General features: G+C 42.5%; 3 protein-coding genes and 1 long non-coding RNA gene across 6 annotated transcripts; 2 read left to right on the top strand and 2 right to left on the bottom strand.

Moving 5' to 3' along the window:
• The first annotated feature begins 565 nt into the window (after positions 1–565).
• arid2 (AT-rich interactive domain 2) lies at positions 566–47,561 on the top strand. The gene is made up of 21 exons (XM_084448122.1): positions 566–933; positions 1,056–1,149; positions 2,066–2,163; positions 16,922–17,055; positions 20,115–20,333; positions 21,380–21,447; positions 21,673–21,742; positions 29,479–29,729; positions 30,019–30,115; positions 30,381–30,590; positions 32,974–33,144; positions 33,874–33,952; positions 38,907–39,041; positions 40,325–40,524; positions 41,269–43,640; positions 43,765–43,913; positions 44,233–44,371; positions 44,730–44,812; positions 45,512–45,635; positions 45,873–45,964; positions 46,176–47,561. Exons 1-21 carry the CDS (start codon positions 842–844, stop codon positions 46,285–46,287), a joined length of 4,989 nt encoding a protein of 1,662 aa, XP_084304248.1. The 5' UTR covers positions 566–841; the 3' UTR covers positions 46,288–47,561.
• Positions 47,562–48,043: 482 nt separating this feature from the next.
• scaf11 (SR-related CTD-associated factor 11) lies at positions 48,044–90,533 on the top strand. Of its 3 annotated transcripts, none has more exons than XM_084447564.1 (14): positions 48,044–48,223; positions 61,535–61,579; positions 63,793–63,923; positions 66,088–66,171; positions 66,301–66,380; positions 66,615–66,694; positions 66,783–66,820; positions 67,019–67,092; positions 67,274–67,399; positions 68,708–68,808; positions 69,816–72,062; positions 80,445–80,746; positions 89,312–89,431; positions 89,702–90,533. In XM_084447564.1, exons 2-14 carry the CDS (start codon positions 61,558–61,560, stop codon positions 89,795–89,797), a joined length of 3,501 nt encoding a protein of 1,166 aa, XP_084303690.1. In that variant the 5' UTR covers positions 48,044–48,223; positions 61,535–61,557; the 3' UTR covers positions 89,798–90,533. The 3 variants fall into 3 exon arrangements, with proteins under 3 accessions (XP_084303690.1, XP_084303689.1, XP_084303691.1); XM_084447563.1 differs by having other exon boundaries at positions 61,538–61,579; XM_084447565.1 differs by having other exon boundaries at positions 61,538–61,579; positions 66,618–66,694.
• A 357-nt stretch (positions 90,534–90,890) lies between these two features.
• slc38a2 (solute carrier family 38 member 2) lies at positions 90,891–105,053 on the bottom strand. Its single transcript, XM_084447777.1, has 16 exons — positions 104,803–105,053; positions 103,358–103,489; positions 103,182–103,263; positions 102,965–103,080; positions 100,699–100,772; positions 100,400–100,492; positions 98,318–98,390; positions 97,318–97,400; positions 96,929–96,987; positions 96,360–96,524; positions 96,076–96,155; positions 95,851–95,951; positions 94,450–94,574; positions 94,130–94,274; positions 93,865–93,962; positions 90,891–93,207 (listed from the first exon to the last, which is right to left on the bottom strand). Exons 2-16 carry the CDS (start codon positions 103,486–103,488, stop codon positions 93,094–93,096), a joined length of 1,539 nt encoding a protein of 512 aa, XP_084303903.1. The 5' UTR covers position 103,489; positions 104,803–105,053; the 3' UTR covers positions 90,891–93,093.
• A 28,505-nt stretch (positions 105,054–133,558) lies between these two features.
• LOC311317002 lies at positions 133,559–136,033 on the bottom strand. The gene is made up of 3 exons (XR_014630734.1): positions 135,896–136,033; positions 135,609–135,632; positions 133,559–134,938 (listed from the first exon to the last, which is right to left on the bottom strand). It is a non-coding gene; the product is annotated as an uncharacterized lncRNA (long non-coding RNA).
• Between the last annotated feature and the right edge of the window lie 8,146 nt (positions 136,034–144,179).

The following is a 144,179-nucleotide window of genomic DNA, read 5'->3' on the forward strand; positions in this document are numbered from 1 at the left end:
AGCCTAGGTATGGAGGTAATAACTTCAATTAGCCTAGTAACAGAAGCAGTGGTCGTTTTGTAGCTCGGGAACAAATGTTGGGCCTGTAAAATAGATACATTTCCTAATCTAGTTTATGAGTTTGTATTAACGTGCCCGCCCCCCTCCCCAAATAAATAAATAAATGATACGAGTAGCCAATTATTTGATTCAATTGGCAGTAATCACAGGGACATTTTTACAAAACCAAGAGAGGCCCTTGACACTAAACAGTTTAAAAGGACACAGTATCAAAACAGTGAAAACTTATTGAAAAGTGCCCCTCCCCCTCGAACAAGCTGCATTTTGTTCATTTTCAAGCGAGTCGTAAGTTATAGATGAGCCCTAAAAAAGAAACACCGTCTATTGTTCCTATAAACCGCTTAGGACGGTGCAGTACCGCTGTTTCTGGCAGAGGGCGCTGCATGTCAATACGAGCTCGCGGCCTTCAGATCTTTTTGTCTGTGAGAACTGGATCCCGCTGCCGCTCGGAGCCGCGTCCGTAACACTGTCAAACCACTCCAAACCAACACAATTGCTATCAAAACTATCCGTTTTACATCTTTTACAATGGTGATTTTGGTTTGCCGTTAGAATCGGTCGTTGACTGATCGGTAGAACTTAAGTGTTGGGTGAATCGGTTTGGTTTTTGTGTGCATCGGTCTTTATTAGCTAGCGAGCTGGCGCTCTTCTTGCTATTAGATATTTCTTTAACTTTTTAAACACTCAGCTTCGCGAATGACTGAGCGCCGGCGGAGTATGGGATCCTTGGTGTCTTAGGAAGCTACTGAGTGGGATCTTAACCGTTTTACATGCAAAAACAATGGCAAATTCGACGGGAAAAAATCTACCAGATCAGCGAAGGAAAGGGCTGGCTTTCCTGGACGAGCTGCGGCAATTTCACCAAAGCAGAGGGTGAGGAATAGGGCATCTTTATCCTTTTGAAATATAACTAAACATCGCTTGCATAGGGCTTGCAATGGGATAAGACGTCAATCTAAACATTGCTGCATTTATTAAATGTGTTTTTTTTCCAGATCGCCGTTTAAGAAGATTCCTATCGTGGGTGGGAAAGAGCTGGACCTTAACGCTCTCTATTTCAGAGTCGTTTCTTTAGGTGGATTTGCTAAGGTGAGTGGAGCTAAAAGTGGATTTTTCGCACTCGCGGTGTTGTGTGAAGTGTATAGTCGACCACTGGGCAACTGTCTCGCCCCCCCAAAGATACATCTCAAGGCTAAACGGTTGTAGAATATATAGGATTGGGTATGGCCTTGTGCTAGTTTGCCATACATGCAATGTGGTGGCTGGAGTTGTATATGGTTTGAATTGGAAGTCCGCACGTTAGCTGCACGGCTCGGAGTCAGCGCAGTTGGAGCCACTCAAAATTAGCGGGCACGTATAACATCGATTATTCGCACAGAGCACGGGCGAGGTAATAGGTATTCTCGCCGGAGAAAGCATATTGTGTAGATTTTAATAATAGATCGGTGGAGGTCTGGTCTTTCGTTATAGCTAGCCATCTTTGGCTGCATGGCTGATGACAGAATGTAGGCCTCAGGTGGGCCTATGTACTGAATACTGTAAATGTACAAAATGACCCCGACGGAGACAGGACGCAAACTAGATAGCTAGATGACTAGTTACCTAGCAGCCGGTGTGTGGATGCGAGGTGCCTCAAGGTGAGCCCCACTTCAGCTTCGCACGGTAGTCGTGCCAGGAAAGTGCCGTTGGCTATAGCTAGTTAGCTAGCTCAGATTGCTAAAAGCAAGCTGGCTAGTAGTTAGCTACTTGCTAAGCCACAGTACAAACTGTTGTAGCTATTGTTGCTTGGCTTGCGGGAGAGCGATCAGCTTTATTAGCTAGCTAATATCTACATTTTTAGTCCGAATGGTATCAGCAGCTAGTAGCGTTAATAGCTAATGTTATGAGTGTAACTGTAACTTAAATTAGATGGTTGATTATTAGCCTGTTTTCGAAGCGTCAAAGACATTTATATTTCCGTATGGAAGGAACCTAACACAAGCTGACATACCGATTTGTGTTTCAGGTTTCTGACAGGAATCAGTGGTCTGAACTTGGAGAAGATTTCAACTTTCCAAGGAGTTGTTCCAATGCTGCATTTGCTTTAAAACAATACTACCTTCGGTAAGTAGCAGCGCAGCACACTCTAGCCTACTTACTATCCGCCAGCATGTGGCAAATGTTTACAACTTTTTGTAAGACGCGCTAGCAGAATTGAATTGTCCAATTTCAGTGATTCTTTTTAAAGTACTGTGTACCTAAGGTACAGATTTACAATGAATGCAATGGCAATATAATTATTTTATTACTTAACGGGTATTGTTTTTATTACATCCATCATCGAAGACTATATGAAGGCCTGAATACGTGTTTTTCCCCCACTTGGGTCAGAGAATATGACAAAAAGATCATTTCTCAATACATTTTCAGATTTGTCTTGAGCCAAGTACTCAAATTAGATACTCATTATCAGTTGCAGCTAACCGTTTGATATGTTAAGTCTCTACAGGCAGGCTGTTTTCATATTTAATTATGTCTGGGAGATTAAGTTGAGCTCCTGCATATTCTGCTTGGTCTTGGTCTGCTGCCATCAAACATGATGCTTGTAATATGTTCTTGTTACCTAAATTAACTGTTAAACCTTAAGTGTATTGTAATGAATTGTTGCTCTTTCGAACAGCCTCTTATTGTACACTGTTCCTAGGGTAGTTATTCACTCAGGTCCCCCATGGAATGACCTTCTCTCATTGCAAGTGCAACCTGCCTTTTCTAGCTTTTAAACCAGAAGGATTCTTGTATTTGTCTGTCCCCTGCTTGTGGGCTGCAGACCCAATTTGACTAACTTGTTGGTCTGTTGTATAAGGCTCATCCCCCAGTCTCTGCCTTGGGATGTAACAGGTTGAAAATCACCTGAAATAATCCATGTGAAGTCCAAGTTCACACGTTCAATTTTGAATCCTAATTCATTAGGTCATATTGAGGGGACCACAGGAATGATATTGACTGAAGGAAGTAAAACACTTTCATGGGGAGTCTGCCTAGCTTTTTGGTACCTTTTAAGGAATGGCAAGCTATAACCTCATTGGTACAACTGTAACAGAGTAGAGTGCCCTTGTGAGTCCCAGGTAGTGGTAGCCAGTGGTTGGTTAAACTCACTCCTTAAAGTTCCCCTCCAAGGGGAACGTCCCCATTGGCGCAACGGTCAGTGGGTCCGACTCGCAAGCGGGAGAGCTTGTAGAAACATGGTTTCGAATGCTGCCCCTGGCAAACCCTTAACATTGGTCGAACTGAAACAACATAACACCGAGCTAGAGTACTACCGCTACAACACAACTGTTTGACTCACTCATTGAATTAGTAGGACTGAAAGCTCAACCTAATGGATAATCAATCCAAAGGTAGGCTAATCTCATCACACAAATTCATGAATTAATAAATATTTTAAAGATGTTTAATAATTTTAAAAATGTGCACGATCAAATTTTGTTGTGCAGCATGATCATTGCCTCATGGCGTAATGGGCATATTTACAGTGACTGAAGTGAGTTTTCTTTTCCTTGTTCTCTATCGTGGGTACCCTAGACAGTTGAACCAGTATATTGAATACTGTGACTCACCTGTCCAGTTAGCATGTCTAATGTCAATTCAGAGGAAGAAGTGGAATTGGAAAAGAACTCACTCCAGGAAAATTATTCTCATGCTGCAAGAAGGGCTAAATTAGAGGTACTTTGCTTTGTTGACAAGAAGAGCACATTCCTCATGTATACTGCTGGCTATCTCTGTTGATAAGAGGGTACAAAAGCAGTTTACACAAAAAAAATCATGCATCTGTGGGAAACAAATACTGTATTCAAGGATTGTACTGTTTCATATTATGTCGGTCATGTGTCGCATGTGTGATGCATTGCACTGCATTATTTTACAAATGAAGTTAAAACAATTTAATAATGTTTGCATCAGAAGTAGGCCCATTTTTTAAATTTGTAAATATAGGAGTCACCTACAACAATTCAAGCTGGTCTCTGCAGACTGAAAGGCACAGTCTAGATACAACAGACCTGCCTGTGCCTTTTAGTCTGTAGAAACCAGGTTGAGTTGTTGTAGGTGACTTCTGTATTTTGAAATTCAAAGAAATGGGCCTACTTCTAATGCAAAAAATCTCTTAAATTCTTGTAACTTTATTTGTAAAATAGTGCAGTCCAATGCATCACGCATGCAACACATGACCGACATAAACATAAACACAGTCATGAACACAGTACACACAACCAGCTCAGTGCCCTTGTGGTTAGTGTCCGCCCTGAGACTGGGAGGTCGTGAGTTTGATCCCCAGCCGAGTCATACTATAAAAAAACGGTACCCATTGCCTCCCTGCTTGGCACTCGGCATCAAAGGGCTGGAATTGGGGGGCTAAATCACCAAATGATTCCCGAGTGTGGCACCGCTGCTGCTCACTGCTCCCCCAGGGGATGGGTCAAATGCAGATAACTAATTTCACCAACCTCAGGTCGGGTGTGTGACAATCATTGTGACTTTAACTTTTAACTTTAAGTAAAATCCTTGAATAAATAGACAAAGTCAATAAATGAGGCAGTTATTGGGGTGGGGGGTCACTAGTGAGGCAGTCATTAGGGTGGGGGTGGGGGACCACTAGTGAGGTAGTTGTTGGGGTGTGGAGGCGGGGTCATGGGGAGGGATAAGTAGGCTCAAATGGGCTTGAAGGTTCAGTACGCAGATGGAGGCAGGCACAAAGCTAGATGTTGCCCTTTTAGTCCAAGAGTAACAGTTAGTGACCTATATCTGCTCCTGGATACAAAAATAAACTTCCATTACTTTGAAGTGTTTGATATTTATCCATATCTGACAAAAATACATGTCACTTTTATGATCTAATAGACATGGCTCCAGTCTGTCTGTTGACAGTGAGGACATGTATTATTGAAGAACTTGCTGGTAGCATTTTTAAAAACTATGACTTATAAATAGTTAATAGATCATGAGCAAGCGATTAGTAAACTACTTACTAATGACTTGTTAAGTATTTGTTAATTGTTGATCCACCTGCAGCTGGTCCATCTGCCCTTCCATGCCCATCTAAACACAAATTAATTAATTAAGAAATGTTTAGAAGTGAGTAACATCATCATGTAAAGGTTAGTAAATATATTTAAGACGATGTGAATAGTTTATAGACCATATTGGGAAGTTATTCTAAAGTTACAACTATTCCTCATTTGTTAATGTTTACAAACATTATTTTATAGTAGTACATTTGTAAGTAATTATTATCAACTCATTTGTAAAAGGTCAGTTAATATATTTAGTAATGACATGTTCATGAGTTGTAGACTTTTTTGGGACGTTATTCTAAAGTCTCAACTATTCTACATTTACTAACACTAGTGCACGGATGGATGGATAGATAAGAGAACAACCACGACAGGTCCACGTTCTGTGCACTAGTATTTGTAAATAAGGAAAAGTTGCAGCTTTAGAATAACGTCCCCAAAAGGTCTATAACTCATGCACACGGTATTATCAAATATATTAACTGACCTTTTAAAAATGAGTTGATAATAATTACTTACCAATTTACTACTATAAAATAACATTTGTAAACATTAGCAAATGAGGAATAGCTGCAACTTAAGAATAACGTCCCAATATGGTTTACAAACTTTTGCCATTGTCTTGACAAATATATTTACTAACCTTTACATAATGATTTGTTACTCACTTCGAAATTCGACTCGATACCCAGCCCTAATAAACAAATACTTAAAGGAGTAATCAAGGGAAAATGCATGTTTAGCCCTGTTTTAAGGTTACTTATGATCATATACAATGGTTCAGATTAGGGATGGGCATCAATGATCAAAGATTGATAATTGATTGATACAGATTTTGGTCGATCACAAAAAAATGTGCTCGATAATCATTAATCAATTCAGTGGAATTTAGTTTTTCTACATTCTGTGTGAGAAATTTATTTGTTGAATTAGTAGGCTACGCGATGACGCAACAGGTTCCCGAAGTAACGTTATAGTTGATGCATATTAATATTTAGCCAGTCCAGCAGCAGCAGAACAGCCCAGCCATGTTGAAGACGAAGCGGGCAAAATGAAGTTTGGCGTGGGATCATTTTTATTTAAAAGGCGACACGGCTTACTGCAGGTTGGCCAAATTAGCGCAAACTGACCTCTGCATCCCAGCAACCTCGGTCCCCTCAGAGCGAGTGTTTTCTACGACTGGCCTGACTCACCAGATTGCGTTCGCGTCTCACCCCTGAGCATCTTAATATGCTCATCTTTCTGAACAAGAACCAGTAGGCCTACTAGGCTCTCACTGGATTAAAGTTAAAGTTGGACGCTCTTGGACTCGTTTACGTTTTCAGTCATCCTCCTACAGTATGTGTGAGTATATATATATTTTTTTTAAACGTTACTGCTGGTGAGTAACAGCTTATTTTTGATATATTTTTTATTTATTTAACATAAAATGTGTTGTTAAACAATACGCTACTCACTGCCTTGTTTATTTAAGAGGATTGTTATTGGACTGAAGTGTCTAGTTTGAATGCCGTTTTGAGTGCAATCGCGTCAGCATGCGTGGACAGCCTAATGTAGGCTAACGTTATCAGAACACAAGAAATAAGCCTATTTTAAAGTAAACATGCTTTATTTATTATTTCTGCCTTAAGCATTGTTTTAATGGAAAAAAAAAAGCTTATCAATTAATCGATAGTTTGTTAATTCTTTAAGTTATCGAAAAAGACATTTTGATCCTTTGCCCATCCCTAGTTCAGATCAAAACGTTGACAAAGCTAGCATTTTCGAGAAAGTTGATAATTGCTCTACCACCGTTTTGGTCATACAATGGATGTGGATGGGCATCTTGAAAAATCATTCAAAAACATGTTAAACTCTCGATTTCAAACACAAGAAACTCATTATCAACTTTCTCGAAAATGCTAGCTTTGTCAACGTTTTGATCTGAACCATTGTATATGATCATAAGTAACCTTAAAACAGGGCTAAACATGCATTTTCCCTTTACTACTCCTTTAACTAGTCATTAGTAAGTAGTTTACTAATTGCTTGTTCATGATCCAAGTCAGTTTTAAATCATTAACCAATTATTAACAAACATTCAATACGTCATTAATAACTCATTAACTGACAGTTTGTGGATGATCTATTAACTTGTTATAATGGGTAGTTATTAAAAAAGATTACCACTAGGGATAATACCCTAACATAATATTCAGTTCATATCCTGAAAACAGTTACAAGAAAATGTAGCTTGATGACTAGAAAAACCTTTTCATCATGAGTAGGTGAATGGAATTCTTGGATATTCCCTTCCTGTCACCCATAACAAAATACAGACAACAGGTGATTCAATTCCAATAATGACTGTAAACTACTTTGCTCCCACTTTTTATGGTCTGATAAAGAGGGATTTGGAAGGGTACCCTTTACTTATGTCTTATTCCTTATTTAAGCAGCTGTCTGCTTAGGCAGGTTGTATTGTAAAGCAGTGCGGCACAACAGGTTGTGGAATATTCACTGGTAAGGGTTGTTGTTAGCCCTGATGAGCAGTGGGGGGGGCAGTAATCCCTTACCAGTGTTGTAAGGGTTTACCTTTATACTATATACCACACCGTGAAGTGCTTTTTTCAGTTGTATAAAATTGCTTTTATACAACTGATACTGAAATATGTCAGGCCATTTTGAAAAGTCACTCACCAAAGACCTTTGACTCCAAGATTTTGATTGTTTAGCTTGTTTTGGCACATAATGGGAGTGAGATATAAGGATGTTTCTCACTCTAATCTAGGCATGTTGGAGAATCTGTGCTAGCTCTGTTTAGCATGTGCCGCGATGCTAGTGGAAAGAATGGAGTGCCAGAATATGGCACCCAAAACTACTCAAAAAGACATCTCATTCATGTTAATTGTCACACTTAAAGACATTACTTTACATTGTAGCCATCTGGAATCTAACACTGAAGCAGAGCCTATGAAGTGTCTAGATATCATTGTAAGCTTTGAGAAGCAATCGTAATGTAAAATAATGTGGAACATAAAGCCCAGAACACCAACCCAACAGTCGTCAGACTGCTCCTGACTACTCATGTCAGTCTGCCAGTGTTTACACCAAATTTACCATCATACAGATGCAGACAAAGTCAAGATAATTTTGCCTCAAAATGAAAGTGCATACATAATAAATCATTAACTGACAATTCACCTTTTGATTGAGTATAAACAGTCTTTTAATAGTTTATACACATCCTGTTATTTTCCTATATCCAGACCTAGTAATATGGTGATGTCCACATCCATTTCTTAGGTTATTTGTAAGCTTAGTAAATAAGTTAACAGATTTTACTAATACAACTGAATTGGGAGTGGTTGCATGATTAGTTCAAAATTGGCATGACTCACCAAGTTTGACCGATGGCCATTGCTGTTTCTACATGTTGAACAGAATGCCCCTGTACAAGCGTCCTCACTCAGCGTTCAAAAAGCCTGTGGACATTTTCAGCATTGAGGCTATAAAATCTGACAGTGGCGGTGGTTAGATGGAAATTAATAATGCGTTGCTACTCGCCAATCGAATCAATATTTAGCATGGGCAGAACTCTTAATTATAACAGTTATAAAACTGAGCTGGTAAAAACTTTCTCTGAGCCATGTGAGCAAGCACGCCATTGCCTCGCAGTAACTCTTTAGCATATCGTCTATAAAGTCTTCATCGCCTTGATGTTATGCATACATCTGCAAACCCTCATCCATGAAAAATGGACTGCACTTATATTGCTTTTTTTCAAAGCACTTTACAATGGCTTCTAATTCACCCTTTCACTAACATTTATTCACACACCAATGGTGGCAGCTGTCATGCAAGGTGCTAGCCATGTTTTGGCCATTCCGACATCAATATACAATATGGGTAAGAATAGGAGGTTCCTTAGCATGTGGCAAGATTCACCTGTTGGTTGATTAACACAGTGCTGGAAACTAATTATGAATTTGAGGCCAGAGATTCAGATTCAGAATTTTTAGCTGTCACAGCTCTATAGCTCACTCTGTTGGTTGGTCCACAAAAATATGGTCTGGTTGCACATGCGCGTACGTGGTCACAGCTAGAGATCGACCGATATGCATTTTTTAGGGCCGATACCGATACCGATAATTGGCAAATTGAGGTGGCCGATAGCCGATATTTAAGGCCGATATTTAATATCACCAATTCACTTTTTTTTTCTTTTACAAAATGACAAGGAGAGATGCAAATAAAATAAAATATTTTATTTTGGTCTTCACCTGGGCACACATTTAACAGCTCTCATATACTGTATTACAAATGAATTAAAAATAAATAGGCCACAATTCCTCTCATGTCTCATGTTCTCATTCAACAAAATCTAATAAAATAAAATACATTTCAACTGAATGTTTTACAGGCTACAGTAGCTGAACGTTGCCATTTAGAACAGGGCAGGCTACTGCTCTGCTGAGAGTGAGACGGAACGCTGCTACTAATCATGAAACGTAACCAAGCATGCCCAGTGTAGTAAGGTGTTATCAGCCTAATACTCCCAATCTAAGATAACTAGGTTGTAGTGTAAGAAGCATAGCCTCTCAGCCTGCTCACCGCGGAGCTTGTTTCTTCTTTTTTCATATATTGCCCCCACTTCACTAAATACACGCTCACTAGGAACGGAAGAAGGTGGGGGACAGAGATATCTCCTCGCAAGAGGGGCGAGCAGGGGCAACTCTGCCTCGCTGATCTTCCACCACTCGAGTGGATCACTTTTATGGTCAATCACTGACTCTCGTAGGTACCGCTCTAGCTGCTCTTCCAGGCTGGCCCTGACACTAACCACTGCTGACCTGACGCCAAGCAAGGCATCATACATGTGATCAATGAGGTCACTCTTGATGACATAGTCTAAAAAAATATATAAGAAAAAAAGACAAAAACACACAGGTTAATATCCAATTAAACTACAGTCAAGTCACCACGTTTCAAGACATTTTTCCTGCCCGTTTAATTTAGTTTTTAGCCTATTGCAGACACCTAAAAGAAAATAAAGACAATAGACCATTTTACTGTTGGTAAACAATTAAGTGTGCGCATTTTGGCAAAAAAAGAATGAACTCATTACAGCGATATGTAGGCAATTTCGAAACGGGATAATGACGTTCCATAGAAAAAGGTCTATATGAAACTACAGCAAACCACAACAATGTAGACTATTTCTCCAGTGGGAGCAGACTACAGAATTGTCCCTTTGACTGATTTTCAATGTTTTACTTTTCAACACAGCTGAATGTTTCATGACAGAATTGTAACATACTGCACACTTAGACAACAGTATATTAGAGTTGTCTGTTTAATTGAGCGATGCGTTTCGCTCGCTTCATGCTCTCCTTTCGCATTGCTTCGATGAGCCTATAGAAGCAACATGCGAAACGCATCGCACAATTAAACAGGCCATCCTCAAATATAGACTACTGTTGTCTAAGTGTGCGGTATGTAACAATTTTCTTATGACTAGCTCTGGCTTTATACCTGCACCTTTGATATAGCCTACGCTGTGCACAGGCACCCTCTTTTTATCAGCTGAATGTATGTAGTTTACTATTTGTTTTCATTTGCATTCATGGGTGCTAATTAATAAACTATTTGACAACGGGAAGAGCAGAGTTGCATCCGACATCATATCGTTTTAGGCAACAAGTTGTGCGTAATAGCCTACAAGTGAATGAGCTCATCCAGCTCAATGGGATACGACCGCGTATCAGCAAGTGCCTCTCCGGAGAGGGAGATGGCAGAACAGCATGGGAGATTTCGCTGGTGCCAGTTATCGTTTTTGTTGTGGCGCAGAGTTACATTAATGTACATTAGGCCTACACCTTCATAAGAGTTCAATGATTTAACAGTTAATTCCGAACGTCCTTCTCCCCTCACTGCATCCGACATCATATCGTTTTAGGCAACAAGTTGTGCGTAATAGCCTACAAGTGAATAAGCTGATCCAGCTCAATGGGATACGACCGCGTATCAGCAAGTGCCGTAGGTGCCTCTCCGGAGAGGGAGATGGCAGAACAGCATGGGAGATTTCGCTGGTGCCATATCGTTTTTGTTGTGGCGCAGAGTTACATTAATGTACATTAGGCCTACACCTTCATAAGAGTTCAATTGATTTAACAGTTAATTCCGAACGTCCTTCCTCCCCTCACATCCATGCCTCTCAATGCGCTTCCGCTTTCCTATATGTCTAGAAGTGCATAGTTTTGCCTTGATTCAAATAGTCTTAAAATTCGATGTATATTACATCTTTATCAGACTGAATTAAATGTTTTTTTTAAGATCCTTCTCCCCTCTTTACAATGCGCTTTCATTGTCCACAAGTGGAAAAAAAGTCTAGACGTTGAGCTAGCCCGCTGGACCTGTCAGTTTTACCGCTCCATAAAATCTCCCGAGCTGGTGTAATTCCTCCGGTGGGCTACTTACTGACCCATGTTAAGTTAGCTAGCAGACCATTTCCTAATAAGGTGTAAAATGGCTGAGTGACTTTGATTTGAACTACAAGGATGGGAGAGCCAATTGGTGACGTTAGCTAGCTATCAGTCAGACTCAAGCCAAGGGAAAGTTCTAGCAACTAGCATAGCCTAGCTTGTTAAGGCTAGCTAACGTTAGTTGCATTACTTCCACGTTATTGGAGGCTGCCTATTATGAAAATCAATTTAACATGACAAAACTATTAATTTTCGGTGATTGTGTGCCTTAACTTACCGTTGGAAATGATGCAGTCTCCGAGTAGACCCTCCGCGATGTGCACGGCACGCTTCTTGCTCACCAACATTATATGGCTCTTTCGTAGTGACGCAATATCGGCCTTATAAAGCCGATAGCCGATATGACGCCAAAACGTGAATATCGGCCGTAATTATCGGCCGAGCCGATTATTGGTCGATCTCTAGTCACAGCTATTACAAACACATGCTTGCTCTCTTGGAACAAATTTGTAATACCATGCAACGCGTTGGTCTATGCCCACATTAACATTATGAAATCACAGTTGATGGTGGTGGATGAAGATGCTTGCTGATCAAGTATCAACCAGCGCCTTCGGATCCAGAGAATTGCACACTGCAGAATTAAGACCACAGGCTTACATTTCGTCACAGCATTAAACGTAAAAGTATTTGGAAGAAAGACTAATGACCTTCATTTTAAAGAGCAAATAGAGGGTCGTTAAAGATGAAATAGAGCCATGTATTTTGGTGGGCTTTCCATCAATTCTAATCATTTGATAAACATTAACATGGAAATAAAACTTAGGGGTTTGCCTTACTCAAGTGTCCATCCCTTGGATATTGACTGAATGGCCACATAAACAAAATCAGTAGCCTGTTGGAATTGCAGGGAGATTGCTAGTGGCCCAAAATCCATTATGTGCCCGTTCACCTCTGAACGGGAGGCAGATCGAATACATATGATAAAAATGATGCATACCTTAATATAACCAATGGTGTCCATTATGCTTATTTCGCACATGCAATCAGACCATGACCTTCAATGCTCCTGGCAGGCTGCTGTCAATGCACTTCTTTATTAAAACGATATGAATAACATATAAATTAAATAATGTATAGATTACAAATGTATATGAAACTGATATAGCCTAGATGGTGGATTTGACCATATTGAATAGATGTTCATATTATTAATCAGCATGTCTTTTGATCATCATGATTTGATGAGAGAAATGTGTGTAAAATGACAGGTAATGACAATGTAAAGGTGTATATTTGTGTAGCCTCAGAAACTATGAAATTACACATTGAGTCATCCTATGGCACAGAGTGCAGCATACAGTATTCACAACTTATGCTGCACTCTGCCATACTCAGAGATATGATCAACCATAGCGGTCACATATCAGGAACTAGCCTAAATGGTAAACACATAAGTTGTGGTTATTCATGTTAAACATAAAAAGAAGTAGCCAATTGTCAATGTTTTCTCTATGACCATAAATTAGGATCCTGAGACCAGATGGTTCTTCTTAGCACAATAACACATCTTGAATGTCTGTGAAACAGTAGTTGTTCAATGTCGATTTAAATCCAAACTAGAGCCCGACCGATAGGGATTTCTGTGACCGATACCGATAACCGATTATAGAGCGGGGAAAATCACAGATAACCGATATGCAGCCGATATAGGGAATTTTTGAGCTGGAATGAAAACTGGCCTTTTTCTGTGTGGATTGTGCAAAGATTATGCACCGATATGATTAGGCAAAGGTACAGTCCCAGTGACAGTAGTACAGAGACAGCTGCTTTCTTAAACCAATGACTTTAAGTTTATTCAAAACTTAAGAAAAGGAGTAGTGGAAGTGGAGTGACACAGGCCACAACAATACTAGCACCATTGGCATCACAGTTTGGCATATAAACAAAAATAAAATACATATTGTAGCAGGCTAGCAGCTAAAATAAAGCATTACACTAGGGTTTAACAGACCCAAGACATGTACTTTTTGCATACATGTATCGGAAGACATTTTACCGATACTGATATGACCCGAAATGGCCAAATGAGGCCATATCGGGTACCGTTATATCGGTGACCGATAATCGGTCGGCCTCTAATCCAAACCATGTATTCCACCTAGAGTTAAGAATATGCATAGTAGTATATAAGGTGAGAGGTTACAGGTGGTCACATCTGGGACACTCATGTATCATCCATCAGCTCTCATTTTCCCCACTAGGAATTACGACCTGGTTGGACATTAACATGTATTTTCCCAGTCTGGAACTCGAAGTTTGCCGGTTTCAGAGGTCGGCAGAACTTGCCATAAGAAGCAACCCAGTCAACAAGAAATATTCATAATCAAGGTTTTGGGCCCAATTCGTCAACTGCTGACACCTAGTAGTCAGAGATCATTCATAAGTCTTTCCTCCCACCATATCATCGGGTTATAGCATACAAAACTCTGCTGCCAGCTGCGTGGCATTGACCCCCTCACGTCACCAAATCTTCCATTCTAAAGGAATCCCCTGTTAGAGAGGACTGAATATAAGGTCCTACTCACTTATAAGGGTAGCTCTCTCCTGCCTATCTTGTTTGTTCAGTCACACTGTCCCACACAGTCCGTTCGTCGTTCCAACTGCCCTACATGTAGATCCCACTCCCCACGACCAAACATCTCTGATGTTAGCTCCAGCTGACTGTATGATGTGAGCTCCAGCTGACTGTATGGGCTGTAGACTTGTGAATCGCATCAAGCTCTCGTAACTGTTTGCGGAAAGCGTGACCACTTGAGCCTCCTCGCATAACTTTTGTGTGTTTGCTGAAAGGAAGACCACTGATGTTCTCTTTCATACTTTTTATTTAGTGTGCTTGCTGAAAGCAATGACACTTCAACTCCCCAGCATACCTTTTCTTCCAAGCGATACCCTGTCTAAACAGTTTGAGATGGATACCTAAATCCAAGTACATGCTGCTAAGAATTCCAGGCAGGTCTATGCTATCTTTTTTATGTTAAAACCGCTTTTACGAATTTGGTTGTGTTTTTTTTGTTTTTGTTTTTTTACAGCAGAGCTGTTTACATTCAGGTCATGTGCAAGTATCTCTCAACGTTGAGAGGGACAGTTGAGAGACACTTGCATGTGATATTAATGTATTGGATAGGATGCACCGCACTCACATATCACTGTCCTGTCTTTGCACTGTCCTGTGGCATGTCTTCACCCAGCAAAGCAAATTCCTAGTATGTTGAAAACTGCATGGCAATAAAACAAATTCTAATTCTGATCAAACCCTAAATACCCAGTAGGAAATTGTTGAGGAAATTGAATTGTATTCTTGACTACTTTTTTAATGCTATTGAAAATGTATACAAATCAAGCTAATTAATAATAATGCATTCTCCTCTCTCCTCCATCCATCCCTCTTTCACTCTGCATCCATTTCTTAATCTATTCAAGCAGTGTAGCTCTAAGGCTATCATCACCCTCCCAGTCCCCACCTCTCTGTCAATCCATCTATCGTAGATCGTTGATCTTCATCATAGGGACATTTTAGCTATTAAGGTATATCCTCTTACTCTTCAACCTTTTCAACTCACTCAATTCAATCTCTCCATCTGTCAATCTCTAGCGTTTCTTACTGTCACATATACATTTCAACATTTACTACTATTTATTACCGTTTTTGTACTATTAATATTATTTAGTACTATTTACTATTAAAGCTATCTAAATATTTTGACTGCTTTCAATTACAGTTCTTAAGAAAATGTACCTCTTCTAGTTAATCTTTTAGACTGTTCAGGTCCAGCAGAGGGCGCCCAATTTATACAAATGGAGGGAATCCAGACCAGACAGTTGAGTGGCACTCCTGCATTTGATCCAGTCAACCTTATGTAACATTCTAGATTACAGATAGATCTAGTAGATATATTGCTTTTCTAAAATGCTGTGGAATTTCCCACACCAATTGTCCTAGGGTCTGGCTTATACGCCTATATTGTGATTGTCATTTTTCACAAATCAACTGGCTGAAAATGGAAAAAAAATGTCATCCAGACATTTATCTTAAATAACACTGGCTAGGTCTTTCACAACACCTGTTGTGTATTTCTGCAGCCATTTTTATTAGGCTATAGATGGCAACAGCATTTATCACGATAAACGCTATTTATGAAAGAAATGCCATGTATGAAAGAAAAGACACAAGCAGCTGCAGTAGACCCCGACCTCACTCAATCCTTTCGTCGCCCTCTGTCGGTGTCCAGACAGCGTTTGATGACACTGTAGTGCAGGGCTGGGGCCTCTCCAAATGGAGGCTGTGTGTATTTATAGAGCAGCATGTCACGTGCCTCAGGCGAGGGATTACCTTGGCCTTGGTGGGCTCCATTCAGAAAGGGGCTCACTCACTCACTCAGTGACTCACTGCAGCACAGCCACTCTTGGCCACAGCTTTCCACACTACTCCTGCTGAGGTATTGGCTGCAGTTGCCTTCAACACTGCTACTGTGTGTGTGTGTGTGTGTGTGTGTGTGTGTGTGTGTGTGTTGTTCATGGAGCTGTTTGAAATGTGCAGCGGATATCTTCTCTATGTGCTTTGTAGTAGGTCTGGATATTGCCAATAACTTCAAATTGTGATACATTGGTCTCAGTTAAGGCTGATATGCAGTTTGGGGATTGTAATATTTGGGATTTCTAAAGCTTTGACATTTTTGGAAAGCAATTGATCGATTAAGGAAACTTTGGAATTCATGTTGTGAATATTCTATTTAAGCTATGAAAACAATCCATTGTATATGTCCATGGTGTCTTATAGTAGTGGATAGTTATAGTTGCGGATTTGCTTTTGCTAAACTTGGATCAGAATGTTGGCCCAATGAGTGACATATCAAAAATGTAACACTACTTAAGAATGAAATTTTGTGTTCAGTAAGGTGTCATACATTTTCTGAATTAATGAGTCCCTATGGTAATCATGTCAACATGGTTAAAGGAAAAAATATTCCTATGTACAGTATCTGAAAATTCCAATTATATTGTTAACAGCTTTGAAATGAAAACACTAGGCTACTCTTTTGTCTCAGTCTTTCCCTTTATAGGCTAGAGACAAATAACATTTGACTCATTTCAGTTTGCAAAAGGGTTTACCCTTAGTATATTAAAGTGAATATTAATGAAGGCATTTAAGCCAAAAACACTATTGATCAAGAATAAAATGTTTTGGTCTCCTGTAAATCTCCATGAGCAAACCTAGGTTTGTGCCCAGGTTTGTCAGCCACCATCCTTTTTGTGATCTCTGAGAATTCAAATGTTTCTGGTTTGCAGATATTTAGAGAAGTATGAAAAGGTCCATCACTTTGGGGAGGATGATGAAGAGGTGCAGCCAGGAAATCCCAAACCATCTCTTCCAATTGGTGCAATCCCCTGCTCCTACAACTACCAGCAACACATTGTATCAGGTACATCTCAATCACTCTTTCACTTGGTCACTTTCTGGAGACTAGGGATGGACGTTTGTAATTAAATCACTATCGAAGAACCTTGTTACTTTTTTATGGAGCCAATTTTGGCTAGTGATTTGTTCATCTTCAGCCTTAGCTTGTAGCCTATTCTGTGAACAAAACCTTATTCAGGCTCAACAAACTGAATCAGTACTTGAAAACCCTCTCCCTTCCTGAAGTAAAAATAGAAAGTTTAAGCTGCCATTGAACATGGATGTTCATGGAATTCTTAAAGCAATCATAATTGAGGCAATATTTAAAGGAGTAGTAAAGACAGTTTTACAATCCTCCATCCTTCATTGGAGGGTGGCTGTGGCTCAGGAGGTAGAGCAACCTGCCAATGATTGTAGGGTCGGAAGTTCAAAACCCGGCTCCTGATGACATGTCGAATTGTCCATGGGCAAGACACTGAATCCCAAATTGCTTGCAGCTGTCGTCATTGGTGTGTGTGAATGATAGGGATGGGGATCGAAAACCGGTTCTTGTTTTACTATTAACGTGCCAACACTAATGCCCTAGCGCTGCCTTAAAGGTATAATATGTTATATGTGGATAAAATGTAAAAAAAATAATGCATCCATAGGGCTTTGCGAAGGCTGCAGAGTAAAAGTATTGCTTCTCCATAAAAAATGATATTTTGTCTGAAATTATTACATTATGAAATGTTGACGTCCCGACAATGACACTCTTGGTATCATACCAGCCAATAGTATTACAGCGTTGGTACTGCACGCTGGGTTGCCAGGTTCTATTCTAGCTTCACCACTGTGAGATTAGCAGTAGCCAGCAAACCTTATACTCCCATGAATAAGCAGCATTATAGATGTTGGTTAGCATCAATTTTCCGTCCACTTCCGCTCACTCTTTTCAGCTAAACCTTTGGTAAAATGGTCGAGTTTTGTCGTCCTGCTTCTCCGCCTGAGCCCCGGCGAACCGTGCGATACGAATCTCAAAAGCTTAGTGACCGAAGAAGGAGCAAAAGTCCGAAAAATATCGGACCAGCCTTTGCTCGTTGAACAGAGTTTGAGTTTCATGGGATAAAGTCGCATGGTGACATGGCTACTTTTCTACTAGACCGGTAAGCTAGCTAACTAGCTATCGTTATCTTTCTTGGAATCTGCATAGCCAGACCTAACGTTATCTCCACACTACAGCATCTAACGTAACTTATTACATGGCGCTCTGAAATACTTGATTGTGATTACTGATTAGTGTAACGTTATGTTCCTATCGGAGTGAAGATCTTATCACAGTATGACTGAAACAGTGCATTCTCTGGCATTTTGGCAACCAATACGTTGCCAAAATGAGGTCGCCGATCCACCTACCGATCCAGATGAAGTGAAAAAGCTCTGGTATTCATTCATTCAATCATAGGCTACAATTCATATTTCCCTCAGTCCAGTGTCTAGTTCACCAGACTAGCCTACCTTTCAAACCGTTTGCTTATGTTTGCAAACATTTGGTGTAAAAAGAGACATTATGCTGAAAAATGTTTAAAATAGTTTGCAAAGAACGTTCGCAAGTGAAAGTCAGTCTCGAGTTGCATGCGCTGCTCGAGTTGGTTACACTAGACGGTGGCGGAGGATTTCCAAAAGCAAATGCACCTATTTGGCAATATTTCGGATTTAAACCCAATGCTAATAGAGGGGATAGGATAACATTAATGAGGCAATCTGTAGAGCCATTTCTCCCTCTCCTAACTCTTGTCATGTCAGTGAAATATGACACCGTTGCTCTCCACTGAGGCTAAGACCCACTGTTGCATGTGCGGAGTGAGTGACTGGAGAGCAGAGCAGACGGGGGTCTCATCACAAGCTTATATTTTACAGATTATTATTGCCCCAGCAACAGCACAGGGTGAGAGGTTATGTTTTCGGTGGCGTGCTTGCGTGTGCATGTTTGTGTGTGTGTATTTGTTAGCAGGATTACGCAAAAACTACTGGACCCATTTTCACGAAACTTGGTGGAAGGCGGTAGCATGATCCAACTTAGAACCCATTAAATTTTGGAGGGGGTCCGAAGCACAGGTCAGGTCCACGGGCTGCCCAAACACAGCTGGCTATTCACCTCCATTTTTTGAACCAGGATTAACGTTACGCAAACTACCTGACTGAATTTTATGAAACTCGGTGGAGGGTTGTAGCATGGGGCAACTGACAACCTTTTACATTTTGGAGCTGCTCCGAATCACGGGTCAGGTCCACGGGCCACCCAAACACAGCCAGACTGTCCATTGACATACATTCATTTTTTAAACTATGATTACGCAAAAACTACTGAACCAGTTTTTATGAAACTCGTGAAGTGGTTTATCGTGGGCCACCTTAGAAGATATGAGAAAATGAAGTAGGATTCAAGGATTCTTTCATTGTTATGCCTACATCCAATATACAATTAGCCATATGTTTTAATAAATTTATGAGAAAATTATGTTTTGGCTCATTAACAAAAAGATACAAGATATCCTAATTAAAATACAGGCAGTACAGTACCAATAACAGTAGGAATATAGTATGGGCAAACTGTATAAAGTTTATGTTAATTATTTATCATTAACTTAATTAATTATCATTAAGTTAATGATAAATAATTATTCAAGAAAAAAGACTGCTGGTATTGGTATCGGATCGGTATCGGCAGATATCCAAATTCTGTTATCGGAATCGAATTGGACCTGAAAAAAGTGGATTGGTGCATGGGGTAACTTGAAGAAGGTCTTACGAAACGTCAACGAAACGTTGTTTTTTGTGCCTATTTGAGCCAATACAGATTTTGCCAGCAAGAACAGTGTGCCGGACCCTTCCTTTTTATGCATGGGGACCCTACCTTCCTACTAGACTATTAGGACGGTTTTATGAGCCATTCTATTTTAGACTAGTTGGTTAGTCGATTTTGATCAGGTTAGGTTACTCGTCCTGACAATTAGTCGAAATTCCCATCTCCAGCAGCACATGCACGTATGTGGTCACAGCTATTGTGAAATTGAGCTTGTTTTTTTTTTTTGTCTTCTCCAGACTATCTCCGCCAAAGCTATGGACTGTCCACAGAGTTTGCTTCAACATGCGAATACAACAAACTGGTGCTCTCTCTCCTGTCGGGACTGCCCAATGAAGTGGACTTTGCAATCAATGTTTGCACTCTCCTCTCCAATGAGAGCAAGCATGCCATGCAGCTGGAGAAAGATCCCAAACTCATCACATTGCTGCTGGCACATGCAGGGGTCTTTGATGATTGTATGTCTGAAACATTCATTTTATTATTTATTCATTTTAGTAGAATACTCGCCTAACCTATTTGTATGGAACTTAAATGTTAAAATGTACATCATTAAGTACTTTGCATGAATATATTTGGGGACATTCTCTGTGAAAATGGCTTAGGCATTTTTTAAAGGGGTCACTAGGGGTCTAGGAGTCACAGCACTAGCTTTGGTGTGATCTGGAATCTTTATACTCTGTTCAATGTTTTATTGCAGTTGTTCTTGTGAACATTGTAAGAATTATGAACCGCAACTGCTAACTAAATTTTTCCCATTTTAATATAAGGTCATTAACCCATATTAAGCCCCAGTTTTGTCACTATTGATTAATACAAAATGTATTTTGATGTATATGATGTATATGATCTTCTCCTTAATATTCATTACCACCCTTGTCAGGGAAAGTTTTAAACTTTTTCTGTCTGTTTTTTTTGGCCTTGGGATGGAATGGTATTTTGGACATTCAGCCCTATCCAACCTGACACATAGAGACCATAATTTCACTGATGGCTCAAGTATTGAGCTAGATCGACATTTCCGTCTGGTACAATTTGATTTACAATCGAAGTGGACAGCATAGGAAAACATAAAAATGTTTAGCTTTTTCTGAGATGGGAAGCTCATGTTTTAATCTTATTTGGTCTTAGTATGCTGTCCTGTGAAATGTAGGCTATTTGCAAACAGAATAATGAAACAGTTACATTTGAAGCAGAACTATTTAGCCGACCACACTCCCACTGTACTCCCAACTTCCGCCCCGCGGAGTACTATGTGGCGTCTCTATAACGTAAATAGAGAGGAAGTTTACAGTGGTAGACATACTGCAAATGGGTCTTAATGTGCAAAATACCATACCATCCCTTTAAGCATACTTTTGTTCTTAGTTTGACGTGTCCTGTTGTTTTTTTTGTAACTACTATATAGATGTCTGTAGGTCCTCCTCTCTGTATTAGCGGGGGATGTGTGGCTGCACCTTTGCATGTAAAAAGTTAATTCAGTGGTTTCGGTGTGTCTTTGCAGCACTAGGGACTTTCTCGGCTGTATTTGGGATGGACTGGAAAGAGAAAACCACCCGGGACTTTTGTAAGGTAAAATGAACTATTATCACTCCTATGACATAACTATCAAAATACCAGTGAACATTCTATATAATGTATAACCACCACAACTAGTTATAAATGAAAAAACACCACACAAAAAAAAAAGTATTTTTAATAAAACCAGTTAGTCATACATTGTATCATGTAGCATTTGGCTTTATCTCCAGGGCTATTTGACCTTCCTCTTATTAATTTGTTGCCTTATTTTCACAGTTTTGGAAGGATGTGGTGGAGGATACTGAAGTCAGGGACCTCATTTGGGACAAGAGCAGTCCTTCACATGGTAAGCTTTTACTGAAAGGACACAGCCCTTGCTTAATGAAGCAAGGTTTCTCTGAACCAGAGATAGCCAAATACTGTTGTCTGGATTGGTCATTCAATACTATTAACGTGCCAACACTAATGCCCTAGCGCTGCCGAATTGCCAATATTCGTCCGTCGCAAACTCTGTCTCACCTCTGCCGAGTTTGGCAATTTCGTGGTGCACAAAGAAGATGCTTGCGCCACAGTGCGTTGGCCAGCAAAATAGTAACAGTGTCTATTACAATGAATTGAAAAGAGCGCTATGCAAGTTTGGTGTCAAATAAGTGTGCTACTTTGGACATTTAGCCCTATTTGAGGTACGTCTAACATTAACCTGTCACGTGGAGAGCGTAATTTCACTGATCGCTCTCAAGTATTGAGCTAGAACTATTTAGCCAACCGTACTACCACTGGAAACTTTGCTCCGTTTTCGTTGTAGAGGTGACCTATAGCCCTCCGTGGAGCGGAAGTTTACAGCGGTAGTGCAGTCGGTGAAATCTGAAAGTTCTGTATCAAATGTAACTGTTCAGTTCATTTTGCAAATAGCCTACATTTCACAGGTCAGCATATTGAGATCAAGTAAGATTAAACCATGAGCTTCCTGTCTCAGAAAGTTACACATTTTCACGTTTTCTTATTCCCTGTCCACTTCCATTGTAAAGACAGTTGCGGCAGACGAAAATGTCGATCCAGTCATTTTTGGGAAGGTCACACAGACGAGGGGGTTTGACTTGCATAAAGGTCTCGATCTAACGATTACTGCAATACCAAACAAAATGGTCTGCTCGCAAGCATGTGCACACGCATGCAGCCACGAAATGCATTCATGGGCGGAGGTCTGTGCTCTCGGAGCACCATTTCTACTGATTTCATCATTTGTGTAGCCAGGCTTGTATGATGTAGTAATAACGCACAAATTTACTTTCACTTTCATAGGCGCTCTACATAAATATCCATAAACTCAATTAACGCTTTCAATTCAGTTTCATAAAATATATTTTATACTACGATAAACTAGAGGGGCTGATAGTAGCCTACCAAAATCAAATCAAAAACTCGAAATGGCTTAAAAAAAAGTGTTTTGGTTGTTTGCTTTAAACAGCCTGCTCCACAAGGATGTCTCCAGCGCACTGGGCTGCTGCTTGTTTGAACTCCTGCACGTTCATGTTCAAACCTTAATACCATTCCATAGATATTTGCTGTCAAAATTAACACTGGGTTCCAATCAAATGCAATAATGTTTGCTAGCCTGACATAGCAGGGCTCTAAGGTGCGACCATTTTACTCGCATTTGCGAATAAAAATAGTTTTGTGCGATCAGAAGAAATCATTTAGGAGCACACTGTGCGAGTAGCCTACTGTTCTCAACTATTTCACTCGCATTTTTTGCCTAAAATAAATCCATGCAAATTGGATCAAACAAACTAGTCAAAGTTTTGCGCACCCGTATACAAAACTACAAGTCCCACAACTTTTTAATTAAATTTTTTATTACAAGTCCCACGACTGCAACATGCAACGCGCAGAACTCTCGTGATGACGCGCGATGACAGCTCAGCTGCCCTCACTGAAAAACGACTGTGCAGACGCCGAATGCCCCTGCCAGTAACGTTAACAAAATTAAGGAAATTAAAATCAATCGTATTTTGCCCGGTAAAGTCGAACCAAGGAGAGAGAGGAATTCGGTGAGGCCCGGGGGGAGTCGAATCAACTGTCACTCAAAAATCGTTCTATTGTTCTATTGATTCAGCGTTGCACCGTAGCCTACCAGTAACTACTGGATCCACATCAAAACGCAATGAAATGCCGTTGACATCGTTGACAGCGTTTTTTCCCCCAGAAATGCGTGTCATAACGATCCAATGACATGTTCCTTTGCATCTACATTAAACTAAGCTTTTCCACGGATTTTACAATCTTTGAATGATTATTTGCGAAGACATTGGGCTTTCTTCCCACGTTTTTTCACGGCACCGGCAGCTATGTTTCATATCACCGCCTAAGTTCGCAATTAAAGCATTGTGTGAATTGTCATCTACCCCTCGGTTTCAAGTCAGCATCTGAAAACCCTCGTTTTGGAGAGCTGTTTGAACGTCCACTAGCCCTCGATATGCTCCCTAGCCCTAGAAGCTAAAAGGAATGGGACACTACCCTACGCGTGAACACGCAAAATGTAGGGGTAGGGCTAAGGGGGGTATTGGGATTGGGCCATAGTCTTTATTAGGACCAATGCACATGATGCAGTGTGTGGGAATAGTATAGTCTTCATTAGGACCAATGCACCTGATGAAGTGTGTGGGAATAGTATAGTCTTCATTAGGACCAATGCATATGATGAAGTGTGTGGGGATAGTAGGCTATACTCTTCATTAGGACCAAGGCACATGATGAAGTGTGTGGGAATAGTATAGTCTTCATTAGGACCGATGCACATGATGAAGTGTGCGAATAGTATAGTCTTCATTAGGACCAATGCACCTGATGAAGTGTGTGGGAATAGTATAGTAGGAGAGGATGAGAGCTCCTATGGTGAGCAGGTTATTATTGTTTATTGTTGTTGGCAGTGTAGGCCTAATGTGTGTGTTGCTAATAAAAATGTGTTATTTCAAATTTTTCGTTGCGCTCCTAAATTTCTTTCTGTGCTCCTACATTTGTGCTCCTAGTGAAAAATTTTAGCTTAGAGCCCTGCATAGACATTTTGCAAAACTAACTTACTGGGGAGACCTAGGCAGTGTCTGAAATATCATAGGCTACTATTTCTTTTTACTATTAATAGCGTGATTGGATTGCCATATTTGGTTATTAGTGATCGGCCCCAAAAATCCTGATCGGAGCATCCCTATGAAGAACATGAATGAAGCTTAGTTAAATGATATGATGACTTGCACATACAGTAGTCCTCCATGGGAGCAGTCAAAACGAGCGTCAGGGGAATGATTATGTTCAAGCCATGCCAAACATTAAAAAATATTCCGATTGGGATACATTTCACAGGAGAGCATACTGAGACTGATGAGATTACACCCTGTGCTTCCCGTCTCGTAAAAGTTAAAACAATATATTGATTGTTAAACAGGATCTGTTTGATTTTTTTCCTTTTTAATAACACTGGTATTATACTGATGACAGCGGTGTTAAGGATTATGAACCATCCGTTTTTAATAACACTATAGCGTGTACAATGTACAATCAATAAATATCGTAACACTAATGCGTCTTGGATTACGGCAACACATTCATTCATTCGGCCGTGCTGGCTTCCTAATCACTTATGAGGCAGGAGGGAGGTTTAATTCATATTGACACCCTAGGTGACCTAAATGGCTGGGGGTTGGGGGGGTCCCAGAAAACCCTCTCGCTTTTACAATTTGATCTTAAACAGATAACACTGTGGTTGAATGTGACACATGACAGTTATCTTTATGTAAAATCTAAGTGAATATGTCCATACGTGTTGTTGCTCAGTTTTAAGTTTAAACTTAAAACTCCTTTTTATATGCCCAAATGTTTGTGGGCATGTCAAAGAGAGCGGTCAGTTAGAAATGATTTGACAGGCCGTGGCCCCAACTTCCACACATTTGTTGTTTGTAACCATAGCTACCTCAACACCAGGAAGTGTACGGGTGTTTACAAAGTCCTTAATATAAGAAATATGAGATGTGACACTATCAATCAATCAATCAATCAATCAATCAAAGCTTTATTTGTATAGCGCATTTCATACCCAGAGGCAACACAATGCGCTTTACAGAGAACAAGGGAGGTGGGTATACGACCCACCCATACATATTCCAGAGGGAAGCAAAAAAACAGTAATGACCCGGGGGCCAGATAAGTGAGCTGTAAAAATTCTTCCCTGACCCCTCTCAACAAGGCGATCGAGCAAGCTCCTGGAGTATGTTTGAGATAAGAACATTTATAAAGCAATAAATTACATTAACTTACATTTTCAGAGTAAGAGAAGCTAAAAAACAACATAGGAGAGACATGGCAAATACTGGTGCGTGTTTGCTATGGCCCTAAAGCTACCCTTTATCCCCCAAACATTATAAAGATACATGCTACTTAACATGCCAGGGGTTCTGGGTCTGTGCTAGTCTCTCTCCAGACTCAAATATGCCATTGAATCGCTGTCAATCGCAGCCTATTATTATAAAACTGGGCCTATAGGCTGCCTATGCATTAGATGGTAAAGTGCACATAGAAACAGCCTACAGTAACGAAATGGCTATTATTATAAAAGTAGGCCTACACTATCGCCATTATTGTTGTTCACATATAGGCTAGGCTATAGACATTTATTTTCGAAGAATAATAGGATTGGCTATTCTAAATCCCAGACAAATGATTCACGAATGCTTGCAATTGCGATCACGTCTGAATATTCTGAAACGGGCTGCAACTGCTATTTGACAAAGTAGGCTATCCTACCTTTTTTGAAACGCTTCAGTAACAAGACCGCAATGCAACCACTACAACAACATTACAAGTCTAGGCCTACTCTGCAACGTTTCTCGTCTAATTAATGATATATCAAATCAAACTTTATTTGTATAGCACATTTCATACACAAGTCTAGGCCTACTCTGCAACGTTTCTCGTCTAATTAATGATATATCAAATCAAACTTTATTTGTATAGCACATTTCATACACAGAGGCAACACTACACAGTCCGTCTACCTGCTGCCATGGATGGGACTGTGCGTGTGCAGCACTGACACGAGTAGTAGGCTATGATTGATGAGTGGAATGGTGAACACTACCCGAGACCATAAACGATGAAGCAGGGAAAGTGAGGATCACAGCTTTATTGAAGTTTTGTGGACATGTGCATGTTTGGGACAAATACAGTAGGCTACAGAAAGGTAACCATACAATTCTCCTTTGCACTGTTGAGTAATGTTTTTTGGAGTAAGGTTAGCTGCCGTTTTGACATAGGGTGACAAATAGACAATGCGCCGTTCACTGTAGCCTAGGTGAAATTTTCGGCGAGCGCGCCATTATCCTTCCTATCCAACGCAAATGACAGAAAAAAATAAAATAATCAAATCATAAAAAAATAAGACAGTCTAATCACGGCGTGGCCTCCCTGTGCGGGGTTACCTGGGAGCAAATAACATCTGCCTTAATGAATTGAAGCCACCTGGTAACAGCAGTGTGCGCTGTGATTGGTCTACTTACAGAAAAGACAGCCTTTTTTTATAGACGGCTCTGGCCGCTCCGCTGGCCACGCCGTAATATTCAAATCAAAATTTTGATATCGCCCAACCCTAACCCATAGAGAGATCTGCAGCATGCAGTAAGAACTCTAACTCTCAGCAAAATAACTCATGGGTCTGGCGTTGAGACTAGGTCCGTGAGAAGTCGCGCGGAATGAAATAAAAAGACGTCTTCTGAGTTGTCAAAAGAAAGGCTTCTGTGCTTGGAGCCTGTACTCTTGTCTAGCAATGCTAGCTATTGCTGTCTTGCTACAGTAGCTAGCACTTGTAGCCAGCTAGCCCAACAATGTGTAATATGTACGATTAAGGCATGTGGTGGAACAAAGTTACAGGCAGTAATTTGACAACACAGGCAAACATGCTGGAATAACAAGACATGGCGACTGGTAGGGGAGTCATTGAAGTTGGACACTATTAGATTGCTATGGCTCAATGAAACAATCTGATATAATGTGGTTTTAATTCAATGTAAAAAATGTGGAAAAAAACAGTTTATTGCAGCTTTAACTAGATCGTAAAAAGACAGCGGAGGGGATTTTATAAGGTAGTGCAATTTAGCTTGTGTACGCTTTGTATGGGGCTGTAACTACGCGAAGTGAACTTACTTTACTTTACTGACGTTCGACATCCATATATTTTATATCACGATAAACTATAGGACTGATGGTAGCCTACCAAAATCAATCAAAAACTCGAAATGGCTTAAAAAATATTTTTGGATGTCTCTACCAAATAGCCTAGTCCACAAGGATGTTAGCCTACAGAATATCAATTAATGTTGAGATCTCTGTGGAGTGGGTGGATTTGAATGTCTGGACCCAGGCTACAAGGATGTCTCACAAGCATACTACTACTTGGTCAAACTCAAAGTTTGTACCGTTTCATAGCATTGAATGCCCCCATGTGATTTTAATAACAGACCTGCTTTTCTCTTGTGCGATGGGAAGATGTATGAGCTAGGAAATTCTAGAAAAAAGCTTAAATAACGCATTACACTTTAACTAAACCTGTTAGACTTTAGATTTTGTCAACGCAAATCTTAATGATATTTTTAGTCACTAAAACTAGACTAAAACTAGTGTGCTACAGGTTTCAGTAAGTGAGACCAACAGCAGGAGCAAAAGAGACACCAGCACCTGAGAAGATGCAGGGAGAAAATAAAAATGCCAGTGCTTCCCATTGACCGTGACAAATCCATATAACCTCATGCTAAAATCCACTGTAATTCCACATTTTAAAGCTTAAAAAAAAAAGATTCAAGCTCCCGGTCCCCCCTATCGGGTTCGCATCATTGGCACCTTTTTCATTCAAATAAATGCGGAGGTGTTCATGACACAACTATTCGCAAACTCTGGACTGATTCAGGAATTCAGTCAACCGTCTTGTCATATCAATCCATCTTTGAGTGCACTGTTCACAGAGAGGGGAGGAGCTGTTCACAGGCTTTATTTTGTGATTGTGTAGCCTCGTATCACTAGACTCTCCTCAAAGGAGAACCTGGTTTCTATTCATTCCATTTCCGGTCTACAGCCCATTTTCCAGTCTCTACATTCCGCCTACTAATATCTGCTTTCCCTGCTTAGGCCGCAATGTTATCGTTTGTTCGCCAAAGATAGATTGCCATGAGATAGAAGAAAACATGGACATACCAGACAAAGTATTCCAGAGGTTATTGAAGAAACTTGCCGGGTCCATAAGATAACGCATTTGAAGCCACTACATTGTCTTTGCCTTAAATTTTATTGATGAAAGATGTTCTCGCGTGTCTGCCAACCGGCTTTGGAAAAAGCTCTATAATTCAAACATAGCCCACGGTATGCAATGTGCTTGGGAACAAGTTATCGTAGAATAAATGGTCGGTTGACGGAATCGTTACAGTTGTCTGTCTGTGGAAGATCAAGTCCAGTTGTTGAACTCATTCATTCATTACATTGTCTTATTGTTGTATTGGCTTTTGGACAACAACTGACTGTACAACTTGAATGTTATTTAATCAGAATCAGTTTATTTCCATTGTAGTTTTTCAACATACTAGGAATTTGCTTTCGATCGTGGTGCATAACATGAAGACCGCATTTGTATACTTTGATAGTGTTTTCCATCTATTATAATACTTGATTTTTCAGTTTGAAAAATTCTGGATCTTGAGATTTTTTTGTAGGTTATTATAACTTTTGGCTGATGGGCAAAGCCTATCAGCACCAATACTCTGGATTGTCTAATTCTTAACCACGCGGTGGCTCGCTCACTCGTGGTATTTCACATGGCTGTGCCTTACATCCTTGGTATTTCACCCGGGGGCTGTGCCTTACGTCCTTGGTATTTCACCCGGGGGCTGTGCCTTACTTCCCTGGTATTTCACCCGGGGGCTGTGCCTTACATCCTTGGTATTCCGCCCAGAGGCGGGGCCTTACGTCCTTTCATTATGACATAATTAATTGGTTTAAAAATAGTCCTACCCTGCTGTTCTCATAATGGTTATCCTTCTGACTCAGACGGTACGTTATGGGACGGGCGTTGGGATGCTCTCCTCCATCCTCCACGGGACCTGGGCATCAGTGACATGGAAGGCCAGCGTGTCCTGCAAGTGGCGGTAATCCTACGGAACCTTTCTTTCGAGGAGGCAAATGTCAAATTGCTGGCCGCCAACCGCACTTGCCTGCGCTTCCTCCTACTGTGCGCCCACTGTAACTTCATCTCCCTAAGACAGATGGGACTTGACACACTGGGCAATGTGGCTGGAGAGGTGAGTATGAGTGGCTTGGACATACGTCATTCATGTTGAAGTTGTTAGGTTTGTCTATGGCCCTGGGGTGGTCTAGCCCTGGCTTGGTACCCTAAAATGCCAGAAATATTGTCTAGATATTACCACCTGGAACAAAGAGGGTCATACCCCACCAGGCCCCTAAGCATTGAAGTGAGTGTAGCCTATTCTAAGTGTACTTTAAAAACTGATATGATATGATAGGGGAGTTACAACATATGCTCTATTTTGTGCACATTTTTACATAAATCAATGTTTTGTCTCCATACAGCTTCAGCTGGATCCAGTTGATTTCCGGACGACCCACCTAATGTTTCACACCATCACCAAATGCTTAATGTCCAGGGACAGGTTTCTCAAAATGAGGGGTGAGTGGAGTTGTCATGGTTGCTCTAATTTCTCCTTCTTAAAATTGTAATTTGTTGTAGTTTAGAGGTCACTCTTAACTTGCAAGACCAAGCCAAGGGGGGTGGGCATGCTTGAACAATGGGATACCTGGGTTGATCAGGTATAAATAAGTAATTTGAATGATGTTGTACTTCGACCAAGGTTTGGGTCAAAACCTAATTGTTTACTCTTTCATTTCCCTGGGACATTCGTCTATCCTCTGCCTCTTCTCTTATCATGTCTTAGCCATGGAGATTCTGGGCAACCTGAGCAAGGCAGAGGACAATGGCGTGCTGATCTGTGAGTACGTGGACCAGGACTGTTATAGGGAGGTGATCGGCCTGCTCTCTTTGCCAGACCTCATGCTGCTCATGGCCTCCCTGGAGGTGCTCTACCTGCTGGCCGAACTGGGGGAGATCCCCTGCAGCAGAATCGCCTCTGTGGACAGGAGCATCGGTAAGAAACAAATCTGGGTGACCAATCATACTAGGGGCTTAGCTCTGGTGTTAGAACGATTTGTTTGCGTAACCTAACTGGTAGATGATCCTTGGAGATTAACTTTGTCACCAAACGTTTCTTTGACTCGCCTTTCTTGCAGAAAAAACCCTCTACACTGTAGCCAACATATGTGAGACTTATCATTGTCATCTTCAATAATTGGTCTTTGTAGGGTGTCTCCCTTATATTTTCTCTTTATCTAAGCACAGATGTATCAGCTCATCATTGAATTGCAGCCGTTTACCTTTTGAAGTTGAGATTTACCCTTCTATCGACCCCACATTGCACAGCTGTGTTTATATTGTGATGTAAAAGTGAAATAGGGCAGTTGTCATTACAAGATGCCAGCAGACTCAACAATAAGGAGGTTTAGAATGCTTAAAGTCAACCATGGAAACTAATGAGGATTTGAGGAAATCTCTGTATTTTTAAAAAGTATACAAGACGTGAAAATAGCCCAACATCTTTTTTTTTTTCTGTAAAAAAATATAATTATACAAGTATGCCCATTTTCATGGCTCCACACCAAGGAACAATCTGTCACTTTTTGGGGAGCATATCTACTGGACTAATATAATGGTGCTGCAAGATATTGGAAAAGTTGTAGGGAAGAAGCTTTTTGTATATTTTTGTGTAATAACCAAATTAATTAATTTCAACAAATTAGTTGAGAGGAAATTAGTTGAGAGGAAATTAGTTGATTAATTAAACTGTCTTTAACTTTGAGGACAGCTTTAAAGGAGTAGTAAAGCAAAAATGCATGTTTACTTATGATCATATGCAATGGTTCAGATCAAAACGTTGACAAAACTAGCACTTTTGAGAAAGTCTGATAATTGCTCTACCACCGTTTTGGTCATACAATGGATGTGGATGGGCACCGTGAAAAATCATTCAAAAACATGTTAAACACTCAGTTTCAAAGACAAGAAACTCCCCGAGGTGTTAGTTGGAGTTCTGACATATAATTCGCCATAAAGTAAGATTCTAGTTCATCTGGAAAGGCTTTTTTAAATATTTAGCATAGAACTATTTAGACGCAGCACATACGTGTGTAAACCTCCGCAAACTAGGTAGCCTAGCAACATAAACAATAACAATAGCTACCGTAAGTAATTCCGCTTCCTGAATCCCCTCTGCGGATTGATCTACACATCTACAACGGTCGCTTCAATAGAAGTCAATGGATTTCATAAAATGATCAATAAAACACTACAGGATTCATACTTTGCGGCAAATTTGATGTCAGAACACCAACGGACACCAATTACCCCCTTGGTGAGCTTCTTGTCTTTGAAATTGAGAGTTTAACATGTTTTTGAAAGATTTTTCAAGGTGCCTACCCACATCCATTGTATGACCAAAACAGTGGTAGAGCAATTATCAGACTTTCTCAAAAGTGCTAGTTTTGTTAACGTTTTGATCTGAACCACTGTATATGATCATGAGTAACCTTAAAACAGGGCTAAACATGCATTTTCCCTTTACTACTCCTTTAAGGGCTTTTCACATGGTATGTTTGCATTCATTTTCGATGGCAGTTGGGTGTTGGGTGCATTGAGGAGGTGCCACAGTATGCATGAAAGCTCCCTATGCTTGCTCCTGAGAATGACAGCGAAGCTAAAAGTTAGGAAATATGCAAGAGACCTGTGTTCTCTCTGGGATGACCAGGTGGTTAAGAAGGCGATGAGCATCATTAACCAACCTCTCCATGCTCTGTCTCAGCAGTTTTCGCTGTTACCTTCTGGCCGCCGTTATCATGTTCCTTTGAGTAAGACCAACCGTCACTCTAAATCTTTTATCCCCTTGGCTATCATTCTTAATTCAAATGGTAATCACTCTAAGTAGCCTATACACTGTCCTTGACATAACTATCAGAGATCTTTTCTACTTTTTGACTTAAATGTTCCCGATAACGACCTGGTTGTCTGTTTTACTGGACTGTGTATAGTATGGAATATTGTTGTGGTATGTTGTTGTTGTTCAAAATGTTTTGTTACTCGAGCAAGCTACAAATGAATTGCCCCACGTGGGATCAATAAAGTTGTCTGAATCTGAATCTGAATCTGAAAGTAAGCCTAGTGCTTTGAATTGCTTTGTTATTTAATGTTGTGTTATCTTTACTAAGGCATTGTGTATTTAAATGTGTTTGAGAGTGAGGACATGTTTACTAACTACTGGACTGATGCCATTTCCTGCTAGGGCAACAATGAATATGATAAGGTTGGCTTTAGTTTGCACTCCAGTCAGATTTGGTCATTTTCTGACAGTGGGAAGTTGAGACTGATATGATGAATATGCTTGTGTCTCTACCCTTGCACCCCCTTCTGTGTCTGGACAGACCTGCTGGTGCGACTAGTGTCTGTAGACCTGCACACCTTCGGGCCAGAGGCTCTGACGGCGGTCAGGCTGATCGAGCACCAGAGTGTGGGCAGCAGCAGCCAGGTGGCAGAGGTGCGGCCCCAGCTGGTGGAGCAAGTGCCCTCTCCCATGCAGGGTGCCCCCTTGCCTGGTGAGTAGCAGGACAACTTAGAACTTCGGTGAAGGTTTTTTTTTGTCCTCATGCACATTTCTTTAGTGTAATGTAGTCATGTTGCAGTACTATTATTGGTGCTGCAAACTTGTTACACAGCATTGTTACATTATTGCTCAGCAATCTCAGGAAACATTCATATTACAGGATGCTAAGTTTATGGTAGTTATGATTAATGTTTTTTTAATAGAATTAAAAGCAGTAGCAAAGAATATCAAAAATGGAATTCATGTTGCCCTGAGGGGCCGAACTGCTAGGATGATATTAGTGCTCTACCAGTTTAATCAATAGAGTTTTACTGCCACCTAGGGAACAAAATGGGGAACATGCAGGATTACATGGGAATACTTTGAAATGTATAGTTAAATACAGGGGAAGAAGCTTTTGAGACCTGGATCTCTTGGAGAAAATGCCTAGAGTACAGACAAGAATAAAACACTAATATGAAGCAAATAACAAGAAAGAATAGAATAGATAAAGAGTTTGCAACATGACAGTGGGGAGTTAAAAACAGGCGTAGACACAAACGTCTAATGTGCTTGCTTCATTTAATGAGTCTATTAGTAGTAGTGCTGGTGGTAGCCAACTTCAACCAGGACAATTTAAGATTAGTTGAGAGTTTTGTACTTGAGTAGTTTGTTCTATCAAAAAAGATATGCCGTGTATCAAGGCAAGAATGTAATGATGATCAATTCTTCTCTCTTGTAGCAACAAGAATCCCTGTCCAATCTACTCCTCCTCCACCTGGTATCGTCGAACTTGATGGGGAGAAATTCACAATGCAGTGGTGAGTCACATGCACACAGTGTTGTATTTGTGTCTAGACATCACACAAACGCAGGAATTACACTCCTGGGTTGGGAAAAAATCCATTATCAGGAAATCACTTAAGATATACAGTCAAGCTGGAAAGTCTGCACACATTTTCCACATTTTATTACGTTGCAGACTTATTCTACAATAGATTGAGTTACACCAGGGGTTTTCAACTGTAAAGAAGAGAAGAAGCAACCTGCGGACCACTGTCTTGGGGGGTGGGGACAAGGACTGAGATTAGGGTTGCCAACTTTCTCACTCCCAAATGAGGGACACTTTTTTGCCAGGCGCAGGCGTGGCGCGTGTGCCCACAATGATAGGACGTAAAGGTTTTCATTAGCTATAGACCTGCTCATTTCACAGCACAAACACCTACTTGCTTAGCTGTGGGGGTTACAGTAACAATATTCCAAAGACACCAAAAAGCATTGGGCATAAACCAGCCTTTCTCAAACTTATTTGTCCCAGATCCTAGTAATGGATGGACCTCTTTTTTTTTTTCTTTTTTTTTTTTTTTAAACAAAGTTCATTGTTAAAAAAAGTTCTATTGATTAGATTAGATTCAACATTGCATCGTTACTGTAACATCAAAATGCTGTTAAGTTAGGCTAACAATGAAATGCAGTTGACATCGTGAATGGGGATTTTTTTCTGAAATGCGTGTCATAACAATCCAATGACATGTTCCTTTGCATCTACTTTAAACTAAGCTATTCCACGGATGGGCTTCTTTCCCATGGTTTTATTCACGGCACCGGTAGCTGTTTGATATCACTGGCTTCGCAAAGCATTGTGTGAATTTTCATCTATCCCTCGGTTTTAAGTCAGCATCTGAAAACCCTCGTTTTGGAGGGCTGTTTGAACATCCAATAGCCCTCGATATGCCCCATAGCCATAGAAGATAAAAGGAATGGGACACACTACCCTACACATGAACGCACAAAATGTAGGGGTAGGGCCAAGGGCTAGGGCTAAGTGCGGGTATTGGGATTGGGCCTAAATGATGGTGGCAAGATGGTGGAAGTGATGGTGCTCTTTGGGACCTGTAAAGCTGCAGAAATGTTTCTGTACCTGTCTCCAGATCTATGCCTTGACACAATCCGGTGTCTGAGGTCTGCAGATAATTCCTTTGACCCCATGGCTTGGAGTTTGCTTTGACATGCATTGTCAACTGAAGGACCTTATATAGGCAGGTGTTGTCAATCCCCAATCATGTCCAATCGATTGAATTTACCACAGGTGGACTCCAATTAAGTTGTAGAAACATCTCAAGCAATGTCAGTGGAAAAAATCTCCCTGTGACCTCCGCTCACTTTTCGGTGTCATATCAAATGGTGTGCACACTTGTGTACATATATTTTACATTGCTATTTTTAATAAATTAGCACAAATGTCTAAACCTGTTTTTACTTTGTCATTACGGGCTATTTTGTGTAGAGTTTTAGAGACAAAAATTAACTCAATCTATTGTAGAATAAGTCTGTAATGTAATAAAACATGGAGAAGGTTAGAGGGGTGTGCAGACTTTATGGCTTGACTGTAACTTACAAACTACAAAATGGGTATCTGCATTTTCGCCATACTACTTCATTTACCACAAGTCGTCAATTAGGTTTTAATGGATATGTTTATTTAGATGCATGCTAGCTAACAGTCTGGGTCAGTGCCAAAAGCGAAATGGTGGGTATTATCTTTGAACTCAGATTGGCAGCTATACAGTGGATTACATGATAAGGACACAGAAACACAAACACCCACTGTCCATTTTAAGACTGAGGTACAGCTGTAGTCTGTTTTAGTGACATACATGTTGGTTTTAAAAGACAAAGGTGCTGAATGGTGTTGAAAGTCATTTTTAAGATTCTATTCTACTGCTTAGGAACCTGTGGTCTACTTGTTTGTGTCAGGAAACGGATGACACAGGGGTCAGACATTAGGGCACTTTCTGTGCCCCTCTCTTTGCACAGAAAACAACCATATGAGTTAAAACTTTTTTTTTGCACGCCCTTCAACCCCATTATAACTCCAGTGATGTCAATATCATCTCCCTCTTCACTGAGTGGTGTTTCCAGAAAGTTAAAGCCGCATTGGAGCCTTTGCTTCCTATCTAATACAATAAAGGATATTCTATATAGGATTTAGGATAATCGGGAAGAATTCCAATGTATCAACAAGTCATGTCATACCTTTCCAGTCATATACTGTATCTGTATAGCTTTGACCCTTTCTTTTCACAGCAAACACTGTTGCCAGAACTAACCTTTCCTAACCGATCTAACCTTTCATCACACTGACTTAAATATGAAACGAAAATAAGTGGACGTACTGAATAATGGAAGGCATGTGCATGTAGTCAGCAGCTTCCTCATGCCTATCTACAAATCCAATCTAAACTTATTTTCTCAGATCGGCTGTTATTCTGTTGCAGACATAAAACTTGATTGCTTCCCAGTCCCTGTTCACAAGAAAAGCAGCAATCCATTGGGGAAAAGCAGCAATCCATTTCTGTGTTTCTTTCCCTGCATTTTCCCCATTTGAATGAAGCTCATCAGTGAATCCTCCATTGCACCCACCTTTTCTGTTGACCACTTCTTTTTTGTTCCTTTGGCACAATGAGAAAGAGGTTGCATTAAGCAGTATCACTCCACAAAAACAACTAAAAAGATGAACCATGTGAGCCTTTCTCTAGATTGGGTTGGTCCAGCCATGTAATATAAGAGAGGAATACACAATGCAATAATGGGGTAAAGGCTGACTCAATGCTTAACTAACAATGCTCAACTTTACCAAGCCAAACTAAGCTGCGTCAGGTTGGCCTAGTTACCCCTTGGCTCCACTGCGTCCGTCAGCGTCAACATTCTACCGTCAAAAATCAAGAAATGAACCTCTGCAATTCTCTGCCGGATGCAGTAGCTGTACTGTAGCTGCTGTCATTAATTACAATGGATTCATTTCCTTAGCGTCTGATGGTTGACGCTGATGGAGCCAAGGGGTAAATCACCCACTGCTGGGTGAATATACCTGACAGAACGCAGCAGGCTTTTTACCTTTCTCTTTGCTTCTGATGATGCCTCCATGTCTTGTCATTGAGATGTCTTATGGAAAAACAAACTCAGACCCCTCTGAATCAAACCCAACTCAGACCACCTCGGGAGTATTCTACACACACACACTCATTTTGTATAAGCTACTCTCCACCTGCAGTGATCATTTGACGTGCACAAGCAACTAAGTAAATGTCTGCACTTGGGACACACATTGCTGTGTCGCCCTTAGCAACAATAAATACTTCTAGGTTATGGATAAAATGTCATCCTTATTTCCCCCTCTTCCTGAGAAGGACAAGACACCCACGTCGCATGTCTCTACTTTACTCATCGGTACTGATTATCCACCTGTTCCGCTTGAAAAATGGCAGAGGGGAAGCTTTTCTGACGCAGGAAATGTGGAATGTCCAGTAGTCTCTGAAAAGTGATTAAACCAGAGTCTGTTTGAAAAAATAAGTAGAATATTGACTTGGGATTTTAATCATCAAACTTGATTTTCTTGCCCTGGGGCTTTGCGAATCCACCTCCTCTGCCACCTTCGAATCCACCCTGACCACCTCCCTGTTTGCCTCCTCCTCCCCTGGAGCCACCACTGCCCCTGGCCAAACCCACCACGACCATCTCCCCGTTTTCCTCCTCCTCCTCCCCTGGAGCCACCACTGCCCCTGGCCAAACCCACCGCGACCATCTCCGCCGCCGCCCTCCATGACCTCCAAATCAACCCTTGAAGCTGCCGCCTCCCTGGTCCCCACGAAGCCACCTTCACCCTTGGGCTTGCTAGTCACAAAAAAAGAGATTATTTTAAAAGCAGGGAATGCGCACCAGGCATGGAACACAAATGGGGATGGAAATGTATTTGTTTGTGACCGTTTGAGTTTGTTGGATGGCTGGACAGCTGCATTCTAAACAACATTCAGATTATGCTACTAACCAAGAAAAATATACCCATGATGGCTATAGCTCAAACTTGTAAATCACTTATTTGAAGTGCTCTTTAATGTTGGTGTGATATGCTTTTTCGGGTGTGTTAGTGTGATTAGAGATTTGAACAGATCTTTGCATGCAATTTCATGTGTAATCACGGATCGTTTTCCCCTTTTGAGCACGTAGCCATGAACAAACGCAGTAGTGTAATCCAGGCCAAAAACTTTCACCTGATAAAATGTGCGGCCACGTGCACTCTGCGTTCCAGAGTGGGGGAGGGGTTTAGTATACATTAGGGCCACCACACCTGAACCTGTGTGGGAGCGTTCTGCTTTGGGGAGAGGATCGTATAACTGAGGTGAATTGGTTAAATTGGGTTCTCATCCTCCCGCAGTTCTATTGGTCTGTTTATCATCCTTCCTCCTGTTGTCCTCTCCCTCTGCCAGTAACCTCTGTGCTGCCCTTATAAAGCTGTGTCCCAAAATCTTCTGCGTGGCTCTGCTTGTTTATCATAAATGAGGCAAGTTGTAAAATGATTTGAGGGGCAAATATCGATAGCTAGCTACTTTTTCATCCATCTGAAGCTACTTTATGCTACCAGGCTGGCAATATTGTGACTGGATGGCTGAACATATATTGCGACAGGCAGTCAAATAACGTTAACGTAGCAAACAAGCTTTACATTTATTTGGTAACATTACCTTCTAGCATAAACAGTTTGGAAGTTTTATATTAGTTTGCTCTGTTTACGTTGTGGACCAGTTCAGCCGGTGTTAAGTTGCTTATACTGTAGCAACGGTAAACAAATGTTCTGTACGCTGCCGGCGGCCTCATACCTACAACCGAATCACAGCTGTGCTGATATTCAGTATAACAGCACTCCCTCATGTGATATTGTTTAAATGACCAGTAACTGTTGTAAATGACTCTACTCTTACCTGTTTTTTCGGACAGGATGAACGCACACTTTGAGGCCAACCTGGAGGGCGCCGTGTCTCGAGCAGACATGTACTCTGAGTACCTGGCCACCTGCAGTAAGATGGGACGTGGTGGTATCCTGACCTCCTCTGGCTTCCTCAAATGTCTACGGTAAGTTCAGCTGGCATAGTCCTCTATGGCCATGACCTGTTGGCTTGCCATTACAGTAAGTTCAGCAGCCATAGTCCTCCACAGCCATGAGTTAACGGCAGAAAATATAGAGGTCTTCCTGTTGACTCAGATGTTAATTAGCTTCTTTTTGAGGTCTTCTGACATTAGCTTTCTCTGATTGTTTTTTGTGTTTTAATACCTTCTGGTATATTTGTGGTGTCATTAATAACTTATTTCACTGTCACTGTTATAAAACAACTGCATGATATATTTGTGGTGCCTGCCTTAAATTATCACAAGTTAATTAAATGGTGTCAAACAATAAAAAAAATTGTAAAAGAATTACATGATATGTAATTAATCGTGATTGATCGCAAATTGATCCTCTATCCATTTTTTGCTGGTAAAAGCACCCAAATGAATGAGACCTTTCCGACCTGTCAATCATGTAGAGAATAAAAACCAATAAGGTTGCTTGATTTCTTAAAGGAGAATGTTCTTTTTCGACAACCTGGACCTTATTTACGGCATATTATAAGACGTTTGACTCACCGAGATAACTTTGGTGTAATTCGGAAACCTCCACACGTTCATCCTTTCACTCCAACCTTTTTATCCCTTACCTAAATTCCACAAGTAGAGTAGTGGTCAGAGCATTGCACTCCCACGCGGGACATTCTCAGAGATTACTGTCTACTTCACCACATAAAGGGAAGGGCATAGCCACTGACCGCTACCATTAATGTTATGGAAGCTGCTGCTAGTTGTTGTGAGCTCATGAGCTAACTGGCTATCCCGCTCTTATTGTGCTGGATTATCATTGGAAGTATTGGAACTGATGTGTCCAGGCGACAAGACCTATCTTAATTTATCAGACAATATTTCATGTTATTTCAATTCCCAGCATTTAGTGGCATGACTAGCTTCCAGTCCTGAACAGAAACAAGCCAGCCACACACATAAGACAGGCTGGACGTGGCCTGGTAATTGCTATGGTTACTTAAATTAGCTCAAATGGAACCTAGATTAAAAACTTTCAAGTGATCCACATTTATCTACCATTAATTTGCCATATGTCTGACTTATTTTAACTAACAATAAAATGCTCAAGGTAAGTGTCTCCAAAATAACACGTCCCCAATGTTTGGTTACATTCTGCAAAAGTAATGTATGCACTTCCATTGCAAATTGTCATAACTGTATTTGGTTGGATTAGTATCAGTTCCTCACATACCAGTTGTTCAGAACTCTCTCTCCTCTCCTTTCTTCTTATGGCATGGTAGGACCATCTTCCCCAACCACACAGTAAAGCGTCAGGATGACCCTAAGCCCAACGTACCGGTAAACATCCTGGTAGTGGGGGTGAGGAGGCGGGCCATCCCTCTGCCTGTCCAGCTGTACTACCAGCAGCAGCCCAGTCCAGCACCCCCACCAGGACACACACACCAGGGCCCTGCTGCCCACCCACAGGCGCCCCCTGCAGGTAGGCTGAACAGTCACACACAACTAATTTGAAACTTAACTCATGTTTGGTCCAAATGCTACTTTAATTTCTATGACTGGAAAAATATATTATATTAGCACATTGTTAAAAGTTAAATGTTCACCCCTTCAATGGTGGTCATAACTGCGGAACAATGTCAAGTCCTCGCAATATTTTAGTTAGTTGAGTTAAATATGACATTCTAAAGAATACAATTATATTTTATTTTATTCTAGATTTTACACTCTTGTATAAAAAGAGTTTTGTCTAATGTCTGAGTGTCAAACTATAGCCTATGCTTTAGAGTGAACATTCAGTAATTATACAGAATATTATGTAGCCTATATATAGCCTAAGATCCCACACAGAGCTGTGCTTAGGATGCTTCATGTTCCTCAGTAGACATGCACTCTGTGGACTGCTTGTGAGTTCAATTGAATTAAAATGTTAGATAACATGAACCTGTCACTTCAAATATTTTATTATGATATGATCAATTGGAGTCTAGTACATAAATAAATCCTACTTTACCCTAAGCAAGTTAACCGCATTAATAGTTCATTCGTTTTTGGTAAGCATGTAAAGAAAACACAAGTATAATCTTTATCGAAGTATTGGCAATAACCATGTTCATGTAACTATGTACATGTCAGCTTGATAAATGTCATACTTGGCACATTGTGATTGTCATTGTGAGTTGAACCTTAATGTGGTGTTGTATCTCTTTCGTCTCCCTGGAACTAGGCCTGCCTCCTGGACACCCTGGGCTAGGACCCCAGTTTGCTCGGCCCCCAGTCCCCAGCCTTAATGCAAGTGGGACTACTCCACCGGTGGCCTTCCCCACTCCGGAAGTAGCACACGTGGCTCAGACAGCTGCTCCCCGACTCCCCCAACAGCAGCAGCTACACCCCAATCTGCTCACCGTGGCCCAGCAGCAGGCCCGGTCCGGCGGGGACATCCTCAAGTCCGCCATGATGCAGAGTTCTATCCCTACATCCTCCCCAGTGGTGCAGAACCACTTCCCTGCCCCAGGCCTTGGCTTGCCCACACCTCCTCCCCAGCAGCAGCAGCCCTTCCTGGGCCAACACTCACCTGTCCTCCCCCCTAGAACCCCAGTTACGCTGTTCCAGCAGGTACCGCCGGGTCATGTCCTCTCAGCGAGAGTGTGTCCTCCCGTGGTCCAGCGGCCGCCCCCGCCTCATACCCCTCCCCTGGCGCCTCAGTCGGGGCCCCAGCAGGACACAGCTGGACACTCTGCTCCCTCCCACTACGGCGCAGGAGTGTCTGTCCCCTGCTCCTCGTTACAGAACTTTCAGATGGGCGGGGGTCAGGTGTTCACCATCGCAGGCGTGCCCAACGCCCAGGGCTCGCGGGTCACTTTTCAAAACATCGCCCCCAAACCAGCTCCATCCCAGTCCGGCGGACCCATGTCCACGATAGCCCCACCTGGCCAGCAGCCCCAGCAGTCCAGTGTGGTCATCGTAAGCCCCAGTGGCCAGCAGAGCCCGGCCTACAGTCCGGCCATCCACCAGATCGTGCTTGCCAACCCCTCTGCCATGCCTGGCACCCAGACTATCCAGCTAGCAGGGCAGCCTGGAACTACTTCCAACCCCTTACCCTGCTCTCCCTCTCTCCCCAGCGCGCATGGCCAGGGTTCTCCCCCTGTCAGCCAGATGCTGTCCGCCAAACGACAGCAGCAGCAGCTCCACATCCACCCTCAACCCCTTCCTCCCCAGCCGCCCCCTGCCCAGCCTACCTCTATAGAGTCCAGCTTGATCAAACAGTTACTGCTTCCAAAGCGAGGGCCCTCCACGCCAGGCGGCAAGCTCATTCTGCCCGCGCCCCAGGTGCCCACTCCCACCAGCACACGAGCTCCAAGTCCCCAGGTGCTCTACCAGCAGCCTCAGCAGCTCAACGTTCAGCTGGTGCCAGGCTCGCTCCAGACCCAGGGCCCTCTCCAGACAGTCCAGCTTCTGCCTGGACAGCTCCTCTCCACCAGCAGCTCCGCCACCATCATCCAGGCCCCGGTGCCTGGCGGCCAGGTCACCTTTACTGTGGTGCCCAACACAGGTTTCTCCACCTCGGCTGCGGCTGCTACAGTCAGCCAAGGTGCCATGGCGCCGGGCATGCCGCCTCCTTACCAGACAGGGAGCGCAGCCCACACACCACCTCCACCGCCCCTTAGGGGGGACAAGATCATATGTCAGAAGGAGGAGGAGGCCAAGGACGCCACAGGGCTGCACATACACGAGCGCAAGATCGAAGTGATGGAGAATTCATCGCTGGCGGAGGGGGGAGCCACTGCTGCTAGCAAAACTAGCAATGGGGACCTGGCAGGGGCCAAGCTGCTTAATGGGAGGAAGTGCGTAGATTCGGATCGACCTCCGAACCACTCAGGGAACGGCCAGGGGGCAGTCAACGGTCCAGCTAGCGAGGTCTACCCCACCAATGGGAAGCCTGCAGACCCACAGGAAGGATATTCTGACCCCAAAAAGATTCTCGTCAACGGAGTTTGTGACTTTGACCGAGGGGACACCTCCAATGCTGGCACCCACCCAAACAAAATCATTCCAAATCACATTGCTTCCAAACACTTCGGAAACGGGGAGGTGGGGCCCCCCCAAAAGCTGCATGGTCCAGTCCAGGAGCCCCCTCCTCCCCAGCAGGACACTGCCAAAGCTGAGCAGGCCGAGCGCCTGGCCAACGGGCCTCAAGTGGTCGGCAACAAGGGTCCAGTTGAACTCTCCAATGGACCGTTGGGGCCCAGCCACACCGCTGTGCCTGCTGCACTAAGACAGCTGCCGACTCCCAATGCTGTGCCCACCAACATCACTGTCAACTCCCAGAGTCCCGCTGGGCTGCGGGGGGTGCCAGCCAGTGGAGGGAGTGGAGACGGACGCGCGCCGAAGAGGCCAGCAGAGGACGCAGTGGCCTCAGGTATCCCCAGCAAGGTGGGGGTACGCATTATTACCATCAGCGACCCCAACAACGCCGGGAGCAGTGCCACCATGGTGGCAGTGCCTGCCGGAGCAGATCCAAGCACAGTAGCCAAAGTAGCAATAGAGAACGCCACCCATCAGAGGAACAGCTCTCCCACACAGACAGCCAGCTCCATGGTGAGTCAGTCCAAATCCCCAATCAGCCCTACTTCTCTGGCCATATTTCCAGAACCACTCCTTCAATCCGTTAATTTTCTATTCTGTGACTTGGTCTGCTGACAGTTTCTGTTTTGTCCCTCAGCCTGGGGTGACACCATCTCCTCCCCCGGTGATACAGCAGCCTGCTCAGTCAGGTAGCCCCAGCGCCTCCACCCAGGCCTCAGCCGGTCCCCCAGAGCAGATCAGAAAAGCAGGACAGAACTTCAAATGTCTGTGGCAGTCCTGTAAACGGTGAGCCTAACGTTGTCTGGGTCCCCCCAACCTGATAATGGAAAAAAATTAGCTTCATATTAAGCTTAAGCAGATGCATTTTAGATCTTTTTGCATAGTAGACATCTTCTGTACATTAGGCCATCAACAAATTGGAGAAACATTGCAGAACCTATCTGGCAGTATGTACAGCTTGTAAAAACTACAGTATACTACAGTATATGTATAACTAAGGCAGCCATTATGGAATAGCATAACTCCTTTGCCTGTTCGTTGGAGGCATTGTCTGTTCTGTACAGCATTGCCTAATTGATTAAGATTTATATTTTCCCCCCTCAAGCTGGTTTGAGACCCCGTCCCAGGTGTTCTACCATGCAGCCACGCAGCACGGCAGTAAGGACGTGTATGGAGGCCAGTGCCTATGGGAGGGATGTGAACCATTCCCCCGTCAGAGACTGTCTTTCATAACCCACCTACAGGTAAGACCAACCTTTTTTATTTATTAACAATTTATACTAAATTCATTATGATTATTTACTGACCACCTTCTACTAAAAGTAGAAAGTACTTCTATCTATCAGCATTACATATTTGTTTGAGCCTTGTTGAGTCTCTTCGACATTAAGCTGTATGTCCCATTCCATAGAGACCTACAAATGTGTTCAGACGCATGTTGAAACCAGGCTGAACTGACACATTTGTAATGGAATGTGAAGAGTTTTAAGACCAAGGAAAGAAAGAGTTTGTTTCTCTGGGTGACATATGCCGGCCCTGAGTGGGCAGAGAGTCTGTGTGCATGTGCATGCTGGCTAATGTTTTTCTCCCCTCCACTTGCAGGATAAGCACTGTTCTCGGGATGCCCTGTTAGCAGGAATGAAACTGGAGGAACAGAAACAAGGCGTGAATCAGACAACTTCCAAGTATGTACTGTTGAGTTTGCACGTCCTCTGACCACCATCTATGACATTCATTCATTTTTGTGCACAAATGGGAAAGCATCGTATAAGTGCATGGTACACTTGACATAATGTGTAGTCTTGTGATAAGACCAAATGTCCCATCTACTGGAAATGCAATCAGCAAAAGGCGTTTTTAGCCTGGTGAATGTGATATCTCAGGAACATGTTGAGGGAATTTCTCAAAATTTAGCCAGAATGTCCAGTTTGGCTCAAGGGTGAACTGATTCGATTTTGGTGGTCAAAGGTCAAGGTCACTGACTTCACAAAAAGCGTTTTTGGCCTGATGAAGGTGATATCTCAGGAGGGCTTGCGGTTGCGCCCAGGGCACATGGAATATTCCATGGATATATAGTTATCGTTTTTTTCACATGTTCATGCACTGTATGATGTCTAGTGTTGGTTTTGCTTCAGCTTCAGGTCAAGTTCACAAAACATGTTTAGAACAACCTGACATTTGGTGGAGGCATACATCCGCGAAGCGGTATTTCTAGTTTATTCTTGCACCAAGGCTTATATTCAGACATGGCTCCTCTGCATTGTACATATCTGAATCTTTCTTATTAGAGCTTAAGCAATTTGTTGTATAATGGTTTAGTCTGTGATGTATCCTTGTGTGTACTTTAGGGGACTGCCTAATACATGTCTTTTGTTCCACCAAAGGCCTCAGTCAACAACGAGCAGCACCCCAACACCGCGAGCACAGAAAGCTATAGTCAATCATCCAAGTGCGGCCCTCATGGCCCTGCGCAGAGGCTCTCGCAACCTGGTGTTCAGGGACTTCACTGTGAGTAATGCTCTTATCACTGCCTGTACATACTTTACCTTAGATCATTCACATGGCATAGACAATGTATACCTTCAAATGATGCTCAAAATGTTTTGGTAAATTAACCATTGACCTAAAGGTTTAGTTTCACACAAGACCAGTTCTTGATCACTAACAGATTTATCACAGGTAAATGTGCAGGTTGAAATCTATGTTACTGTTTCTAGTCTGTGATTAACTGGTGCTTTTTTTCAGGATGAAAAAGAGGGACCAATGACCAAACACATAAGACTAACTGCTGCCTTAACGCTAAAGAACATCGCCAAGTATTCAGACTGTGGTCGGAAGTAAGTCAACTCTCTCCTAATGATTCTTTATAAAAGTGGGATCAGCAAATATGACTCCGAGCTACTATTTGTCTTATTAACTTCTGTTTAAGTTCTTGTACAATTGCTCAAACACTTAACTCATTCTGGATACTTCATACAGTTTTGGTGGTGAAAGTGGAGTTTATATTGATCTATGTCTCCTCTCTCCATCTCTCTCTCAATCACTCAGGTTGGTAAAGAGGCATGAGAATCACCTTTCTGTGCTGGCGCTCAGTAACATGGAGGTCTCCACCACGCTCGCCAAATGCCTTTACGAACTGACACGCTCACTCCAGGCTTGAGGCTAAATGGACAACTACCCAACCCATCATCAGAAAAGAGGGGAAATGCTCACTGAGCAAAGTGGGTGTACAGGAGGGCAGCGGCTGTCCGCCAGAACTAAGCCCTCTCCCTTCCCCAACCCCACACCTCCTGTGCTCGAATCCCCCATCCCCTCTACACAACAAACTGCCATGGGGTCTTCCACCAGCCACCCAAGAGGGGGAGCTCTTTAGATTGCTGCCATGAGGGACTACTAACAAAACCACAAATACGAGCACATTTTTGTAATCCTGGGACTGTTTGCAAAAAAAATGTGAGTTAGCAAAAGGCTGAGGGTACAGGGGAGCAGGGGAGGGCGCTGGGTGAGAAAGGGGGAGGAAGGAGCATCAGCAGATGACTGGCGCTGTTGTTTTTCTTTAGAACTTGGTAGCTTGGTTTTTCTTACTTGAGTCAATATATTTTCACTTATTTATTATTGAAATGAATACCATTACGATTAATGAAAAGAATCTTGTAAATATTTGTGAATATATATAAAGATGATAAAATCCTCTTTCATGCCGATACAGCCACTGGAGAACTTGCTCTGTGGAGTAATAGAAGCATTACTTTGGTAGAATTGAATAGTATGTTTTTTGTTTGTTTGCTTTTTTTATGATCCCTGGTTACTTGTATCTAATGTGATTCTATACTCAGCAGTGGATGAATGTACTTAAAACCTGTAAATACTTCTGCAAAGGTACTGATGCTGTAAAGTGTAGAGAGGGGGAAAACAGTTTTTTTGTGGAACTGTGACTTTTTTTGTATTATAATACCTTGTAGAACTCATTTTGCTGGCTGAAAGAGTATGGAATAATATATCTTGTCATTTTGTAGAAGAAGAAATATTGAAGGTATTCTCTTCCCCCCTCACACCCCTAACATGTATCCACTGTAAACGTTTGTCATTGTACGAGCACAATGCACGTACCAAATTTTTTTGTATTTGTAAATTGGTTTAAATACATGGAGTTTTATACAGGTTTTCTCCTGTGTTGTTTGCTTTATGTGCAGGTATGATATTTTCTTCACTACGTTTTTCTATCTTAATATAGTGTGGAGTTTTATTGTACTATTTTTTCATTCTTAATACCATGCCACATTCCGGCTCACGTCCTCAGACTGTCCTCTCTACGATGTGTTGTGTAACATTTATGACTGCCTGTTGTGTTAGCATCCGAGCGGGGAAACCCACCCATCCTCATTTCTGCGGTGTCAGTAGGATGTGCGATATACATAGACCTAACAATCTGTTAGAGATTGGCTTTATTTACTTTGGTGACTGTTTATAGTTTTTAAATAAAAAAACGGAACAATTTCCTGTTTTGTGGATTGATTTTTCCCCTTTTGCTGTTTAATTTGTGTCCTATCAGCGATATACCAGGAAATCCTCATCGGCTGTTTTGAGTCCACTTTGCCATGCATGTCTGTGACCCATGGATGTGCTGTGACCCCACTCTTAAGACTATTTCAAATTTGATTCTATCCCCATCATCCAAACGAATGAATACCTGATATTTGAACAAACTATTGGGGAAAGTTTAATAGACCCTGGCCCCTATCTCATTTTTGTGTTGGAGGATAATAGTGGTTATGGGTGCAACATAAAAAATCCCAATTCCGCACAGTTAAAAATGAGATCTTGTTTCACCGGATGCAAATAAGCTTGAACCCGGAAGCAGCTAGCAACGACTGTGGCGACATCATGCGGCTCAAACCGAGTTCTAGCTAGTTTATGCTCATTCACAAGTCTCGTACAGACATGTGGCCGAGACGTTTTCAACCCCTCATCGAGTTTTGCGTGTAATGTAGGCTACCCGGCTCGGTTTGAATTCTCACTGCAGAGACAAAAAAGTACCAGCAAACCAAATTGGACGCTAAACTAGCAAGCTAACGTTAGCTATAGCTACGTTTTGGGTAAGTAAACAAGCAACTAGATTGGCCTAGCTACACTGTCAGCTTCAGCAAACCTGTTAACCAATGTTAGCAGTTTAAAATAAGCTAGCGTTAACAGCAAGATAGCGACACTCGATTAGCCTAGGATCGAACCCGGCCGTAGGCAGCAAGTAAGCCAAAAGCTAGTTAGCTAGACGAAATTGTAGTTAACGTTACGTTGCTTGGCCATCTTGATTAACAGGAGCTAGCTGGCTCGTTGTTTGAGAATTAGCGTTACTAGCTAGTGCTAGCGTTATGTTGTAACAAACGTGAGCCTAAAATAGTTAGTGCTAACGCTAGCTGTTACGTTAGCTAGTTGGTTCGCTCTAGCTAGCAAGCAATTCCGAGCTAGCTTTACTGTTTGAAGGTCAACTATATGGAGTTAATTAGCTAGCTAGGTAGCACTAGCTATATATTAGCTTGCTAGCTAATTTAACTAGCTAACCGGAGACAGCTAGACCAACGTTGTAATAATTAATGTGTAAATGAAGTGTAGTGTAGCTATTCAGCTAGCTAGCTCCACACGTAGCTAGTATAATGTAACTAACGTTAAGCGTAGCGTGTAGCTAGCTAGATTAATTTAGTCTACTCAGTGGACACTTCAGCTAGGTTGTATCAACCTAACAGGCAGTATTGGTTGTATAAGTTGGATCCAAATTGGGGCAAACTTGTCAGACCTTGGGGTGAACAATAGAACGTACATAGAGAAGCGTCTGCTAAATGACTGAATAATAATAACTAGAAAGTACATTTCCTTGAGAAAATGTGAAGTGGGCTAGCTGCCGCAGTTGGATGTAACATTTACTGCTAGTACTACTACGGACCGGGCAATCTCCATGCACCCACCTGTGAAGACCATGTGTGTCTAACCCACTCAGGGGCTGAGTTGTGGGGTCTGTGGCGTGCATAGTGGCGTGGGGCAAGACTTTGCCACCTCAGGTCAGAGCGTGTTGGGGACAGTGTACCCCTCTCTTGGCCACCCACCTACACCCACTGATGAAGACCATGGTTCTCTAGCCCACTCGACAGCTGAGTTGTGGTGTCTGTGGCGTGGATAGTGGCATGGTGGCGAGACCCCTTGGCCCTAGCCCTTGGCCCTAACCCTCGGAAATGCGCGTTCACATTAGGGCTAGGGGTGTCCCAATTCTCTTTGCGTCTAGGGTTAGGGCGAAGTGCGAGGGCTAGATAGCCCTTGAAACTGAGATTTTTGGGACCCACACTCAGAACGAGGGCTACCCAGAATGCTTTGCAAATCTCCTCTCAAAAATCTGTCGACAAGATGGCAGCGGCCACCGACCGAAAAAAGGAAATCCACAAATGTATTTTTTTCTTCGTTAACAGATTGCTCGTAAACATTGCGATAACCATCGCATTATTATTGTTTTATGTTGTTTCAATGTAGTGTGTATATATATATATATATATATTATTTATAACAAGCATGACACAAAAGATCGCTAGTCTCTGTTAACTAGCTAGCTTACCATGTAGTTTACATTACATTAGTCACAGCAGCTTTTTTACTAACGTTATAATATTTAGAACTATTATACGCAATGTATTTGAGATGGCTATGTGAACATCGGCTTGGGGAATGTACAGTCTTACTGATGACGTAGCGGTCTTGAAGGGGTGTCCCATTTCTTAGGGACGATTTCTAACCCGTAACTCTTGACACTCCGTTTCGAAGGGCTAGGGGAAGGGCTAGAAAAGAGAATTGGGATTCGGCCCGTGTGTCTCTAGCGCACTCAAGGGCTTAGTTGTGCAGTCCGTGGCGTGGATAGTGGTGTGGTGTTGAGACTCCGCCCCCTCGGGTCATATTATTGGGTCTGGGGTGGTGGACCCATGGATGTATTAATAGAACTGGATACAGCCACTCCATTCACTGGCCGCTATCAACAATGAAGCCCTATTGAACCGCGCCATCTTGGCAAATTTGTAGTCATTTGACTATTTCCGGTGACTTTTGTACTTGCGCAGTTGTGCTTTTCTGGCCTTCCGGTGACTTTTGTACTGCGCAGTTGAGCTTCTCTGGCCGACGCGCGTCCACGAAAAAGTTCACATTTATCTGAAATGTAGACGCACGTTCCCGGCTCTCTCGGCTCTCCCCGCTTTGATTTAGCAATGAAAACCGGCTTGCATATTAACCTGTTTTTGTCAAATATATCAATTGGAGAAATTATTTTTTGATCCTGGCATCTTAGTTTTAACAGGTTAAATATAATTGAACATGTTTTGTTTGCTAGTAGATGGTATTCATTCCGTTCGCGATAACGTTATTGCAGCCAGGCTAAATTCCTCCAGGGAGCCAGTGACAGGCGAGTTGAAGACGTTCACTCCCCGCCAGCAGGAGCTTTGGCCGCCGCTACCGCATCTCGGATAACCCGCTGAGTTCGTGGCTGCTATTTCACACTCGCCCTTGATCAATCCCAATACCGATCCATGGTAACAATGAATCAATCGTTCAGATCAGATCGGCAGTGCTGCATGCATGTTACAACATCATTGTTACCTTTATTAACATAACCATAGCCTACATTTATCTCTCTAACGTTAGGCTATCCATCTTACACCAGTCGGCCATTCGATAGCTGGAAGTGGTGAACGCCAACGTTGACTGAAAACACCCAAACTCAGTGTATCGTTTCATCTTCATGCTACACATCAACTCCTTTACATTGTATGTGAATAAATTCCTGTTATTCTAAAAATATCCCATTTCTGTCCATTCTTGGAAAAGGCTAATAATTGCTGTCAAAAGATCACTCCAGTTTATCACCGTATCCCACTACCATTTCAGCTATGCACAGGAGGTTGTCTTGTGGTCATTTTCATTAAAAAATGATTAGCCTGATCAGTTTGTTGTATGTATTAAGCCCTTTTTGAGCGGTATGCTTGTATTAATAGCTTATAGCTTGCCATACTCACCAACCTTGGGACCTCAGAAATAGGGAGCATTTCCAAACCTTTTCGTGGACGCGCGTCGGCCAGAGAAGCTCAACTGCGCAGTACAAAAGTCACCGGAAATAGCCAAGTGACTACAAATCTAGCCAAGATGGCGCGGTTCAATAGGCCTTCACTTTAGATTTCGAATCCTGGGGGCTTGGGTGGACCCCTCTCCAGGCTACCCACCTGCCCCTATCGGTGAAGACAGCTGGTTATGTCTCAATTCAGGGGCAGCTGCCTATTCAGGCAATGTCCGTTTAGACAATGCCTACATAGGCAGCACAAGCTGTCTTATGGCACGTTCCAGGCAACCCGTAACCCATGTTTTTCCAACCTTCTACACGTGAAAATGCACTGGAATGGCAGTCAAACCTGTAACTTCCCACCCGTGAACTCATACCAGATTGATATACTCCCAGTTGCGCTCTCTGACGTCACACAGCCCTCTAAACAAGATGGCAGCCCACATGGGTACGGCGACAAAGATAACTTTAGGGCAACGTAAAGTAAATTTGTACATTGTAATCAAAATAGTAAACGATTATGCACTACAATCTGCTATGTGTATGTAATGATGCCCAAATATGTTGACGACAAGAGATAGCTAGTGCTAGGTAAACCTGAACTTGACTATGCAAATGGCGAAAAGTCAATGATGTCAATTATGTAACGTACAATTTCTTAGCATAACGAAATTAGGCATACAATGCTTAGCTTCCCAGCTATGACAGTGTGCCAAATCTCAAGCTTTTGCCATATTGGCTTGTTTACATTTATCCAGAATTCCACGCACTCAGTTTGCCTGGAACGCTATGAAGTCGTGAGTCATGACTTGAAGTCGTAGGGAGTAGTAGGGAGCGTATCTGGCACAGCACTAGGTAGGCAGCATGACGTCATCCTGCATTTTAATGGCACACCGCGCACAAGACTGTTCACAAAAATCTGAGAATTTTGAGGACATGGTGCACGGTGACTGGTGTTGCTGTCCAGTGCTGATTTTGTAGCGTTAAGTTATTATTTAAATAGTAATAATAATAATGATCAACAATAGCTTGCTAATCACTATTTAATCATTAGGCCTACCTCAATTTGCGCATGGCAAATGTTGTTTTATAGCCTATGTAGTATTGATCATGCACCAGGAACAGAACAGTGTTGGCTATAACAGTTTCTTCAAGTTTGGTCCATGTTGCTAGGTTTGATTACTGCTTAATAGTCAGTCACATAGCCAGACCTATCTCCACACTTCAATTTAGTGCTGCAGCTTTACAAATCAACCTATTTTAATCATTAGCCTACTAAGGCAAACCTCCAGTCAAATATTCATGCTGGAAATCTCAATTCAAAGAATAATGCACTTAGACAGATTAGAAGTAACTCATGTTTAATCACAGCTGCGGTTACATGGGCAATATTTCTTCAATCTGATTAAAATAATTCTGATTAGAGCTTCCAACTTAACTGTTGCATATAGACACTAAATAAAGTGATGCATTCAAATGTGTGTTTATGCCCCCATCAGAATATAACTTTTTTGACATGCACTTATTGGGCAAACCGCAGAAAGAATAAATCTGTAGGCTATTCCAACCAGAGAAAGAATTATATGTACTGTAGGCTATTCCAGCCAGAGATAAATGATCAGAATGCGTGTTTACATGGTTAATAGGCTGCGCTGATATTTTCCTATTGAATGGATTATCAATGCAAGTCAGTGGAGTGGGCGGGTTTTAGGTCTGGAGCCAGGCATGATCATACGCCCAATAGTTTTTAATCCACCTCCACCTCTACGCAGGTCAAAGTCCATTGTAACCAATTGAACAGGTTTCATTATTCAACCTATAACCATGAAATCATATTTTAAAATCAGCTACTACTTCAGCTACTTCTACTACTTCTACTACTTCAGCTACTTCAGCTACTACTTTGCAAATCACCAAGGGCAGTTCTCACTGAGGGGGTAGAACTCCCTACCTGTGTCCCTCCTCGTAGCCTACATGTGCGCAGGGATCAGAACTGCCCCAGGGGATCCATTGCATTGGAATTCACTTTATTATAATATTATCAAACAAATTATTATGTAATACATATGAATCTGCTTGGTTTTTGCTTTTACCGTTGCTTGGTGCCAACTCTGAAATCACCGCTTGCTCAAGAAGACGAAAATATAGCTGCTCTTAGGCTTTACTCAAGTTGTACAGTAGCCTACCCATCTTCTTACTTACGCTTAAAAGAGACATTTATCAAATATTCAAATTCATTACAGCTGTTTTATATGTCTGACATCTGGTTCCTCTCATCCCTCGCCGTCTCTCTCTCTAGCAGCTTCTAATAGCCCCAGCCTGCAACCGACTCCTTTGTCCCTGCAAATAAAAACAATATTAACCGTTTTACAATTTACATCAATAACCGGGTAGTCATTTTGTAAATAAGTTGAAAGGCCTAAAGTTAATATGATTTGGTAACGTTGGCTTTTTCAGCAATTGTAGCTAGCTGGTTCTCCTGCTGTGCTGGGCCTGGGACTAGGCCGCAGCGGAACCTGGGACTGGAGTTTGAAAGCAAGTTAGAGGGTTAGCTAGCTAGCTGGGTTAATGTTAGGTCAAAGTCAGCCAGCCAACCAGAGCTAGCTACAAGATTAGTTTTTTTCTCAAACTGAATAAATAGCATACAGTATGAGCACAAAACTGCCATTGTAGTTCAATCTTGTAACTAAGATAACTGCAGATTTTTTTTTTTTTCCATTGATGGATTTAGCTAACATTTACATTTAAAGACTAATCCTTCGCTTTGCTCCTCCGTCTTTTAAAACATATTTTCAATTTTGCTTGTTGCATGGAATTGTGGGACTGCCTTACTCAGTAAAGATACATGCGATGTTGCCTTCAAAAATGGGCAGAATAAGGTGCCTTACGAGGCAGCATAAAATGCAGCCTTTGAATTGGGACACGACTTATAAGGGAGGAAGACCAAATAAGGACAAAATATGCTGCCTCACTAGGCAGTTGCTGCTGAATTGAGACAAAGCCAATGTTTCTCTAGCCCTCTCGGGGATTGAGTTGTGTGGTCCGTGGCGTGGTGGCGAGACTTTGCCCCCATGGGTCAGAGCTGGTAGGGGATGGTGTACCCCATTCCTGGTCACTCACCTTCCCCCACCAGTAAATACTGTGTGTCTCCATTCCACTCGGGCTGAGTTGTTGCGTCTGTGCGTGGATAGTGGCATGGGGGCAATGCTCCCCCAGCTCGGGTCAGAGCTGGTCAGGGGCAGTTCAGTGACCCACGGGAAAGACTGCGTCTCTAACCCACTTGGGGGCCGAGCAGTAATTGTGGAGGTGTTGGTTAGGGATGGGCATTTTCAGTTATTGTAATACTCGAGTACTCTATATTCATAATGAACGAGTACTCGCTGTTCTGTAGCCTACCGTAAAAATAAATCAGGGATGTCCGTGGCCATCGATGTAGGCCTACAGTAGGCGATGTGCCCGATTAAGTAAACGTGCATGACTCTTTAGAAATGATCCTGACGTATTTCGTTATAGCGAATTTGCATATGAATAAACAACCAACAATTTAAGCCATTCAATCCAATTGCATTTATTAAAGAACAAACGTCACAGCGGACATACTGTGTTCTTTAACTTATCTTTTCCGTTCGTTTGGCGTTGCATCGTCGTGAGCTAGCCGGGCTAGCAAATGATGTGATTTGAGGTTGTTGTCCAGTCGTCTAATTCATTGTTTCGTTGTGCTTTAACCGCATGTGGTTGAGCATTGAGCTGGTTTGCTTATGATAAGCAAGTTTCACATTGCAGATTTTTCACTGCACAGTTTTTCCCTTCTTTATTAAAGTATTTCCAGACTGTACTTTTACGAGCAGCAGACATGTTGCGACTGATGTGGGTAGCCTCACACAGGTAGCCAAAAGCACAGTGCGCAGGTGCATGAATAACTAACTTTTTTTTTTTCATAGTGAAACAATTACTCGCCATGGTTACTCGAGTACTGACATCAACGAGTACTCGAGTACTCGAGTACTCGTGCCCATCCCTAGTGTTGGTATAGAACTTGAGGTGAGTGCTACTACTGTTGACATAAAAAGGGTGCCTGTTGGGAGGATTACATTAACGGATCATCCGCTGTGAGTGCGGTGTCATCGTCTCTGGCTCTGGCATGCCTGGTACCAGGACCCACCAGACAGTAGTATACGGGTTAACAGTAGTGTTATGGTGAACAGTAGTGTAAGGTTAACAGTTACATTACTGTTAGAGTTCGGGTTAACAATAGTGCTCAGTTACATTGAATCTGTATCACTTAATCTGAAGGTAGGAATATAATGCTAGTAGTCATAAAAGGTTGTCTGTACCTTTAAGAGAGGCTCCTCATGCACCCAAATTCAAATCCCAACTGCCACCCAGTTCTATCTTAAAAGGTATAAATGTCACAGCTTAGATATTTAGATCGTAGGAATCCAGGGAACCAGCTGAAAACTTTGTATATAATGTGTATGAGCTGTCTAAATTGTAGGAGTGCAAGCAGTTTACAAAATGTGATATTTCAAATCACCAACTGCCACCACTCTAAAAACATCAAGTTACTGAACATTTCACTAGCAACTTGTCAATGGTACAATAACTACTAATAAAACTTAAATTACTCAAAAAATATATAAAAAAAAAATATATGAATGGAACCCAGAAACAGTTGAATGTCAACATCATGAATGTCTAAAAATTTGAAGTTTCGAGCACAAAGTATGAAGAAGTAGTTAAGGGTCAACAATTTGTGGAGAACTATAATGATTAGAAAATTGCATTTCCACTGAGCAGCTGAAAGAAATCGCAATAGCACTGCTGAAGATGCATGACTGTGAAAAATCTGAAACGTCAAATGCATAGCACTGCATAGCTGAAAAACCTGGATGTTAAAAAACCTGGAAGATGAAATGTGAAATTGGCAGCATTGGAAGCTGAACTGCATTACTTAAAGAAGCTAACCTGGAAGCTAAGAAGTTGACCATCTCTCCCTCTCACCTGGCAAGATGGCCACGCCTATGCTGGCAGCTTTGTCCTGTCTTTATTTACGTTGTTATGTCTGTGTAGAGTAAAATCAGCTGTGGTGTATGATCGCCAAACACTGCTGGACATCGCTGCTTCGGTGCTGTGCTCACTGTCCCGTTGATCTGAACAGTGGAGCTCCCACCAGGCTCTGTGTCTCCAGCTACCTGGAACCATCTGGTCTCCAGCCTGCTGCTGCCCCTGGACTAAGCGGGCAAGGAGAAGGGGTAGAAGAGCAGGAGCCGCAGTAAAGCTGCATGAGCTAACCCGAGGCCGCTCGCTTCCCATACTGCACACCATCTCCAGTGTCTGCAATTTGGATTTTGACCATCGACATTGCCGCACACCAGAGTGGCTTGGGTGCCTGGATGTTTGCAGTCGCTGCCTCGAGCCTCCACATTAGTCAGAGCCGGACCTGACTCCATCTGCTTTGGATTACTGAACGCCAGATCCATTGCCAACAAGTTGTTCAGACTGAATGATTTCTTTGTAACTAAAGGCCTGGATTTCTTGCTGATTTCTGAGACCTGGCAGAAAGCCGAGGAATATGCCTCATTAAATGAACTCTGCCTCCAAAACTACAGGTCGAGGAAGGGGACTAGCTACGATCTACAGAGACTGCTTCTCCACTCGTACGGTGAACTCTGGAAAATTCCTCTCTTTTGAGGTGCAAATTACTAAAGTCGGACGCTCTATATCCGTTTTATTGTATTTTAATTTATTGCCTCCTGGCAGAACTGGCTCCTTCCTGTTGGACCTTGGTGACTTTTTAGCTTGCACCATCCGATTTAATAGAATCCTTATGATCGGAGACTTCAACATACATGTGAACAATAGCTCGGACAACTTTGCTGTGAACTTTCTGAATGTTACGGAATCGTTTCATTACACCCAACGTGTCAGGTTCCATGCACAACAAAGGTAATACCTTGGACGTTGTGTTCACATTTGGATAAATTGTAAATAGTGTTGTCACTGATATGTTGTTGGTAACCGATCACAAATGTATACTTTTTAACTTGTCTTCCTTGACAATGACTGGTGAAGGGAGTAAAAAGCTCCCGCACTAAATAGCCTCACTGTGGAGAAATTCTCCGCTAGCTTTGACCGTAATGTAATGGAGTCCACTAATAATGACGTAGATTGTTTGGTCCATGCTTTCAACACCCAGTGCTCTGCCATTTTAGATTACGTAGTTCCATTGGTGACTCGTTCTGTCTGCTCTGTAAACTCTACTCCCTGGATGAACGATGGCCGCATCCTTAGATAGAAATGTCGCAAAGTAGAGCAGCGGTAGAAATCCACTAACCTAGAAGTCCATCTCCTCTATCTTAAAGAACTTTTATCTGAATTCAATGATTTGATCAAGAATGCTAGGACTGCTTACTTTGCAAATCTCATTACCACAAGCAAATTAAATTCCAGTGCTGTTCAACACTATAAATATGATTGTCAGCCCTCCTGTCCCCTTTGTACCTGTTTTTTTCCAATGAGGACTGTAATCATTTTCTTTTGTTTTTTGTAAACGAAGTAGCTGAAGTGAGGGTGAGCATTACCCCCTCTTCCCTCCCTATATGTCCAGCCAGGCAGTCTACTTGGAGCTGTTTCTCCAGGATTTCCCTGACTGACCTAACTGACGTAATGAGCTCTATGAATTCTTCCTCAAACCCCCTAGATATTCTACCAACCCCCTTGCTAAAGGAAGTTATTAGCTCTGTTGGCCCCTGCTTGGTCTATTTTAAATAGTTCACTTGAATCAGACTCAGTCCCTTATTTTAAGCAGGCGGTCATCCAGCCCCTCCTTAAAAAACCTGGACTCCTGCCTACCGAAAAACTACCGGCCCATCTCCAAGCTGTCGTTTGTCCCGAAGGTTTTAGAAAAAGTAGTTGCTAACTAGCTCAGCACTGCAGCACTGCAGTACCTTCAGCTGTCATTAGGGGCAGATGTTCTGGGGTGTTGACCTCAGGTGATGACCTCAGTTTTCTTGGTGTTCAGCTCAAGACCCACCTTGGCACATTCCTTTTCCACTCTGGTCTGGAGCTCTTGTGCTTGCCTCACGTGGTTGGATATCAGGCTGATGTCGTTGGCGTAGTCCAGGTCTGTTAGGATCACTGAGAGAGACCTTCTCAACCTCCTAGGTGTCGCCGAGATCCTTATGTTCCCTGGATTGCTAGCCACAGTGCGTAATCCAGGACTATTATAAAGAGGAAGGGGGCGAGGGTGTCCCCTTGTAACACTCCTGCCATTATGTCGAAATCCTCGTTGCCATCCGGTGTCACAACCCTTGCCCTTGTGTTCGAATACATGGCCCGAAGTAAATTGGGGGAACACCATAGACCTTAAGGATTTTCATCACAATGCCTCTGTGTATTGAGTCAAATGCCTTTTTGAAATCAATAAAACACAGCACCGCTGTCATGCTCTTCTACTTCACCTCCTTGATGATCCTCCTTAGGGCCAAGATCTGAGATACTGTTGACTTCCCCTCTCGAAAGCCATTGTTTTTTTCTCAAGTGTGGGTCGATGGCGCTCCGCAGCCTGTTGAGTATCATGCAATTGTACAACTTAATGATACAGGTCAAACTGATGCCACGGTAGTTGTCTGGCTTTGAGAGATCCCCAGATTTAGGCACTGGGATGATGCTGGAGAGAGACCATACATCAGGCTTGTTAGTTTTCATTAGGACAAGGTTGCAGATGTCCAAGATTGTCATCAACGTCACAGTTCTTAATGACCTCTGGCGAGCTCCGCAGGTGTAAAGGGGCCATCGTTCATATTGAGATTTATATCCATTTATAGACTAGTAATAGTATTTTAAAGTCTATTCTAGAGTTGACAGGTAACCAGTGTAGTGATTTTAAGGCTGGTGTGATGTCTGCCCTTCGTCTAGTCTTAGTGAGGACTCGTGCTGCAGCATTCTGTATCATTTGTAGCTTAGAGATTGCTTTCTTTGGTAAGCCTGATAGTAGAGCATTGCAGTAGTCCAGCCTGCTTGTGATGAAAGCATGCATTAATCTTTCGGTGTCAGCCTGAGAGAGAAAGGGTTGCACCTTGGCAATGTTCCTTAGGTGGTAAAAAGATGTCTTTGTAATATTCTTGATGTGGTTTTCGAAATTAAGATCCGAGTCAAGTATGACACCTAGGTTTTTAGCCTGGCATTTGGTGTCAATTTCCAGAGTTAAGTGTGCAGATAGTTTCTCTCTTTCAGCTTTTTCTCCAATGATCAGTACTTCTGTTTTGTCCTGGTTTAGTTGGAGGAAATTGTGACATCCATACATTTATATCCGTAATACACAAGGCAGTCAACCAAGCTGTAGTTACTGGGTGTTACAGAAATATAGAATTGGGTATCATCTGCTTAGCTATGGTAGCTAATGTTGTGCCTCCGTGCTCCCAAGGGGCAGCATGTACAGGCTGAAGAGTAGAGGTCCTAGGATCGATCCTTGGGGCACCCCACAGGTCATAGGGATCTTTCCTGAGCTATGTTCACCAAGGGCAACGAAGAAATCACGACCGGTTGGATGGGTCCTAAGCCAATTAAGGACTGGACCGGAGAGGCCAACCCACTTCTCCAGTCTTTCGATGAGGATTGCATGATCTATAGTATCAAAGGCTGCACTCGGGTCCAGGAGGACGAGAACAGAGAGCTCTTTGGAGTCAGCATTAATTCTGAGGTCATTTACAACTTTGACTAATGCCGTCTCTGTGCTATGATGGGCACGAAAGCCGGACTGGAAAAGGTCAAGGGTACAACTTGTAGCTAGGAAATCATTAATCTGTTTGAAAACAATCTTTTCCAGAATTTTACTCAAAAAGGGAAGGTTGGAGATTGGTCTAAAATTGCTAAGAACTGAAGTTGTTTTTCTTCAGCACGGGCCTCACCAAAGCAGTTTTAAGTATTGGTGGGAAGACACCTGTAGATAGGGAGTCATTAACAATTGATAAAATGTCATAGGATACAGTCAAAAATAGTTTAGAAAAAATCGGTGGGGATGGAATCCAGCAGGCATGTGGAGGATTTGAGTTTGGATACTACTTTTCTCAACATTTCTGTGTCCATCAGTGTAAACAAGCTCATATGTCCATTTCATGGAGGAAGAGGATCTGTGAACGGGATGCATGGCCTTTCCTGGGTGATATTTATTCTAATATTCATAATCTTATTTTATAGATTTTACCCATTATAAATAGTAAAAAAAGCTTGAGGCAGAGACTAAACAAATGTGCGGTCAACTAGGTGCATATCCTTTCGAGGGCTTCAAGAGACACATTTGAACTACAATAAGTACAGAACATGCAACACTAACGGGGGACATACATAAATAAATGTTAAAAATCGATGGACGTCGATCTCTAGGGAATAAAATGAGAATCGATTAAAAATCGGAAAATCACCAATAATTTTTTAAACCCAGGCCTACTAGACTTCCGGTGTAGTTCGTTTTGCTTGTGATGCAGTGTTGGGTGACTGAATGAAAACTACAAAAAGTGATCAAAGCAATGTTTAACTCGATGCTGGGGAGAAATGTTCAAATATCGATTTGATTTGAAATAAAATATAACTGCATCATGGTTTTCACTCCCGTCCACTCCTGTTGACTTTTACTCTCGTTCCTGCCCAATCACCTGATTCAAAGTGAAATTGACTCCCATCCCGTGGGAATCCCACAGGACCCATGGGACCCGCGGGAATCCCGAAAAAATTTCATCCTCTAATGCCGCTCCTCACGAGGAACAAATTTGCCTCAATAAGCCATAACTTCTGGTTACTTAAATTTTTCGCCATTTAGAATTTTTTGAAAAATGCTTAAAACCTATCTATAGGCAGTAGACACAATCTAGGGATCAATATCTGAAGTTCCATCTTGGCAAAAGTTTAAAAAGTAAAAAAGCTGAGCCGCTATGTGTCAATGAAGATTGCGAAGGGCATGGCTTTTCACAAAGTTCTATAACTTCTGAATGGTGCAACGAACACTACAAAACACCACACCACAAAATCACCACACACACATTGAGGCTAAACTTCCATTATTTGCCCGATCAAACAAAATGGGCTCATTTGCCGTTTAGAACTAACCGCCATGACAATTTTGTACAGAGGTACAAGGGCATGCCTAATGGTCACTTGAGAATTATGAAACTGATTGGCCTCAGGGTGCTATAACAAGCTAAAATGCTTAAAAGTGACTAAAATGCAATCAACTGCCTGTGGTCAAAGGGGCTTCATATTTCTTCTATGAGTAGATCATGGCATGCTCAGTGTACTCAGTTAACCGTGTCTTAAACTGTTTTCCCAGCAGACATCAGTGCAGAGCGGAAGATGACTGGAGGTTCAGAAAATGGTGAGTACTTCTCCACCCAATTAATTTCCAAACTGACGAGTCTTTGCAGAAAAATAGTCCAGTTATCAGGGGCAAGAGCCTGCCTTAAGATGTAGGCCAGTGTTTCTCCTAGGGTTTTTTTCAGGGGGGGTGGTAAGCCCCCCGAAACTACTAACTAGTAGTTAGTTAGGCACCCTATTATTATTGGTAGTTGAATTATTTATCTGCCACAGACGTTTATGGCAGCCATAAACACTAATGTTGTCACGGGGCGGGCATGTCACAGATCTCAGACAGTTCTAGACAGTTCTCTACACTGAGCTGAAATGAAACGAGTACAGACAACTTGGATAAATAAATATTAATATTAACAATTTACAAAAAATAAAACATATTACTAGAAAAAATAACATTTCCTGCAGAAAATGTGTGAATGCTGAAGAGCTGAAAAGAAATCACAAAAGCATTGCTGAAAATGCACAGTGGACGGGCATCTATTAACGCCATCTCTGAGCCAACAGCGTCACAATTTTTTACTAAACACGTAAAGGTAATAAAAGCAGACAATGTTTGTTGATAACAATGTAGCTTAATTTGCAGCTCAAAATGTCCTCTAAACAATTCCAGTTTTCAAATCTAATGGCGTTTTGTCAGTTTTAAACTGGGTTGCTAATTTTGACGAACGTATCTATTAATGCCCACGAATGTACCGTAACGGTTACATTCATAGACATTAATAAATTTAATGCTCACACAATGATGCAGCATCGCTAAGCAAGTTTCAGGGTGAGAATAAATAGTGATGATTTGAGGTCGTTTTTATACAACTAAATATGCACATAAAAAGCAGAAAATATGGACGTAGACTATGATATGTAATTGCTGGAGAGTCGGTTACTTTTCCATTGCAGTTTAAAATGTGGCTAGTACAAGACAGAAATTATTCTTATGGCAGTGCTTGTAGCGTTAATAGATACACTAGCCTAAATGGGAAAAATGTGGATTAACCCATTTAGTCCACAACACACAGGCTAGCTAATGTTAGCCTACACTGTATGCCTACATAGTTACTAACATCAGAAGACATGAACTAAACTGTGGTTACATTACTTATGTAGCTAGCTACAGCAACAGAAAATATTTTCATTTAATCTGACTCCCAGTAAGAAAATGTTCGCTAGCCGTGATGCTAATTTTCGCTATGTTTAACTCCATTGATGGGACACCTCTCCAAGGCAATGGTAGGGGAAACGCTGTAGGCTATATGATACCTAATGTTTTCCAGACTAATGTTTTCCACTGGTGGCACACCACATTTGGTCCAGGGCTTTGCGACCATTTCTCTGTTCAGTGCAACTGAAATTGTTCATTGGGGGCACCAGTTCGAGTTATGAGTTTAGTTGGTCAGATTCACATTCTTTTCTTTATTTTTTCTCATCTAAATCCTTGAAAACCTTTTATTTTGCCTGTTTCACCCAACAAAAGTAGGCATTACATTAGTCATTTAGCAGACACTTTCATTCAAAGCGACTAACAATAATTGCATTTAACGTAGGAAAAGCCAATGTACTACTACTTGCCAGAACTCACAAGTGCATCTTCTTTCTACAACAAGTGACTAAGAGCATCTTAGTGCAATCTAGTGCTGAAGGCAAAGTGCAAGAATAGCAATCTAAAATACAATAGGTGCTTAAGAGGGAGGATCATTGTAGTACTTCTTGGAATAGATGAGTTTTGAGCCTGCGACAAAAGATGGGCAGCGACTGCTGTCCTGACATCAGTGGGCCTATTGTGTGGTGCTGCAGACCCCACTGCAATATTTTGGTGCCCCCAAATCATGCGCTGGTGCCGCTAGCTGAAAAGTTCGGAGCCCTGATTTGATCGCCAGTATGTAATATAAATAAAATGTAATGTTCTACCTTGAAAGAAGTGAACACAGAACGTCTCAATGTAGCTATTCAAAAGCTCATGTTCCCAGCCCAGTCGGTGACTAAACTAAGATATGATTGGCTAGTTCATTATATGATAGATAGAATATAGCAGGAATACTACAGCCAAGGCAGCATTATTTTTACCTCCCCAGCGACAGCACAGGCGAGAGGTAATGTTTTCGGTGGCATGTGTGGGTTTGTTCATTTGTATGTCTATTAGCAGGCTTACGCAATAACTACTAGACCGATTTTCAGGAAACGCTGTTGTGGTTAACATCCTGTCTCTCTGGGTGACTTCCTTAGGTGGTTGGGCTCCAGCGGAAGAGGCTGACCGGTGTCCTATCTGCCTAGGAGTGCTGGGACGAGGTGACGCAGCCATGCCCGACAGCTGCTGCCACGTCTTCTGTCTTGGCTGCCTTCTCACATGGGCAGAGGTAGGAAAAGATGATTGCTTCATTTAGGAATAGATTTGTGTTTTTGATCTCAAATGACCTAGTTAAGATTAAGTTGAAAATAGTTGATTCTAATATTTGCCTGATACCTATAGCCTACCCTTTTCTCTAAATCTGGGGAACAAAACTGTTTATTTTGCCTGTATCAGACCACTCAACAGTAGCTGGATCTCGTAGAACGACAACGCGATCGTAAACCGAAGGGATTAAAATGTTGGTGTTTAGACCATCTCTTGTTGGCTGATGCAAGCTTCTGCAAGTACGTTTCTGAATCACTTACACTTTTCTGTGAGACCAACCAAAACGAAGAGACCTCAGCACCTCTATTGTGGGAAACCCTTAAAGCTTTTATTAGGGCTAAGGTTCTCACATATACGTCTCATGCTAACAGACTTCGTAGAGCATGCCAAAGGGAGCTTGAGGAGTCAATCTCCAACCTAGACAACCGATTCTCAACTAACCAATCATCCAATTTATTTAAACAAATTATGGGACTCCAGGAACTTGCATTAATGTTCCTCCAGCCACCTAAAAAGTCCCAATCAAAATGACAGAAAAAGCAACAAATTATTTAGACATGTTTAAAGACTAGCTTACCTTTAAAAAAAATCTACAGCTGCTGTTATAATGGTAACCTACAATACATCTGATTAAAATATGTCTATATACCATATGATTTATTAAGTGCCTGTGTGGGTTTACTGTTTTATCCCGTCCAGTTACATGTCATTAATTACATTTTAAGCTCTAGGACTTTACCAGCCTTACGAGATAAGTTAGGCCATCTTTATAGGCATACTCTTCAGGTAATTGTTTTTTTTGGGCAGAGGCAGCGATTGTGGTAGGAGAGGACAGGACTGTGGCACATGCACAGAGTGGAGGCACAGGTTAGAGAGAAGAGGAGAGAGAGGTTGTTGAGAGGAGCAGGAAGGGGACAGGAGAGGGGAACAAGGGAGGAAGAAGGGCGGTCTACGATCCCCCGCTTTGATTTTGAAATCAGACTCATTTTTTCACACACCACCACACCAAGAGATCAGTTCCACAGGAAACACTGCTCCCAACTAGACACGTCAGTCTCCTGATGATGAAGCTCAATTACTTACATTTTTTTGCTAGCTATGCCCAAGATTTTGCCTAGTGACCAACCAATGCTTAACACCCCCTTGAAACTCTCTGAGATCAAAGAGGCGATACAGTCAATGCATAGTGACAATTCCCCTGGTCCTAACGGATACCCAGTGGAATTTTATTTAAATTCTCATCCCCATTACTACTGGAAATGTTCAATTTGTCACACCAACAATGTTCCCTTCCGCCCACCTTTATGCAGGCCTGTATTTCTTGGATTTAAGAAGGGCAAAGACCCATTCAGCTGTGCCTCATTTAGCCTGTTCTCACTCTTATCTGTAGACGTGAAAATACTTGCAAAGATTTTTGCTCAACAACTGGAATCGGTTATGCCCTCCGTTGTATCGGAGGATCAGGCGGGATTCATAAAAGGGAGGGACTCTTTCACAAATGTCAGACTTGTCAGCTTCCGTGTTTAGTGATCACGTTGATTTTCAAAATTGATTTTCTAAAACTGAATGAATCCCACACACAACTGCTTTCCGAGTTCAATATTGTTGTAACTAAGACATCTGATGGAATTTTTTTTCCCCTTAGACATAAGGTTTATAAGTCTGTGATAACAACCAAAACACTCCTGTGTTTACTGCTGAGCATTTTCCCTTTGACAGAAATCCGAGAATGAGTTATTTTCTCTCGCAACTGCCTTGACATAGCAGGCTATAAAGCAGGTGAGTCCCTTGTCTCCTCTGCGCACAGGGGGAGAGTTCTTCTATCCCGCGATCTACATGGGGAGTTCTAGGGAATGGAGAGTTCTAGGGGATTTTCCCCTGGGGAAAATGTACAGGGAGCTTTCTGGTGGGAATGCACCTATTGTAACTTTGTGGCATTATGTTCAAGAACTGTTTTATAGATGATGGATAAAGCTTCAAAAGCATATGAGAATGACTAACTTACTTGTATGGACCATGTTAAGACCCAAAAAATAATTTCCAAAAAAGATTAAGGTTTTGCATCTTCCTCGTGTGTGTGTGCGTGTGCGTGCGCGTGCGTGTGCGTGTGCGCATGTGTTCTGAAGTCACAGACATTTCCATCTTGTCCAGTGGACAGACGGCCATTCCACGTCATCTACAAATGGGATGCCACTTTGGGCTGTGTACTGGTCAGTGAAAGTTTCTTTACTTGGATGATCTGTCATGTCTGTTTCACAAATGAATAAATCATAGAACTATTGCAACGCTGTTTGACATGATTTTTTACTCAACCCCCTTGTTTTGAATGCTAACTGTAGGTCCCTGTGAAGAAGGAAACATGTACATCACAGCCTGAGAGGTGTTGTACAGACAAGGAACCTTCTGACTGTTTGTTGAAGTGAGTGCATAATGGACTCTCACTTTACCAGAAACAATTTCCCCTGGGGCATTTGAAGTATTACAATGCATTATTCCCTTTTAAGTGGTGCAGCTGCTTCTATATGTGTCCACGTGTCCGTTTGTAGCATGAGATTTATGCCAAACAGCCAGCAGAGGGCAAGAGAGATTACTCATAAACCGCTTACTTCACCAACTAGGTGTGATTTTATAATGTAAAATCATTTTATTTCAGGAGTAAGCAAGAGGAAAAACCGCGAAGACAGAAGACAGAGAGGACACTACATGCCAATGTAAAGGGCCTTGTTAAGAAATGTGCGTATGTGTAAAATATCCTTCTTAAATTCTCTCAATTTTACCAGCATGTTGTATGAGATGTTACAACATGAATTGTTTTCCTTAGGCAATGATGATGACCCATCTGTGATGTACAAGAAAGAGGTTTGTGATCTTAGACAGCCCTTTTCTGCTTTTAATCTCATAATCTCTAACTGTCCTATGTTAAAGGGCAGTCCTAGTAAAATTATTTTGGGTAATCTATATCTAGATATATCAAATGCATCATAGAAGTATTGACTGGTTACACTTGTGGCACTTGTAATGGTCCAATCTCATCATGTTTTTTTCTCACCTGTTGAGGTGCGGGGAGCATTACGCTTCAGCTGGTCCCTGTCTCCATGTGGCACAGCAGTGGGTGCTCGGATAGAGGGCATGTAAGTAAATTACCCTCAGACTAATCTTCATCTCTATTACAAAATAGTAACCCTAGTTAGCTCACTAAGCAAAACTATAGAATTGTAGATCAGTCTATGTTTGCTAAATGTGAACTTAGTCGCTGTTAAAGAAATAAATGAAATATCTCTGGATGTATTGATTATGTTGTCTGCTCCACAGTTCAGAGCCCCTTTGGTTGACAGAGGAGGTGTCCTCTGTAGCTGGACGTAAACAATGTAGGCACCAGACACAGGACTGCCCATGGTTGTCGGCTCTTGTGCCCATCTCTGCTTGGGGCAACTCAAGGTAAGCTGGCTAATGACTGGGGTCTTAATGCACTGTTTGGATGTTCTGTGAATTTGCAAAATGTTGTATATAAATAAAATCCATTATTAGTGTGCTTGTTTAAAGCTCAATGAGAGAACTTTTTTTATAGTTCAACATTCACATTTACTTGCTATTAGTTTATGAATTGGCCTTAGCAAGACCCCCAAAATCATTGTCATGACATAAGACTGCATGAGACCCTGTGATTATAATTTTAGAATTTCAGTGTATTGGCTAGTACACTGGCGGGAAATCTTGTGACAGCCCTATTCCTTAAACGTTTAATACAAATTATTATTGTTATTAATGGTTATAGATGTTATTGACTTTTTTATTGTTTTACACAATGAGAATATCTTGCTTGTGGTTTGAGTAATAGAAAGTATGTAGCAGTAAGATAGTAAGATCTTTGTCGACAAATAATTTCAGCAACAAAAAAGTATCCACAGAGCTTTTAGAAAGATGCAGAATAGAAGTATTGCTTTCCCCATAAAAATTTATTAATTTAAGAGGTTCAAAAAGAAAGTCCTGTTTACCTCTGACTGGTTCAGCGTGCCTCCAACAAGGCTCGTGAGGAAACAGTACTATGACATTGGTACCACACAATATATCAAGAGGCAGGAGTGATCAGGAGTCCTAATACTATTGGGTCACAAACCTTGCTAGAATCACTAGTCCACAAAATCTTGACTATTGCACCTTTAAGTTAGTCTGGTAAACCAGACTCAAATATTTTTCTTTTACGTTTTCACTGAGTCTGGACTGTAAGCTGCCCAGAGAGATTTGAGTTTTCCCAGAAAATGGTGCACCAATCAGGAGACTGCATTTTAACTGTTGTTCCAACCCCAGTCCCTGATTGGTTCCGGTAGATGATGATGCGAAATACAGAAGTAAGGTAGTAGTAGAACATTAATGGTAGCGCCCGAAGCAACCAGTGGTAACGTTAATGTTAGAAGAATAAACACAGCCATAAGTGAAGTTATTGCATAAATAGACTCGGTAACAACAGTTAAAGAAGAACAAGAGTTTGCATTAGCGGAATGTATGGAAAATAAGTTTTCACTGTTCTTCCAACTTGATTTGGCAAGTTTGTAGATCTGTCCTTGAGGTGAGATATTGTAACACTGGCTGTCATATCCAAACCACCAAATCATGATCGATATAGCAACAATCACAAATGAAGGTGCGGGACATTGCAAACTATCTACTGTGTCATTTGAATGTTTTTGGTGAGAGCATGGGAAATACACATCTGTGTGTTGCTGTAATATGATATTGCCCCCACAGACACTGGTTCCACGCTCCTGACTGGAGTAACAGACATTTTCCGCTGAGACGCCTCTCGCCTTTCTCAACCTCTGCAACATCTTTTGGCTTTGGGCATTTTGGTGAGTTTTCCTGTACGTTCCAAATTGGTCATTGGCCATTAGCACCATTAGGCCCATATTTTTGTAAATTTGCAGAACTACAAGCATCATAAATTATTTTTGACAGAAGCTGTAAAATGATTTGGGGGACTATACCGATCTCTGTCTTGCTAGGTTAAATTACTAGCCTACTGTAACATTTCTGTTGTGTTGGTAGCTGTCCGCGAATCAACATGTTCGCAGCAGGCAAACTTGTTTGTTCATCTAAAGCTAAAGCTAGGCTAATGTTAACTGACTGTAATTGTCACTCGTCATTAGCTAATGTATCTAAGCAGCCAAATAATGTATCAAACAAGTTTAGCATTCATTTGGGATTGCTGGCTAGCATAATCAGTTTGTGTGCAATTCGTTTTGACAACTAGTCAGTCAATATGTTGCACAGCAAACAAGCAGTACAAAATTATTAAAGGCTAGTTAGGTAGCAAAGTAAACTTGCCCAGCTGGTTTAGTTACTAGGGGTCACTGTATGGAATAGTAGTTTGTTATTAGCTACTTGCTTGAAACAAAGGAAACAAGCATTTTACATTTAACTTACAGTTCCAAACTGATGTTATGACAGCCATCGTTGTTCTTCTATGAAATTTCCTCAACATTTGAATTTGGTTTATGCATGTTTTGTGTTTTAGATTTGGTTCTTTGTATCAACAACATTTGAAAGGAATATCTGCAATCGTCAATCTCATTTTTATAACAAAATCAACAGATTTTGATCGCAAGTCCATCGATCAGCTCATCCCTATTGTTTATCGATAGTGGTTTATGGTATAGAATGAAACCTAAAATTCAAACTGATGCTGCTTGCACCTGTAGGTTGCTGAACTTAAAGCCCCAGGATTTACATTGTTAATGTAACGATTAATAACTAGATTTTTCAAAAGACTTGGAATATTTCCCTTATGGGTATATTTTTTATGTATTAACTGTTATTCAGTTCAGTTTGTGTCAAACTTCTATATATCGTCCCACAGTCTTTCAGGGGCGAGTTTGTGCAGTCACCTGCCCTAAAGGAGGGGGGAAGAAAGGGGGTCGGGCATCGGGCTCCAGAGCCCCGGCCAAACAGACTGAGTCCACTTCCAGGCGCTCTGGTCGAAACAGCAAAATCCTGGAACAGGCTCCGACTCAAGAACCTGCATCGTCACACTCACACTCGACGGACTCAGATTCATCTGCAAACCAGTCTACCCAACCAGGCAGATCCTCTCCAGTGGCCACTAAGAGGAAGGGAAAACAGGCAGCCAACCGGAAGTCAGACAGCAAGAGGAAAGGTCCCGGTAGAAGGAAGGCCAGTCCCAGAGTCCTCAGCAGCCCAACACCCAGTGAGGAGGAAGAGGAAGCTGAGGAGGAGACGGAGCTGAGGGAGGAGAAAGAGAGAGAGGAGAACAGCTTGGGGTCAGAGAACTCAGATGTTGAAGCAACCCCAGGGCCAGGGCAAAAGAGTTACAGTGCCAGCAATGAAGAACAAAGTCCTGCACCGTTGTTCAGTGATGAAGGACAGGAGCAGGATGAGATAAGGAGCCAGCCAGTCAAAGACGAGGGAGTCAATCTCTTAGAGGAACAAGAACAGGTAGAGAAGGAAAAAGAGAGTGAAGAGATTCAATCTCCACCATCAAAAGCATCTATAAATAGCCCGGGAATGTCCTCTGAGAGCCAGAGTGAAGAAGATCATCAGGACCCAGTTTCTTGTGGAGAGATTGAAGACCGCAAAAAAATGAATTCATCACCTCATTCCAGCTCCCCAGAACAGCCATTGGAGAGTCCCCAGCTTCTGCATTCTGGTCAACACAAGGAGGAGGAACAGGAGGAGGACACGTCTGTCATGGAGGTCACTGAAGACTCAGAGGAGGTGAAAGCAAAAGATGAAGCTTCAACAGAGGAGGGGAATGCCGAGATGGTTCCTAACATCACCCTGAAAGCTCAAGGGGCCTCAGAAGAGAATGCATCTGAAAACACAATTATTCACAATTTACAAGATGAGACGAGCAAGAGCTCCGAGTTCAGGACCAAAGAGGACAATCAATCCAAGGATGACACCAATGTTGTACTGATGGACTGTGGTTTACCTAGTGGTGAGCACAGCAATAACGTGACTGTGACTCCACAGACAGAAAGAAGAAGTCCGGCTAATGTAATGCACCTTGCATCCACCAGCCTGGATGTGCTAGAGGAAAGAAATGGGGGTCAGTGGGAGCCAGAAGGCTCAAGCGGAAAGGAGAGTCAAGACAGAAGGAATGGTAGACAGCGCAGGTCTCGTTTCCACTCCCCCACCACCACCTGGTCCCCAAAGAGAGAGTCCAGACAAGACTCATCCCGGAGGTCACGCTCTGGCTCTCAAGAGCAAACAAGGGAACGAGTCGGCAGCTCTCCTCCCAGTTACCACTCTTGTCCCCGCAGCAGGGATAGGGATAGGGAGAGGGACAGTGAGAGGGACTCGTCCAGGAGAGAGCGGTGTCGTGAGAGGAAGAGCAGGAAGCGGTCTAGGTCTAGAAGCGTCTCCAGATCCAGATCTCGGTCCAGTTCTAGATCCAGGTCCAGAACAAGATCCCACAGACGTGGAGCCTCCCCTGAACAGCCCACATCTGGTGCCCAGTCACCAAGTCGGAGGAAGGACCGCTGGGGTGGGGATGGGTGGAGGGCAGGTCAGGCAAGTGGCGGTGACTCTCAGAGGAATTTCCCAGAGAGAGAGAAGAGCCGCTATGAAAACGGCAGCTTTGGGGGGACGTCACCAGATCGGAGCCGGTCAAACGATCCAGACTGGGTTCTTGAAAAGACCAGAGAGGATGCCGATGCCAGAGGCCGTGAGACCGCGTCAACGGTTGGAAATAATCGCTGGGAAGATCGAGGAGACCGCGGTGGTGTGCAGGGGGGCTGGGCTAGCTCGGAGCGTGGACGAGGCCTGGGACAGGGGTGCTACCGTACTTCCAACCAGCAGGGGGAGCAGATGGAAAACCGTTGGCAGCCAAGAAACACTTTCTCAGGGACAGCCAACAATTCAGGGAGCGATGCATACAGCCGTTTCAATGAGAACCGAGGTGGCCGTAGGAAAGAGGCAGAAATGGGTGAGTCAGCCCTGGACAGATCTGGTTGGTCGTCAGCCTCCAGCTGGGCAGTGAGGAGAACGCTGCCGGCTGACGTGCAGAGCTATTACTCCAGAAGGGAGCGAGGGGGAGGTGGAGGAGGAGGCTGGACCAGGCAAGAGGAGGAGCAGCCAGCAGCAGGTGAGAATCCTTACTTGGTGCCACCTAGTATCTGTCTGTACCCACTGATCGCTACCATAATGTTATGGTTAATTGTTTACATAGGTGAAATCTAACCCAGGCGTAAGGGTTCTTGTGTATTTGGGGGTTATGGACAATCCATTATAAAAGTCGTTCTGTGCACTGAGTGCGTCATCCCATCCCAAGTTTGATTAATTACCCTAATTGCTCAAAATTCAATGGGGGAGGAATACAGTACATGCATGGGATGACCCCCAGACCCCCGCTTAATGGGTGGTATTCCAAGACTTTATTCAAGGTTCGCAGGTCTGTGATAATGTAGAAAAACTTAAAAGATTTTAAATTCGGAACGGTCCACATCCATTTCAGGACGGCTTACATTGTATTTCAATGTATAGCGCATTTCATGCACAAAGGCAACACAATATGCTTCGAGATGGTTTCGGGACAGTTCTGGGACGATGGCAAAAACATTAAGAGCTCTGCTAAAACATTACTTTAAAAGTGACATTATACTGTACATACATTCTCTAAAAGAACAATCAATAAAGCCCTTGGGTAAATGGGTCAAACAATGGTGGGGCGGAAAACAACGATGCGGCGGTGGAAAAGTAATGACTGGATGCCCAAACACAGAGTAACACTGGTACATTACATTAAAGTAATTTAGCTGACGCTTTTATCCAAAACAACTAACAATAATTGCATTTGATGTAGGAAAAGCCAATGTACTACTTCTTGCCAGAACTCACAAGTTCATCTCCTTTCTAAAACAAGTGACTAAGGCCCCATTCATAGTCAACGCAAGCTACGCTAGCGCGAGGTACTCAAGGCTATGAGCTTGCGTACTGCTACTCAGTTGGTCATCCAGGGTCATACCCATATTCCTCGCAGTCCGACTCAGCGTCACCACTGTGTCTTCAATGGTGATGGCCAGGTTGCGGTGCGGGCAGCTCTTCCCCGGGAGAAACGGGAGCTTATGGCGCGTTCCAGGCAACCCGTAACTCGTGTTTTTCCGACCTCCTACACGTGAAAATGCTCTGGAATGGCAGTCAAACCCGTAACTTCCCACCCGTGAACCCGTACAGATCGATGTACTCCCAGTTGCTGGGTGGGAAGTTACGGGTTTGACTGCCATTCCAGAGCATTTTCACGCGTAGGAGGTCGGGAAAACACGAGTTACGGGTTGCCTGGAACGCACCATTAGTCTTGTTCAGGTTGAGCTTGTGGTGATGTGTCGCCATCCACTCCGAGATGTCAGCCAAGCATCTAGCTATGCGTGTCTCCGTTTGTGTGTCAGATGGGGGAACTGACAGGACCAATTGGGTGTCGTCGGCACAGCAGTGATAGGAGAAGCCATGCGAGCGAATGACAGAGCCCAGGGATCTAATGTAGAGGGAAAAAAGGAGGTTCCCTTGTGGAACCCCCGTAGTCACATTACACGGTTCCAACATTGACCCTCTCTGTCACCTGGTAGGAGCGGCCCATCAGGTAGGATGCAAACAGGGAACATGCAGAGCCAGTGACGCCTTTGTCCTCGAGGGTGGAGAGGAGGATCTGGTGGTCTACCGTATCAAATGCTGCTGACAGGTCTAGGAGTATCAGGACAGAAGAGAGTTTGCTCTTGTGGCATTGAGTGACTCCATCACTGCAAGGCGGGCGGTCTCTGGAAAGTGGCCAGCCTTGAACCCAGACTAGTGGGGGTCTAGGAGGTCATTCTGGTGGAGATACGAGGATAGTTGGTTAAAGATGGCACGTTCAAGTGTTTTCGATAGAAAGGATGAAACGGAAACCGGTCTGTAGTTTTGACATTAGAAGGGTCGAGAGATGGATTTCTTCAGGAGAGGGGGTGACTGGCAGTCTTGTAAGCGGAGGGAAAGAATCCTGATACAAGAGATGCGTTGATGAGGGGGGTCAGGAAGGGGAGGAGTTCAGGTGCAGCAGACTGAAGGAGAGTGGAGGGGACAGGGTCAAGGGACCACGTGGTGGGGTGGCTAGATGTTACAAGGTTGAGGACCTCTTTGGGGGAGAGGGGAGAAAAGTGGGATAGGGTGTGATGTGTGGAGGAGGGGGGAAGCTGAGAGGGTGGGGCGGTGAGGTTGGTGCATGGCGCGTCGACTGGGGGGTGGGGGAAAGAGGAGCTGTCAGTAACACCGAAAACTGAGGCAAGTCTATTGTGCTGCCTGCGAGTTTGAGTTAAACGTCTGACTGTCCCAGAGCTGTCCCAATTCCCGCAGTCTCCCCTCAGCCTATGAAAACAAAAAAGAGGAACGAATCGTCAAATGTCTGGTTTGTACAGGCGAATCCGAATTGACTGACAAAATTCAGAGTCGGATACAACCCTAATATATAGGCTACATACACTATATGGACAAAAGTATTGGGACACTCTTCTGAATCATTGAATTCAGATGTTTCATTGACAGCCCTTTTCCACCAAGAAGGAACCGGTTCTGTGCCGGTTCGTGAACCTAATTTTGAACGGTTCCAAGCATTTCGACCAAAAATAAATGAGTTCGGTAAGCCCAAAGTTGGTTCCTAACCGGCACAAAAAAATAGTAGGTTTTTCAGCACAAACCGTGATGATATCGCGGCGTGGTCTATAGATTTGCAAGATTTGATGATAACAGTGGTAATCGACCGCTTCAGCTATGTGTAAATGTGTGCCGGGAAGGCTCCCAAGTGTGAATGATCTCATTCTCTCGATGCTAAGTGCCAACTATCTGAATAACCAGCCATCAAACTGACTTTATACAAATTATATAATTGACAATCCCTAAAACAATAGTGTGATGACTACGCAAGCCACATTTGTGACACCACCTAAACAACTTTATACATGCCTATATCTCCAAGCTGATGACGTACAACGGTTCCGCTCAAAACTGGTTGAAACGCGGACCCGTTCCCTAGACAGAACCAAGGTTCCAAGAATTCTGAATCGAACCGGTTCACGAACCAGAGTTACTTTGGTGGAAAGGGCCATCAGTCCCATTGCCAAGCACCTAGCCATGCACTCTACCTTTGCAAACATTTATGAAAGAATGGATCGTTCTAAAGAGCTCACTGAATTCCAGCACGGTACTGTAATAGGAAGCCACCATTGCAAAAAGTCAGTTTGTGAAATTTCTTCCCTCCTAGATATTCCACGATCAACTGTAAGTGGTATTATTGCAAAGTGGAAGCATTTAGGAACCACGGCAACTCAGCCACGAACTACCAGACCACGTAAAGTTACAGAGCGGGGTCACCGAGTGCTGAGGCGAATAGTGCATAAAAATCGCCAACGCTCTTCTGACTCAATAATTGAGTTCCAAACCTCCTCTGGCATTAACATCAGCACAAAATGTGTCCTCCAGTTCCATGGATTCAGCTCTTTAATTCTACCCTCCTCTCCTGCATTGTGTGTGTGTGTGTGAGATCTGGGCCTTTACACAATGTCCTGGTGCCAAGATTTAAAATTTGGCCTCCTGGCTCTCTGTCCCTCTTCCATCCATCTCTTCATTGAGATTGAGGCATCAAACATCTCCAAAGGAGAACCCTTGACACTGATTCGAATCAGATCTTCCACGGTGTTGGCCTTTAATGCTGATCTGATGTCCGACTTGGTGCACTTCTGTGTGGAGAACCCCCTTTCACACTGCGCCAAGGACACAGGAAGGATCAACATGACAGATTATGTTGGCACATGCCGTATCGTTTGCATAGGTCATGTTCATATATTTTTAAGGCATTTCTGCTTCACTACTACAGGACAGTGTAGGTGACAGACAGGAAAGGTGGGAGAGACAGAGGGGAAGACATGCAGCAAAGGGCGTGGGCCAGACCTGAACCTATGAGGCCGCAGCAAGGACCAGCATGACACACCCCAGCCCACCGAGCCACCAGGGTGCCCCAATACCATTCCTTTTAAGCAGCAGCAGCATGGGCTTGAATTTAGTGAACACACGCTCCTCTTTGGCGATGGTGTAGGCGGTGTTCAATTTGATGGTCAGCTCTGCTTCTTGAACAGCACGGCCAGCAGCATGTTGTCAAACAAAAGCCTGAGTAATGGAGCCAGGAGCCTTCGTCAACAAACATTTGTCACAGGACTTCTTGTGTTTTGCGCTGGAACCGTGCTTTAAGCTCTTGTGCTTAAAGGACAATGCTAGTTTTTGACAACCTGGACCTTATTTACGACATATTATAAGACATTTGACTCACCGAGATCACTTTGGTGTAGTTCGGAGGCATGTAGAAGAAATTTAAAATCCAGCGCGAGCCAGTATATCCATGTAATGGCGGTGGTCGGGGCACCAAGAATGCAGTTTCTAAAAATCTATTTTCGGCCACTAATCGGTTGTTTTCATCAATCTGATTTTATGAATCGACAGTTGTGATTCCCCAGAGCGAGGCCTTGTTGTGGTTTTCAAATACGTGGTCTTTAGCCTCTGTAATATGATCTTTAAACGCCTTTCCCCACTTGCTCCAGCACGCATGCGCACCTAACCATAACCAAGATCTAGAATTGCATTGCATTTTCACACGTAATCATAACCAAGATCTAGAATTGCATTGCATTTTCCCCAACTAGGCTACATTTAAGTTCCCTGCTATAGGGTTTGTGGTGGTGTAGTGGTCTAATGCATTGTGTTCCGGTGCAGCTGCTCACCGGGAACCAGTGGTCTCTTCAGATCCGAGCATGGCCGGATCCCAGAGCGGCCTATCGCGCCACTGCTCCCCGAGGGTGGTTAGTTCTTGACTTGAGAGTTTGCCAGACAGCATCCCTGTCTGGTGTTGGAATTACGGTTGAGAGCTGAGAGTGAAGGAGTTCTCTCCCTTTCACATTGCCAACTGGCTGGGATGTGTGACGAATCCTCAACAGTTAGTAGGTTGTAACTGGACATAAGGTCAGGGTCAATTGGCTACCAAATTGGATGAAAACTGAATAAAATCCTAAAATAATGATATACATGTATAAAATAAAACATTTTTGAAAAAAAAGCTGTTATAATGTAGGCTGCAAAAAAACGTCAACATTTCCAAAATTCACGAGCTTAACTACCCCTGGAAAATGTCCGGAAATTTTCTGCCCCTTGCAACCCTAGACATGAGTCACAAACGATACATCTATATGAGGTTTTGATAGCCCCGTACTGTACTATGCCCCGTACTGCTGTCGGCCGCGGATGATATCATGTACAGTAGGCTCCCCACAAACAGCGCCTTGGCTGGTCAGGTAGCATACACCCTCCTCCTCCCCCTCAAACGCAAAAGCCAATGTGAGTACTAATTAATTTGCCATAATTTTAGCTGATGGCTATTAATTTATAGTAGGCTAGGCCCTATATAATATTACTAATTTAGTTGACGTTAAGGATGATTTTGATAACAGTTGAGTCAACCTTAGCTAGAAAGTAGGCTATGATTCCCGTTAAGGTTACAGAACACAGAAAGCGCTGAAAAGTATTTTGCAGATCTCAACATGGCCAGACTAATAATGATTTTCACCTCTTTTAATAAATTTCAACTTGTTCTCAGTATTACGACAAACTGCGACTTTCTTGACTTGCAAAATTATGTTTTAAATTGACAAACATTGTATGTGATGGTCATGGCACATTAGCAGCTGACAGTTGACTATGGCTCATTCACTTCCATGTATTTCCAAACGCGAAAACTATGGCAGTGAAAAACAATCGGAGTCTGGTAATGATGAGTTGGCAATCCCGATAGTATATTCAGCCTGTTATTTTGACTATTTTGGTTCTTGAAGTCATGTTTTATAGTGAACTTTTAACATTGGAGTCAACGGGCACTTCCGCATCCATACCACGTCACACTGACCAATATGGCAGCTGAAGTGAATAAAGAAAAATGGACTACCGTACATATTTTTTCAGAATTAAGGTCCCATGGGACGGCTTAAGCACTCAATGCCATTGTTAGGCTATCAAAGCTATCTTGATTGGTAAAGACCAACAAAGGTCCCCACTCCAGATCGAAAAAAAATGCTTTCACTTCACTTTGAACTTCACATGCCATCTCTAGCTGTAGCCCACTCAACATTGGCTAGGCTAGCTAATGATTAGCTAGTACTAAACCTTTTGAATTATACCATTAGTGTATCATGCAAAAATGATCTAAAACACAGCTAATGTTAGCTAACAAGGAGTCTTTACTCTAGCCTAGTTGCTGGAACTGAAATCAGTAACAAAGTAAAACAGTTAGCTAACATTAGCTATAAGTGAGCTAGTTAGATATAGCTAGCATAGTCTACAGCCAAATGGCTTGCTAGCTAGCTAGCTTCTTAACGTAAGCTAGCCAGCTATTCTATTCCATTTGTTTGGCTGGAGAACTATGACTAGCTACAGCACTAGCAAAGGTTAGCTGGCTGTGTTTTACTTTGTTCCTGATTTTAGTCTCAGCAATGAGGCTACTTGTACACAATATCTTATGTAGGATAATGTTCTCTCTCGGTCCTCCTCAGATGAACTCCCTCGAGTAATATTTCCTCCATGCATGCACCAGTACTTTCCAAAATGATCGAATGTTTCCAATAGGGTTCCAAAATTACGGGAATATTCAAAGTTGGAAACTTTCCATGGGAATTAACAGGAATTTAAGGGAATTAACAGGAATTTATGGGAATTGACGGAATAAACTGGGAATTTTGGGGTTATTTATACCAACTGTATTTACCTAGTCATAAGCAGACATAAATGTAAACATTTTGTTTTGTCATAAGCACACATGCAGGCAAACATTTCTCAAACAAATAAAAAAAAAGATTTTTTGCTAAATCTATTTGAGAGTAGGACTTGGATTCTACGACTCTCTTGGTGTGAAGGATGCTAGTGCATGAGATGGATGAATGCACAGTACAGGGTTGAAATTCTACTGAATTTTCATTAAATCAGGTTGTTTTAACCAAGATCATGCAAGATCTAGAATTGCAGTTTTTCCCCAACTAGGCTATAGTTAAGTTCCTTGTTATAGGGGCCTGCGGTGGTGTAGCGGTATAATACATTGTATTCGGGTGCAGCTGCCCACTAGAAACCAGTGGTCTCGTCAGAGCCAAGTATGGTCGGACCCCAGAGGGAGCGGCCTATTGGGCCTCCGCTCCCCGAGGGTGGTTAGTTTAATCTCGCCTAGAGAGTTTTTCACAGAACAGCAACCCTGTCTAGTGTTGGACCTACATTTGCGAGCTGAGATAGTCGAGTTGTCCCTCCGTTTCACATTGCCAACCGTCCGGGTTTTGTGATGAATCCTCAACAGTTAGTAGGGGGTAACTGGACACTGTCATGACCAAATTGGATGAAAACGGGATAAAATCCTAAAATAAGTATATAAAATTTAAATCAAAAATATTGAAAAAAGCTGTTATAGGCTACAAAAAAGGTCAACATTTTAAAATAAAATTCCCGAACTTAACTTCCCATGGTAAATTTCCGGAAAGTTTCCGGAAATTTACCAGAAATTTTCCGCCCCTTCGCAACCCTAGTTTCCAATAAGCACCTTGTTTAATTGAATTTATCGAAAACCTGTAACTACCTTTCCCAACTAGTTTGGCTCCAACAAAAACATATCTGATGAGCAAGTACATCTTACTCGTTTACTTTTTACCCGCATCGCTTGATTTGTCTGGCACGCGGTATGGGGAGGAAAAAACACTGGGAGAATCAAATCGAGATCCTTCTTTTGATTTTGATGATAGAAATCGAACGTCCATTTCGATGAGTTTTCGATTTTGAATCGAAATTGTGACACCCAGCGTAATAGCCTTAACAGAGTGGGATGTTGAAACGAATATGAAATATTAAGAAAGACTAGAGATGGATTGATAGACAGAGAGAGGGATCGGGAAGATTGTAGGGAGATGAGAGACCACGGTCAGCAGCTTATGTCTATAACATGCCAACGGCGGCTGGAAATGCGGCCATTTTATTGTGAAATTCAATAGTTTTGAAATACAGTACAACAAATTGGCGGGCGAAGCGAGTGGTGTGTTTCTTCATCATTCCATGTTCATCCATCCTCCAGAAATAGCCTAGCGCCTGCAAGTTGGGTTATGACTTCATATAAGTTTAGCCATTGAGTACCTGCAAAATTTAATGCATTTTTTAAGCCATTGCGCTTGTGTGGTGCTTTAAGTTAGATAGAGAAGCTCTGACCACATGTTCCGTTTGCCTGCCGGCCAACGTTAGGTAGGTTTGGACATTAAGAAGTGAGTATGTTCTGAATTTGCGATTATTCTGACTATTAATGGAATAACGGTCGCATGCAAACCTATTCAATCCTAATCTAATTTCCTGGTCACTGTATAATTCAGAACACCTCTTGTTGTGTGTGGGCTTAGGCTATATCTTTCTCATGTATTATATTATGTTATTGCTTTTGTAGATCCCTCTAAAGATGAGCTGGCTCCCCAAGCACCGAGCGAAGCTTCAGTCCCTCTGAATGTGATGCGCCCACAGTTGAATGTGCTCCATTACCCCCATGGTCCACAAGGTCTGCCGGTCAGTCTGCAAACAGCAGCCCCGTATGGAATGCCCCCTCAGGTCCCCATGCACCTCCACTCCGCGGTGCCTCTTTTGCAAGTTCCTGCTGTGGCTGCCCAGGGCCTTCCACCTCCTCCTCCACCACCCCCCCCCATGCAGCATGGCAGTCTGATTGCCGCCCAGCCAGATAGTCGTACCACACAGGTAAGGACAGACTGCATATTCCAATTCAATTTTTGCTAGACAAGGAATTGAATCAGCTTTTTTTCCGGGATCTTAGACATGTCATCCCACGTCTCAGCAATAAGGTTGTGTCTCTGTCCCCCCTAATAGGGATGGGAAAAAATAGATTCAGCTGTGTATCACAATTCTATTTTTCATGATTCTGAATGGATTCTCCAAGCTTTAGTAGCGATCCAGTGCATCACACTTAGATCAGTTGTCAGACAATATTTAGACTTTTATCAGGGACTCCTGTGGGTGGCACCAGCTCACTCACGTGACTGGTGGGAGACCCAACATTCCCAAAGCCCATACTACTTTGCTAAACTCTGTAGCTACAGAAATGGCATTTTATCACAACCTGTGCATATGAAACAAACATAAAACTTACATTAAACTGAGGCTGTCTCTTAAAATTGACAATGTCATGACAGATTTTAACAAATAAATTCCATCCTCTGATATAGTGTAGTCCACCACAGCACATAATGTGCCCTGAAGCAACCTCAGGTGTGCCAAAGTTTTCATTAAATGTAGGCCAGTGAAAAACTAAGTACTTTGTTTCTATAATCTTATCAGTGTTTAATGATGTAAAAATGCAAAGTGAGCAAATGTAAGAATTTGTCGTGATTATATTAAAACCTTGAAAATAGATTTTCTTGATTTTAACCCAATGATAGGTTAACATAATATTGTAGGCCTAAGCATAGCAAACGTAACTCACTTTCTGCAGCCTCTGAAAATAACTTTTTTTTTTACGCATGTGGCGTGCCAGTTCAAGTCGAACACTATTCTTTGAAAAGGAAGCTAAATGTTTCACATAAAACAGGTTAAGCACATCCTGTAATCAAAGTTGCCAAAATTTCATCACAGATTTCATCACCAATCTTATCACCGATCTTCAGCAGCTGACACCAGCATTTATCTCCTTGGCTATTCACAAGGAGATCTGTAAATGTTTTGTAGGCTTTTAATAGATATTTACTTTAGGATATCCCAATAGATGTGTCCTCCTCATTCCTCTAGTTGTTGGCTCATATTAGTCATGTCCATTTGACTGTAAGGGTCATGGCATCATGAGTTTTATGATGTGGTTTTCTTGTGACTGCTTTAGATCGACTTGTGTGCCATAGAATTTTGGAACTTATTCAGGTGTGCCATGGCACCAAAAAGGTAGGGGCCACTGCTCTATTACACCAGGACTCAAATGTAATCAACACACAAGCTGATTAATCAAGACAGCGTTGAATCAAACTAGCTGCATGGTCTGTCTTTATAACTGGTAAACCTGATGAAAGTATTAACAATTAGAGCTGGACATTGCCTCTTTATTAGGAGGTAATTGTCAAAAAACTGATTATCTTTTGAGGGGAATATACTCCTAAAAAATTGTGTCAGATCTCTGAATTTTGGTTATCGTCATATAACAAAATGTACAGTACTGTGATCATTTCATATCATGACTTCGCAATACCAAGCCCTGCCCCCCAAACACACTTTTCACTTCTCCTCTCAGTGTGGGTAACATTATAGCCATTGTACAATATGGTACATGTTTCATATCTTATGTATGGTATCAGAGGAATGTCAAAGATATATAAAACAAAGTAGCTTTGGAAAACATCCTGAGTGCCCTGCTCCTGGTGTTAATCCTTAGATGATGGGCAGCCATGGAAAAGCACCCTTTCTGCCCAACCCAACCAAATCTGGCAGTGCCCACACAGCTCAGCCTCTGTCTGGCCAGGCCTTACCATCCTCCACTACCCAGCCAGGCCAGCACAGCAAGGCCCATGCCGCCGACAGCTCCAAAAAGGAGAAGGTGGGTCACCACCACAACTGGATATCAGGGATCAAAAAGGATATCAAACCACATAATGTAAAGGTCTCAGAATTAATGGAGATTTAAAATAGTGATAGGATTTGGAACTAGTCTGGTAGAATGTAAATGAATGTGAACATTGAGACCATCCACTCATTTATGAAAGTAGTTCATAAAGAAGCTCCAGCGTCTTTCTTTTCCCAGCTAGAGTAACAATGTTTTTCTTTAGATTACCAAAAGTGTGTGACCACTGCAGTTGCTATTCTAATTTCTGCACAGATCATCACCAAGATATACAGTTAACAGCAATAGTATTTGGACGGTGACACTTTTGTTGTTTTGGCTCTGCACTCCTCTACTTTGGATTTGAAAAATGCAGTATGTCAATTTAAATCTGAGGATATGCTCATCCATACTGGATGAACCATTTCACAAATTTGGCCTGTTTGTACATAGTTCATCCATTTTAGAGTGCAAGAAGTATTTTGTCAGATTAACATTACATATGGTACAAGCGATGACTGTCTGAAGTTTGCAATCCATAGACCAATGTACATGGCCAATGTATTTGTGCTGAAACAAACTTACCCATTTTCATTAAGCATAGACCTGAACCTGAATGCACCTGAGAATGACAGGACCTGATCACAAAATGACTTTTGGGTAAAACTGAACCTGATTCAGACACACTGTATACAGTATCGAGGCCAGTGCTTGTCAAATGGTTGGGGAAAAATAGCAGAATTGAAGCTGAAAGTGTGCATTAATGCACACACCCAAGTGAAAAAATAAAATATATGTAAAGTAATGTACTAAATATACTTTTATTACACAAGTTTGTGTTAAATTGGCCCAACTATTTGTGTAGTTACAGTAGTACAGAAGGAGTACCCAAGCACTACTTTAGTGTACTTTACTGTGCTTTTTGTTTTTACAACCTTAAGTACACTAATTAAAAGGGTGATTTGTATACCCAGTTTTAGTATATTTTTATACATCACCACTGTGTTTGAAATAATATTAAAGGTTATTTGCGGTATGATCCAATATAATAAAAGTATATTTGTAGTATATTACTATTATATTCCAAACACTGCTACAGTACAGTAGAGGTGTATTTTAAGTATTACTTTCATTAATAATACATTGCTGGAATTGTAAGCCTAATAGAAGTGCCATTATGCCACCATTATATTTCAAATGCACTTAAAACTCACATTAAGATATATTTTCTGGCACCAATTTTTACACTAGAATTGTGAAATTCATATGGAACCATCTCATTATGAGGTTTCCCTCATTTACAGTGTTGACGAGTTCACACAGATACAAATAACAGAACAAATACAATATACAACTAGTGCTGCGAGCAGCAGTGAGCGGGCCCTCGCACCCCACGCGGGTCGGGGTGTGGCGCCGTTAAAGGGTGTGCTATTTCGGTGTCCAGTACTGACAGAAACTTCCTGTCACCAGTAGGTGGCGCTCTAAGCGTGACTCAATACCGACGCATAGATGTGTTCAGGAAAGTACCTTCATGAAGTGTGAGAAATGTTGTGTAAATCGGACAAAGTATGTAGGAGTTATGAGGACTTCCTGTAAGCAGTAGGTGGCGCTGTAAGTATGACGCAATACTGACCTACAGATGTGTTCAAGATGCGACCTTCATCAAGCATGAGCAATTTGGAGTAAATCGGATAATGTATGTAGGAGTTATGAGTACTTCCTGTTTCACCAGTAGGTGGCGCTGTAAGTGTTACTCAATACCGACGCATAGATGTGTTCAGAAGGTGACCTTCATGAAGCGTCAGCAATTTGGTGCAAATCGGATGATGTATGCAGGAGTTATGAGGACTTCCTGTTTCACCAATAGGTGGCGCTATAAGTATGACGCAATACTGACACATAGATGTGTTCAGGACAGAACCGTCATGAAGCGTGAGATAAATCGGACAAATCGGATAATGTATGGAGGAGTTATGAGGACTTCCTGTTTCACCAATAGGTGGCGCTATAAGTATGATGCAATACTGACACATAGCTGTGTTCAGGACAGAACCGTCATGAAGCGTGAGATATATCGGACAAATCCGATAATGTATGGAGGAGTTATGGGGACTTCCTGTTTCACCAATAGGTGGCGCTATACGTATGACGCAATACTGACACATAGATGTGTTCAGGACAGAACCGTCATGAAGCGTGAGCTATATCGGACAAATCGGATAATGTATGGAGGAGTTATGAGGACTTCCTGTTTCACCAATAGGTGGCGCTATAAGTATGACGCAATACTGACACATAGATGTGTTCAGGACAGAACCGTCATGAAGCGTGAGATATATCGGACAAATCGGATAATGTATGGAGAAGTTATGAGGACATCGTGTTTTATGGCGAAATGTCAAACTTTGGCGGGGCGCCACGGCAAGGGTGTTTGGTGAAAACTCAATTTTCTTGATAACTTTTGATCACAAAGGGCTTAAGATGAAGCTGACTGAGTATGAAGTTGATCGGATGCAATCTGTAGGAGGAGTTCGTTGAAATACGAGGCATGGAAATGGTCAAAACAAGGACAAAATGGCACATTAAAAGCAAAATGGCGGCCTTCCTGTTGCATGTTGGGTACAGCTCTAAGAGACATTTTAGTGTGGCTCGATGAAATACATATGCCCTCCGAATTTCGTTCGCCTACATCAAACTGAAAGGTGGGGCTCGCCATTTGAAACTTTCCAGGGGGCGCTCTTGAGCCGTTTTGCCACGCCCATTTCCGTCACCCATGAATTATCAAATTTTTCACCGGGACTGACGTATCTGCAAAGTTTCATCCGTTTTCATCGATGTTCAGGCCGCCTAAAAGGCATTTGTTTGGAGTAAAGGAGAAGGAGAAGAAGGAGAAGGAGAAGGAGAATAATAATCCTTCGAGTTTCAATAGGGCCTCGCACCGCCAGTGCTCGGGCCCTAATAATAATAATAATAATAATTTTAAACAGTTACAGGTCGAAGTACAAATGCCAAGAGCCATGGATTTAAACTCTGCGACTGAAGGAAGTACCTCAAGCTTTAGAATCTGTTGTAGAGTATTCCAGGTATAAGAAGCATCATGGACAAAAGCAGATCTACCGAGTTCAGAATGCACACGAGGAACCCTGAAAACAAACCGATCATTTGATCGGGTTTGGTAGGTACCAAGGCTTCAGTCCAACAGAGACGAGATGAATAGTGGAGGTTTACCTATAATGGCTTTGAAAATAAACAAATACCAGTGATAGTTACGCCTTACAGAGAAAAGAGACCAGCCTACCTCATCATAAAGAACACAGTGGTGGGTGTCATATCCATCAACCGTAATAAATCTTAGGCCGGAGTGGTAGACAGAGTCTAGGGGTTTCAGGGTAGCCACGGAAGCATGTCTATAGATTGTCACCATAGTCTAATACTCGTAGGAAGACAGCTTGAACAATTCTCTTCCTGCTAAACATAGGAAAGCTAGAACGGTTTCTGTACAGGAAGCCAATTTTCTGCCGCAGCTTAGAGGCTCGACTGTCTACATGAAACTTGAATGAGAGTTTATCATCCAGCCACAGACCAAGATATTTGTACTCATTGACTCTCTCAATACGCAAGCCATTAGCCATTAATAAATGAAGCCTATCATTATCTAAACAGATAGAAAACAGCACTCACTTAGATTTGCTAGGATTAAGGACTAGTTTCAGATTAGTGAGAGCTTCTTGCAGCATATTAAAAGAAAGCTGCAGGTTCTCAATTGCTTCCTGAACAGTATCCGCAATACAGTAGGAAACTGTATCAACAGCATATAGATGAGAAGGACAGCCAGCTAGTGCAGAGACAATATCATTAATATAGATGGTGAAAAGGAAAGGACCCAACACTGAGGCTTGGGGCACACCTTTAGCTAGAGACAAGAAATCAGATCGAATGTTATCCAATTTCACACACTGACACCTTGACCACAGATAGACAGATGACATATATATATATATATATATATACACTATATTGCCAAAGGTATTCACTCACCCATTCAAATAATTGAATTCAGGTGTTCCAATCACTTCCATGGCCACAGGTGTATAAAATGAAGCACCTAGGCATGCAGACTGCTTCTACAAACATTTGTGAAAGAATGGGTCGCTCTCAGGAGCTCAGTGAATTCCAGCGTGGTACTGTGATAGGATACCACCTCTGCAACAAGTCCAGTCATGAAATTTCCTCGCTACTAAATATTCCACAAGTCAACTGTCAGTGGTATTATAACAAAGTGGAAGCGATTTTGAACGACAGCAACTCAGCCATGAAGTGGTAGGCCGCGTAAAATGACAGACCGGGGTCAGCGGATGCTGAGGCGCATAGTGCGCAGAGGTCGCCTACTTTCTGCAGTCAATCGCTACAGACCTCCAAACTTCATATGGCCTTCAGATTAGCTCAAGAACAGTGCTTTGATTTGAGTTTATTAGGTGATAAAGAAGGGCGTAACTGCCCACAATAAAAACATAGACAATATATATCACCGAAAGATTAAAACACAATAAAGCCAGAGCTTTGCCAAAAGCAAGTCTTATTTCCATTGTGGTCCCCACATGTAAAAACAGAAGAAACAAGTCATAAAATACAGGGTATCAAGAGAACATGTCAGCAGTGCATGTCAGCGTACAGAATCAATCTCAGTATATCCATTTAAATATACACTACTATACAAAATACAATAACATTTATAAAAAGAATTAATGGAATGGATTTCCATGGCCGAGCAGCTGCATCCAAGCCATACATCACCAAGTGCAATGCAAAGCGTTGGATGCAGTGGTGTAAAGCACGCAGCCACTGGACTCTAGAGCAGTGGAGTCGCATTCTCTGGAGTGACGAATCATGCTTCTCGAGTTTAGAGGACTCGAGCTTCACGAGTCTGGGTTTGGTGGTTGCCAGGAGAACGGTACTTGTCCGACTGCATTGTGCAAGTGTGAAGTTTGCTGGAGGGGGGATTATGGTTTGGGGTTGTTTTTCAGGAGCTGGGCTTGGCCCCTTAGTTGCAGTGAAAGGAACTCTGAATGCTTCAGCATACCAAGTGATTCTGGACAATTCCATGCTCCCAACTTTGTGTGAACAGTTTGGGGGTGGCCCCTTCCTGTTCCAACATGACTGCGCACCAGTGCACAAAGCAAGGTCCATAAAGACATGGATGAGCAAGTTTGGTATGGATGAACTTGACTGGCCTGCACAGAGTCCTGACCTCAACCCAATAGAACACCTTTGGGATGAATTAGAGCGGCGAGCCATGCCTTCTCATCCAACATCAGTGTCTGACCTCACAAATGCGCTTCTGGAAGAATGGTCAAAAATTCCCATAAACACACTCCTAAACCTTGTGGAAAGCCTTCCCAGAAGAGTTGAAGCTGTTATAGCTGCAAAGGGTGGGCCGATGTCATATTAAACTCTATGGATTAAGAATGGGATGTCACTTAAAGGATGAGGACATTGAATTTCATGTTTAGCCCTATTCCTGGCTTCCCTGGCATGTATCTGACTAGTACAGGTTAAAATATTTCAGTTTTGTGCAGTACAGAGTTCTGTGTCAATAACGTTGGCGCGCGCACCCTGGCTCATTGCTAGCTATGGTCACAATCAAAAAACTGTTAAAAGTATGATATATGTGGATTTCAAGTTCAGGAATTACATGGTTTATGCTTACCAAGCTCTGAAGTCATCCTGTAAACACCATAGGTCCTTTCGCCGCTGCATTACAAAACTGTAACTTGTAAACGGTACTAATTTCACCGAACACACAACAGCCATCCCTTCACGCTGTAAACCTCTGCGAAATTCAGATTCGGAGGAATTTCGAAGAGGTTTACAGTGTGAAGGGATGGCTGTTGTATGTACAATCCTATCGTGTAGCTAGCCAACTAGTGCTGCAATGATCAATTACCTAACAAAACTAGCCAAATGATAGTGAAATGAAGAGCATACCATGATTTGCCTTTGAGAAATAAGTATAACCAGAAGGGAGGATTGTGGCAGTGCTCTCCTATCATGCAGGTTTGTCAAAACAGGTTGATGAAATACCTTTGATGGCAGGGGTGTCAAAGATCAGGCAGGGTCTGCCGCCCACCCAAGGTGATCTGAGATATCAGATATCACCAGAGTCGGATCCTCTGGGTTTTTTTGGGGGGTGGCGGGTTGCCTAAAGACCTTTTAGTTTGGTGCCATTTGGTTGTATGTGAGCAGATAAGAGATTGCTCTAAACTTGAAGTTTACTTATAGTTTAACAAGAGTTTACTATAATTGCTGCTGCTGCTGCAGCTGGTTACATCATCTATGAATTCAATTGGCAGCCATACATGCCCAAGCCATCGTTATCCTTTAAAGGTTTGCGTTCTCTCTCCTCCCCGTTTATCTCCTCTCAGGACAGTCACAAAACTGTTAAGGCTCTATTTGGTGCTTTTTAGCCCCTTGACTCCAGGGTTACTAGTGGTTTGCATTTTGTGGTGGTGGACTCTGAAGTTCTGCTCGAGTAGTTTTCTACACAATCCTCTGTGGCACATCAATGCCTACATCCTGGAGAGTATCCTGATCACTGTTCAAATACTTACAAGTACACTCTATGCCACATTTCCAGATATTACATTTGTCTGAAGATTTTGACATTAAATACTGGTTCTCAATCTTGTTCTCTATCTGGTTGTCTTCTCTTCTCATTTCTCATTCAGAAACTGCAGATTCAGGAGAGGGCTATTAATGAAGTGAAGACGGCCATCAAACCCTACTACCAAAAGAAGGATATCACAAAGGAGGAGTACAAAGAGATTGTCCGTAAAGCAGTCGAGAAAGTGGGTGTTGTTTCTATGACAATGTTTACATTTAAATTTTGGGGTCCTGTTCAGAGAAAAAAAGAGACATACACTGTAGACTTTTCTTTAGGTGCTTACTCTTCTATTTTAGGTATTCCGAGTTTGATCATTGCTCTATACACCAGTAAAATAGGGTCCATTATCTAAATCACATTGAGCATATACAACATACGTACACATAGTGTTTGAAAGAGAGACACTTCATCCCACCCTCTTTCACTCATGCTAAAATCTGTCTTCATTTCTCAGGTGTGCCACAGCAAGAGTGGAGATGTGAACTCTGGGAAGGTGGCCAACCTGGTGAAAGCCTACGTGGACAAATATAAGCACGCCCGCAAGAAATAAAACAACATGTCCGCAAGAAATAAAACCTGCCCACAGTTGGAGTGAGGACTGTCTCTGCTCGTCAGCCGCTTAAGTGCAATTTCAACCAGCTGTAATCAGGCCTCCATGCTACAAGAGTACCGGAGTGCCACTTTTTGATATCTCTTACCTTACATTGAATGAAGATTTTTCTATAGATTTCATATTTTGTTTAAAAAAGAGAGAAATCGATTAGAAATTGTAGTGCAAGAGCCCTTTATTTTGCTTAGATCATGCGGCTTGGGAACTACTGGGCTATATTAGGGGTCCAGAGTACTGTAGCTTGAGGTAAGGTGAGCGCTTCTTGTGGAGTCAGCTGGTATGATTCATGTCTGCCAATCTCTGCCAGGACCTCCTTGATTAAGGTAAATGAATATTGTCATTGTTTTTCATTTGTGTTTTTTTTTTTTTTTTTATTCTATAATGATAATTCAGATGAAAGCTTAGAAAATGTGCATTGCCTTTGAGTTTCTGTGGCTACAGCAATGTCTGATTGATGTGTGATTGTGTCAAGAAATTGATTTGTTTAGGAGTTAAGGTCAGTTGGCAGCAGTGTGGAGTCTATGGTGAGTCTGGACAGATAATATTGAAATAGAGCCTGGCCTGTATGTGTATGAAATACCTAGAGAGCAGCAAATAAACAAGCTGCTTCCTGAGTGTTAATTTTCAGTCTTTGATTCAATATAAAATGTACTTTAATATGGTCTGAGTTAACATTTATAAATGTTATAATTCATAATAAACTAGGTTGCAAGACTGTTTCTGAATATACTGTCATTTTGACTAGATTTATTTAACCTTTATTTATACAGCGGAGTCTGTCTTCTACATCTTTGAATTGATGTAATATGACTGTCCTTAGTGGTCAGGTTTTCATTCTGGAGGGCATTCCAACCTAGTGAAACAAAATGCAATTCAGTGTCATGCATGCATTGCATTGAACTGTGAGGAATATGAAATGCTTTAGTTAGGCCTACTTCGCTCTCTGAAGTCAATCTGTGACACAATACAAAAGATCAATCTTGCTGTGCCAAATCAGACAGTGACACGACCAGGTGACCATGTCAGGGATTATCTTTGATTTTAATTGGACAATAATTACAGGATATACATAGTGTTTCATTGAAACAAGAGTGTAACACTGGTGGGCAATGCCATCTTTGCTCCTGAGGTCACGAGATGGCTGTCATGCTCTCCAACCAGGATGTGTGTATAACACATTAATACAGGTTACAATCAGGGCCAGAATTCTGAAGTGTACACAAAGACCACCCACCACTGTTTCGGTAGTTTGCACATTTAACATGAGCCTTCAATGTACAGCAAGCAGAACAATGTTATCAAGAGATGAAAGCTTTAGGGAAATCCATGAAGACGATTTTTTATAACAGCTCCAATGCGTCTTGCTAATTGACAAAAAAAAAGTTTAACAAAGCATATAATAATAATAATAATAATAATAATTACAGGACCCAAGAGGGGGGTCTTTATTTTGCCACACAGTGACACATTACACACAGTGAGAGGGCAACATGGCACACAACACACATATGCATTTTTTATGTCGCCGGTGGAAATTGTCCAGTGCATTTAACCCATCCCAGCTGTCCTCCTCCAGGGGCAGCGGGCAGCCAGCGGCGCCCGGGGACCAAGTCCAAGTGCTCAGTCCAGGTCTTGGTCAGGGACTGGACTGTAGAGCATCTGTTCTTCTGCATGTTTTTTCATTATGGGTTCTTTGGGAAGAAACCCTTGTGAACACGGGGAGAACATGTCCATATCCTACAACTGTAGGATAAAAACTTAAAGTGACAGTCACGGTCCTCTACTCTCCACTCACATCTACAACAGAAGTTATTACACAACACTTACATGACATTTGGTTATGTGCAGCATTGCCATCAAAACATTGACTCTCTTGCATGTTTAACAGGTACATTACAACCACAGCATGTGGTCAAATTCAAGGTATTCTTCCGTAAAGAAAAAAATGTAACTCCCTCCTATTCAAAGGGATATTGAACAGGGAGCATGTTTCCCTGTTTACAAGCTACAGTGTCATTGCTGCAATACAATTTTTGACAAGTTATTTTGTAGTTTATAAAGCATCATACAACTTCACAAGATTCTACTCTCGTAAGAGGTATTTTCAGGGCTGGACTGGGTGAATATTTCCTACCGGGAAATGTAGCCCCAGTCAGGCCACTAGCCGAGCCGACGCGGTGAGATGGAACACCTTCAGTTTCGTTTTGTTGACGGGGGGGGGGGGGGGGGGGGTGCTGCTGCGCGATTTGTTGACGGGGGGACAGGCCATTCACTGCGGGCCTGGCCAGTTGGCTCTCTAACGGCCCACGCAAATGACACCTGAAACTAACAGAGGGAGGGGTGGGGCCTACATATGATTGGGCCAGCCCAGTGTCAGTATAGAAAATGGACCAATGGGCCGCTGTCCCTGCTCTATGGGCCGTTCGTTAGCTCTTTTTTTTTTTAGATCGGCCCACAAGTAGGTCCGGCCCACCGGGCATTTGCCCGGTACGCCACATGGCCAGTCCAGCCCTGGGTATTTTGCAGCTTCCAGTGTCAGGTAAGGTAAGAAGGCAGGTTTTTAGACTTACAGTATATAACGCATTTTACAAGTAAAGCTGACACTTAGCAAGGTCACAAAGCCTTGGTACAAATACTGATTAAGCGGTCTAGTAGTCTGTGAACTGACATTTTTACAAGTGTGCTGAACATTAAGTGCTTTTCAATATATAAACACATTACAAATACCTTTTTTGGCAAAGTAAAAAAAAAAGAAAAGTAACTTAATTTACCTCGAGTTGAATTGACTAATATCTATTGCCTCTGTTCATTTTTGCCCAGGGTATTCGCATTGTATGTGCGGCTCTGGTTCGGAATAGTTGTTATCTGAGTTGAAAAGGTTGAGGCAAGCATGCACAAGACCATACGCAGTACCTGAAGTTGAGCTGCATTTGAACTCTATGACTAAGTCATCCCTGTTTGAGGCACCATCAAAGGTTTAAACTACCAGAACTACAAAACATCAGATCAAAAAATAAAAATAAAAGCACAACAAAAAAAAGTGAAACACCATCTTTGTGGCCTAACAGCATACTGTACAAAGTTCAGATACATTCTCTTGGAATGGTATGGTCTCTTGCTCAGGGGTTTAAACCGAGCATCATGTGAGTTTTTTGTCTTGGTTTGCAGTCATAGCAGTCAGATGTTTACAGTAGCTATTGAGCTGCGAGCCATTGCCCCCTGCTGGTAGTAGCCTCTTAGTTCCCATCACCATGGCCAGAAGGATCAGAGGCATTGTGGATCCAGTCGAGGATGATGAGGGTCATGCTGCCAGTCATGACCAAGATACCACTGCACAGGAAGATGGTGGCCTGGAGACAGAGAGGGAGGGAGGAGCGATGAGATGAATGTTCTGATGAGTGACTGACCAGAGCTAAGAGGTCTGTAAAGTGACATTCTCCAGGATGAGCATGTATTGTTAACTCAGCAGTCAGCAGGCCCTGACCCTCCTGCTGACCATCTGTTCTCTACTGTCCAGGCCCTGTCTTTTATGGGGAAAAGTAATCACTCTGTTATCCAATACCTGTTCTCCTATGTAACAGGACTTGCTCTGTATAAGGACAGTATTTGGTGTGCTTTTATATTTAGGATGTATTGACTTTGACAAGTACTATAAGTAAGAGCCTGTTCTGCCACTAAGTTGTCTGACTGATATTTTGTATGCTACAGTGCTCTGTGGGACTGAACCAGGATCCTGTATGCTGTTTACTAATAAATGCTCAATTTAATCTACAATTGAGCTTCCGGTAATCCATTTTCTATAGGGCAATCCTTCCTCTTCATACCAATCATTAAGACATCTCATCAGAGGAGGAGACAGACATACTGTATTCAGCATTAAAGTCATCACCATACCATACACTGCCATAGGCCAATATATGTATTGTTGTTGTGAAGGCTATTTAGGTATACTACACGGGGACAGTGAATGTGTCCATCAACCAACAAGGACAGTTATTCTTTCTTACCCCAATCTTCTGCACAGACTTCATGGACTCCTTCTTGACCAGTTTGATGTAGAACGCTGAGGGCAGGATGAAAATGAGCATGGCTGCAGCAGATGCACCTGTAAAAGTGAGACAGATGGTTGAATAGAGATACTCCCTCTTTCTTTTGACCTTTTCCAGATCAGTGTTGATGGGTTGGGTGGCCTGTTAAGTGTTATCTGGTATTAAATGTTCAGTCAGACGGAATATGGTGGGGGGAAAACGTTGAAGTGCCAAAGTAACTCACCGATAAAACCAAAGATGTCCCTAATGGTTGGAACAAAGATGACCAATGCATTGGTGCAGGCCAGCAGGATCACGGTGATGATGGTGTGCCGAATCCAGCTGAAGTCCTTGGAGGGGCACAGGAGCTGGTTGACTGAGGTGCGAATCTACAAGGAGAAGAGAAAGGTCAGGACAGTTTGACGATAGCTAAGCTGGATCTGACAAAGAGTGGTAGGAACAATGTAGTCTGTTTTATCATATTCAGAGAGACTGAGATAATATTTAAGGCAGCCATATAGGACACCAGAGAGACTAACTCAGAAAACACATTGATCCACTTACAGGGAACAGCACCACAGGGACAGTGAGAGTGACAGCAGTCAGCACAGCCAAGCGCACAATCAGCAGGGTCACGTCAGACTTGTACACCTTGGAGTAGGTGTGAAGCAGCTCAGGCCCCACTTTCACTAAGGACAGAAAGACAGGACACACTCAGAACTCCAGTAGTAGTTCCCAACAACAATAGGACACAGAAACTCCAACAACAAAATGTCACAATACTCTGAAAATTGTGCATGCCAGGTAATTTATTAGTACATACACGACTGTGCCTTAATGTAGTTTTTTTTTAATTTTGATTGATAATGAATTCACTTAATGAAGCCATGGCTAAAACAGGGTACCTAACCTTCAGTAAGGCAAGGCAAGTTTATTTGTATAGCACATTTCAGCAACAAGGCAATTCAAAAGGGCTTAAAATGAGACATTAAAAGCATCAAGACAAAGTGCAAGAAACACATTATAAAAGGTCATATAAAACAAAATGCAGGAAAAATAAAATATAAGAATAAACGTTACAGTAGAACCTTTCCTGATACCCGGTCATGTTTACCCAAGCGACTTAAGCATTTGAATTTTCGGAAGGTATGCACACACACAGACACACAAACAAATAGGGACTGTATAATGTTTACCTGCTTTCAGTCATTCAGTTTTGTTGCTTGCTATCTAAGGCCCTTGCGTAGCCAGCTTGAACTTTCAGAGAAGTTGGGAACATGATTGCACATGATTGCCAAAACAAATAGGAAATACTAGAATGTGTTTGGCAGCTTTATTTGTGTGCTGATTTTCTCAGGGAAACAGAACTCGCATAACAAACCATGGGTCAGTGGCCTTGACCTGTGCTGATAGGAATATATTGGTATCCTGACCTTAGTCCCAAGGTTTTGTCAATTTCAACTCAATGTCGAACTTTTCTAACCAGATAGTGTTAAAATTAAAGAACGCTGTTGACCATCTTAATATGAGCCTGTTTTCAACTTCCAAAGCATAATTCTACATCTGTCTATTGTGTTTTGAACCTAATTGATCTGGTGGTGAATCAAACATTGACTGAAACAATATTTGAAAATAGGTGTAAAACAATATAGCAAGAGTAATCTCCCTTTTAGAGACAAAAGAAGGGTCAAATTCAGTGAATCCTCTTATTCCGGACGACATGCGATGTATAATATAAAATAAAACAATTATATTGGTCGATTAAAAAGAACTCCAAAGCATATATGTTGTGCTTAGGGCTCACCATTTAAGGTCAGGTATAACTACAAAACATATATGTTGTGCTTAGGGTTCACCATGGAAGGTCAGGTATAACTCCAAAGCATATATGTTGTGCTTAGGGCTCACCATTGAAGGTTAGGTATAACTCCAAAACATATACTGTATGTTGTGCTTAGGGCTCACCATTGAAGGTCAGGTATCCGAAGAGGGCAGCCAGCAGGTACATGATGAACATAGCCAGGAAAGAGACGTTGGCCACTCCCTGCATCTTTCTACGGGAACGACTGTGGAGGAGAGAGGGGATTAGACACATGAGTACAGTCGGTGCTTTCTCTCTGTGACGTGTGTCTTTGTGATGTGCGTCTTGTCAGAACTGCAGGCTGAGTAAACATGAGAAAGAATACTCACCCTTTCAGCTCCTCATACATGGGCAGGATGGCAGGGTGGCACACGAAAGCGAATGTCAGAATGGGCACAGCATAGACCGTCTGAGAACAACAGAGGGGGGAAAATGAATAACAATTGCAATGCAATGTCACATATAAAAACACAAAATCACCACTCTTCATATGGCCACACGTGTGGCATATGGTCACACACACACACACACATACACACACACACACACACACACACACACACACACACACACACACACACACACACACACACACACACACTTAAGTTCTCACCTGAGAGTTGAAGACAAAGTATTTGGGAGTGCAGACATCTTCACTGTAGGCCACAGCAGTGGTGTTGAGCTGGGACACTGTGGCATTCAGGACCTTCCATGCCGTTTCGTTCATGGCCTCGGCTTCGGGCAGAGGGCAAGGGATCTCAAATTTCTTATATATCACCTTCAAAAGGACACAAGTTCATTTTCGTTTAGGTTCATATCTTCAGTTACTACCACAATATAGTTTAAAAAATACACTAAAAACTGAACACATCCACAAAGTCTAGAGACAGTAGTTGATCATTGAAATAAGCTGCTGCATAAAACTTTGTTATATGTTCATGTGGGTTTTTATGAATCCCAACCTGTTCTTGGATAGGAAGTTGAGTATTGACCACTGCCTTTGAAACAGGTAGAACTGCCATAGCTTTTTTAATTATTTTTTTAGATGCATAAAAGGCAGATACATTTGTCAACTAACAAATGACCCAACTTTGTTAGTAGAAAATCCTCTCAGAATATAGAAATTCTTAATGAAAGCAAAGCAGGTGAATGTATCACTACAAAGGTGCCATTTCAACTCACCACAATCAGGAAGAAGACCATGCAGAGCAGGGAGAAACCACTAGTGTAACCAAGGTAACCTGGGGGAGAGAAAGGAAAGTCAAAAGTGTGACTTGACAACAATGAAAATGTAAAAATAAGATATATATATTTTGTTTAGTTTTTTACTTTTTTTTCCACATAGATCAATATCACCTTAAGCAACCGATAGACCAATTTATTCTGGCTTTTACAGCCATGTGTGTTGGTGATTCATCATTCCCCACTGTTGTCATATGCAAACATGTGGATTGCACAACACACACAACTCCTGGCACAACACACACCTCCATACACACGCATGTGGATTGCGCAACACAAAAAACTTCAGTGATAACACACACACACCCCTCTACTCTGTGTTGTCTTACCCAGGTTTTTCAACAGTGAGAGAGGCAGGATAATAAAGAGTGATACCAGCAGCACCAGGTAGTCTCCGTTTGTGTACCATTCTCTGAAACACAGACATGAGCACAGACATCAGCTTTGAGGACACACAGTTGCACATTTGCACACACTTAGAATATTGTTCAATGAAGTACATTACAAACACCCATGCACACCTAAATAAACTAATCACAATTATGAAAACACATTCCATTCAAATTCCTATACTATTTTGCTTTGTAATGTACAATGTCTTAATCTTGTTTTGGTAACACAACCTGCTATTTTGCCACAATCACTTACCCTACCCTCTCTCCCTTACTCCTCAATAATTTATCCCTGGAGAACCCTCCCTCCCTCTCCCATATCTTTTTACTTTTGTGTAATAACCCATACCACTAAACCGTAATACCATGTAATTACATAGCAGTTCCTATGTAGCTACAATATTGCTATATAGTTAAGTGTAGTCATTACTATGTAGTTAAGTATTGCTGACTATTCTACAACTGATCTATGCTTGAAGCATATCTCTACATGCCTGCCATGCCCACAGAAATAGCACTCCGAAAGGTGGGCTGCACTTAGCTGGTTATACTACATAAATGTTTCATGGGAGAGAGTGAGGTCCGAATGAGATCATATAAAGCTCTGTCTCGATGCGGCATCGGCTCTCTGTCTAAAAGGGTTAATTGACCGGCCCTCAGAACCCCCCTACCTCCCCAACCCCACCCCTTCCCTCCTCTCTCTGAGATGGACAAAGAGCCTGCTTCACCTTCTCCCAGAGCAGCAATCAAAAACAAACAGCCGCCATTTTGAATGAGGCAACGGTCCCTATTTCACCTTGAATACAGATAAAGCGCTAATAAACAACAATGGGCATTCTTTTAAATATAACTACAGCAAGACAGCTGATATAACAACAAATAGAACAGGTGTCACACCCAGCAACACTGTACAAAGAGAATACAGAGAGTGCCTTACTCGTCGGTCCCTACGAAGGCTTGAATGACAATTGGTAGCTCATACTTGACAATGTAGAGGTAGCTGGACATAGCTGGAATAGTAAAGAAAAAAATTATAATGTTAGTCATTTCTTGCTGTCAGTCATTATGTTTCTTAACTCATATCCATCACTGAAAACGAGCCTACTGTGGGAGGACTGGCAATAGAGATCAATAGATCTGTTGACTGCATTTGGGGCAAATTATTTAAGTGGAAATTATTGTGGACCCAAGCTGGCCTACAAATAGTTTTCTCAATCACAGTCCTTAGCTGGAATTTTTTCTCCCATAACTTGTTAAATCTCTGTTCAACATGACAATGTTTTGGATTTCAAGTTTTTCCATGCTAACCCTTTTTATAAGTAGGACCACAGAACAGAATAAATATATTGAGGAAGCCATGTCCAAGTAGCATACTTAGGCACGAAGCAACAAACCTAAATATTACATTTGAGCGATAAAGCTAAAGACAAAAAAATACATTAATCATGATCAGATTTCAGTCTGAAATGAATAACTACAGTGCTAAGGACACAGAATACTACTACTACCTGTAGTAGTACTACTACTACTACTACTACTAATAATAATAATAATAATCAGGGGTGAAAACTCTTGAATTTGTTTATTCTTAGTCTAGTTTTATTGACTCGATATAATTACGATTTTAGTTGACTAAATATAAGTCTAACAGGTTTAGTTAAAGTGTAATGCAATATTTAAACGTTTCTCTAGAATTTCCAAACTCATACACATGGAGGAAACATTAGACTGAGGTGACCAAGCTACTGAATTATCTTTCTCTGATTCATTGTATAGACTCTAGAGTCTAGTATCGATTGATACCCTACAGCTTTTATTTTCCTCTGTATCAGAGCTGAAGTTTACTGTCTCTAGAAATAGATGTAGGCTACTTGAACATTACAGGTACAGTAGATATCACTCACTCTCTCTCTCTCTCACACACACACACACACACACACACACACACACACAAGTATGCTGAGCTTTCCCATCGCACAACAGAAAAGAAGGTCTGTTGTGTTTACATGCACAACACTTATATATTATATTAGTGTAAAGGCACTCAATGCTATGAAATGGTATAAGGTTTGAACGTGCAGGAGTTCAAGCGAGCAGTAATGCGCTTGTGAGACATCCTAGTAGCCTGGGTCCAGATTCGAATCTGCCTAGGCTACTCCACCGAGATCTCAACAGAATGTAATGAGTAACCATTCTGTCTGATATCAGGCTAACATCCTTGTGGACTAGGCTATTTATTAAAATCAGCCAAAACTTTTTTTTAAGGCCATTTACAGCTTTTGATTGATTTTGATAGGCTACTATCAACCCTATAGTTTATTGTGAAACAAAATAGATGGATAGAACACCTATTTAAAAGAGAAAGTATGTTTGGGTCGCATTGTTATAGCCCCAACAAAACTGCACCAATTTATAAAACTCCCTCCACTGTCTTTTTACGATCTAGTTAATGTTACCCATGTCCAGCTAAACGGGCCACTATCTAGCTTCGTTAGGCACTACGTGCTAAGTGCTAGCTAGCAAGGCAGCTGATATGACATATCAGAGTACAGGCTCCAAGCACAGAAGCCTTTCTTTTGACAACGCAGAAGACGTGGTTCTCATTCCCTGTGACCTTGTTCTCACAGATCCAATATGGCGGAAAATGACAGCATAGCAAACACACCTACAACTTTGACACGTTGGTGGCGCTAGAGTTTTCGAGATTATGACACTTGGTGACAAGAGTCATGGGACTGTACCCGATCAGCGTGCCAAATTTCATAACTTTTTTCCATATGGGCTGTGGCAGAAGAAGAATAGGAAAAGGTAGAAACATAATAGGGTGCCATCGCACCCTCAGTGCTTGGCCCCCGAATAATAAAAAAAAAAGGTAGAAACCCAATGGTGGCCTGCACACCTTCGGTGCTTGGCCCCCTAATAAAGGCAAATATGACTGCTAATATTAATACTAATGTGCCAACTACACTTTTGAAGCTCATGGCAGATGTCATGCATAAGATAGATTCCTGGTGGTTACCTCCAATGTTCTGCATGGTGATGGAGCAGGAAGCGGCTAGTTTTCCTGGCATGCCAAAGGCCTTGTAGCCTAGCTTCTCATAGACCAGCGATCCTGAGAGACGAAGAGGAAACAGAAAACCACACTTAGAAAGCTCAAATGACTAGCACCTATTTACTCATAGCACAACTACTTTTGGTGCAGTTGTACGGATAATGTACAGTACACTCTATCTCCCTCTTTCTTTCTTTCTTTCTTTCTTTCTCTCTCTCTCTCTCTCTCTCACACACACACACATATTCTGTGGTGCTTCTACTTACCTCCTTCATTGGCAGTCTTCAACAGCAAGTGCACAGAGTAGAGGGAAAAGATGGACACGGCCACCAGCAGGATTCTGAAGAGAGACGGGGGATTTAGTGCCATGCTCTATGAACAGACATTGGCTGACAATAACCATAACCTTACATGAACCACAATTACCACATCTTATTGCCAAATTCTGAACACTCAACTGGTAGAAAATAAGCCCCCGTTTATTTTCCATATTCCTACTGTACAATGATGATGCTAACAACAGACTTGCTCATTCAACAAATGTAAGGGGAGGGAAACAGTGCAAGCAAACAATATCATATACTAGTCCGGGTAATCAGCAATCAAGAATGGAACTACCGCGATCTAAATTCAAACTCATCAAATTCAAACTAATCTCATATTTTCATGCGAAAACACAATAGAAAACCCCAGAAATAATGGTTTTCGCTTTACAAAGCCAGTGTGTGACATCAATTGCACAGAGTAGTCACAAACTGCAAAGACCTTCACAGTAGCATGGGACAGTTAGACACAGCCTCAGCGTTGCACATTCATCTGAGGATGTGATTGGACAACACAGTCTTAGGTGAAGTTATTGGAGCCTCTTAATGCACCCATGCAAGCTCCCATTGAGCCAGTATAGTCTGTGTATTAATAGGCCGCATTGTCCCCACAGGAAAAATAACCAATAGTCAGGTCACTTGTCATCTTTACCTGCCACTGTTTTTAGCCTCTCACTGTCATTCATATCTTATAATTTCACTAAGTACTGACTGACCAAGTCACCATCAGAATATAAAATTACATAATTATAAGAAGTACTGTATAACACTATCGGGTAATAATATAATATCACTCTAATCTGGTATTTGTAGGAGATTGTCATAGAAATGAACCAAAAACCGAGGCAATACAACTAATTATACAGATTCTATATACATAATTAATACGCATTCATTCATTCATTCATACAGATTCTGGATTCATTCATTCATACAGATTCTAGATACTAAATTCTAATCCTACTAATTCTAACTTTAAATGAGGTTTAAAAAAAAAAAATCTAACCTGCTTTCTGGAGAGTACCTGACGCAGAACTTTTCCTTCAGTGCTTGCTAGAGCTGTTGGCTACCACTAGTCCCCATTCAAGATCATCAAGGTCATGTGAGGGGCCTGAACATACCTTTGAGTTTATATAACTCTGGCCCCCAATGCCTGTGGGATTAGCATCACTAAGCGGCTTCCCCTCTGCTCTCAGGGTCTATCCTATGTGTGAGGCCCTGGTGCTATATAGTGGTCTGCACCCACTCAACACTGGCACTTGCACTTCTACGCTGTTTGTAAACACAAGCTGGTGTTTTCACTACATGGCAGATCTCTGCATTGAGGTTGAAAACGAGTGGGAGGGAGTTGCCAATCACGGTTTTCCCATCATGAATGAATAGAAGAGATGGTTAAGATGAAACTGATCCCAGGTCTGTTGCAGTGGACATCTTTTACCCAAGTTCAATGAACTCTCTGTATTTACCCCCTACCCTGTCTCTAACTCTTGAGGGACATACAGCTGCAAGGACACCTTCTGTTATTTAGACTATCAAAACGTTAAAAAAAAAGAAAGTTTGCACTCTTATCAACTAGTCCAAAAATATTTGTATCAGGTGCGTTAGAAAAAAAACATGAGATAAAAATGGAGAGCTTGCACACTGACATAAGACAAAAGGAATGTCCACACTGAGGTTAAGGATGCAAAAATGTATTCTAAAACTTTAAAAACATAGTGCTATACAAAAAAGGAATGCTACCCAAAAGTGTAGGGTGAGGAAAAAGGGAGAAACATTTCGGTCAGATTACCTTCATCAGTCTGCCATAAAGCCTTAAGACATATAGCGTTTAGACTATAGACATGACTACAAACTTTTAAAATGGCTGTTCTGGGCTTCTATTCATACTTCATAGCTGTGACCAGTGGATTGCTATATATTGATGACTGTGTCTCCCTGGTTAATGCTATACTTCCCAGACCATGGGTTTTTGAAAAGCCATAGACATACAGATTTTGCAAAATCAGTTTTCTAATTGTGTAAAAAAATAAAATAAAAATAAAATAAAATAAAATAAAAAGTAGACTACTAAACAAGTAATGATAACTTGGACCGGAAAACTCAAGGACACTAAAATGGAACTGGAAATAAAAAGAATCAAAATACAAGACTTTAAAGAGCTAGCCTATATAAAATTCTACACGGCTATTAAAAAAGTATCAATACTCACACAAACAGTGCAATGCCAGTGTTGGCCATAGCATAGGACAGGCCAAGAATCCCACTGCCCATGATGGCATTGCCAAGGTTGAAGACTGACATCCCAAAAGAAGTGGTGCCTGGGTGCTGTTGAGACCAATGTAAAATGCCTGGTTACAAAAAAGGCCTTTAAGACAGCAGACCTTACAATCATAAATTCCAGATTTGCTGGAGCTGGTTGTACTTACATATTCTGTTTCATATTTCTTCTTTCCCAGGTTGTATTCTGGAAGGAAGTTTTGATTCTCTGCATCCATATCCTGGTATGGACTTTAAATCAAACATAAAATAATGTAAAAATCCATTCAGATATGGCCTGATATGAACAAGAATGTTTGATAAACCTTTTTTAATAGACACTGACCTAGTGAGTGGGACCTTCTTGGTGGGACAGTCTTCATAAGTGTATTCATTGCTATTAGAGCTGCAACTGCTGTCTTCATCAGGGGAAATGTTGAAACGGCTCATCTCAGTTTTGGCAGTGGCTTGTTTCATGCTTTAAATGAGACAAATTTCAAAACATTTAAAGGAATTTCACATACAATGTGTGCATTTCTGCCCTGCGTCATCATTCGTCCTTTTTTCCGGGCACTGTGCGCTGATTTCCTGGGCCTCGTTCTAACCAATCAATAAGAACAGTGAATACTGAGCGCGCCGCAGGCTGCCTCATAAATCCGTGGTCATGTGACCTTGATTTAGAAACGGGGGGGGGGGGGGGGGGGTGAGATGCGAGTGGAAAAATACCGGACAGCCTCTACATCAGCATTCCCTCATGTGCGACATAAATTAAGAAAAAACGATCTACTAGCAAAGACCGGCATGCAAGACTAATTTCATAACTATAGTAGCATAATATTGGAAACTGTCTTTATAAAACACCTGTATAAATGACTTTAAATAGACCAAACAGGGCATAATCCAGGCACTCCAAAGACGCGTCCACGAGGGCACGTCTTTGGAGTACCTGGATGCTGCTGGATTCTGCTGTGTTATTCCATTGTCTGTTGTAGCCTACCTCTCGTTGATAGAGCAACCAGTCTATTATTATGCTATTTTTTCTGACTTTAAATAGGCTTTTAAGTAGCCTGCAATATCTACATTTAAACACGTCTATTGAAATACTTTTAGGAGTAGGCTGTTTCCTGCATATTATAAAACAATAGTCGAACAGGATAAAAAATTATACTCAAAGCTCCATTTAATATTAACCTATTATTTCCGTGGTTGATTCTGATGGAAACAAAGACACGTGCTCCATTATGATGGGCATGGCTCCATTTTGCGCAGAATGTAGGCTACTGTCTCGCAATCCTCTTGCGGTCATTTAGGCGGAAATGTAGCCTTTTTAAATGTTAGTTTATCTTTCAGGATTAACGTAAAAAAAAACGACTGCTTTAACTAAACAAATCATTTTCTTTCTTTTTTTGGGGGTGGGGGTTTGCCGCCCCGTCGGGAATGTCTACATCAGTCAGGCTGCAATATTTTTCTATTTCACTAGTCAATAGTTAAGGGATCAAACAAGCATTTCATATATCATGTAGCCTACCATAAGCCAAATTTTCCCTACTGGTAACACCGACATGTAATTGAATGGACACAATAGCCTATAGGATATATCTCTATCTCTGTCTACTGCAGGCTAGGGTACACACGGCTATTTGCGCCAGACTACATCTTTAACAGTCTACAATCGTTGGTACCACAGAGAACATTTAGCCTACATACATATTTCCAGTAGGCTATTTCTCAATCAATGCCTATGTGGACTCCTAACAGTCGATAAATGAAGATGGTCTAGCCAACTCTTACCTTTGAGAAAATAGGAGGAGAAATCCCCCTTTTTAATTGTAAGTGGAGATCCTTGACGATTTTTTTAAGTCCTTTACCGATGCGATTCCAAAAGGCTACCCGAAACAATGTATCATGGGGGTATGGCCTGTTTATGTTTAATATTTGAAGTCAATTAAAAGACAGAAGAGCCAATCAAATCGAAATAAAATTTGAAGGCTGGCTTATTTTAAAATAGGCTAAGTCAAAATCTTCAATGAAGTGATGCAACTGGAATCTACGCTGCTCTAAACGGGAAGAGGTTGTACTGCGCCTTTATATGCCAAGGCAGTGTCAGCATTGCATCAGCCCGAGGAGTGGCTTTTCATGTGTAAAGGACCCGACGACCAGGATATGACGTGGTTTGTATACAAACAACCTGGATTCTGCGCTTGTAAATCCCGTGACACGCCGCCCAGACTGTCTACAGGGAGGGAGGGAGGGATGGGGGCATTATGGTCTTCTCTTGAAATTAAATGATTGTTAAGTGAAATTAAATCCGTTTGTCGCACAGCAATTAACCCACCAACACACGCGTGTAATGTAAATCTGTTTGTCACACAGCAATTAACCCTAACCCAACACACTGGTGTAGGCTATGCTGCAACACATAGGCTACGCATGCATTTTTTTTGTGGTCTTTTAGTGAAATCCCCCTGAGTTTAACACATCTCAACTGTCCACCCCCGGGGGCCGCCAGGAGCAGTGGACTGACGTCATCAGTAGTAGCCTGGCTTCAATTCAAAATCAAAAATGTGAAGAGTCTGGAGATTCACAAGGGGCGTTACCAATGGGCGTAGATCAAAATGCGTCTGGATGTAATTGGATAGGCCTACAACCAATCAGCGAAAATGCCTCTAAGGTGTTCCTCTGTTCTGTCTAGCCAGGGGGCGTCTACGCATTTCGCAACCCAGTGGTGTTCTTGCTAAACTGGGTTGCGAAAAGTAATCTCGCAGCCAGGGGCCTTTTTGCTTTGCAGCTGTGGTTTCCGGTCTATGTGGATACTGTCCAAAGACAGGCCTAGCCATAAACCTACGATGCGATGCAGCAAGAACTTGTGCTGCGTTCCAGGTAGGATTTTGAGCCTGTAAATTAGGCTACGACTTCAAGTCATGACTCACGACTTCATAAAGTTCCAGGCAAACTGTCTGAGTGCGTGGAATTCTGGATAAATGTAAACAAGCCAATATGGCAAAAGCTTGAGATTTGACACTGTCAAATCTCATTGTATGCCTAATTTCGCTATGCTAAGAAATCGTACGTTAGATAATTTTTTTTATTGACATCATCGACTTTTTGCCATTTGCATGGTCAAGTTCAGGTTTACCTTAACGTTAGCTAGCTAGCGCTAGCTAGCAATAGCTATCTCTTGTCGTCAACATATTTGGGCATCATACACATAGCAGATTGTAGTGCATAATCGTTTGTATTATTTTGATTACAACGTACAAATTTACTTTACGTTGCCCTAAAATTATCTTTGGCGCCACCCTACTAACACAGTACGTAAAGCTGACGGGACACATTGGTCGTTGTTTGGTAAATTTGCGACGGTACCAACAGCGGACCTAGCTGACACTTGCCTATACAGTCGCAAAATAACCGACCTCAAGGAGACTGTATGGCAACGTAGCCGTCACTGCTGCTTAAGTCCGTAAATAGGATGTGATTAAATAACGTGACAATGTGGTTACATCACAGTCCCAATCTGACTTTATTGGAAATGTACATTTAGCGCCACAGTTTGATACAACGGTCTGTTCCCGGTCTGCCTGCCACCGAATGCGCACTTTGTTTCATTTTTGTTTTTAGAACTTTTGCAATTGTCAGATAATGGGTTGCTAGCCAGAGCTTGTACATACTTTTTTTTCTGGCTATGCGTAATGCGACAGACCGTAAACCTCATCCTTGTAAATATGTATACTTTTAATCTGTTTTGCAATGTACTTGTTTGCCTAATAAAATGTTCTAAACTGTTAATGGTGTTCAGTCTCATCTTGGTTTGTATCATAATGCTTGCTGCCATATCCCCATATAGCATTAATTCGTTTTTGTACTGCAAATGCTAAATGTAGCCAGTGGTCAAGGTTTAGTAAGTAAGTGACCATATCTGCACCGTGCAAAAAAGACGTGCAGACCAAGTCATATAAATACCTGTAGATCTAGTCTCAGCCAAGTCAGTCTACGACGGTACTTACTGCTCACGTGTAGATCAAGTCTCAGCCAAGTACGTTTATTACGGAAGTTCCTGCTCACGTCATCACGTGCGTCTTGAGCACGCGGCCGCGACTTATGAACGACGTGACGTTCTTACGTAGCGGCTACTAATCTCGGGTTTCCGTAAATGGCCGCGTAATTTCCGCACGTGATGCAGATTAATCGTCACCTATAGCGGCCGTATGTAGAACGTTTGCGCAACCTGCATGTGTTAGTAGGGCATACCCATGTGGGCTGCCATCTTGTTTAGAGAACTGTGTGATGTCAGCGAATGCAACTGGGAGTACATCGATCTGGTACGAGTTCATGGGTGGGAAGTTTCGGGTTTGACTGCCATTCCAGTGCATTTTCACATGTAGAAGGTTGGAAAAACACGGGTTATGGGTTGCCTGGAACGTGCCATTATTCTTGTATAGGCTACTTCGTTTGTTATGTCAATGTTTTATTCAAATTCGTAGCGACTGGCGAGACTAGCCTGCTCGTTTCGGAATTTGTGTGACAGGATACCAGCGGGCTCTAGACCGGAAACCAAGCGATTAAGAGTGGTGACACGAGGCTAGTTCCGTCATCTTATTAAACCCGCCCCATATTAGATAAACGGTTGTGATTGGCACAAACCAATCTCGGTTCAAGTGGATTCAGTTAGAACGGTTGGATATCCAGACTGATCTGCGGAGTGAAATAGAATGTGAGCTCACAAGATCAGGCTGGCTACGCCAGGTTACATAAGTGGCACCCGGGGAACAAGTCCAGATCAGGGACAGCATTAAACCCATTTAAGCCCAATTGAAAAAATTGTATGCTCATTGTTAGATAGAGAATTCATTACAGAAACAATGAACTTCCTCACTGTTTTCATCTCTTATCTTTTTGTCTACATATTTATCATTTGTCTACATTTATTCCTAAGGGGACAAGGTTATACCTTAGTAACTATATTGCTGTCCATTTTTCCTTTCATTTTACTAGTAAGATTTGAGGATTTTTAGACTGACGAAGAACTGAAGAGAAAAGGATAAAATCGGGTGTCATGACAAATCAGAGTGACACCAACTTCAAAGCAGACCCTCCTGCTCTTCCAGATTAATCATACAGCATCTGAATCATGTGACAATGGTTCAGCATGCAAGCCAAGTATCGTGCCATCCGAAACTTCTTGTTGTGAAATCGCCAGGCATTGGCTTTAATGTTCCTACTCTCACTGCCAGAAATGTTTTCTCTGTCCCCATACTGGCCAAGAAATGTGTTGCAGCTTTTCCAAACAAACACAAAAACAACAACAACTTTAGGGTTAGTTTTTGTTTTACCACTGCCATAACAGTTTTAAACTGTATCGACTTACCACTTCCTGTTTCCTGTTATCATGTGATCTTAGCGCATACACTGTCAGTGGATTTTTTTTTTTTTACAATATAAACTTTTTGGAACTTGTGCCCAAATCAACAGTTTGATGGATCAACACATCTTTGAAACACGTTCATGATCTCTCTCAAACACATGCATGCATGCACACACACACACACACACACACAGACTACACTTTCACATACACATTCTTCCCTCTCAGTCACTCATGAGTAAATTTGTGTATAGATCTGTATGAGCCATTGTTGGGGGCTTTAGTGCAACCCTACATAACTACGACGGATCAGGAAACTGGAGCAGGGGACTGGATTTGGGCAGTGTTTGGCCCGGTTCTGTAGCCTCCCAAAGGCCCCATGCTACTTTAACACATTATCCACTCCGACGCGTCCAAACACATGAGCTAAGGTTACCAGGAGTGGGAGCAGTTATCCCAGTTGAGGTGACTTTTGGTGTGGGGTGAGGTGAACTATAGTTTTTATTTGACGGCGTGTTAACAGGCTTTACACAGTGAAACATGTCAATCCTGATGTTGATTTGAACATTTCATTGCAAAAGTGATATTTGCGTATTTTTAATACTAACCCAGATATACTTGCAAGAAAATCAAAGCAAGTCAACCAGCAAGTTAATTTAATTTTATTTAATTTAATATTATACAATGTAAGTGCATAACAAAATGTCACCCAAACTGACAATCTGACAACCCCAATAAACCCAAAGTCTCCAGACCGGTTCCGACTTCCGGTTTCAAGTAGACTCAACTAAAGGAAGAGAGATTCATGTTGGCTCTTTTGGGTCCAGCCCACATAGGAAAGGAGCTATCTTTACCAAGAATTTTAGAGTACCAGTGCACAGTGCTCTCTCTGAAGGGCTGCACATGTATAGTAGGCTATAGAAAGCATTACTCACACCACCAGGGGCAGATAAATCAACTGAATCAGTAAAAATTCACCATCCAAATCATCATCTCCGATCAGAATGTCAATCATCACATATAAATTTAAATAATGGTTTCTGTCAATTAGTTTAAAGTGATTTGATTGGCTTTAATTCTTCTCACTGTTCTGACTCACTTCTTGATTTTTTTTCAACCGAATGGTAGAGCATGATGTTATAATCACCATTTATTTATTGAATATAAACCTGTAACCTTTGACAGGTCACAGGTCAGATCTACCTCTTTGTGTGCAGCCGACAGATCATTTCCCCCCTTTGCTGTGGGCCCTCCTTATGTAACCCATTTATCCACTGGGCTACTAGATAAATACTTCTCATCTCATCAGGCCTATTCACTCTTCTGCCAACCCCCCCCCCCCCCCCCCCCCGTTCACTATCACAGTGATATTCCACAACAGCCCCCCTCTTTCCACCCTGTCTCTTATTAACTTTTCATTTTCTCTGGGTTTATCCAAAGGATTTTCTTACTTGACAACCTTATTCACCTCACCCCCTGGAGTTTCTCAGTACAGTTACCTCTGAGGAGGATCTATTTTACAGTATGATTTTCCAAGTAGATTACAGACTTGCTTCATTTAATATTAAAGCGAGGCCTGTTGGGTTCTTGCTGTCCCTGACTGAAATTTTGTGAGAATTTGTGGATGATCTGGCTGAGATTCAAGAGTAACCAAAGCAACCTAGAAAAGAGGGAGTAGGGTTCTTCAGATGCAACTCATCTATAATGGATGAATGCTTATTTATTCAACCTTTAGTGAGATAAGTCTTTAAGAAGAAATGATCTTGTACAACAATGACTGCAGGGCTGTCCTCTGTAGTGGGGTTCAGAGGGGGCAAAACATATGCAGCACACTGCCTGTGACTGGGGGAGGGGGTAGCAGAGGAGTCCCCTAACTGCTTAAATGAAGTTAAAAACAGTAGTTGTATGTTTGAAAAGCACCATGTAGTTAGTTGTGGCCTCAGTTTGTGTGCATTCTATTTATTGTTAAGGGGCATGGGTGTGTGAACAGTGACCGTCATTCCATGTTGTAGACACAATGGGGCTCGCAGGCATCAGACTGAAAAGCAAACATATCACCAAAGAGGAAGTGACACACACACACACTAGCACACACGCTAGCACAGTTGATACTGATTGAATATGAGTTCTGTGTCAGAGCAAGAGACATTGCATAAACATTGCCTACATAAACAAATACTTCTGCAAAGACTGGGAAAAAACTAAGCGTGGGGTCACTCACAATGCTATGCTGACCAACTGAGGAATGTATGCATATTATTCACAAGCTAAAATGTGTGCTGAATGGTAGTTAATTTACAGATAGGCTAACCATAGCATTAAAATGAATTGAAATCAGCTCACACAGATACTATGTGATATAACCAACATACTGTAGCCTATGTGCTTCATGATGACTCTTTGAAAATATGGAACTTGATCCCATTGAATGCATTAGACACATCTGGCATGTTGGACCAGAATTTGTGGAGAAGTGTCATCTCGAGAGTTGCCCCAATGGCCCTGACATAACAAAAATGAGCTATTTGCTATAATGGGTTATGGTTAATTAGCAGTCTGAAAAAGTCACTGGAAAATTAGCTAGATTTGTCACTAGTCACTTTTTTAGAAATGTTCTCAGTAGGGGGGTCTTAAGGCTTGCGGAGTATAAAACTAACTCTAACCTTAACTAACCTTGCACTGTTACCAGTATGGATTGAAATCAAGTGGACACAGTAATTTTGGTTGAAGGAGTAGGGCAACATTTCTACTGCCCTGGCTACCCACAGGAAAAGGCTACGAAGGGGCAGTCAGACATCAATTTTCTACATGAATTATTAAAAGTCAGCCTCCCAATGTGTAGACCTACCAGAGCATCTTTTGATATGAAGCATTACCTAGGTAATCCTCTTAGTAGTGGGAAAGTGGTTTAGCAGGCCCATTCTTTATGACAGGAGCACAAATGGAGGGATCACACTGGCTTTAGGGGCCCAGAAGGGGAGGCCACTCCCTCTTGTTCTCCGAAAACTTTCCATTGAAAGTTTGTTTCCCTGGATTATCTACCATCATCTCCCATGAACCCACTGACTTCTGAGTCCATCCTGGGACAGTGGACAGTATGTGAGTGTGAGAGAGAGAGATGGAGAGATAATGCCTGTATGTGCATGTGTATACCTGTATGAATCGGTGCACGTTAATGTGTATTTGAAGTAGGGCTGTCAATTTAACGTGTTAATTAGATTATGCAAACATTAACGCATTAATACAAATTCAACGCAAGCGCAAATTAATCACATTCATCAATTTCGTCCAGCTGTAGGTGGCACAGTTGCCTGATTTAACATTTTTGAAGCGACAAACTTAATTTGGACCTAAATGACCCCGTAGGATATGTCACGCAAAAGCGTCTTTGCCTTCAAACAAACTCGATTAGGCGGATAATCACTTTGCTTTGCCCTCTAAACGCAAAGTTTACTTTAAAAAAACTTCCAGATGGGACAGTTATTAAAGTCACACTGAAATGAAAAAAGCATTCTGTCCCATTTTGGTTCACATAATTGGTTATAGTGTTCACCTATTCAACGATGTATGCCCAAAAAAAATTGAAAATTATTTTGTTGTAGTCTTATATCAAAGTATATAATTTCTTACTTCCTGGAAAACGATAGGTCACGTGCAATGACGACAACAGGTACCTTAGATTTTAGGCCAATAATCTCACGACATCCACCCGTCAATCAACGCTATCCTTCTATCGAATATGTCTAAAGTTCTTAAAACCCGTCCACTTGTCAATGTTCCAATCAAATTCCTCTAAACATATGTCCCACCCTCATAGCTTGTTTGCGTCGGAAATACGTCAAACTACGGAAGTTAGATGATCTCAAATGCCTGTTTCAGTGCGACTTTAAGAGCGTGGTCGTTTGCATACCATCAAAGCAGTTTTAGACTAATTTATCATCTCACTGCTAAACATGCGAACAGCTGTCAGCCCAGGAGCAAAGGCCTGAACTATTTTACACAAGGATATATCCATGAGATTTGGATTTCGGATGGAGCAGGTGACAATATACGAGTTGATGCTAGGTGTTGGCGTTGCTACGACATTTCTGCAACCGGATTGTGTTAGTAGGGAAGGCACAAACGCCTCACAAACTCCAAGATTGAAATTCATCAGGACAAAATTGTGGAGTCTAACTGCACATGAAAAGTAGGGCTAGTTAGTTAGTGACATCCATTCTTAGAAAATAAGCCTGTGAGAGTGATCTGTTAACTACTAGCTATGGGTAATTAGCTATTGTACATCATCTAACGTTAATGTTACTGGCTTCGTAGCCTTTTGTGTTGGTGCTGCTGTAAACTTATGTGTGGAGGGAGGTGTGGAGTATCGTACAGCTTGTTTTCTTATAAAATTATGTTACAGCAGCCTGCAGGCTGCTTTTCTGTATGTTTTAAGAGCCCTTTTGTCTAATCTATGAACACAACGCCGGACAAGCTTTGTTTGTGGGACATCGAGGCGTGGTCTTAAGAAATCAAGCAACCTTATTGGTTATTATTCTCTGTGTGATTGACAGGTCGGAAAGGTCTTTTATCTTCATGTTATCTAACCTTTATATTTTACTTTTTTGAGATCTGGAATCTGGATATAATAGCCTTGATTTTTGGGTGGATAATCCTTCCCAGTGCCAAATCTGACAGGTTGCTCAATTCTTTGGTGAAGCGACATCCAGCAACATCCAGGGGCCTTAAAAGAACGCTCCTGGTCCACTACCACTGTGTAGCATTATGCCAGGGCAGACAATTCAGACAAGTCGGAAGGTTACAGATCTCATTCTATCCTCCACTTCAATCATCCCTGTGGTGTTTCCTCTTTGAGATATGTCGCTCTACATTAGCTATTGGAGCTCACGCTAAATAACAATGCATCTCAGGTGACACAATGCAGCATGATTTACAAACTGTAGATCTATACAAACGCTTGGACCGGACTTAATAAAATCAGGCTCTCAGCCTAAGGCATTAATGACTGGGGGATAATATATGATACACTGTATCTTCTTTTAAAGACCACTCTGTCTTTATTGATTACAGTGAACAACATACAGTATGTTCAGATTCCATCTGAACATGGCAACACTGGGAAAAGTTCTCCAAATATTTGGGGGGGGTTCTGTATTGGAACATTTGCTTCAGACTGTTAATAATAGTGACGACGCCACACCTCTTCAACTGATTTTGCATCTGTTTTTTCACCAAGATCTCAGTGTCCCAAGGAAGAGACACACAGTTAAGTTACATCAACCATCAATAATCAAACATGAACATCTCTTTGACCTTCATCTGTTCTGTAACGCAGGTCACACCTCACATATGTGACCAGGTCTAAACTCGACAACTCCACCTTTTTTATACACAAGGTGAGGTCCTCGGGCTCACTACACTGACACAAGTTAATCAACAGACATCCCGTTTCCAACAATGAATTGTACTCTTGTAATTTCCAATAATCCGTTTATAAACGTTAATCATAGTAATCACACGTTTATTACAATTTATAAAAGGTGACAACTTTATTGGGGCTACATCCGGTCAGTTTTAAAAAATTACACTTAAATTGCGCGGAGAACCTTTAGGACTAAAGGGAGTCGGCGAGCCCTGCAGAGAGGGAGAGCCACCAATGTCGGGGGCAGACTAGGAGGGCTGAGACCGGGGGGGTGCAATACTTACACACAGACTAGTGGGATAACAGCAAGCCACGGCAACCTTACTTCAACCAATGGCAAGCAGGGGGGTGCTAGTCATGCAGTGCAAGGGGAGAAAACTAACTAGCCCATCGACAGGTGGCACTCCGCTCCACTGCAGGCTCAGGGTTCTCACAAGGAAGTCCTGAGACAAGAAATGCCAGTTGGTTCATAGAATGCCTCAACACATGCAAAATATAATACCATAACCATATAATAATGGTGTACTATAATAAGGGGCAAAAACCAATATAGGTTAAACAACAGCTAGCATGAGATCTATAAAGAAAACATACTGTACAACATTTACTAAAAGGGTTTCAGGCGGATGGTGAACTGACATTTACCTCAGGTGCCATAGGCAACCTACTTACCAGTTAACAGTGTTGGAGGGCTACCAACCAGCCCCAGCTGAGCAAGGGCACCCAAAGACCCGGCGGACACATCAAACGGGCTACAATAACAGTCAAAAACAGCAATTAAACATTATACAGTATTGGTTGAAACACCACCCACCCCGGCATAACTCCAAATGACCAAGAGTAATTACCCACAATGGAATGGTAGTAATCAACCAGAAAGGGACACCATGAGGGGGTCAGGGAGGAGCTACAAGGACAACACATTGAAATTAGAACAAAACATTAACACACTTTGTTAGCTGTACACATGTACCTACCATTCAAGCAGAAAACACTGGCACCAGAGAGGTCCTGACAAGGTGGGGAAGCTACACAGGGCTACAAACTACCCTCCATGTACAGCACCTGTGAACCCGACTGATTAGACTGAGGGAATTGGTACTGCCCATACAGTATATGGACTTCCTACTTGTAGGGGAGTTCTGAGCCGAAATTGATGTGGCCATATATGCACTTCCTGTTCCTTTCTGTGCTGCAAATCAACCAGGGGCAGTGCTCCCTGCCACATATAGGCCAATCTTACAGTAGTAGTATTATGCCTGCTTATCCCCACTGACAGGTGTACAAACATTAAACAAGGTGTGGGCCACACACTGGCATTCTAGCACACCTGCACACTTGAAATGACAGAGGCTTCTTTGAAGGAGAGAACAATGCAACATTTTGTCAACTGTGTTGAAACAAGCCATACTAAGTTGTAGGCTACTTAAAATATCCTCTAATCCTGTGATTTTAGAATTTGGGGGTTGGGGGACGACGACCCACACCTCATTAACCACCAGTGATGATCAACGAGCTTCCATTAACATCAGCGGTTTAGTTACAAACACAGTTTATGGATCCTTCCAAATCATTCAATCAATGTTCATTTTCTATTTTTGTTATGTTTGTGGCACTCCATGGTGGTAACATCACCTTCTGTCAAAGGAAGAGGGGTGCTGACTCAGCCCATGTACCTTTACATGGTACTACAACACCAGATTGGTGTTGTAGTATCAATCAGAATTTCACCTGTCAGTTTCCCAACCCCAAAATAAACTGCCCTTATGTCAATACATGATTCTGTTGTTTATTACAGGGTAATCACTCAACTCCGAACCATCCAGAAATAGCCTAAGCATCCTCTTGGACCAGAGCAAAATAGCCTCCTCCATAGGTGGAAACCTGGGAGGATTTTCAGTTGCTGACAATTAAACCTTATTCTATAACCATATTAAAACACTATCAAATAATGATTCCAAAACTCTGCAAGCCATAGCTGCCTACATAGATCTCACAATTCTCGACTTATTTGTTCATCTTAGTTGATAATAGCGATTTGTCAATATACGGATCTTTAGACATGCTGTTCTCTTCCTTTGTGTTACAGCACACGTGGTTGCAAACAGTTGTAGTTGACCACAGTCAACTGGGAGGATTTGGGTTCATAGTTTGTTATCTGGTTGAGACCTTTCTAGACAGCGGACGTATTCCCCTCTGAGAACTGATTGGAGTGTTGGAGTTTCTCAGAGAAGCGTTGTTTGGCTTCCTGGACTGCCTTGCTGAAACTGTACTTGGCCTCTTTAAACCGGTCCTTGTCCCCACTCTTCCGTACTTCCTCTTTCTCCAGCCTTAGCTTCGTGAGTTTGGATGTGAACCAAGGCTTGTCGTTATTGTATCTTAGCCTAGAGTGGGTTGGAACGCACTGGCTCTCGCAGTAGCTGGCGAATTACGTCACCATGTCTGTGTATTCGTCTAGAGCGCTACCAGCCTCTGTGCCCGCCCAGTCAACGTACAGTGAGGGAAATAATTATTTGATCCCCTGCTGATTTTGTAGGTTTGGCGCACTGACAAAGAAATTATAGGTGTGTTTATTGTGTATATTGTAAATGCTCATTCAAATCAGGTTTCAAACAACTGCCATATGAATGTCTAATAAAAAAAAAACTCCCTGTCATGTCACAGGCTTCACTATTACCTTTAAAGCTTTGTGACAATGTCAGTTTAGCAGGGGCTTGTTAGTGGATCCAGCTCAGTTTTGTCCTATATTATATACTGAAAATGTATTTTTAAGATTTTTTTTATGAGTGTGTGAATCTGAGTACTTTTGCATGTAATGTGTGTGAGTGAGTGTGTATGTGTAGTAGTGAGTGTGTATGTGTGTGTAGCTTATACCAGGGCTCTAGACTGCCAGATCCTTAATGTCAGTGAGGTTGGTCATTGGGAGGTTGACAGCTCCATCTGAATCACCACCTATGACAGGCACACATTATTACACTTCACAGATGTTCCAACGATTACAGAATTGGCATCAGTTATGAAATATAACTAGAAGTGTGCTCAGAGAGCACAGACCTCCGCCCCATGAATGCTTTCCAAACCCTGTCTCTCACTCCTGAACTAAGTACAGAACTAGTCCAGTCTATGTGTGTGTGTGTACACTATACCTGTACATATAAGAGTGTAATACTATAACAAAACAAACTTGACTTTTTATACTCTAAAGATCTGTGTGTACACCAAGGGCCTCTTGTCTTTATTCCCTTTTAAGCAGAATTGAAATCTTCAACAGGAGCTGAATTGTTGCAATTAGGCACCGCAGTAGGCACATTTGCTCTTTTTGATTATCAATAACTGTGTCCCATTTTTGTCCACAGCAGTTTGTAAGGAACACAAAAAATTGAATTAATTAATTTGCTGAATGAAAATGGCAAAAAGACAAGCTACAGGTGTCTTATGATATCTTGAAGGACAGCTGGTGTAAATATCAGAAAATTGTAAAAGCCCAGAAGACTAAAACATTTTTTTATATTTGCAAATAACTGTCATAAGCCCCATGTTCTATTTAGTACTCTTAATTATTTTTCTTAATACCCCCCAATCCAGTTGTCTTGAAGCTTCCTCAGAAGCTTGTGAAGCATTTTTACTCTTCTTTGTTGAGACGTTTGCAACAATTCACCACCTTCTTATGACCCGTTCATCACTGTTACTTGCCCTGCTGTTTTTGACCAATTTGAGCCTGTGTTTCTCTCTTGTCTGAAGCAAATTATTGCTGACATGAAACCCTCAGGCTCCCCCACTGATGCAATCCCACCTCACTTTTTCAAAGAAGTTTGGGACACTATTGGACCCCATGGTCAAATTGTAGTTAACAGCAGCCTGATTTCAGGTGTTGTACCACTATGTTTTAAACAGGCAGTGGTACAGCCTTTGATTCAAAAACCTAGTTTGGATACCTCTGTTCTCTCCAATTTTAGACCTATCTCTAAGCTCTCTCTAAATTTTGGAGAAATTACAATTACAAATTGTAATTACAAATTAATTGTAATTACAAATTACAATTACAGTTTTTCCTTGATAAACATTGCATTCTTGAGATTTTCCAGTCAGGTTTTAAAGCTCTTCACAGCACGGAATCTGCCCTTTAAAGAGTCTTTAATGATCTTTGATTAGCTACTTACTCTTGGGACTGCTTTTTTTTACCCAGCTAATAATGTAATAACCTGCCAATAATAATAGTAGGTTATTACATAAGGTGTAAAGGGTTATTATTGGTTTAGAAAATGTATTACATTATTGGCCAGTTATTACATTATTGATATTGATATTGATATTACAATAAGACTAAAACAATGATTTAGCTATTAGCAGTTATTCCATTAACAGTAGTTATTACATTATTGGCTGCTACAAGCCTTTCTTTGTAAATGTCTTTGTAGCCTATGCATGTCTCTGTAGCTTATACATGATGGGTTGCTGTCGTCTTAGATTTAGGATCAGGATCACACTGTCATTTTTGTCATAAAAATCCAAAAGCAAAAGGTGACCCCAAGTCAGCACTCCTACTGTCTCAAATCACATGGTAGACATTTTTGGACAAGGTCCGACAGCTGGGGCGGCTGTAGCTCAGGAGGTAGAGCGGGTAGTCCAATGATCATAGGGTCGGTTCGTATCCCAGCTCCTCCTGACCCCATGTCGAAGTGTCCTTGGGCAAGACACTAAGCCCCAAATTGCTCCCAATGCGCAGGCTAGCACCTTGCATGGCAGCTGCCGCCATTGGTGTGTGAATGTGTCAGGATGGGTGAATGAGATACCTTAATTGTAAAGCACTTTGGATAAAAGCGCTATATAAGTGCAGTCCATTTATCTTTTAAAAAAGGTCCAATATATATTTTTGTTTTTAATGAATACAAAGACTATAACATTCTCATAGTCTTTACAACAAGTTCAGTTAAGTATCGTTAAGGCATGTGACAGTTCACTCTGACCTTCAAGCTCCTCTGACAGGAACAGCGCGTGAAACTCTGGAGTGGTGAGAAAGTAGAGTGGGGTTACCACATGGCAAGGGTTACAGTGTTATGTAAAAGGCTGGCTAGGCCGTGGAATCTGACAGGGACTCATGAAAGGCGTGGATCGCTCAGCCTCTGCTATTACTCTCTGATCCCTGAGACTGGCTGCGTCTTTGTCCTGTCATCCATCAATCCATATGTCCATGTAAATACATCCAGCATTGAGAAAACAATGTGTTATTTAATAGCCTACATCTCCCTTTATTGTTAGTTGTATTGTATTTAAGTTTTATTTATTGATATAGAATACTGCCAATGATGGACACTTCTGTGGGAACTACACAGAAACACTTTGTGCACTTTAAGAGGTTAAAGAATCAATGACTATGAGGAATATTTATGATGAATTTAAGCCATTAACCACGAGAGGCCGTGTGTTATAGTGATTTTATAACAGCTAGGGGGCGTTGTTAGGCACGACGTGAAGCGGAGTTCGCCTAACAAAAGGGTTGCCAAGCAACAACAACAACTACAATGAATTGGATCAAATGGGAGGCGCATTAATACTGAAAATGGAATGATATGCGGTCCCAGGTGTGTGTTACAAAGTTTTTTAACACAGCTTCCAGCCAATCAGAATAAAGAACTAGAACTAACCGTTGTATAAATTTATTTTTACATGGACGGATAAAAAGCAGACCATGCTTAAAAGGCTATGGCCATGCAGCCACTGCCCCCCCCCACCTGTAGATATACTGGTTTGGGGGGAAACATCTGTGAATGGTGGTACCAGCTGATGACCCTGCAGCTGACCCAAGGAGCACTGGAGGAGGCGCGGCAGGCAGAGATGCCAAGCAGATAGACACCACCTGTATAACACAATGACAAATCTGGGGAACCAGTGACTACTGTGAAAGAGCAGTTGGCAGCCAGGGAAGTCTGGCAGACATCCAGGAAAGACCGGTGGATAGCGGGAAAGACTGCACTAGGACTGGGCAGTCAGTCACCCTACCCACTAGCTTCCTGTGTGGTAGAACCTTCAGACAGTACAAAACCAAATAAGAGAAGACAACCCAAAGGCCCTCCAAGAGGCGGGGTGGAAGATGCTCTGACGGATCACACGGCCACGAATGGAACGGATAACGGCAATGAGAAGTTCTTCCGGAAGTGCAGATGTGGGTGGCAGAAGGTGACTTTGCTCAGAGGCCTGCATCTGCATATCCATCAAGGAAGGATGAAGTGTGGGAGAATGCCTGACCAGAATGATCACACTGCTTTGGCGGGTCAGGAGAAAGGGACCCAAAGCCAGGTAGATAACCACAGCGCAGCAGGACCCGACAGTGCTGAGAGGGCTATCTCCATGGATGCAGGACAAGAGATGGAGGCAACCCCCCAGAGCGACATGCACACTGTACCCCCGAGAATCCCACAACCAGAAAGTTAGCCCAAGCAGATAGAAAGGCACAGCAAGATCAAGTGTACAAAGGCGAAAAGCCAAGAGGAATGGCGCAGGCTCGACGAATACATGAGCGGAGTGCTGGAGCATTCCTTGTGAGGGACTGTTGATTGTAAACTAAACTCGCTGAGCAATATCATCTATGAGGAGTGCAGAGAGAGGTTTGGAGAATGTACAATCAAGTGAGCCACAGCCCCGAGACAGAAAGGAAAGCAGGTCTCAAGCTGCTGTGGGACAAGCTAAAACAGAGGATTGCTAAGCTGTGCTGGACAGAACAGATAAAGAAGCGGAGAAAAAGGAATGAAAAGGAAAGAAGAGATTTCTATAATATTGCTCCTCTTGTGTAAAATGCGGTGGACGGAACTTGTTTATGCGTATTGTCTGCCTTGTCCATGGCCGTGTCCGAATACTCATATTAAGGTATGCGATTGGTCATTTTGTGCAAATACCTCCCCTTTAACCATGAACGCTCATAGCTAGATTGGACCAGCTGGATAGACTTAACGAGTTCATAGCCACCGTCATGGTACCGTTTATCCATGATTGCGATTGTTTGGTTTACTTGAGCGAGCTAGTGAAAGGTTATCTTCTTCATCATCATCTTCTGCCATTGGAATCTATGGCAGCCCAAAGAACTGCATATGGTAAAAAGTTGTGCACTTTGGCACACTCATTCATGACAGTCCCCTGACTCTTGTTATCAAATCTCATGTCATCATCTCAAACACTAGCGCCACCAACGTGTCAAAGTTGGAGGTGCGTTTATGCACGCAACTTTTGACCCGTAAGTCCGATTTTCAAAAACGAGGTACCGTTGGATTCCTTGGCTCAAGCCGAGTTCAATGCATTCAACCCTATGATGTCAATTTTCGCCATATTTTCCGCCATGTTGGATTTTGTGAAAAACACTTAAAATGTATCTCCTCCTTGGACCTTTCAACAATCTGCATGGAACTCATTAGGCACAATCTACAGTGCAGTGTGTTTGACTGCTTTAGCGGAGCAGCTAATGCTAACACTGGTGGCTCTGATAGCAATGCTGCAGTAGCAGATGAGCCAGGCTAAAGATGCAGGTAACAATCATTATTATTATTATAAATAAGTCTGTACAGTGTTTCCCCAACCATTGCCTTGGAGGGGCGTCCCCCCCCAACAGGACCTCCTGCCCCTTCTGAAAGACCCCCCCAAAAAGGAATGCCAACAGCCTAAGCGGAAGCAGGAAGAGCCATTCCATGGGACCTTAATTCTGAAAAAATATGTACCATAGTCAATGATGGAGAGACAAATCATTTCTTGATCCCGTTTGAATTGTGCCATGACCATCACATATGATGTTTGTCAATTTAAAACATAATTCAAGTCACATACGTCAAAAAAATCACAGTTTGTCATAATACCATTATTATGACAAAGTTAGTTATTCCAGACCGAGTTTAAAATTATGAAGAGGTGAAAATCACCATTAGTCTGTCCATTTTGAGAGCTGTAGGAATGCAAAAGTAGAGTTAGTCAGTTCTGTAAGAGCTGGCATGCAAGATCGGCTTTACAAGATTTTGGTGAGTGTTAAACGAATGTAATGTCGGCTAGCTAATATTAGCTAACTTGCAAGTTAACCGAGATTAGTAAAATGTATGTTTTAAATTGAGAAACATCATATGTGATGGTCATGGCACAATTCAATTAGGATTAAGATGTTTTTTGTTCGTTTTTAGCATCAACGGAGTTAAACATCAAAAATTAGCATCGCAATTATTAGTGACATTTTCTCACTGGGAGTGAGATGCCCATCCCTAATTTTGACTGTAATAATGATTTTAATTACTAAGGATGTGTTAAACATTTGTTCATAGTCAGTTAATGATTTACAACTATCCCTTATAAATAGTCAATAGATCATCCACAAATGGTTAGTTATTGAGTTATTAATGATTTATTAAATGTTTGTTAATAATTGGTTAATGATTTAAAACTACACCTTATAAATAGTTGTTCCACCTACAGCTGGCCCCAGCTGGCCTTCCATCAGGGGACCCATCTAAACACAAATTAATGTTTAGAAGTAACAAATCATTATGTAAAGGCTAGTAAATATATTTGATAATATCATGTTCATGAGTTATAGACCTAGCAAATGAAGAATAGTTGCAACTTTAGAATAATGTCCCAATACGGTATATAAACTATTGACGTGGTCTTAACAAAACTATTTACTAACCTTTATATTGATTTGTTACGCACTTCTAAACATTTATTAATTTGTCCCCTGATGGAAGGCCAGATGGGGCCAGCTGTAGGTGGATCAACTAGTAACAAATAATTAACAACTAATTAGTAAATAGTTTACTACTTGCTTGTTCATAATCTATTAACCTTTCATAAGTCATCGTTTGAAATCATTATCCTAACTATTAACCAACATTTAATTAGTCATTAATAACTAATTAACTAACAGTTTTTGGATGACCCATTGACTTTTATAAGGGATAGTTGTAAATTATATATATTTTTTAAAGATATTTTTTAGGGCTTTTCAGCTTTAATGGGATAGGACAGTTGAGAGAGACAGGAAACGTGGGAGAGAGACAGGGGAGGACATGCGGCACAGGACCCAAGCCGGGAATCGAACCCGGGTCTGCCGCGCAAAGGACTAGCCTTCATATGGGGCGCGCCTTACCCGGTGAGCTACCGGGACGCCCCAGTTGTAAATTATTAACAGAATATTAACGAATGTTTAACACATCATTAAAAACGAATTAATTAACAGTTTGTGGGTGATCTATTAACTATTTATAAGAGGCAGTTATTCTAAAGTGTTACCGGAAGGGGTTGTATGTGACTTAAACATGTTTGATTTCCAAAACACAAAGGTTGTGTCCAATCATTTGTTAGTGTAGTAATGATGGGATAAAGCATTAATTTTACCAACAGGATTGTGATTTTACATTATGTTTGCTCAGTTTTACAACAACCAAAATAAATATTTCCTTTTGCACAATGCTTCATGCTGTTAAAGAACATAAGAAAAACACAATGGAAGTGCAAAGGAAAATCAGCGCCCAAGGACTTACGGGCACTTTGGACTAAACAATTAATTTATGATGCAGGTAATCTGCAGCACAAGATAGCTTATCAGAGCATTCAGAATGCCTTTCAGTAATTTCCAGTTTTTTTTTCCAGCGTTAAAATGCTAGGAATGCTAGATATCTAATCAAAAGGAAGTGAAAATAGAGATTGTGGAATTACACAACCTCTAGTACAGAGTGTTTACAACTGGATGCACACATAACATGTGTCTTTATTTACATAGCAAAGTACATTAGAGGTCAGTACAAAACTTCAACTGCAATTTTTCCTAGGCAATTTCAAACAATGTGCCTATTCTTTTCCAAATTCAGTTATGTTTGTTAAAAAAAAACTAGAAGTTTCAAAATTAATTTATTAGAAAATATCGGTATTTCCTTTATTATTATGTGGACATTCTTATTTGTATTGTTTGGACATCCTTATTTTTATAAAAAAAAAAAAACAACAACATTAAATTAAACCATCACATTACAGTCATTTAGCTGAGGTTTAGACTTTTTAAATGTCTTATTCAGGCTTCACGAGTCTTAATGCATGGCCATGGTTTAATTTGAATAGTTTGATACATAACTCATTGCTTGTAGGGAGGGCTTGTGGTTAATAACATCTGAGCTCCACAACTACACTGTTAGCATATGAATCAGCACTCTAGGGACTCCATACTCTCTGTGACTATCACTATGCTAACACATCAAGAATTCAAGATAATAGTATTTAAGAGGAGCGCACCAAACATGCATTATTCAGTCCATTGACACTGGGTCTATTCAGATGTCTTTCAAAGCTAAGCCTCTTTACAACTGAAGAAACTGCATGTGTGACTGCTCGTTGTGAGACAATCAGCGGCATCATCTCTTATCCTTGCTGAGTGTTCACACCGATTTGTGAAACTGCAGGGGTGAAATTCTGTTGGGAAACATAGCCAAGATTTGACCCCTACACATATGCTGACCACTGCCCCTTACCCCTACCTTGACTACTACTTACCCCTATCTTGACCACCACCCCCTTACCCCTGCCCTGACCACCACCCCCTTACCCCTGCCCTGACCACAACCCCCTTATCCCAGCCCTGACCACCCCCCCTTACCCCTGCCCTGACCACCGCCCCTTACTCCTGCCCTGACCACAACCCCCTTATCCCTGTCCTGACCACCACCCCCTGCCCTGACCACAACCCCTTATCCCTGTCCTGACCACCACCCCCTGCCCGGAAGCCTTGGTGTGGACAGTATTTTGTCACTGGATGTTATAGAAGCTATGTAAAAATGCGGTTACCTGGTGGTTCTATGTCAGTTATTGAATTTTGTGGTAGAGCCGCCGCACATAAATAAACGAGCGTGGGTCATATTTGTTAATTATAGACCCTTTTACAGCCTTCGTCAGCACAAGTATGCGCACGGGCGGATGCGTCACCTGTCAGAGCTGTCAGAGCGGCTAGTCGAGCTGCGTTGCGCGGGTTGTTTGAACAGTTTGGAACTGCTTGCCTGTTTAGCGATTGTTGGTGGGGAGGGTTTGTAGGTCGGGTGTCCTTGAGGTATGTCCTCTCGGGGTGGCGGGGTAGTTCGGGGAAGAGGGGTAGATCGTCGGAGGGTAGGGGACCGGGGAGTGGTCGGTTCGATCCTGCACGCCAGGTCTTTGTCCGATGGCAATCTGTTGGTTTTCTGTAAAACGGAGGCCCAGAGGAAGAAAGGATTGGCGATGTCAACGCTGCTTGGGAGACAGGTGGAGTGCATGGTTCCGGGTAATGTATCTGACTGTGGGTTGCAGGGGGTGATATATGGGGTGGATGTGGAGGTAACTGACGACGAGATCATGCAGTATCTCAAGGGGGCGGAGGTTGTAGGGGTTCGGAGGTTTGGGACGGTGTGTGGGGGGGTGAGGCAGGCTAGCACAGCCGTGTTGGTCTCCTTTGCGGAGGAGGCTTTACCGGAGCGGGTTAGCCTGGGGTTTGTGTCCTATTTGGTCAAGCCCTACCAGCGCCCTTATATGTGTCAGAGGTATGGTCATGTTGCTGCGGTCTGTAGGGGGGTGAGGAGGTGCGGCCGGTGTGGGGGGGAGCATGAGCTAGGGGAGTGTGTGAGCGAGGTGGTTAAGTGTTGTAACTGTGGTGGGGCTCATGTGGCGGCTTTCCGTGGGTGTGGGCATCATGTGAGCACTCAGCTGGTGGAACGGGTGAGGAATGCGGGGAAGGAGTCGTATGCTGAGGCGGTCAGGAAGGTGGCTGCGGCGGAGGTGGCGGCGGAGTTAGGGGGGGAGGTAGCGGGGGAGGGGGCTGGTGGGCCTGTCCCGGGGGGGTGTGGTGGTCCCGGCAGGATCATTGGTAGTGGACTGGAATGCTTTTCTGGCGTTTTTGGTGGAGGTGTTGTGGGCTGCTAAGCAGGTGTCGAGGTTGGCTGATATTAGGGGGGCAGTGGTGAAGGAGGCGGAGCGGTTTCTGGGCATCGTGGTGCCCCCGGAGCGGCTGCAGATGGGTGTTCACGGTGGGATGCCCTCGGGTGGGGGGAGTGGGGAGGTAGGGGCGGGTCAGCAGAGTGTGGGTGATGAGGGGGTGGGTTGATGGATAGGTTCCATGTTCTCCAGTGGAACGCCCGGAGTCTGATCGCTAATGGCCAGGAGTTTAAGAAATGTGTAAGTTATTTTAAGGAGAAGCCTGAGCTGGTGTGTGTTCAGGAGACATGGCTGACTTGTCGTGATTTTGTTCTTACTGGGTATGAGTGTGACTGGATCGGGTGGATAGGTCGGGTGGTGGGGGTTGTTAGGACTGGGGTGCAGTATCAGAGGGTGGTCTTAGCACGGGTTTGGAGTGTGTGGCGGTGCGTGTGTGGGGGAAGCAGGGGCCGTTGTTGGTGGTAAATTTGTACAACCCTTGTCTGCAGCTGGAGGTTGGGGAGTTGGTGGGGGTGATGCAGGTGTTGGGGTCCCCTGTGTTGTGTGTGGGGGACTTCAATGCACATAACCCGTTGTGGGGTAGCAGGGGTATGGACCGTAATGGGGTGGTTGTAGAGGAATTCATGGAGGAGTGTGGGCTGGTATGCCTGAATGATGGTAGGCCTACGCGGTTTCAGGTTGGGTCGGAGGGGGGGGTGTCTTGTCTTGACCTGGCTCTGGCGACAGAGGTCCTGGCAGGGAAGGGGGAGTGGGATGTTATGGACAGGTATACAGTAGGGAGCGACCACTTCCTGATTTATATGCGGTTTGGGCAGTCCCTGTTGGTGCAGGCAGATGGGAGGCCGAGGCAGAGGGATTATAGTAGGGCGAGGTGGGAGGAGTTTGATGAGGGGTGTGCTGGTGAGCTGGGCAGTGTGGATGGGGATGGTACGGTGGATGGGTGGAATGAGAGCCTGTGTACTATGTTGTCCCGCAATGTGGACCGGTTTATTTCCCGGAGGGTGGCCCCTAGGGAGCGCAGGAGTGTGCCGTGGTGGAACTCAGCGTGTAGTGTGGCGGTGAGGGATCGGAATCGGGCCTACAGGGTGCTCAGGTGGCGGCCGGGGGTGTGGGAAGTGGTGGAGTATAAGAGGTTGCGGGCGGTGGCCCGGAGGGTGATCAAGGGGGCTAAGCGGGATTGTTGAAGGAGGTATTGTTGGACGCTGGGAGCGGAAACCTCGGTGGGGGAGGTGTGGGCTGCGGTCCGGCGCATGTCGGGGGTTGGTAGGCGTAGGGCTATGCCAGTATTGGAGGAGGGGGGTGTGGTGGCTGTGTGTGATGGTTAGAAGGCCAGCATGTGTGTCCGGACATTTCAGGTAGTCCATAGTCTAGAGAACGTGGAGGTAGATGGAGTTAGGAGGAGGTGTTGAGGGGGCAGCGGGTTAAGTTGGAGGTGAGTGGGGATAATGGGGACTCCTGTACTCTGTTCTTCACCATGGGGGAGCTACATAGGGCGTTACGGCATGGGGGCAGGTCGGCTCCAGGAAAGGATGGGCTGGGGTATGAGGTGTTTCAGCACCTGGGGGATGTGGTGTTGGAAGAGGTTTTGTCCCTCATTAATGCGGTGTGGGCGGAGGGGGTCCTCCCAGCGGCATGGAAGCAGGCTCCCTGTTTGCGGATGATGGGGCGGTTTGGAAGCGGGGGGGAATGTTGGGTTTGTGATGAGGAAGATGCAGGAGGTGCTGGGGCAGGTGGAGGAGTGGGCGGGGAGGTGGGGGTTTAGGTTGTCGGTGGAGAAGTCGAAGATGGTGGTGTTTGGGCACAAGCGGAAGGGGGGAGGGCTGGGGTTGTCCCTGTATAGGCAGCCACTGGAGAGGTTTAAGGTATTTCGGTTTCTGGGGGTGTACTTTGATGAGAGGCTGACCTGGAGGGTGCATGTGGATAGAACGGTGGAGAGGTGTGAGAAGGTGGTGAATGTGTTGAGGTGCCTTAAGGGGAGTGATTGGGGGGCTGTCAGGGGGACGATGCTTATGGTGTATCAGGCTTTGATCCGGTCTGTCCTGGACTACGGTAGCCTCGCATATGGGAGTGCGGCGCCGACTACCTTGGCGAGGTTGGATGTGGTGCAGGCGAAGGCGCTGAGGGTGTGCTGTGGGGCGTTTCGCACGACGCCCATCCCGGCTTTGTTGGTTGAGGTGGGGGAGGCCCCCCTGAGGTTGCGGCGAGTTAAGCTGGCTCTGTATTATATTGCGAAGGTTAGTGGCCAGGGGCCTGGTCACCCAGGGAAGGTGTTGGTGGAGGGGTGCTGGGAGTGGGCGAGTAGTAGGAGGGAAGTGGAGCTTTGTGAACCGGGTCTGGATGGAGGAGGCGGGGCTTGGCCTGGGTGTGGTGGCGCCGGTGGTGGTCTGGCTGTGTGTGCCCCCGTGGCTCTTGCCTACGCCGGAGGTAGATGTCTCCCTGCTGGGGTTGGTGAGGGTGGAGATATGTATACTTATGTAGTGAGGGTGGGGGAGCCAGTTGTGTCTCTGAGGGTCCTTTTGGGCCATGGGAGTCACCAGTATGAGGTGGGGAGAGCGGTGGCAAGCTTTATGTTCGCTACTGGCCTACATCTTAGGGTGTGATGGTCTGGGAGGAGTGTAGTACCGTGTCTGGCCAGGGAAAGGCAGCAATACGCCACGTCGGCATCTAGCCTGCCAGAAACCAAAAGAAGAAGAAGAAGAAGTATGCGCGCATTCTTGAAACAGTAGCAGGGGGAGACAGACGAATTCAGAGCGAGACGTATTTTAGTGCAAAGACTAGTATTTTATATACCATCAAGATGTCTGGCTGTTGCGTCTACGGGTGTACAAATCGGCGCTCTAGTGGCAAACTTTATTCGTTTCAAGAGGAAACCGGCCTTTTCAGAGGAACCGGAGTCGCCTGTGGCTACAAGCCATTAAGCGTACAGACTGGACTGAGGACATCATCAGAAATGCCCGCGTTTGCGGTTCCCATTTTATATCAGGTAAGTTATTTTGACTACCTGGTTTCACTGGAATGTCTGGTTGAAATGTAGAGTAATATCTGAAGTAAACAGTAACCCATAACCTGGCTGCACGCTAAGCTAAAGCTAAGTTCAGGAATTGACGCCTAATGATAGCTAGTGCTAGCTAACACGCTAGCTAGTGTTAGCTAGCTAACTCAAGGCCCGGGGAGTCGGAGATGGCTAATGGCTAGCAAAACCTAATGAAACGGCGAGTCCTGCTTTGCAGCTTTACGCATTTCAGATTGATCATTTTGGCAGTGTGTGTGAATTTGCTGCTATGTGAGAGATAAGGACCTGTTGTTGCATGTCGTTGACAAAAGCTTTCCCTTATTATAGTGGCAGAACGATGGCTTATGAATGCGATGTTATACAGTAGCCCAGAGATGGTTAGCACTGGCAGGGCTATTTTCAGTTTGATAAAAGGCGTTGTGGTGTTTGAGCATGAGTTGTCGTGTGATGGACTTCGTTTTGGTGTGGAATTATAGTTGTTTACGTTTTGGTAGGAACAATTACATTTTCCCAAGTGTTGCAAATTATTGGTACCCCTACCAGTGGCGATTGCTCCTATAAGCCAGAGTAAGCTTGGCTTACCCATACAAATCCAAATAAAACTTGATTTTTGCGCCTTCTTTCAGTGAAAGAGGGCACGAAAAGCGACTTTCAGACTGTTTTTGACTTAAAATTTAAAATTAAATGCTAAACACGGATGAAAATAATAAATACGTCTTGTATTCTGCCATATCGCTTCATTTTCATCCGTGTTTAGCATTTTGGTAGTGCTCCGTCGCCCCCTACAGTCCTCATGAAAATGCAGTCCACGACGTTACGGTCAGTTGACACTGGTCTTACTAGCTCGTTATTCACTTAACATTGTAGGCCAGGTAAAATGATTCTAGCTCACGGAAGTCGAGACCAAATCAAATCAAGACCAAATCAAGACCTGGAGCGGTGGGCTAATACGCCTAGTAGGCTAGTAGGGCTGGGTTTAAAAAATGTATTAATTGATTCTGAATCGATTCTGAATCAAATGATTCAGAATCAATTCATGAATCCAAAAATCGATCTTTTATTTAATGAATGCATGAATAAATTAAGGAATGAATAATTCATTAATTTATTCAATGATTCATGAATTCATTCATTTTTGGAAATTTGTATCGATACCCAGCCCTAGTATTGATGTGTTGCATAACTTGGCAGTCATGTAATTAAGGTTACAGCTAAAAAAAACAAAACAGGTTTTAGTAACACTAACCGAATCGATATTGAATCGAATTGAATCGAATTGAATCGTGATAATCGATTCTGAACCGTGTGAATCGGAATCGAATCGATTCTTGAAATTCGACTCAATACCCAGCCCTATGGTTAGTAGCCTAAACACTGATTAGTGAAGTAGAGGAGTAGGCTATTGAGTGCCCTAAGGGGGTGTATTTTATCGTTGTGTCATCCCTCTTCGTGGTGCTTGGCCATTGTTGTCATATAATGGCTCTGTAGTTTTAGTGTGTCCCTAAAAGCTGGTGTTGGTTGTTTCGGCCTAAATATTCACCTCTTATTCGCTCGCTCTCAAATTATTGGCCTTTGTTGATGTGTTAAAAAAAAACATCAGTAGCCTAGGCTACTATAGTTTTCCTGTATGTTTTTACATATAAATGCCAATGCTCAGCGCCCTTCTGGTGCTGTGAACCCCCCCAAAAAAATGTGCGCTGCGCGTGCGTGCTTCATTGGTCCTGGCTTACCCGGTTCTAGGACCCACCAGATGCTACTGACCCCTATGTGCATAGTTTTTCTCCCTATCTGCGTGTGTGTGTACGGGGTGTGCGGGCGGGGGGTTTGGGGGGCATTGGGAGTAATAACAATGTCAGAGAAGACCCTGTGCAAGACCCCACAGTACACTATTGCATTATAGACAGACATTCCTCATTACAATAGGAGTAGGACACTTCAAATCCTATAGTAATTAATTTTTGTATGGGATGTGATGCACCAGTCGCTCTAAGCCTACATGTGGTTTATTTTTCGGTGATTAGACTGACTGTTGACTGGCACAGCTTTATCACTGGCACAGCCGGTTATCACTCCCTCCCTCCCTCCATTACTGCGGACAATGTTGGCCTGCATTTCTCTGTTGGCACCACAAGAGGCAGTAGCCCCAGCACACCAAAATCATGAAGGACACCAAAATCAACCCGCCGATCTCCACTGCACAAGTAGAGTAGTGGTGAGAGCTTTGGACTCCCACCCTGGAGACTGGGGTTGAAGACCCGGTGGGGATAACTTTATGGGACTATACCCCAAACCTCCACATGTTCATCCTTTCACTCCAACCTTTACCCCTTGCCTTATAGATCAGATCCTGTCCCAACCCTAACCCATATTCTAACCCCAACCCACACTAGGGACTGGAAGAAGGACACCAAAACCCACCCGTCGATCTCCACTGCACAAGTAGAGTAGTGGTGAGAGCATTGGACTCCCACCCAGGAGACCGGGGTTCTAGTGGGGATGACTTTATGTTATCATTGTACCAGTCTCTCTCACCACTGACCGCTACCATTAATGTTATGGAAGCTGCTGCTAGTTGTTGTAAGCCCATGAGCTAACTGGCTATCCCGCTCTTATTGTGCTGGATTAGCATTGTAAGCATTGGAACTAATGTGTCCAAGCAACAAGACCTATCTTAATTTATCAGACATTATTTCATGTCATTTCAATTCACAGCTATTTCAGTGGCATGACTAGCTTCCGTCCTACCAGTCCTGAACAGAAACAAGTCAGCCTTGCACCTAAGCCAGGCTTGACCTGGCCTGGTTATGTGGTGGTCAAAAGCTTCTCTCTCTCTCGCTCTCACCAAGGCACAGCTTCCTCATGGTGTTGTCACACACAGCACCTACCAGTAACACACTCCAAATCTAGGGGGTTCAGATGGGTATGTGTATGAAATATAAAATACACCTATGGCAGACAGTTCATTTTCAAATTAAAATATTTATTTTATTTTACATTAAGTATAATGTTAACACATGTTGACTGCTGCAAACCATTTGCAGTATCCTCTACGGCCTGGCATAGTGGTGAGGGGAGTTTGAGGTAATCTCATCCAGGGACAGTGGATTATGAAAGGTAACAGTATTCCTGGAATTTTTCCACATGGTTGAGAACAGTACATTTAATCCTTGTAAAAGACTGTGAGGAGGAGAACATGGGGTGTGACAGAGAAAGATGAAGCAAGGGAGAAGAAATAGCAAAGTGGTATTAGGGGGGAAAGGAGGTTTAGGATAAAATTGCTAGGTCACAGTAGTAAAGCAGTAATGGAGAAAGAAACAGAATAATGGCTGGATGGAGAGGAGAGCAGGATGGAATGTGTAACATGATTAGGAAAAGCTGCAGAAATGGAAGTATAGGTGTATAAGGGGAGGGGGGTGAAAAGGAAGAGGAGGGGGTTGTGTGAATCAATAAAGGCATAGCACATTGACCTTAGCTAAGTCTTTGTTTAACAAACCTAACCATGGCTGTCACACCACTGTGTAACACAACAAACCTGATCTCTGTTGAGTTATCGTCTGTGTACATAGGGTGCGGTTACTTGTGAACGCAAGAGCCATCATTGCGTGCTTACAGACTTGGTAACAGATGAATATTATGTCTTGCTTTGAGGTAATGAGGTTGCCATAACAACCCTCTACTGATGTGACCCGAAAGGGTTTCTCACATGAAACTAGAGCCTCTTTTACACAGAGATCCTGCTATTATTGTCATTAAGAAGATCCCTCATTATGTCGGCTTTGCTTGTTTACATTCAACCAAACAAAGATGTGATGCTGCCCCAGTGCGTTCCGGAATCAGAGACATGACTCTTTTTACACAGGATTAAGTTAGAGCTAGTTAAAGATAGCTAGCGTTTGCAAAAACTATCATAAGTCAGATGAGACAACAAGAAGCTGGGGTAGTAGACAGATTGATAGCGAGTTTGCGAGCGTTTAAGTTTTTTTTTATTTTGGTCAGTTTAGCTATAATCATTGCAGCACTACAGTGTTTAGGTAGCTAGCTTGCCACACCAGAGGATTGACATGGGCAGCATGATTTGGTAGGAGTTGGAGAGATGTGGGCATGTGTGCTGTGTGTGTAGGGCTAGAGCCCATCTTATAGAATTTACATCCAAACACCTTAAACCTTTGTTCTCTCTCTCCTTTTGTAATTCACCACCTCCCCCAAATATTCACATAGCTGTGCTAACCTACAGAATGGCCTCCAGGAGGCCATACACCTAGAAATCTGTCTACTCCAGAATAACCATCCTTTGTCCTTTTGTCTCCAAGAATTGCCGCCTTTTCTCATGTCACATGTCTGTATTCTCGGCCATGCCTGCCATTTCATATGACGTACAATAGATTAGCCAATCACATCCTGGAAGCACCATATCTGTGTTTTGCTTGAATAAAAGTCAGCCCAAGAGGCTGAAGGCTTCACTTCTAGGATGAACCACTCTTGTTGCGTTGTCCTGAAGTCCTTGCGCTCGTATGTTTCCTCAATAAACCAGACTTAACCTTTTGAGCGAATCTTGGTAAATCCTTTTTTGACTAGATCAGTTAAATTCCATTACACCCACAATGTAACAGTTGCTAACTGTTTAGCAACGTGTCTGCGCTGTGACGCACATATTTAGCACAGCCAACCACAGCCAAAGCTCCACAGGAAACTTGCGGTGTACGCGTAGCTAAAAACCAGTATACCGCAGGCTTAAACAAGGCAGATTTGGGAAGAGGAGTCTTCGTTATTAAACTGTTGTGTGCCGCCACAGATATTTCTATGTAGGCCTATGGGAAACAATGGAGAAAAACCAAGGGGGCATCGAAAGTAGATGTTGGCCAGACAATGCATGTTTAGCAAAAAATAAGCGCTTTTTATTGCGCTGCTTGCGAGTTTGTGTTTGAAGTTTGACAGCTGTCCCACAGTGTACCCCCAGTTTCCCCTTGGTTTGTTTACATTTGGAGAGAAGAGCACATCCTTTCTCCCAACTCTTCTCATTGGCAAATCTTCAAAAAGTCACACCCCTGTCCTGCCCTGCCACCTGTCCCTCTTACACAGACGTTGATTTGGCTCTAGGCCGTTTTACACAGCCCTTTCAAAGTGGGAAAGTCATGCCTTTATTCTGCAGTTCTGTATAAAAGGCACTGACATGGAATGGGGGATTATTTTGTTGCACTTTTTATACCGGCAACGGACGTAGGACATTGCTGAATCGCTGTCTGTGTAAAAGGGAGAGGCGGCATTGTGGGACAGGGGTGTGACCTTTTGCTGATTTGCCTATGAGAAGAGAGTTGGGAGAAACTAAGGTTACCCATGTAACCACGGTTCTATGAACTAAGGGACTTTACAGTACTAGCCAAAAAACTCTAATGGGATATTTTCCGCATAGCGGCAGAACACCGAGCTTATGAATTTCAAACAATTTTGCAACGCGGTGGGTGTGATATGGCTTATATCCCTATATGAATACTTTCCGAGGCCACAAGGGAACTGCCAAGGAAGGGCTAGTATACAGTGCATCCAGAAAGTATTCTTATCCCTTCACTTTTTCCACATTTTGTTATGTTACAGCCTTATTCCAAATTATTAATAATTTATTACATGACTCTATTGGTACAAACATTTACCCGCCAGCGTGGCGGATAGCCTCCGAAATTTAGTCACCAAATGGAAATTTTACCTGCCATTGGCGGGTGGTGGGTGTTAATTTTCAGCCCTGTTCAGTTGGGTTCAAGTCTGGGCTCTGGCTGGGCCACATTCACAGACTTGTCCCGAAGCCACTACTTTGTTATCTTGGCTGTGTGCTCAGGGTCATTGTCCTCTTGGATGGTGAACCTTCGCCCCAGTCTGACATCAATCTGGAGCAGGTTTTCATCACAGATCTCTCTGTATTGCTGCATTCATCTTTCCCTCGATCATACCTAGACTCCCAATTCCTGCTGCTGAAAAACATCCCCACAGCATGATGCTGCCACCACCATGCTTCACTGTAGGGATAGTATGGGCCAGGTGATGAGTTGTTTTCCTGGTTTCCTCCAGACATGTCCTTTAGGTGCCTTTTGGCAAATTCCAAGCAAGCTGTCATGTGCGTTTAATTGAGGAGTGGCTTCCGATTTCTGAAACTTTTGGCTGTCTTCAGCTTGGCACCACCACACCAAGAGATCAATTCCACAGGAAACACTGGTTCCTTGTTCAGATCATAGAGAAAAACCCAAACAAACGAGCAAAGGAAAAAGATGTTGAAATTATTAATGAAAAAGAAGATAACCCAAATCATGAAGACACCGCAAAATCAAAAGCCGGGAAAACCTAAAGATCCTTGTCTGAAAACATTTGTTATTATTTCATATTGTATACGTACAGTAACATCCCTTTCCGGGTGGTTTTAAGTGATGAACTGCATAACTTGTGTTCAGTAGAGGTGATAATGGACATTTTATACCTGTGCTACAACTTTCTGGCTCTGTGCTACAGAACTATCAACCCCTGTAGCACCAGTGCTATGTGCTAAAAAAGTTAATGTACAGCCCTGCCCTGGAACTACGTGAGCTCATTCTGATGGGACAGGGGAGCCACAAGGTCCTCAGGTGGGACCAAATGGGGGAACACACACAGTAAGTTCTAAATTTATATAGCCTGCAGCGCATACAAACAATGCTAAGATTCTGTCTAATCCACTTAGACCCTTTTACCATAAACACACACACACACACACACACCACCACCACACATGCACACACACACACACACACACACACATATACACACACACACACACACACACACACACACACACACACACACACACACACACACACACACACACACCACCATCACACATGCACATGGCAACTTACTTCTCTGGCTTCCATTCGGTGATGCTGAGTGGTCATGTGCAGACAGACATATGGACAGTAACAGTGTTAGATGGTGACAAACGGATGGAGTTAGAACAGTCAAACAAAACACATTGATAATTTGGAATAGGTTACTCAATGGCAACAGATTTCTCAAAATGAACAAGGGATATGGAACTCTGATCTCTCTCACACTCTCTCTCACTCAAACACTCAAACACACACACACACACACACACACACACATACACACACACACACACACACAGTGGGAAGGGAGGCGTTACCTGAGCTGGCTGTGTAGTGCAGTGATCTCCTGTGTCATGCTCTGGCTTGCTCCTTCAGTTATCTCTGCAGATTCCCCCTCTGAGCATTGGAGCGCGCGCTCTCCTCCTCCACCTCCTCCAGCTGCCGCAGACGCACCATCAACTTGTTCAGCTTACCAGGGGAAGAGTAGGAGGAGGGGCATAGGTGAGGACAGCAGAGAGGGGTGGAGGACCAGGAAGAGAGAGAGCAATAGAAATAGATAGAAAGACCGGTACAGGGGGGGTGGGGTTAAGTAGCCCTCCCTACCCCCAAACAGATGCCAGAGTTAGGATTAGGAGACCCCCCCTCTCCTCCATCATAGATTAGACCATGAGCTTCCTGTCTCAGAAAAGGCTACACATTTTCAAGTTTTCCTGTGCCCCGTCCACTTCCATTGTAATGAAATTTGAGTTGGACGAAATGGTCGATCTAGTTCAATACTTGAGCGATCAGTGAATTTATCGGCTCTGTGTTTCAGGTTCATGTTTCTGCAAATAGAGATAAATGTCAAAAATTGCACAATGCTGCACTCTTGGACAGCATCAGATTGCTACCCCATCAACAGGCACACAGCCAGAGCCAGCGACTCAGAGGTGGAGCTTGAACTTAAATAAACCCAGTTATTTAATTAGTAGGGCTGGGTTCAAAAAATTGATTCATCGATTCTGAATCAAATGATTCTGAATCTATTCATGAATCCCAAAATCAATCTTTTATTTAATGAATGAATTAATACATGAAGTAATGAATAGTTCATTCATTCATTCAATGATTCATTCATTCATTAATTTTTGGAAATCAGTATCAATACCCAGCCCTAATATTGATGTGTTGCATAACTTGGCAGTCATGTAATTAAGGTTACAGCTAAAAAAACAGGTTTCGATATTGAATTGAATCGAATCGAATTGAATCGTGATAATCGATTCTGAACCTTGTGAATCGGATTCTTGAAATTCGACTCGATACCCAGCCCTATTAATTAGCCTAGTTGATGGCAAAAACTGTTCTCATGCAGATTATGAACTGGCTTCCAGTCGTGGCTCGATGTAATAGACGTGCCAGATGAGAGAAATGTGTGAGCTTGTGACAATGGTTTTAAGTGGCAAAAAAAGTTGTTAGTCTCAATAAATAGCCTACATGTTTTTTTTTGTTTTTTTTTATTGCACATTTATGCCTATTTTTGTTGGTTATGACTCACATACTATAATTCTCCTCAAAATACAACAATTTTAAGACTAAGATGATACTTAAACATTTGCCATCTGACAACTTGGAGGTGCCAGAGGCCGTAGACTGCTTGGGCTGGAGGGAGAGACAGAACAGTTAGCTATGTGAAAGAGACATATACTATTTGCAGAAGAGACATGGATAAGACTGTCCAGCCTGTGATAGAACTCTGGAATTTTGTCATCCACCACAGAAACAGAATCTAATAAGATGGCTAACTTAAGCAATAGCTTAGCTAGCTAGTAGTGCCAACTGCCTACCTAGCACATCACATGAGAATGAATCATGGACTGAAATGGTCTGTCATAGATTTACAGTAGTGGATTTTGATCCACTACTGGATTTTGATCAATCAAACAAGGACTACAGACTCCAGAGACTTATTAAAACGGTGTTTTCCCGATTTGTGAAACCTTTATCCAAAACAAGAGCAATTTCACAAAACAACATCACTTACACCTTTGTTTTTTACATTTGTGAAAATCAGTAAAAGGGCAATTTCACTCTTTTTTCCACATATACAGTAGACCACTATTCTTGATAATCTATTCCAGATTTGACAGGTCTATTTGCAGCAAGTCTCTGGAGTTTTTGATTCTCTAGGGGCGGCTGTAGCTCAGTTGGTAGAGCGGGTCATTCAATGATCGAAGGGTCAGTGGTTCAAATCCCAGCTCCAACTGTCCACATGTCGAAGTGTCCTTGAGCAAGACACCTAACCCCAAATTACTCCCAATGAGCAGGTTAGCACCTTGCATGGCAGCTACCGTCATTGGTGTGTGAATGGGTGAATGAGAGGCCATTGTAAAGCACTTTGAGTGCCGCTAAGGTGGAAAAGCGCTATATAAGTGCAGTCCATTTACCATTTATGTCATAGTTTCTGATCTAGGTCTAGATGGGAAAAAAGAGTGAAATCGCTCTTTTCTCAGTTTTCACAAATAGGATAAAGGTTTCACAAATCTGAAACTGTGTTAAATGATTCTCTGGAGTCTACTTGATAATGTAGTGCAGGTTTGACAGGTCTACGTGTCATAGTTTTTGATCTAGGCCTGGTCTAATGTGGTCTACATGGGGAAAAAAGAGTTTAAAGCGCCCTTTCTCTGGTTTACACAAATAGGATAAAGGTTTCACAAATCTGAAACAGTGTTTTAATGGGTCTCTGGAGTCTATCTGATAATTTAGGGCAGGTTTGACAGGTCTAAATGGTGTGGTTTTTGATCTGTACCAGGTCTTATGTGGTCTAGATGGGGAAAATAGAGTGAAATCAACCTTTACTGTGTTTTCACAAATAGAATAAGGGTTTCACAAATCGGAACCTGTGTTTCAATGAGTCTATAGAGTCTACTTGATAATCTAATGCAGATATGCCACATCTAAGCCGCAAATCAGATCCCAAATTTGGCCTTGTGTTTGACTGTGAATGTCAAACAAATATCACGAATATCAAACATCATGCTATCTTGAAAGCGCATTGTGTTGCCTCTGGGTATGAAATGCGCTATATAAATAAAGCTTTGATTGATTGATTGATCTTTACCGCGGTCATAAACCTAGCGTCATTTACTACCAGGGCGATACGAAAATACATAGTGCTAGCTATGTATACATTGAAATTGAAATACTTTCAAAGAGAGAGGCAGATTGGCGGGGGTAGTTCAAATTAACCGGAAGAAGAATACAGCTTTTTCTTTTTGTTCTTCTTCTCTAGGTTTACTGGCAGATTACAAACAACTTCAATGTGCATATGCCACCTACTCTACCAGAGTGTGTATGTAATTTGCCTACCCAACCTGTGTCACCTAAGAAAGTAAATAATGTCTTGCATTTATTGTTTTACATTCATTACTCACATTTAGGTTGCAAAAAGTATGTGCCTTCATATAATTATCAGTCTTATTAGAAATTATACACCCAAAACAAAAATGTAAGCATTGCTCCTCAATATTAGGCCTACAGAGCTGGTTTATCTTAACTAAAGCTTTACTGATGTTGGTCATCTAATTAGTAAACATACAGTCTATAAAAAGTATCACCTCCTATTGCAGACTTTTTTTCCTTGACCAAATTAGTGTACAATATGCAGCGTTTAAGATCCTTGCCGCCACACCAAACATTGATACAAAAAACAATAATACAAATTAGGCTATATATATAAAAGTCTTAAATTAAAAATCGTAAACTTTTTAAATATTTCTTCCTAAATGCGCTTTCAAAACCACTGTCGCGCCCACATTAGGACAATTTATTTTCAATAATACTAAGAGCCTATAGGCCGCGAGCTCTGTGCCGCTCCATGCTGCTCCTTTCTGAGGTGATTGGAAGACTCTGCGCGTGAAGGGATTTTTTCTTCAGTGAGCGGCATGAGGTTACAACGAAAGATAGGTAGGCTATTGCTGCTCAAATATTACCATAGTGTTAACCAGTGTTTGAATTGAGAGTAGGGGGGGCAACATTTTGACGTGAGAAAAAAAACCAAACTGTTCTGCCGTCTCGTCCCATCTATTTACAAAGAATACCAGTTGTGAACAGTATGCTAATGAGAAATCCGTATGACAATTCAATATGCACAACGTTTCAAACTTCATCTAGACACCACAAGCATGTCAATATGACTTTATGACCGAGCACTAGGCCATACCCAACATCACAACATCAAACTGCAACTGCCTGCTGGTGCTAGCTTCCTCGCCGATGGTGATGTTGCTAGTGCTAGTGCTAGCTCCGATAGCCTCTGGAGCACTTCTGCATTCGATGTCACCTGCTGCGCTGTCATTTCGAGTGGTAGCTTCTTCATTAGCATTGCCAGATTTTATTTTATTTTATTTTATGAAGAAGTGGTAAATTGTTTTTATAGCTCTTTTTGCCATTATGAGCAGGTTGGCTAGTTGTAGCTTGTTGAGCACTGAGCAGTACAGTCAGATCTCATTTTTTTCGACGGACGAGTTGTGCCATTAGTGGATTATGAATATATATATATATTTAAAGGTAGCCTAGTTTAAGTAATAAATACACTTTTAAAATTAATGATGATCTAACACAAACTGGTACAAACCACAATTATGTATTTAATAATTGTGTTAATTAGTAAAAAAAAAAAAAAAAAAGTTTTTTTTTTTTTAAGAATCTGAGCAGAGTTGGGCTGTCCAATCAGGGGGGGCACTTGCCCCCCCTGCCCCCCCTATAAAATCGCCAATGCACCTAGGCCTACTCCTCAAAATGCCTAGCCTACTGTCTAAAATACATTTATGTTAGTAATCTAAGTGCCGTTATAGCTACAGTTAGACGTGCTGACAGCTCCTGCCCATCTCAAGCACGTTGGTAAAGCCTTTGGTTTTATAATTCCCTGACAACTAGCGGATCCTATAACCTAATATATCAATACAATTTTCCAGATGGGCATACAACAATTTTTGAAGAGGAAGAGAGAGGAGAATGATGAGACCAGTCAGATAGGCTAGGTTATTGAAGAGGAAGAGAGAGGAGAATGATGAGACCAGTCAGGTAGGCTAGGTTATTGAAGAGGAAGAGAGAGGAGAATGATGAGACCAGTCAGGTAGGCTAGGCTATTGAAGAGGAAGAGAGAGGAGAATGATGAGACCAGTCAGGTAGGCTAGGCTATTGAAGAGGAAGAGAGAGGAGAATGATGAGACCAGTCAGGTAGGCTAGGCTATTGAAGCGGAAGAGAGAGGAGAATGATGAGACCAGTCAGGTAGGCTAGGTTATTGAAGAGGAAGAGAGAGGAGAATGATGAGACCAGTCAGGTAGGCTAGGCTATTGAAGAGGAAGAGAGAGGAGAATGATGAGACCAGTCAGGTAGGCTAGGCTATTGAAGAGGAAGAGAGAGGAGAATGATGAGACCAGTCAGGTAGGCTAGGCTATTGAAGAGGAAGAGAGAGGAGAATGATGAGACCAGTCAGGTAGGCTAGGTTATTGAAGAGGAAGAGAGAGGAGAATGATGAGACCAGTCAGGTAGGCTAGGCTATTGAAGAGGAAGAGAGAGGAGAATGATGAGACCAGTCAGGTAGGCTAGGCTATTGCCGGCTAGCCATGATTCACATCAGGGGGATTCAGGAGCAAGGCAAGCTACCTGTAGGCTAACAGTTTGCCCGCTTCCCAGGGACCAGTAAACTCTGTTCGGGCAAGAGGAATGCCTAATGCAGGTGTCTGATCGGACAAGTAAAAAAATGAATATGATAAATTGGCCTTGTGTTGCTAACATTACGTAACGTTATCTGAAAATACAGTTTGAGCCGAAGCGGAGCTGCTCCATTTGAGCTACGCGCTGCTGTCTGTCTGTCTGTCGGTCAGCCCTTCAAGCGAGCGTTGTCAAGGAGACATAAACCACAAGCGCGAGTAGGTTCTGCAACTTTCGTGTGAGTCAGGCGCAGCGCTGCCTGATTGTGCGACCGTCTTTTTGGCTGGCTGAACTAACACTAGCTTGCGTTAACGTTCCTCCAGCCACCTAAAATGTGCCAATCAAAATAACAGAAAAAGCAACAAATTATTTAGGCATGTTTAAAGACTAGCTTACCTTTTTATTTATTTATCTACAACTGCTGTTATAATGGTTACCTACAATACATTTGATTAAAATATGTCTATAAACCATATGATTTATTAAGTGCTTGTGTGGGTTTACTGTTTTATCCTGTCCAGTTACATGTAATTAATTACATTTTAAGCTCTAGGAATTTACCAGCCTTACGAGATAAGTTAGGCCATCTTTATAGGCCTACTCTTCAGTTAATTGTTTTTTTTAGGCAGAGGAAGGGATTGTGGTAGGAGAGGACAGGACTGTGGCACAGGCACAGAGTGGAGGCACTAGTGAGAGAGAAGAGGAGAGAGAGGTTGTTGAGAGGAGCGCAAGAGAAGAGAGAGGAGAAGGAAGGGGACATCACACCAAGAGATCAGTTCCACAGGAAACACTGCAATATGCCTACATTTATTCTATGCAATCTTTGCAAAGCAGCCAACTCTAAAGGAGGGTGTGAATGCGACAAAGATTTCCAATGTAAATTTTTGCTGCATTCACACCCTCCTTTAGAGTAGGCTACTTTGCACAGATTGCATAGAATAAATGTAGACATATTGTACACTGCTCAAATGTGGAGTTATTTTTCCTTGGTGCAGAAATAAAAACAGAAAGTCATTAAATAGTGTCCTCTTTCAAATAAAATGTTAGCCCTAACCTATCATTTCAAATTGTATAATATTGTTTCATATGCTTGTAATGGGTTGTTGGGGGTGGGGTAATCCTGGATTTTTCTGCCAACGGCCAGACGCTCCAGCGGCATTCCGACAGAAAAAGCTAGCGCGTTCCCCCAACCGGCCGCCCAATGCCCGCTGAAAGCTGCCGCCAATATGCCTCCCAAAATCTACTGGCGGGCCGATATAGGACTATGGAACACTGTGCTTGCACGCTAAGCTCAAGGACAAAGTGGGGTGAATGGATGGACTAAATTTAGTCCATCATCATTCATTTTGGTAAAAGTTGATTGCGCTCAAACAACATGAAAGAATAAAACTAAAAATACAAAGTACATGAGATGGTTGAGAAGCAAAGGGAACTGTTTAAATTAATGGCAATATACCTGGCTGAGTTGAACTGAAAATATACCCTTGATTGCTGTAGTTCAAACTCGGAAATTACCTGTTTGCTCTTTCGCTCTTTAATGGTGGTGTGATATGCGTTTTCGGGGGTGTCAGTGTGATGAGAGATTTGAACAGATCTTTATGTGCAATTTCGCATGTATTGACATCCACATTAGTGTAATCCAGGCCTCTGTTTTGAGAGGGGTTTCCCTCGCATACTCTCAGCATAACACATGAACAGCTGATCTGTGTGCCACACAGACAGTGTTCAATTGACATACTGCATGTGTCCAGGGCTCTGAACAGACACAAAACATGCCACTCAACACCCTCGACCTCAGGGGGAGGGGTGAGGGCCGGCAGCACCAATCCTTCGTTCACACAGCCAAGAGGTAACACCATTGGCAGGAACAATTGATTGGGTTGGAGAATCACACTCGACCTGTTGGAGCTCAACCGGAGGCAGCCACTGCTGACAGACAACGCATGGAGCTCACCAACCCTCTTGGTGGACGCTAATGATGTCACGGTGGGGATCTTTTTTTTGCGGTGGACGCTACCGCAAGCAAAAAACACTAGAGTGAGCGGTCTTGAGTGAGAGGTGTTTAAGGCTAATAGATGGGGGGAGGGGGGGGGGGGGGCGGCTCTGTTGTTCCTGAGAACTTCTAGCATGTCAGGGTGAAGGCTCATGCCCATAATTGCCGGCGAGAGGGACACGGATGCCACAGTGTTCCTCATGCCTGAGTCAATAGGTCCTCTGTCAGAGCAAACCAGCAGGTTTACAGTTCAAGGCCAGGGAAGGGCAATAGCAAAAATAATATTTTTTCTTGTATATTACAGTATGTATTTAAAAAATAAAAATAATAAAAATTATAGTATTTTATTCTTTTTGCAAATCATATATGGTTTAATAAAAGTGTCAATATCACTTGTTTTTGTCCACGATACATTCAACAACTGATGAAATACATTCATGGGTGGAGGTCTGTGCTCTCCGAGCACCCCTTTCTAGTGTTACATTTTAGTATATTCTGTGTACCTACTGTAATTAGTCCCTACTGTAATTAGTCCTTGATTGGGCCTTATTGTATGTCCTTACTGCTATAACTGGGATACCTACCAACAGTAACTACCTAAACAATCTACCTACATACTCTCTATCACTACAGCTGCACTCAATGCGACCTAGAGAGAGAGAGAAAGAGAGAGAGAGAGCAAGAGCATCATGAGTGTCCTCAGTGTGAGTGGGAGAAATTAGGCACAGAGAGGATGGGAGAAATGGAGGGACAGGATATCATCCAGAGGTCATGTAAGCTCACACGCCTTATGTAACCGGATTCACAGAAAACTGCAGAGGACTGACTTGCTCCCTCAGTGCCACAACACACTGCACTACACAGTCCACTCACATGGATGCACAAACACCCATGTGTAATGCATGCAATT

This window comes from Borostomias antarcticus (genome assembly GCF_949987555.1).
Source record: "Borostomias antarcticus genome assembly, chromosome: 13".
Lineage (NCBI taxonomy): Eukaryota > Metazoa > Chordata > Actinopteri > Stomiiformes > Stomiidae > Borostomias > Borostomias antarcticus.

What these genes read in the sequence shown, in the direction of transcription:
- arid2 (XM_084448122.1), top strand. Translation starts at nt 842, where the DNA reads ATGGCAAATTCGACGGGAAAAAATCTACCAGATCAGCGAAGGAAAGGG. An exon ending in CAATTTCACCAAAGCAGAGG is followed by an intron (nt 934 to 1,055) that starts GTGAGGAATAGG and finishes TTTTTTTTCCAG; the next exon opens with ATCGCCGTTTAAGAAGATTC. An exon ending in TATTCAGACTGTGGTCGGAA is followed by an intron (nt 45,965 to 46,175) that starts GTAAGTCAACTC and finishes TCAATCACTCAG; the next exon opens with GTTGGTAAAGAGGCATGAGA.
- scaf11 (XM_084447564.1), top strand. Translation starts at nt 61,558, where the DNA reads ATGACTGGAGGTTCAGAAAATG. An exon ending in TTTTGGCTTTGGGCATTTTG is followed by an intron (nt 68,809 to 69,815) that starts GTGAGTTTTCCT and finishes ATCGTCCCACAG; the next exon opens with TCTTTCAGGGGCGAGTTTGT. An exon ending in GGAGGAGCAGCCAGCAGCAG is followed by an intron (nt 72,063 to 80,444) that starts GTGAGAATCCTT and finishes TTGCTTTTGTAG; the next exon opens with ATCCCTCTAAAGATGAGCTG.
- slc38a2 (XM_084447777.1), bottom strand. Translation starts at nt 103,488, where the DNA reads ATGAAACAAGCCACTGCCAAAACTGAGATGAGCCGTTTCAACATTTCC. An exon ending in ACTGGCATTGCACTGTTTGT is followed by an intron (nt 100,773 to 102,964) that starts GTGAGTATTGAT and finishes GTCTCTCTTCAG; the next exon opens with AATCCTGCTGGTGGCCGTGT. An exon ending in AGTCTGTGCAGAAGATTGGG is followed by an intron (nt 93,208 to 93,864) that starts GTAAGAAAGAAT and finishes CTCTGTCTCCAG; the next exon opens with GCCACCATCTTCCTGTGCAG.